Source organism: Ranitomeya imitator, chromosome 1 (genome assembly GCF_032444005.1).
Source record: "Ranitomeya imitator isolate aRanImi1 chromosome 1, aRanImi1.pri, whole genome shotgun sequence".
Lineage (NCBI taxonomy): Eukaryota > Metazoa > Chordata > Amphibia > Anura > Dendrobatidae > Ranitomeya > Ranitomeya imitator.
This window is the reverse complement of record NC_091282.1, coordinates 406,662,271-406,793,882: the sequence shown is the minus strand read 5'-3', so window position 1 is coordinate 406,793,882 and position 131,612 is coordinate 406,662,271. Positions and strand designations below refer to the sequence as shown.

The following is a 131,612-nucleotide window of genomic DNA, read 5'->3' as shown; positions in this document are numbered from 1 at the left end:
TAATTCAATTACCGACTTTTTCTTTCTCCTTCCTAAACCCGACATGATATGTGACATGGTTTACATACAGTAAACCATGTCTTCTCTCCATTTTTTTTGCAGATTCCACACTACTAATGTCAGTAGTGTGTATCTGCAAAATTTGGCCGTTCTATCTACTAAATGAAAGGGTTAAATGGCGGAAAAAATTGGCGTGGGCTCCCGCACAATTTTCTCCGCCAGAGTGGTAAAGCCAGTGACTGAGGGCAGATATTAATAGCCTGGAGAGGGTCCACGGTTATTGGCCCCCCCGTGGCTAAAAACACCTGCCCCCAGCCACCCCAGAAAAGGCACATCTGGAAGATGCGCCTATTCTGGCACTTGGCCACTCTCTTCCCATTCCCGTGTAGCGGTGGGATATGGGGTAATGAAGGGTTAATGCCACCTTGCTATTGTAAGGTGACATTAAGCCAAATTAATAATGGAGAGGCGTCAATTATGACACCTATCCATTATTAATCCAATTGTAGTAAAGGGTTAAATAAAACACAAACACATTATTTAAAATTAATTTAATGAAATGAAAACAAAGGTTGTTGTAATATTTTATTCAACGCCCAATCCAGTCACTGAAGACCCTCGTTCTGTCACAAAAAAAACATAATAAACCAACAATATCCTTACCCTCCGCAGATCTGTAACGTCCAACGATGTAAATCCATCTGAAGGGGTTAAAATAATTTGCATCCACGAGCTTTGCTAATGCAATGATGCTCATGGCTGCAAAATCCCCGGAAAATGAAGGTAAAGTAGGTCAATGACCTATATTTACCTTCATTTGCGGTGAGGCGCCCTCTGCTGGATGTTTCTAGATCGTGGGAACTTTCCTAGAAAGCTCCCAGGCTCGAGTTCATATGAAGACAACCAAGCAGAGGGCGCCTCTTATGAACTCTATGCGCTGTGGTGTTAGGGGCCAGAGGTAGTAGTCCGCTGAGCCAGCGCAAATCTTGGCATAGGAATCAGGCAGGGGATTGAATGGGGTCTCGGTTCTTAGGTAATTTCCTGTGGCTCAACAGTTAGAGAAACAGACCACACAGCAAAAGGTCACCATATCGAGTACCAAGACTGAGACATGACAGATGGTTCAGGGCAAAATCAGTTTTTCTGCATTCAGCTCTTGAGTAGGTGATGCAGTACAAGACGTGGAGGTTCTACAGTGCCTGACATATCTGGTCGCGGTGGTGTTGTGTCATATGTACTGGTATCTTGTGTGCAGGAGTTGATACCAGAGGACTCTCTGGCACTCTGCAAGAGGAAAATAAGTCACAGACATCCTGGTTCATATAAACTAGGAAATATGGATCTCCATCAGCAAATTAAGCTACATCACCTACTTATTTCCAAAGGTCAAATGAACAGCAATCAGAGCAGGTCTGAAGTTGTCTTTCACTCATCGCTGCTGTATTACCCTGTGAAGTTGGTTGCCTTTTGAGAAAAGATGGTGTGCGCGTAGCCTTGCTGTAAGATACCAAGCTAATACTTGCAGAAAGGGATGCTGATTTTGGTCGTGCAGAATGTAGGCCACTCTCCCGACTTGTCTTTGAGCTCCAACGTGTATTGCACTTTAGATACCTAGAGCAGAAACTACAGTGCCTTCAAAAAGTATTCAGACCCACAACTTTTCCACATTACACCCACAAACTTAAATGTACTTCATTGGGATTTTGTGATATACAAACTCAAAGTAGCAGGTATTTGTGAAGTGTAAAGGAACGTGTGATGTGCATTTTTATTCAGCCCCCCCTCCCCAAGGTAAATACTTTGTAGGACCACCTTTTGCAAAAATTAATGCTGTAGGTCTTTTGGGATATGTTTCTACCAGCTTTGCACATCTAGAGGCTAAACATTTTGACCATTTGTCTTTGCAAACTATCTAGGTCAGTGAGACTGGATGGAGGAGTCTGTGAAGACATTCTCAATGGGACTTAGGTCTGGACTTTGACTAGGCCATTCATACATATGAAAATGCTTTTGTCTAAACCATTCCATTTGTAGCTCTGGCAGTATGTTCAGGGTTATTGCTGTTAGGGGTCGAGTTCCTGCCTCTGCACAGGGGGAATCTCGGGCTATCTCCGCTGCGGTCTCCCATTCTTCTCCTGCTGCAGTGGAGCCTGCTCAGCGGAGACGTCGGTCCCAGTGTCTCGCTCAGTCTGACTCTGTGCAAAGGGTTACTGCTGCCTTTCCAGCTTCTGCCATTGTAGCCAGTACTGGGCAGCGGCGAGCAGACATCTTTGGGACTAAGTCCTACTTTTCCCCTTCTGAGCATGCCCAGGGTAAGATCTCTCGTTGGAGATCCACATGCTTAGATACTGCAGCAAACCCCATTGGTCCTCTAGGAAGGTCCTAAAGGTGCTCAACTTCTGTGGCAGCCTCCCATTGGTCCTTCTGGGAAGGTCCTGTACTTGCTGCAGCTATAAAAGGTGCGCATGATCGCACGGCTATGCGCTAGTATCAATTCATGTCATGAGTATTGCGCCAATGTGGTCATTCATGTGTGTATTCAGGGCCCCGGCTGAAATAAGCCATTAGAATACCAGCACCTCCAGTGAGGAGATTGTGTGTATGCATTCAGGGCCCCGGCTGAAATAAGCCACTAGAATACTGGCTCCTTCGGTGAGGAGATTGCATGATTGCCTCTTTTACTGCGTGACCACAAACTGCTATCTGCTCGGCAGTTGCTGTGTACTCCTGTTAGCTAAACAGAACACAGTGCTTTCTTTATAGGCGACTGTGAAGTAACAGAGTTCGCTTCTACTGCCATATAGGGCCGCCATTTGCCAGCAGCAGGTTCTCTCCTGCACGGTGGACCCCGGGCTGCGAACGCACCAAATATCATCTCACTATTTACTCGGTGCGTTCTGCCAGCCCTAACAGAATACTAGCACCAGGGTCTGGCTAGTAAATGGCGGACGATCAGCATCTACAGCGGTACATCCAGCAGCTGGAGGGTAGGTTGGCGGCTCTACAATACACATCCTCTGCTGTGGATGTTACCGCAGCCGCTGTTCAGGCTGCGAGTGTAGCTGCAGCCAGTTTGTCCTCTGTCACCCTTGCTCCGACTTTATCCCATCTCCCGCTTCCAGACAAGTTTGCTGGTGATAGTAAGCTATGTCGGGGATTCGTCAGTGCTCCATACATCTAGAGCTCCTGGCTGCACGTTTTCCTACGGAACGGGCAAAAGTGGGATTTATTTTATCCCTTTTGTCGGGCAGGGCGCTGGAGTGGGCAACGCCGCTGTGGGAGCATGTTGATTGTGTGGTGCAGAGTGCTCCTCTCTTCCTGGATGCTCTGAAACAGGTCTTTTTAGGACCTCGTGTCAGCCACGATACCACGCTCCAATTGTAGGCAATTACATAGGGTTCGTCCATGGTCAAACAGTTCGCCGTCCAATTCCGGACTCTGGCCTCTGAGCTGGAGTGGCTGGATAAAGTCCTTATTCTAGTGTTCTGGAAAGGACTGGCAGACCATGTGAAGGACGCCTTGGCCACCAGGGAGATTCCCGCCACACTGGAGGAGCTCATTTCAATATCTACCCGAATCGACCTCCGTTTTAACGAGCGGAGCTCAGAGCGGACCCAGTGTGGGCAGAGGTTTCGGCTGGCTCCCACCTTCGCCAGACCTCTAGAATCTTCCGTTCAGGCGTCCGACTCCCATGAGGCCATGGAGGTTTCTCGAGCGGGACCAAAGTCTCGGACCGCTTGAGTACCCGTGGTTTGTAAAAATTGTCAACAGCTAGGACATTATGCCAATAAATGTCCACGGCGGTCGGGAAACGATCGCGTCTAGTAACCATTGGAGGAGGTTCACTAGACACAGCGGCATTTTCCTCCAAGCTGTCCTTTAAAGGGACAATCATGTTAGGCTCATCCACTCTAACAGTCGAGCTATGTGTGGACTCTGGAGCAGAGGGGAATTTCATGTCCTCTGCTTTTGCTCTGCGCCATGCAATACCTCTGGTGATGCTCGCCAAACCGGTGACTGTTAGAGTAGTGAATGGGTCGACACTTCCCTCACAATTCACACACGACTGTCCCTTTCACGTTATCCATGTCGCCTTCCCACCAGGAGATTATTTCCCTTCTTGTCCTTCCCGAGGCAATGGACGAGATTCTGCTGGGAATACCCTGGCTCCGTTTCCACTCCCCACATATTGAGTGGACCTCTGCGTGGATATTGGGTTGGAGTGAATCATGTAAGGGCAGATGTGTGAGGGAGTGCGTTCAGGTTTCCACTACCGAGATATCAGCAGATCTTTCTTCCCTTCCCAAGTGCTATTGGTCCTATACAGATGTGTTCTCCAAAAAGGCTGCGGAGACTCTTCCACCTCACCGCCCCTATGACTGTCCTATTGATCTCATGCCTGGAGCAGAACCTCCTCGGGGACGGGTCTATCCCCTCTCTCTCACGGAAACGGAGGCTATGTCCCAATACATCCAGGAGAATTTGGCAAGAGGGTTCATTAGGAAGTCAGTGTAACCTGCAGGGGCGGGCTTCTTCTTCGTGCAGAAGAAGAACGGAGAATTACGTCCTTGCATAGATTACAGGGGTCTTAACGCCATCACCATTAAGAATAAGTACCTGTTGCCCCTGATTTCTGAGCTCTTTGATAGGCTACGGGGAGCAAGGGTATTTACCAAATTAGATCTGCGGGGTGCTTATAACCTGATTCGCATCCGTGAGGGGGACGAATGGAAGATGGCTTTTAATACCAGGGATGGGCATTATGAGTATCTGGTGATGCCCTTCGGGTTCTGTAATGCCCCAGCCGTTTTCCAAGACTTTCTTAACGATATCTTCCGGGATATGCGCTCCACCTCGGTCATAGTCTATCTGGATGATATTCTCATCTTCTCTCCAGATATTGACTCCAACCGGAAAGATGTTGGCAGAGTCTTTGACCTCTTATGGGCAAATTCCCTCTATGCAAAGTTTGAGAAGTGTATGTTTGAGCAGGAGTCTTTACCTTTCCTGGGCTATATCATCTCCACCCAGGGATTGGCTATGGATCCTGCCAAACTACAGGCTGTGATGGACTGGCAAGAACCCCATTCTCTTAAAGCGGTGCAGCGCTTTATGGGGTTCATTAATTACTATCGCCAGTTCATTCCCCACTTCTCAACTTTGGTAGCTCCCTTGGTAGCCCTCACCAAAAAGGGAGCAAATCCCAAATTGTGGTCTGAAGAGGTCTCCAAGGCTTTCTCTTTTATTAAGTCTCATTTTGCAAGCGCTCGCATCCTACATCGTCCCGATCTTGATAAGGCATTTATAATGGAGGTGGATGCCTCATCTGTTGGTGCTGGAGCAGTCCTCTTCAAAAAGGTTGCTCAAGGTTGGAAGCATCGTTGCTGCTTCTTCTCCAAGAACTTCACACCAGCGGGGAGGAATTATTCCATTGGGGACAAGGAGTTGCTAGCAATGAAGTTGGCCTTCTTGGAGTGGAGACATCTTTTGTAGGGGGCTCGCTTTCCCTTCCAAGTCTTCACGGACCACAAAAATTTGGTATACAGTGGGGCAAAAAAGTATTTAGTCAGTCAGCAATAGTGCAAGTTCCACCACTTAAAAAGATGAGAGGCGTCTGTAATTTACATCATAGGTAGACCTCAACTATGGGAGACAAACTGAGAAAAAAAAATACAGAAAATCACATTGTCTGTTTTTTTAACATTTTATTTGCATATTATGGTGGAAAATAAGTATTTGGTCAGAAACAAACAATAAAGATTTCTGGCTCTCACAGACCTGTAACTTCTTCTTTAAGAGTCTCCTCTTTCCTCCACTCATTACCTGTAGTAATGGCACCTGTTTAAACTTGTTATCAGTATAAAAAGACACTTGTGCACACCCTCAAACAGTCTGACTCCAAACTCCACTATGGTGAAGACCAAAGAGCTGTCAAAGGACACCAGAAACAAAATTGTAGCCCTGCACTAGGCTGGGAAGACTGAATCTGCAATAGCCAACCAGCTTGGAGTGAAGAAATCAACAGTGGGAGCAATAATTAGAAAATGGAAGACATACAAGACCACTGATAATCTCCCTCGATCTGGGGCTCCACGCAAAATCCCACCCCGTGGGGTCAGAATGATCACAAGAACGGTGAGCAAAAATCCCAGAACCATGCGGGGGGGACCTAGTGAATGAACTGCAGAGAGCTGGGACCAATGTAACAAGGCCTACCATAAGTAACACACTACACCACCATGGACTCAGATCCTGCAGTGCCAGACATGTCCCACTGCTTAAGCCAGTACATGTCCGGGCCCGTCTGAAGTTTGCTAGAGAGCATTTGGATGATCCAGAGGAGTTTTGGGAGAATGTCCTATGGTCTGATGAAACCAAACTGGAACTGTTTGGTAGAAACACAACTTGTCGTGTTTGGAGGAAAAAGAATACTGAGTTGCATCCATCAAACACCATACCTACTGTAAAGCATGGTGGTGGAAACATCATGCTTTGGGGCTGTTTCTCTGCAAAGGGGCCAGGACGACTGATCCGGGTACATGAAAGAATGAATGGGGCCATGTATCGTGAGATTTTGAGTGCAAACCTCCTTCCATCAGCAAGGGCATTGAAGATTAAACGTGGCTGGGTCTTTCAACATGACAATGATCCAAAGCACACCGCCAGGGCAACGAAGGAGTGGCTTCGTAAGAAGCATTTCAAGGTCCTGGAGTGGCCTAGCCAGTCTCCAGATCTCAACCCTATAGAAAACCTTTGGAGGGAGTTGAAAGTCCGTGTTGCCAAGCGAAAAGCCAAAAACATCACTGCTCTAGAGGAGATCTGCATGGAGGAATGGGCCAACATACCAACAACAGTGTGTGGCAACCTTGTGAAGACTTACAGAAAACGTTTGACCTCTGTCATTGCCAACAAAGGATATATTACAAAGTATTGAGATGAAATTTTGTTTCTGACCAAATACTTATTTTCCACCATAATATGCAAATAAAATGTTAAAAAAACAGACAATGTGATTTTCTGGATTTTGTTTTCTCAGTTTGTCTCCCATAGTTGAGGTCTACCTATGATATAAATTACAGACGGCTCTCATCTTTTTAAGTGGTGGAACTTGCACTATTGCTGACTGACTAAATACTTTTTTGCCCCACTGTATTTACAAACAGCCCAGCGGCTAAATTCTCGTCAGGCCAGATGGTCCTTGTTCTTCTCCCGGTTCCACTTCACCCTCCATTATCTCGCTGGGGAGAAGAACATTCGTGCTGACGCCCTCTCTCGCTCCGTTGTGTCTTCTGAGGAGGAAGGGGAGCCTCGGCTTATTGTCCCTTCTGAGAGCCTGAGAACCGTAGCTCCAGTTTCACTAGAGTTAGTGCCTCCGGGCAAGACTTTTGTACCTATTAACTTGTGACCGGAGGTTCTCTCTTTGGCTCATTCGTCCAGGGTGGGTGGACATTTTGGGACAAAGAGGACATCTGAGCTGCTGGCGAGGACGTACTGGTGGCTGCATATGGTCCGTGACGTCGGAGATTATGTTCGGGCGTGTGTCTCCTGCGCCAAAAATAAGACTCCTTGACAACGGCCAGCTGGGTTACTTTATCCCTTGCCGGTGGCAGACAGGCCCTGGGAGATGGTCGGGATGGACTTTGTCTTGCCCAAGTCTCGTGGCTGTACCATCATTTGGGTTATCACCGATCATTTTTCTAAAATGGTGCACTTGGTGCTGCTTCCACGGCTACCTTCTGCACGGACCTTGGCAGCATTGTTTATAAAACACATCTTCCGCCTACACGGTATGCCGGACAAAATTGTCAGTGACCGGGGTCCCCAGTTTGCGTCTCGGTTCTGGAGAGTTTTGTCGTCTTCTCAGCATTGAGTTGAATCTCTCTTCTGCATATCATCCCGAGACAAATGGGTTGGTAGAGAGGGCCAACCAGAACTTGGTCACATATCTGCGACATTTTGTCTCAGCCAGGCAGGATGACTGGGCATCTTTGCTATCGTGGGCGGAGTTTGCTCTGAACAACGCTGTAGCCGACTCCACTGGACAGACCTCATTCCTCCTTAACTATGGTCAGCATCTGCGTGTACCTATGCCTATGCCCGTGTCTTCCGCCGACTCCAGGGTGGCAGACTGGGCTGTGGAGGCACGGGACATTTGGGACCGCACTCAGGATGCCATTCGGGCCTCCAAGGAGAGAATGAGGTCCTCCGCCGATACACATCAGTGCCCCGCTCCAACTTTTGCTCCTGGCGACTTGGTGTGGCTCTCCACCCGTAACATCAGGCTGCATGTTGAGTCCACTAAGTTTGCACCTCGCTACTTGGGCCCTTTCAAGGTCCTCGAACAGGTTAACCCCTTCCGCCACGCCTGGGTATCACCGACACCTTTCATGTGTCCCTCTTGAAGCCCGTATACATGTCCCGGTTTTCCGAGACATCTGCCGGGACATCGGGTTCATCTACGAATGATTATGAGGTGAACGATATTTTGGGGCGCAAGGTGGTACGTGGCAAAAGATTTTATTTGGTGGACTGGAAGGGTTATGGTCCTGAGTACAGGTCCTGGGAGCCTGCTGAGCACATTCAGGCTCCGCAGCTCATTGCTGCCTTCGAGCCTAGCGAGGTCCAAGGAGGGGGGCCATGTTAGGGGTCGAGTTCCCACCTCTGCACAGGGGGAATCTCGGGCCATCACTGCTGCGGTCTCCCATTCTTCTCCTGCCACAGTGGAGCCTGCTCAGCGGAGACGTCAGTCCCAGCGTCTCGCTCAGTCTGACTCTGTGCAAAGGGTCACTGCTGCCTTTCCAGCTTCTGCCATTGTAGCCAGTACTGGGCAGCGGCGAGCAGACATCTTTGGGACTAAGTCCTACTTTTCCCCTTCTGAGCATGCCCAGGGTAAGATCTCTCGTTGGAGATCCAGGGACACATGCTTAGGTACTGCAGCAAACCCCATTGGTCCCCAAGGAAAGTCCTGAAGGTGATCAACCTCTGTGGCAGCCTCCCATTGGTCCTTCTGGGAAGGTCCTGTACTTGCTGCAGCTATAAAAGGTGCGCATTACCGCACGGCCATGCGCTAGTATCAATTCATATCATGAGTATTGTGCCAATGTGGTCATTCATGTGTGTATTCAGGGCTCCTGCTGAAATAAGCCACTAGAATACCAGCACCTCCGGTGAGGAGATTGTATGATTGCCTCTTTGACTGCGTGACCACAAACTGCTATCTGCTCGGAAGTTGCTGTGTACTCCTGTGAGCTAAACAGTGCTTTCTTTATAGGCGACTCTGTGAAGTAACAGAGTTTGCTTCTACCGCCATATAGGGCCGCCATTTGCCAGCAGCAGGTTCTCTCCTGCATGGTGGACCCCAGGCTGCGAACGCACCAAATATCATCTCACTATTTACTCGGTGCGTTCCGCCAGCCCTAACAATTGCCCTGCTGGAAGGTGAACCGATGCCCCAGTCTCAAGTCTTTAGCAGCCCCTTAACAGGTTTTCTTCTAGGATTGCCCCATATTTAGCTCCATCCATCTTCCCCTCAACTCTGATCCACTTGCCTTTTCTTTATGAAGAAAAGATCCACACAGCATGATGCTGTTAGCACCATGTTTGACGATGGAGATGGTGTTTTCTGGGAGATGTGCAGCGTTAGTGTTCCACCGCACATGGCATTTTGTATTTAGACCCAAAAGTTCTAAATTTGTCTTATCTAACCACAGCACCTTCTTCCACATGCTAGCTATGTCCCCTACATGGCTTTTTGGATACTGCAAAGGTATTTTTATGGCTTTTTTTCAAAATGGCTTTCTTCTTGCCACTCTTCTATAAAGGGCACATTTGTAGACTATACGACTACTAGCTTTTCTGTGAACAGGTTCTCTCAGCTGAACTATGGAACTCTACAGCTCCTCCAGAGTGACTATGAACCTCTTGGCTGCTTCTCTTTATTAGCGCTTTACTTGCTAGGGATGTCAGTTTAGGTGGACGGCCATGTCTTGGTAAGTTTGCAGTTGTGCTAGACTCCTTCCATTTTTGGAAGATGGATTGAATTGGTCATTAAGGATTTTATTTAGGGGTATCAGACTACAGTAAGCTGAATACAAATGAACGTAGCAATTTTCAGATTAGGATCTCTAAAATAATTAGAAAACCATGTATCATTTCCATTACACTTCACAAATATTTGCTACTTTGTGTTGGTATGTCATATAAAATCTCCCAGGAAATACATTTAAGTTTCTGGATGTAATGTGAAAAAATGTGGCACAGTTACAGGGGTACGAATACTTTTTCAAGGCACTGTATGTGCTAGGAAAATATGCATTTCAGGCCTCGCTTGATGCTTTTAGCAGCCACAATGCACCACCACAGTTGGGACAGGTGGTGAAGCCACGCTTAGTAACCCGATGTTTACCCTGGTTACCATCCTAAAAGTAAAAAAAAAACAGTACATACTTACCTACCGCTGTCTGTCCCCGGCGCTGTGCTCTGCTCTCCTCCTGTACTGACTGTGAGCGTCGGTCAGCCGGAAAGCAGAGCGGTGACGTCACCGCTCTGCTTTCCGGCCGCTGTGCTCACACAGACAGTACAGGAGGAGTGCAGAGCAGAGCGCTGGGGACAGACAGCGGTAGGTAAGTATGTACTGTTTGTTTTTTTTACTTTTAGGATGGTAACCAGGGTAAACATCGGGTTACTAAGCGCGGCCCTGCGCTTAGTTACCCGATGTTTACCCTGGTTACCGGCATCGTTGGTCGCTGGAGAGCGGTCTGTGTGACAGCTCTCCAGCGACCAAACAGCGACGCTGCAGCGATCCGGATCGTTGTCGGTATCGCTGCAGCGTCGCTTAATGTGAAGGGGCCTTTAGTCAGCTTGCAACTCACAAATCTATCTAAAAACCTAACATTTGTCAAAATGAATCAGGCATGTATCAGTGCCGACTTTCATTGAGTCCTGCTAAAGAGTGAGAGAATTCACAAATTCAAGAGGATGCAGTCTCTGCTCACCAAGCCAGACTGGCAGCTGCTACTTGTACTGAACAGTGTTATTTCAACAGGGTGGAGAAACACAGAGGAGTTGGTGAAGATTTATTTCTGTCTATGGCCAGAACGGTGGCTAGCAATGTTGCTTTGCAGAATCATGATTTTGAGTTCAAATCCGACCAAGTACAACATCTGCAAGGAGTTTGTGTGTGTTTTCATCTGGATACCCCAGCTTCTTCCCACACTACACTACATAGTGATAGGGAATTTAGATTGTAAGCCGCCACAATGGGGATAGAAAAGATGTTTGTAAAGTGGTGTGGAATATGACTAAAATAGATAAAGTAAGTAGACCAGCCTCATCAGGTCTAAGAGATCTACTTAATGTTGTATGCACGTTTTGTATAGTGAAATTTTTTGACTGTCGGCTTTAATGATTTCTCCACTCTGAAAGTTTCAGCAGTAATTCCTTCTTCATGTACAGCAATACAAGCATTGAAGCAGATGTTACAGTGGATAATAAATATCGCAGGTTCCATACCGGGAGCATTTTTTAAATAATAAATATCAGGTTATGTCATAATAATTTGTCAGAGTATCATTTACAACGGTGAAGATAGTGTCATCTAGAGTGCTGGTCTTTTGTGGATCAGTTCGGTTACAGCTGTCGGATCTGTACGTGTTCACAGCGTGACAAGTGCTATGTTTAATAAGTACCCCAAACTCTCAAATCTAAAATTTAAAGTCTGATTTCTGTGTTTCTTCAATTGAGTCAGCAAGAATAGAGCCAACACTGGAACGTCGTGTTGAAAGCTCTAGCGCAGAGATCTGCCGCACATCTCGGCGGGACAGTTTTACGGGACTGACTACAAGTGCTGCATTATTAGCCTCTGATTTTGTTACATGGGACGCAGAGTGCTTTTGAGGTTTTAAAGTTTGTGATTCATCGACATCTTCTGGGTCTTCCCCACTAGAAAAGTGCCTTCTCATTTGTCGGCGAGGTTCTGACTTGTGAGCTAAAGTGCCTGAATTATCCCCAACAATTCTATAAGTGTTCTGCTGAGATCTGGAGTCTTTTGACTTTCTACTGGATTTGCCATTTTCAATCTTTGATGCCCAATTCTGTTCCTTAGATGTCACTGGTCCAAATTCATCTTGGTTCTGTGGGGCATCTCCAGAGCCATCATCTATAGAAAACAAGCAGAGACATAATTATGTAATAACTTCTTGGAAACCTTGGATTCTGTGTGTATCCATTCCAGACTACTCAAACCCTGCATAATCTGTCCCTTATTCCATGCTGATGTCTATTCGGTAGTTAGCAATGAATAGGAGACAGACTGAAAGAAGTGTAACTGTAGGTTCAGACTATACAGCCTTTGTTACCCTATAGCTACATAGATCTGCACAGTCTTTTGGAGCTTCGCTTCTCAGCTACAGGTCGTCAAAAGCCTCATTTACTTCAAGCAATAATAGAGTCATATCTGAAGCTTTTAAAAGGAGAATGCCACTATATATATATATATATATATATATATATATATATATATATATATATATATACAGTTAAGTCCATATATATTTGGACAGAGACAACATTTTTCTAATTTTGGTTATAGACATTACCACAATGGATTTTAAACAAAACAATTCAGATGCAGTTGAAATTCAGACTTTCAGCTTTCATTTGAGGGTATCCACATTAAAATTGGATGAAGGGTTTAGGAGTTTCAGCTCCTTAACATGTGCCACCCTGTTTTTAAAGGGACCAAAAGTAATTGGACAGATTCAATAATTTTAAATAAAATGTTCATTTTTAGTACTTGGTTGAAAACCCTTTGTTGGCAATGAGTGCCTGAAGTCTTGAACTCATGGACATCACCAGACGCTGTGTTTCCTCCTTTTTGATGCTCTGCCAGGCCTTCACTGCGGTGGTTTTCAGTTGCTGTTTGTTTGTGGGCCTTTCTGTCTGTGAAGTTTAGTCTTCAACAAGTGAAATGCATGCTCAATTGGGTTGAGATCAGGTGACTGACTTGGCCATTCAAGAATATTCCACTTTTTTGCTTTAATAAACTCCTGGGTTGCTTTGGCGTTATGTTTTGGGTCATTGTCCATCTGTAGTATTAAACGACGACCAATCAGTTTGCTGCATTTGGCTGGATCTGAGCACACAGTATGTCTCTGAATACCTCAAAATTCATTCGGCTGCTTCTGTCCTGTGTCACATCATCAATAAACACTAGTGACCCAGTGCCACTGGCAGCCATGCATGCCCAAGCCATCACACTGCCTCCACCATGTTTTACAGATGATGTGGTATGCCTTGGATCAGGAGCAGTACCACGCATTTGCCATACTTTTCTCTTTCCATCATTCTGGTAGAGGTTGATCTTGGTTTCATCTGTCCAAAGAATGTTCTTCCAGAACTGTGCTGGCTTTTTTAGATGTTTTTTTAGCAAAGTCCAGTCTAGCCTTTTTATTCTTGATGCTTATGAGTGGCTTGCACCGTGCAGTGAACCCTCTTGTGAAGGGGTTTCTCTTAAACATGGAGATTATTCTACAATCATCCACCACTGTTGTCTTCCGTGGGCGCCCAGGTCTTTTTGCATTGATGAGTTCACCAGTGCTTTCTTTCTTTCTCAGGATGTACCAAACTGTAGATTCTGCCACTCCTAATATTGTAGCAATTTCTCAGATGTTTTTTTTTCTGTTTTCACAGCTTAAGGATGACTTGTTTCACCTGCATGGAGAGCTCTTTTGACCGCATGTTTACTTCACAGCAAAACGTTACAAATGCAAGCACCGCACCTCAAATCAACTCTAGGCCTTTTATCTGCTTAGTTGAGAATGACATAACGAAGGGATTGCCCACACCTGTCGATGAAATAGCCTTGGAGTCAATTGTCCAATTACTTTTGGTCCCTTTAAAAACAGGGTGGCACATGTTAAGGAGCTGAAACTCCTAAACCCTTCATCCAATTTTAATGTGGATACCCTCAAATGAAAGCTGATAGTCTGAACTTCAACTGCATCTGAATTGTTTTGTTTAAAATTCATTGTGGTAATGTCTATAACCAAAATTAGAAAAAAGTTGTCTCTGTCCAAATATATATGGACCTAACTGTATATACACACATATATATATATATATACAGTGCAGACCAAAAGTTTGGACACACCTTCTCATTTAAAGATTTTTCTGTATTTTCATGTCTATGAGAATTGTACATTCACACCGAAGGCATCAAAACTATGAATTAACACATGTGGAATTATAAACTTAACAAAAAAGTGTGAAACAACTGAAATTATGCCTTATATTCTAGGTTCTTCAAAGTAGCCACCTTTTGCTTTGCACACTCTTTGCATTCTCTTGATGAGCTTCAAGAGGTAGTCACCAGGAATGGTCTTCCAACAATCTTGAAGGAGTTCCCAGAGATGCTTAGCACTTGTTGGCCCTTTTGCCTTCACTCTGCGGTCCAGCTCACCCCAAACCATCTTGATTGGGTTCAGGTCTGGTGACTGGAGGCCAGGTCATCTGGCGTAGCACCCCATCACTCTCCTTTTTGGTCAAATAGCCCTTACACAGCCTGGAGATGTGTTTGGGGTCTTTGTCCTGTTGAAAAATAAATGATGGTCCAACTAAACGCAAACCGGATGGAATAACATGCCGCTGCAAGATACTGTGGTAGCCATGCTCGTTCAGTATGCCTTCAATTTTGAATAAATCCCCAACAGTTTCACCTGCAAAGCATCCCCACACCATCACACCTCCTCCTCCATGCTTCACGGTGGGAACCAGGCATGTAGAGTCCATCCGTTCCGCTTTTTTGTGTCGCACAAAGACACGGTGGTTGGAACCAAAGATCTCAAATTTGGACTCATCAGACAAAAGCACATATTTCCCGTGGTCTAATGTCCATTCCTTGTGTTCTTTGGCCCAAACAAGTCTCTACTGCTTGTTGCCTGTCCCTAGCAGTGGTTTCCTAGCAGCTATTTTACCATGCAGGCCTGCTGCACAAAGTCTCCTCTTAACAGTTGTTGTAGAGATGTGTCTGCTGCTAGAACTCTGTGTGGCATTGACATGGTCTCTAATCTGAGCTGCTGTTAACCTGCGATTTCTGAGGCTGGTGACTCGGATAAACTTATCCTCAGAAGCAGAGGTGACTCTTGGTCTTCCTTTCCTGGGGCGGTCCTCACATGAGCCAGTTTCTTTGTAGCGCTTGATGGTTTTTGCAACTGCACTTGGGGACACTTTCAAAGTTTTCCCAATTTTTCGGACTGACTGACCTTCATTTCTTAAAGTAATGATGGCCTCTCGCTTTTCTTTACTTAGCTGCTTTTTTCTTGCTATAATACAAATTCTAACAGTCTATTCAGTAGGACTATCAACTGTGTATCCACCAGACTTCTGCTCAACACAACTGATGATCCCAACCCCATTTATAAGGCAAGAAATCCCACTTATTAAACGTGACAGGGCACACCTGTGAAGTGAAAACCATTTCCGGTGACTACCTCTTGAAGCTCATCAAGAGAATGCCAAGAGTTTGCAAGCGATACATACATGCTAGCCACCTTAGGGAGAGACCCAAGTTGGGCTAAATGTAGCGGGACAAAAGAGACCGAAAAGCCCTCTACTTAAAGGAAATACATAGTGGATGCTTTCCTGAAACGGAAAGCACTTGCAAGCAGCATAATACAAAGAATAGCAGGTTTACCCAGAATCCTTTGCAGTAGGCGGAGCTATGCAAATCATCTCTTTCCACCCCTGTCTAATCCACAGCGCTTGGAACCGCCAAGCGTGCAATGCTGCGGATTAGTTTCTAAATTTACACAGCCAACCAATTCCTACCTGTGGACACGTGTTTCGGGCTTTAGGCCCTCATCAGCACAGGGCTGGAATTGGTTGGCTGTATGGAGTGGGGCTCGGTGAGCAAGAGTTTGCAAAGCAGTCATCAAAGCAAAAGGTGGCTGCTTTGAAGAACCTAGAATATAAGACATAATTTCAGTTGTTTCACACTTTTTTGTTAAGTATATAATTCCACATGTGTTAATTCATAGTTTTGATGCCTTCAGTGTGAATGTACAATTTTCACAGTCATGAAAATACAGAAAAATCTTTAAATGAGGTGTGTCCAAACTTTTGGTCCGTACTGTATATATATACACAGTTAGGTCCGTATATATTTGGACAGAGACAACATTTTTCTAATTTTGGTTATAGACATTACCACAATGAATTTTAAACAAAACAACTCAGATGCAGTTGAAGTTCAGACTTTCAGCTTTCATTTGAGGGTATCCACATTAAAATTGGATGAAGGGTTTAGGAGTTTCAGCTCTTTAACATGTGCCACCCTGTTTTTAAAAGGACCAAAAGTAATTGGACAATTGACTCCAATGCTATTTCATGGACAGGTGTGGGCAATCCTTTCGTTATGTCACTCAATTAAGCAGATAAAAGGCCTGGAGTTGATTTGAGGTGTGGTGCTTGCATTTGGAAGGTTTTGCTGTGAAGTGAACATGCGAAAGGAGCTCTCTATGCGGGTAGAAACAAGCCATCCCTAAGCTGAGAAAACAGAAAAAACCCATCCAAGAAATTGCTATAATATTAGGAGTGGCAAAATCTACAGTTTGGTACATCCTGATAAAGAAAGAAAGCACTGGTGAACTCATAAATGCAAAAAGACCTGGGCGCCCACGGAAGACAACAGTGGTGGATGATCGCAGAATAATCTCCATGTTTAAGAGAAACCTCTTCACACCAGCCAACCAAGTGAACAACACTCTCCAGGAGGTAGGTGTATCAATATCCAGATCCACCATAAAGAGAAGACTGCATGAAAGTAAATACAGAGGGTTCATTGCACGGTGCAAGCCACTCATAAGCATCTAGAATAAAAAGGTTAGACTTGACTTTGATAAAAAAACATCTAAAAAAGCCAGCACAGTTCTGGAAGAACATTCTTTGGAAAGATGAAACCAAGCTCAACCTCTACCAGAATGATGGAAAGAGAAAAGTATGACGAAGTCGTGGTACAGCTCATGATCCAAAGCATAACACATCATCTGTAAAACACGGCGGAGGCAATGTGATGGCTTGGGCATGCATGGCTGCCAGTGGCACTGGGTCACTAGTGTTTATTGATGATGTGACACAGGACAGAAGCAGCCAAATGAATTCTGAGGTATTCAGAGCCATACTGAGTGCTCAGATCCAGCCAAATGCAGCCAAACTGATTGTCCACCTGTAGTATGAAACGACGACCAATGACCCAAAACATAATGCCAAAGCAACCCAGGAGTTTATTAAAGCAAAGAAGTGGAATATTATTGAATGGCCAAGTCAGTCACCTGATCTCAACCCAATTGAGCATGCATTTCACTTGTTAAAGACTAAACTACAGACAGAGATGCCCACAAACAAACAGCAACTGAAAATCACCACAGTGAAGGCCTGGCAGAGCATCAAAAAGGAGGAAACACAGCGTCTGGTGATGTCCATGAGTTCAAGACTTCAGGCAGTCATTGCCAAAAAAGGGTTTTCAACCAAGTACTAAAAATGAACATTTTATTTAAAATTATTGAATCTGTCCAATTACTTTTGGTCCATTTAAAAACAGGGTGGTACATGTTAAAGAGCTGAAATTCCTAAACCCTTCATCCAATTTTAATGTGGATACCCTCAAATGAAAGCTGAAAGTCTGAACTTCAACTGCATCTGAAATGTTTTGTTTAAAATTCATTGTGGTAATGTCTATAACCAAAATTAGAAAAATGTTGTCTCTGTCCAAATATATATGGGCCTAACTGTATATATATATATATATATATATATATATATATATATATATATTTTTTTTTTTTTTTTTAAGGGGAGCCTAAATGGGATGTCTACTGGTGGACAACCTATTTATGCTCTTCTCAACTCTGTGTCCACAGAGATTATATAGAAAATTGTTGCTGCTGTAAATGGGGCTTGCATTCTTTTGTTAACTCCTATAGAGCAGGTGCTTTTCCACTATTGGAAAATATAATATTAACTAGCTTAAGAACCCCGCGTTGCCCGGGCATAGTAATAAACTGTGGTTAGTTATAACAAATTATATAAATGATATTGCACATAAAAACATTTCACATACCGTGATGAGCGAGTACTCGATGCTCGAGATTTCCCGAGCATGCTGGGGGGGGGGATCTCCGAGTATTTTTTAGTGCTCGGAGATTTAGTTTTTGTTGATGCAGCTTCATGATTTACAGCTGCTAGCCAGCATAAGTACATGTGGGGGTTGCCTTGTTGCTAGGGAATCTCCACATGTAATCAAGCTGGCTAACAGATGTAAATCATTCAGCTGCGGCGATGTAAACTAAATCTCCCAAGTATACTCGGTCATCACTATTCAACACTACAGATTTGCAACACAAATTAAATAAATGATTACCCAAGTATTGATAGTAACTTATTTTCAATTCATTCAAGAGCCTGTTGGTAAACAACATTTTTGGTTTTTCCTTCCGGTGCAAAGATGAATAGATTTCCCACATCATCCCTTCAGTCAGAGCCACCGGACTACTACCCCTAATATCCCACATCATCCCGTCAGCAAGAGCCAAAAGACTGCTACCCAATATTCCACATCATCCCGTCAGCCAGAGCCACCAGACTACTACCCCTAATATTCCACATCATGCCCTCAGCCAGAGCCAACGGACTACTACTTCTAATATCCCACATCATCCCGTCAGCCAGAGCCACCGGACTACTACCCCTAATATCCCACATCAGCCAGAGCCACAGGACTACTACCCCTAATATCCCAATCATTCCGTCAGCCAGAGCCACAGGACTACTACCTCTAATATCCCACATCACCCCACCAGCCAGAGCCACTGGACTACTACCCCTAATATCCCACATCATCCCGTCAGAGCCACTGGATTACTACCCCTAATATTCCACTTCATCCCGTCAGCCAGAGCCACTGAACTACTACCCCTAATATCCTAATCATACCATCAGCCAGAGCCACTGGACTACTATCCCTAGTATCCCACATTATCCTGTCAGAGCCAACATTGTGAGGTTGGCGCTATTACACCGATTAAAATGATACCTGGGTTGGAGAAATCCGTCTTGGGTTTTTATTTTTTTTAATCTGTGTTTGTGAAGTTTTAAAGGGAAGCTGTCAACAGTTTATTAGGTTACCAGGTAAACATATCCCCTATGCATTACACAAGTACTTTTGATACCCCTTGACTCCCCATGTATGATCCATAAATACCGTTTTTACTCCTCCCGCGCTGTATGTAAATATGCTTGGTCCGATCCGATGGGCGTGGCTTATTGTCCGTCTTCCCCCCTGCTCCTCGGCTTGCTGTACGTATTAATTTCTGTGAATATCACAGATCTCCGCCATTCGTATACTTCCGAGCCATAAAACACCATGGCGTATGCTGGCATATGTGCAATAATGATTTTATGCTTTGCATGCAGTTGGGCAAAGCATACTACGCACACGCGAGAGGCCACTTGAATGCACATGCACCAAAACTATACGCGAATGCATAAATTCCCGAAAGGAATGCGTAGAGTAAGCCAGGAGGAGGGAAGAGACAGACAATAATCCACGCCCATTGGACCGGGCTGAGCATATTTACATACAGCGTGGGACGAATAAAAACGGTATTTATGGATCATACGTGGGGAGTCAAGGGGTATCAAAAGTACTTGTGTAATGCATAGGGGACACTAAATTATATTTTTACCTGACAACCTCAAAAACTGGTGACAGATGCCCTTTAAACTGTGGCCACTGCCATTCTGTAATGCTGTAGATAAGCCCCGATGTAACCTGAAAGATAAGAAAAACAGGTTATATTATACTCACCTGGGAGGGCGGTCTGGTTCGATGGGCGTCGGGGTCCGGGGCCTCCCATCTTCATGCAATGACGTCCTCTTCCTTGTTTCTGTTGCGGCACCTGCGCAGGCGTACTTTATCTCCCTGTTGAGATCAGAGCAAAGTACTGCAATGCGCAGGCGCTGGGCCTCTGTGACCTTTCCCGACTCCCGCGCACTGTAGTACTTTGCTCTGCCCTCAACAGGGAGATAAAGTACGCCTGCGCCGGAGCCACAACAGAAGCAAGGAAGATGACGTCATCGCATGAAGATGGGAGGCGCCGGACAGGGACCTGTGATGCCCATCGGACCCAAACCACACCGGACCGCCCCCACCCAGGTGAGTATAATCTAACTTGTTTTTCTTAGGCTTCTTTCACACTTGCGTCGTTTGGCATCCGTCGCAATCCGTCGTTTTGGGAAAAAAACAGATCCTGCAAATGTGACCGCAGGATGCGTTTTTTCCCATAGACTTGTATTAGCGACGGATGGCCACACGTCGCGTCCGTCATGCAATGGATCCGACGTGTTTTGGCGGACCGTCGTCACGAAAAAAGTTCAATGTAACGTTTTTTTCGTACGTCGCGTCCGCCATTTTCTAAGGTGCATGCATGGCCGGAACTCCGCCCCCTCCTCCCCGGACTTCAGAATGGGCAGCGGATGCGTTGAAAAAATGCATCCGCTGCCCACGTCGTGCACAAATTTCACAACGTGCGTCGGTACGTCAGCCCAACGCTTAGCGGCGGACCCGTACCGACGCAAGTGTGAAAGTAGCCTTAGCAGTCAGGTTAGATTGGGGGCTTATCTACAGTATTACAGAATGCTGTAGATAAGCCCCTGATGGTGGTGGCTGCAGTTTATAGCCGCAAAATGAGGTGACAGATTCCCTTTAATGAGGATGCTTCATGCCAGACAAAGAGAAGTTCCTGATTCTGGGCTCCCCCTGCAGTCTGTGGCAGAGGGTGGTCTGTGTTGGCACGGTAATAAATTGTGTTATTTTCAGCTTTACAGAAGGACGATAACACCATAGAAATGATAAGAATAATAGTCCTCAGTTACCACAACTGTCTACAAGGAAAACTGTCGCTCATAGCAACCAATCACAGCTCAGCTTCTTTTAAACAGCTCTGGTGAAATGAAAGATGATTAGTGATTGGTTGGGGCCATGTGGAGTGGGTGTGGCAGATATGCACACACATGCTTAGTGATTGGTTGGGGCTAAGTGGAGTGGGCGTGGCTGATACACACACACATAAATACACACACATACACACTCATTTTTATATACTGTATATAGATGATCAGGCTTTCAATGAAAGCAAATATGTTATTGGTGAGGAGAAGACATTCAGCCTTCTTACAATTCTGACCATTGTCACTTTATGAGGTAATAATTCTGGAAGGCTTCAACAGATCCCACTCATTCTGAGAATGTTTTTTCGTGACGTATTGTACTTCATGATGGTGGTAAAATTTATTCAATATGACTTGCATTTATTTGAGAAGAAAAGCAAATTTGAATTTTTCTATCCGCCACATTACATTTGAAGTGAATTTGAGGGGTCTATATGACAGAAAATAGCCAAAAGTGACGCCATTTTAAAAACTGCACCCCTCAAGGTGCTCAAAACCACATCCAAGAAGTTTATAAACCCTTCAGGTACTTCACAGGAGTATTCTGAATGTGTAAAAAAAATTTACATTTAATTTTTTTCCCACAAAAAATTTACTTCAGACCCCAATTTTTTTTTATTTTAGCAATGGTAACAGGAAAAAATAGACCCCAAAATTTGTTGTGCAATTTCTCCTGAGCATGTGCATACACCATATGAGGGAAAAAAACTACTGTTTGGACGCATGGCAAGGCTTGGAAGGGAATGAGCATCATTTGACTTTTTGAATGTAAAATTTGCTAGAATCATTACAGTTTGGAGAGCCCGGATATGCCTAAATAGTGGAAACCCCCACAACTGACACCAGTTTGGAAACTAGACCCCTCAGGGACCTATTCTAGATGTGTGGTGAACACAAAGAACCCCCAGGTGCTTCACAGTTTATAATGTTCAGCTGTGAAAAAAAAAAAAAATAATTAAAAAAAAATAAAAAATCACATTTTCCCCACAAAAGGGTAACAGGAGAAATTGCACCATACAGTTTGTTGTGCAATTTCTCTGGAGTACGCCGATGCCCCATATGTGGGAGAAAACTACTTTTGAGGCACAGTGCAAAGCTCAGAATGGAAGAGGCAACATATTAGAGTTCAGATTTTTCTGGAATGGTGTGAGGGTGCCATGTCACATTGGCAGAGCCCATGAGGTGCTAGAACAACAGAATCCCTCCATATGTGAACTAATTTTACAAACTGCACTTCCCAATGAATTTATATAGGGGTGCAGTGATCATATTGACACATGTGCCTCACAGAATTTTATACCATTGAGCGGTGGCGAAAGAATAAATTACATTTTTACCACTAAAATGTTGTTCTAGCCCTAAGTTTTTAATGTTTCTAAGGGCTAATAGGAGAAATTTTGGGCAGTGAAGAAAAAATAATTACATTTTTACCACAAAAATTTGGCTTGGGCCCCATATTTTAGATTTTCACACAAGAAGTGGGTAAAAATAGCACCATAATTTGTCCCACAATTTTTACTGAACGTGGCAATAACCCATATGTGGCTGTACAGTACTGCTTGGCCATACGGAGAGACTCGGGAGGATCGGAGTGATATTTGCCTTCTGGAGCGCAGATTTTCCTAGAATAGTTTGTGGACTTTATATACAGTGCCCCTAAGTGCAGAATCCTCCCTCAATTGACCCCATTTTGGAAACTATACCCCTTTGGGAATTTATCTACTGGTGTAGTGCAGATTTTGACTCCATGAGTATTTTCCAGAAACGAGCAGTAGTGGATGTTGCTGAGTGAAAATTATAAGCTACCGTTCTAGTGACCAGTACATTGTAGTGACCAGTACGTTATGCCCTGCCCGTACTTCTGGAGACACACACCTGTAAGTTAGGTGGGCTCTCATCAATACAGAAATGCCAAACATGTGGGCGCTCTATGTGGTATAGGCACACTGGGGCTCAGAAGGGGAGGGGGCACTTTGATTTGGGAGCGCAGAATTTGCTGAATTTCTTTTCAAGTGTGAGGAGCCATTTTGCTTTTCCAGTCTTTGTACTAACAGTTACGTGGAAGCCCCCTATATTTCAGTGGACAGGTGAAGGACCTGAGTGGTGACTTCATTTTTTGTGTGGATTGTGTTGAAGATTTTATTGTGAACATTTTACATTACATTTATGATCACACTTGTTTTGAGCTTTACGTTGAACATTCACATTTGGGTTTCCATCTGAATCTCTGAGTGATGTGATTCAGATGGTACCCACGAGTGGTCCATTCACTATAATGTAATGAGGCAGCAGAGTTACTCTGGACTCTGTCTGGCATCTGTTCAGCGGTGTCCTTTTTTTCAGAAGTGCTTCCATCTGCCCACTATAGTGAATATTCCTCCAGGGTTCTGTCTAAATCAAGTATTTCAGGGATTTACAGTGTGATTTAAAACAAATATATTTGTACAACTTTTTTTTTTTCTACTATATTACTTATTCCCACTATGGACTTTCACTTTCAGGAGTCTGATCGCAGTTGTAAGGTATCGCAATGCAGGAGCATTGTGATACTTTATAGCCTGTCAGCCCTGCAGACACAAATTACGGTAGTTAGATCATGCACTGTGCATGATCTAACTAAACTTCCTAGTGGCTGGTGACCCGAATATCGTCATACATCAGGTCACCATGACAACAATCGGGACCCCGCCATGACGTCGCAGGGTCTCCGATCTAAGGGCATAGGGGCCTTCTTCGCTCTGCCTGCTCCTGAAATACTGCAATCGAGTTCGATCACAACATTTAGGAGGTTAACCCCTTCAAGACCCAGCCTATTTTGACCTTAAAGACCTTGCCGTTTTTTGCAATTCTGACCAGTGTCCCTTTATGAGGTAATAACTCAGGAACGCTTCAACGGATCCTAGCGGTTCTGAGATTGTTTTTTCGTGACATATTGGGCTTCATGTTAGTGGTAAATTTAGGTCAATAAATTCTGCATTTATTTGTGATAAACACGGAAATTTGGCGAAAATTTTGAAAATTTCGCAATTTTCACATTTTGAATTTTTATTCTGTTAAACCAGAGAGATATGTGACACAAAATAGTTAATAAATAACATTTCCCACATGTTTACTTTACATCAGCACAATTTTGGAAACAAAATTTTTTTTTGTTAGGAAGTTATAAGGGTTAAAATTCGACCAGCGATTTGTCATTTTTACAACGAAATTTACAAAACCATTTTTTTTAGGGACCACCTCACATTTGAAGTCAGTTTGAGGGGTCTATATGGCTGAAAATACCCAAAAGTGACACCATTCTAAAAACTGCACCCCTCAAGGTACTCAAAACCACATTCAAGAAGTTTATTAACCCTTCAGGTGCTTCACAGCAGCAGAAGCAACATGGAAGGAAAAAATGAACATTTAACTTTTTAGTCACAAAAATTATCTTTTAGCAACAATTTTTTTATTTTCCCAATGGTAAAAGGAGAAACTGAACCACGAACGTTGTTGTCCAATTTGTCCTGAGTACGCTGATACCTCATATGTGGGGGTAAACCACTGTTTTGGCGCACGGCAGGGCTTGGAAGGGAAGGAGCGCCATTTGACTTTTTGAATCAAAAATTGGCTCCACTCTTTAGCGGACACCATGTCACGTTTGGAGAGCCCCCGTGTGCCTAAAAATTGGAGCTCCCCCACAAGTGACCCCATTTTGGAAACTAGACGCCCCAAGGAACTTATCTAGATGCATAGTGAGCACTTTGAACCCCCAGGTGCTTCACAAATTGATCCGTAAAAATGAAAAAGTACTTTTTTTTCACAAAAAAATTCTTTTAGCCTCAATTTTTTCATTTTCACATGGGCAACAGGATAAAATGGATCCTAAAATGTGTTGGGCAATTTCTCCTGAGTACACCAATACCTCATATGTGGGGGTAAACCACTGTTTGGGCACATGGTAAGGCTCGGAAGGGAAGGAGCGCCATTTGACTTTTTGAATGAAAAATTATTTCCATCGTTAGCGGACACCATGTCGCGTTTGGATAGCTCCTGTGTGCCTAAACATTGGCGCTCCCCCACAAGTGACCCCATTTTGGAAACTAGACCCCCCAAGGAACTAATTTAGATGCCTAGTGAGCACTTTAAACCCTCAGGTGCTTCACAAATTGATCTGTAAAAATGAAAAAGTAATTTTTTTTCACAAAAAAATTCTTTTCGCCTCAATTTTCTCATTTTCACATGGGCAGTAGGATAAAATGGATCATAAAATTTGTTGGGCAATTTCTCCCGAGTACGCCGATACCTCATATGTGGGGGTAAACCACTGTTTGGGCACTCGGCAGGGCTCGGAAGAGAAGGCGTGCCATTTGACTTTTTGAATGGAAAATTAGCTCCAATTGTTAGCGGACACCATGTCGCGTTTGGAGAGCCCCTGTGTGCCTAAACATTGGAGCTCCCCCACAAGTGACCCCATTTTGGAAACTAGACCCCCCAAGGAACTTATCTAGATGCATATTGAGCACTTTAAACCCCCAGGTGCTTCACAGAAGTTTATAACGCAGAGCCATGAAAATAAAAAATAATTTTTCTTTCCTCAAAAATGATTTTTTAGCCTGGAATTTCCTATTTTGCCAAGGATAATAGGAGAAATTGGACCCCAAATATTGTTGTCCAGTTTGTCCTGAGTACGCTGATACCCCATATGTGGGGGTAAACCACTGTTTGGGCGCACGGCAGGGCTCGGAAGGGATGGCACGCCATTTGGCTTTTTAAATGGAAAATTAGCTCCAATCATTAGCGGACACCATGTCACGTTTGGAGAGCCCCTGTGTGCCTAAACATTGGAGATCCCCCAGAAATGACACCATTTTAGAAACTAGACCCCCAAAGGAACTAATCTAGATGTGTGGTGAGGACTTTGAACCCCCAAGTGCTTCACAGAAGTTTATAACGCAGAGCCATGAAAATAAAAAAAAAAATTATTTTCTCAAAAATGATCTTTTAGCCTGCAATTTTTTATTTTCCCAAGGGTAACAGGAGAAATTGACCCCAAAAGTTGTTGTCCAGTTTCTCCTGAGTACGCTGATACCCCATATGTGGGGGTAAATCACTGTTTGGGCACATGCCGGGGCTCGGAAGTGAAGTAGTGACGTTTTGAAATGCAGACTTTGATGGAATGCTCTGTGGGCGTCACGTTGCGTTTGCAGAGCCCCTGATGTGGCTTAACAGTAGAAACCCCCCACAAGTGACCCCATTTTGGAAACTAGACCCCCAAAGGAACTTATCTAGATGTGTGGTGAGCACTTTGAACCCCCAAGTGCTTCATAGAAGTTTATAATGCAGAGCCGTGAAAATAATAAATACGTTTTCTTTCCTCAAAAATAATTATTTAGCCCAGAATTTTTTAATTTTCCCAAGGGTAACAGGAGAAATTTGACCCCAATATTTGTTGTCCAGTTTCTCCTGAGTACGGTGATACCCCATATGTGGGGGTAAACTACTGTTTGGGCACATGCCGGGGCTTGGAATTGAAGTAGTGACGTTTTGAAATGCAGACTTTGATGGAATGCTCTGCGGGCGTCACGTTGCGTTTGCAGAGCCCCTGATGTGCCTAAACAGTAGAAACCCCCCACAAGTGACCCCATTTTGGAAACTAGACCCTGAAAGGAACTTATCTAGATGTGTGGTGAGCACTTTGAACCCCCAAGTGCTTCATAGAAGTTTATAATGCAGAGCCGTGAAAATAATAAATACGTTTTCTTTCCTCAAAAATAATTATTTAGCCCAGAATTTTTTATTTTCCCAAGGGTTACAGGAGAAATTGGACCCCAAAAGTTGTTGTCCAGTTTCTCCTGAGTACGCTGATACCCCATATGTGGGGGTAAACCACTGTTTGGGCACACGTCGGGGCTCAGAAGGGAAGTAGTGACTTTTGAAATGCAGACTTTGATGGAATGGTCTGCGGGTGTCACGTTGCGTTTGCAGAGCCCCTGGTGTGCCTAAACAGTAGAAACCCCCCACAAGTGACCCCATTTTAGAAACTAGACCCCCCAAGGAACTTATCTAGATATGTGGTGAGCACTTTGAACCCCCAAGTGCTTCACAGACGTTTACAACGCAGAGCCGTGAAAATAAAAAATCATTTTTCTTTCCTCAAAAATTATGTTTTAGCAAGCATTTTTTTAGATTCACAAGGGTAACAGGAGAAATTGGACCCCAGTAATTGTTGCGCAGTTTGTCCTGAGTATGCTGGTACCCCATATGTGGGGGTAAACCACTGTTTGGGCACACGTCAGGGCTCGGAAGTGAGGGAGCACCATTTGACTTTTTGAATACGAGATTGGCTGGAATCAATGGTGGCGCCATGTTGCGTTTGGAGACCCCTGATGTGCCTAAACAGTGGTAACCCCTCAATTCTACCTCCAACACTAACCCCAACACACCCCTAACCCTAATCCCAACTGTAGCCATAATCCTAATCACAACCCTAACCCCAACACACCCCTAACCACAACACTAACCCCAACACACCCCTAACCCTAACCACAACCCTAATTCCAACCCTAACCCTAAGGCTATGTGCCCACGTTGCGGATTCGTGTGAGATATTTCCGCACCATTTTTGAAAAATCTGCGGGTAAAAGGCACTGTGTTTTACCTGCGGATTTTCCGCGGATTTCCAGTGTTTTTTGTGCGGATTTCACCTGCGGATTCCTATTGAGGAACAGGTGTAAAACGCTGCGGAATCCGCACAAAGAATTGACATGCTGCGGAAAATACAACGCAGCGTTCCCGCGTGGTATTTTCCGCACCATGGGCACAGCGGATTTGGTTTTTCATATGTTTACATGGTACTGTAAACCTGATGGAACACTGCTGCGAATCCGCAGCGGCCAATCCGCAGCCAAATCAGCACCGTGTGCACATAGCCTAATTCTAAAGGTATGTGCACACGCTGCGGAAAACGCTGCGGATCCGCAGCAGTTTCCCATGAGTGTACAGTTCAATGTAAACCTATGGGAAACAAAAATCGCTGTGCCCATGCTGCGGAAAAACTGCACGGAAACGCAGCGGTTTACATTCCGCAGCATGTCACTTCTTTGTGCGGATTCCGCAGCGGTTTTACAACTGCTCCAATAGAAAATCGCAATTGTAAAACCGCAGTGAAATGCGCAGAAAAAAACGCGGTAAATCCGCCATAAATCCGCAGCGGTTTAGCACTGCGGATTTATCAAATCCGCAGCGGAAAAATCCGCAGAGGACCAGAATACGTGTGCACATTCCTAACCCTAACCCTAGCCCTAACCCTACCCCTAACCCTACCCCTAACCCTACCCCTAGCCCTACCCCTAACCCTACCCCTAACCCTACCCCTAACCCTACCCCTAACCCTACCCCTACCCCTAACCCTACCCCTAACCCTAACCCTATTCTAACAGTGGAAAAAAAAAAAATTCTTTATTTTTTTATTGTCCCTACCTATGGGGGTGACAAAGGGGGGGGGGTAATTTATTATTTTTTTTATTTTGATCACTGAGATAGATTATATCTCAGTGATCAAAATGCACTTTGGAACGAATCTGCCGGCCGGCAGATTCGGCGGGCGCACTGCGCATGCGCCCGCCATTTTGGAAGATGGCGGCGCCCGGGAGAAGACGGACGGGACCACGGCTGGATCGGTAAGTATGATAGGGTGGGGGGGGACCACGGGGGGGGGGATCGGAGCACGGGGGGAGGAATCGGAGCGCGGGAGGGGTGGAACGGAGCGCGGGGGGCGTGGAACGGAGCACGGGGGGACTGGAATGGAGCACGGGGGGGTGGAACGGAGCACGGGGGGGGGTGGATCGGAGTGCAGGGGGGGTGATTGGAGCACGGGGGGGTGATTGGAGCACGGGGGGAGCGGGCACGAGCACGGGGGGGAGCGGAGCACTGGACGGAGGGGAGCCGGAGCAGTGTACCGGCCAGATCGGGGGGGTGGGGGGGCGATCGGAGGGGTGGGGTGGGGGCACACTAGCATTTCCAGCCATGGCCGATGATATTTCAGCATCGGCCATGGCTGGATTGTAATATTTCACCCGTTATAATGGGTGAAATATTACAAATCGCTCTGATTGGCAGTTTCACTTTCAACAGCCAATCAGAGCGATCGTAGCCACGAGGGGGTGAAGCCACCCCCCCTGGGCTAAACTACCACTCCCCCTGTCCCTGCAGATCGGGTGAAATGGGAGTTAACCCTTTCACCCGATCTGCAGGGACGCGATCTTTCCATGACGCCGCATAGGCGTCATGGGTCGGAATGGCACCGACTTTCATGACGCCTACGTGGCGTCATGGGTCGGGAAGGGGTTAAAGTGCCTGATTCTAACAGCTAAAACCCGGCGGCGATCGCGCGCTCACAGCCTCTGTGCACGCAAAATTGCCTAGACGTATCTATACATCCCAAGTCAGTAAGTACCAGGCCACAGAAACGTACGGATGTGTCTAAGGTCAGAAAGGGGTTAATTCTCAAACATCCAAATTCACACATCAACTCTAATTCAAGTTGTCCTCATCATGCTATTTAGGGTGTCGTATACCATGTTACTGAACTTTGTGTATGATCATGACTTATAAGAATTTGTAGCCAACACTTACTATTGGAAACTGTCACATTTGCTTCCCCAACCAGGTCTCGTAGTTTCTTCCTTAATTCTCGGCTGGTCGTTTTGTAGAAATAAAGCTCTTTTTCAAGTTCTTCTATTTTTGTTTCATATGCCTTTATGTTTCCTGCAGTAATCCCTCTGTCATTATCTAGGTTGAAAAAGAAATAGGTCACTACTAATATCGGAATATAATATTCTGATAATTGGCAATCCGGCAATTGGTATTTATCCAATGTATATTTGTAACTTCAATGGTAACTCTACTACCAGAATCCTCACAGAATCACCTGAATGGGTGCGGTGAAGCATAACGTGACCAAGTGAGGCCTAGTCAGAGCCAGAAGGTGGGGATTGAAAACCAATATGAAGTGAGCAGAGGACAAAGGAGGAGCTGGGGCGGCAGAGAGGATGTCCTACGACCAATATACACTGTTCCAAAAAAATAAAGGCACCACTTAAACAACAGAATATAACTCCAAGTAAATCAAACTTCTGTGAAATCAAACTGTCCACTTAGGAAGCAACACTGATTGACAATCAATTTCACATGCTGTTGTGCAAATGGAATTATGAAATGAAATTATTGGCAATTATCAAGACACACTCGAGTGGTTCTGCCGGTGGGGACCACAGACCACATCTCAGTACCAATGCTTTCAAATGTAGGTTGTGCTTTCACACTCGTGGTAGCATGAGACGGACTCTACAACCCACACAAGTGGCTCAGGTAGTGCAGCTCATCCAGGATGGCACATCAATGCGAGCTGTGGCAAGAAGGTTTGCTGTGCTTGTCAGCGTAGTGTCCAGAGGATGGAGGTGCTACTAGGAGACAGGTCAGTAGACCAGGAGATGTGGAGTAGGCCGTAGGAGGGCAACAACCCAGCAGCATGACCGCTATCTCCGCCTTTGTGCAAGGAGGAACAGGAGAAGCACTGCCAGAGCCCTGGAAAAATGACCTCCAGCAGGCCACAAATGTGCATGTCTCTGCACAAATGGTTAGAAATCGACTCCATGAGGATGGTCTGAGTGCCCAACGCCCACAGATGGGGGTTGTGCTCACAGCCCAATACTGTGAAGGAAGCTTGGCTTTTGCCACAGAACACAAGGATTGGCAAATTCATCACTGGCGCCCTGTGCTCTTCACAGATGAAAGCAGGTCCACACTGAACACATATGACAGACATGACAGAGTCTGGAGATGCCGTGAAGAACGATCTGCTGCCTGCAACATCCTTCAGCATGACCGGTTTGGCAGTGGGTCAGTAATGGTGTTTCTTTGGAGGGCCGCACAGCCCTCCATGTGCTCGCCAGAGGTAGCCTGACTGCCATTAGGTACCGAGATAAGATCCTCAGACCCCTTATGAGACAATATGCTGGTGCGGTTGGCCCTGGGTTCCTCCTAATGCAGGACAATGCCAGACCTCATGTGGCCAGATTGTGTCAGCAGTTCCTACAAGATGAAGGCACTGCAGCTATGGACTGGCCCACCCCTTTCCCAGACCTAAATAAGATTGAGCACATCTTGGACATCATGTCATGCTCCATCCACCAACGTCACATTGCACCACAGACTGTCCAGGAGTTGGCGGATGCTTTAGTCCAGGTTTAGGAGGAGATCCCTCAGGAGACCATCTGCTGCCTCATCAGGAGAATGCCCAGGTGTTTTACAGTAGGGAGGTCATACAGGCACATGGAGGCCACACACAATACTGAGCATCTTTTCCTTGTCATGAGGCATTTCCACTGAAGGTGGATCAGCCTGTAATTTGATTTTCCACTTTGATTTTGAGTATCATTCCAAATCCAGACCTACATGGGATATTCATTTTGATTTACATGATAATTGTTATGTTTTATTGTTCTGAACACATTCCACTATGCAATGAATAAAAATTTTCAACTGGAATATTTCATTCAGAGATATCTAGGATGTGGTATTTTAGTGTTCCCTTTATTTTTTTGAGTAGTGTATATTATCTTTTTATTCCTTTCCAGACCTTTCGACTATTACACTCTAGGGTCTGCAGAGACCACAGAGCATCACTAACATTTTTTCGGTGGCAGATTTGATTTGGATCAAAGTTTATTCAGACAGAATCAAATCTTTTCACAGATTCAAGTGAATCTACCCAAAACAAATTCCAGGAGATTTGCTCAATTCTACTTTGCTGTTCTCTTTTTTAAATTGTTAATATCAGGACTGACAATGGCTTTTCCATGTTTTCCAAACATTCAAAAACCAGCAGAGAACTATACTTCTCGTTTCACAGGCCGGAAATCTGCTTTCACTTTTAAAAATGTATTTTTTCCCCCATAAGCAAACCACTGTTATTGGATAGAAATCCATATATAGTTACATAGTTACATAGTTATTAAGGTTGAAGGAAGACTATAAGTCCATCTAGTTCAACCCATAGCCTAACCTAACATGCCCTAACATGTTGATCCAGAGGAAGGCAAAAAAAACCCATGTGGCAAAGAGTAAGCACCACAATGGGGAAAAAAATTCCTTCCCAACTCCACATACGGCAATCAGACTAGTTCCCTGGATCAACGCCATATCAAGGAATCTAGTGTATATACCCTGTAACATTATACTTTTCCAGAAAGGTATCCAGTCCCCTCTTAAATTTAAGTAATGAATCACTCATTACAACATCATACGGCAGAGAGTTCCATAGTCTCACTGCTCTTACAGTAAAGAATCCACATCTGTTATTATGCTTAAACCTTTTTTCCTCCAAACGCAGAGGATACCCCCTAGTCCCGGTTTCAGGTCTATGATTAAAAAGATCATCAGAAAGGTCCTTGTACTGTCCCCTCATATATTTATACATTAACATAAGATCACCCCTTAGTCTTCGTTTTTCCAAACTAAATAGCCCCAAGTGTAATAACCTATCTTGGTATTGCAGACCCCCCAGTCCTCTAATAACCTTGGTCGCTCTTCTCTGCACCCGCTGTAGTTCAGCTATGTCTTTCTTATACACCGGAGACCAGAACTGTGCACAGTATTCTAAGTGTAGTCGAACTAGTGACTTGTATAGAGGTAAAATTATGTTCTCCTCATGAGCATCTATGCCTCTTTTAATGCATCCCATTATTTTATTTGCCTTTGTAGCAGCTGCCTGACACTGGCCACTGAATATGAGTTTGTCATCCACCCATACACCCAGGTCTTTTTCATTGACGGGTTTGCCCAGAGTTTTAGAATTAAGCACATAATTATAAATCTTATTTCTTCTACCCAAGTGCATGACCTTACATTTATCCCCATTAAAGCTCATTTGCCATTTATCAGCCCAAGCTTCTAGTTTATATAAATCCTGTAATATAAAATTGTCCTCCTCTGTATTGATTACCCTGCAGAGTTTAGTGTCATCTGCAAATATTGAAATTCTACTCTGAATGCCCCCTACAAGGTCATTAATAAATATGTTAAAAAGAAGAGGGCCCAATACTGACCCCTGTGGTACCCCACTGGTAACCACTACCCAGTCCGAGTGTGCTCCATTAATAAACACCCTTTGTTTCCTATCCCTGAGCCAGCTCTCAACCCACTTACACATATTTTCCCCTATCCCCATTATTCTCATTTTATGTATCAACCTTTTGTGTGGCACCGTATCAAAAGCTTTTGAAAAGTCCATATACACTACATCCACTGGGTTCCCTTGGTCCAATCCGGAACTTACCTCTTCATAGAAACTGATCAAATTAGTCTGACATGAACGGTCCCTAGTAAACCCGTGCTGATACTGGGTCATGAGGTTATTCCTCTTCAGATACTCCAGTATAGCATCCCTTAGAATGCCCTCCAGGATTTTACCCACAGTAGAGGTTAAGCTTACTGGCCTATAATTTCCGAGTTCAGTCTTTGTCCCCTTTTAGAATATTGGCACCACATTTGCTATACACCAGTCCTGTGGTACAGACCCTGTTATTATGGAGTCTTTAAAGATTAAAAATAATGGTCTATCGATGACTGTACTTAATTCCTGCAGTACTCGAGGGTGTATCCCATCCGGGCCGAGAGATTTGTCAATTTTAGTGATTTTTAGACGCCGCCGCACTTCCTGCTGGGTTAAGCAGGTGACATTTAATGGGGAATTTTTATCACTAGTCATTTTGTCTGCCATGGGATTTTCTTGTGTAAATACTGATGAAAAAAAGTCATTTAGCCTATTGGCTTTTTCCTCATCCTCATCCACCATTTCACCCAGATTATTTTTAAGGGGGCCAACACTATCATTTTTTAGTTTCTTACTATTTATGTAGTTAAAGAATATTTTAGGATTATTTTTACTCTCTCTGGCAATGAGTCTCTCTGTCTCAATCTTTGCTGCCTTGATTTGCTTTTTACAGAATTTATTTAATTTTTTGTATTTATTTAATGCCTCCTCACTACCTACTTCCTTTAATTCTCTAAATGCTTTCTTTTTGTCCCTTATTGCGCCCCTTACAGCTCTATTTAGCCATATTGGTTTCCTCCTATTTCTAGTAGGTTTATTCCCATACGGTATATACTGTGCACAGGTCCTATCCAGCATGCTAATAAACGTCTCCCATTTTCTTTGTGTATTTTTGTGTCTCAGGATATCGTCCCAGTTAATTGCACCAAGATCCTCTCTCATCCGTTGGAAATTTGCCCTCCTGAAGTTTAGTGTCCTTGTAACCCCTCTATTACACATCTTTTTAAAGGATACATATAAACTTATTATTTTGTGATCGCTATTACCCAAGTGACCCCCAACCCTTATATTTGATATGCGGTCTGGCCTGTTGGTTAATATTAGGTCTAGCAGTGCCCCCCTTCTTGTTGGGTCCTGAACCAGTTGTGAAAGGTAATTGTCTCTCATAGTTGTCAAAAACCGATTACCTTTGCTGGAACTGCAGGTTTCTGTTCCCCAATCTATTTCAGGGTAGTTGAAGTCCCCCATAATAATGACTTCTCCTTGAGTCGCAGCTTCATCTATTTGCTTTACGAGGATATTCTCCATTGCTTCCATTATTTTTGGAGATTTATAACAAACCCCTATCAGTAATTTATTTTTTTTCCCCCTCCCCTTATCTCCACCCACAGGGATTCTACATTTTCATTAAATTCACCTATATTATCACGCAGGATGGGTTTTAAGGATGATTTTACATATAGACACACCCCACCCCCTCGCTTATCTGTACGGTCATTTCTGAACAGGCTATAGCCCTGCAAGTTAACAGCCCAGTCATGGCTCTCATCCAGCCATGTCTCAGATATCCCCACCATGTCATAATTATGCTCCAACAACATTAGTTCTAATTCGTCCATTTTGTTGGCGAGGCTTCTGGCATTAGTATACATACATTTTATGTATCTCTCTGCACCTCTATTCTTTCTTAAATTATTAACTGTTCTAACCCCACCCCCCATGCCACCGCCACCCCCAACTTCCTTATTTGTGCCCAGGTCTCTATCTGCACTATCTTCCATTCCTATAAAATGAATACCCTCCCCCCCAATTCCTAGTTTAAACACTCCTCCAACCTTCTAGCCATTTTTTCCCCCAACACAGCTGCACCCTCCCCATTGAGGTGCAGCCCGTCCCTAGCGTAGAGCCTGTAGCCAACTGAGAAGTCGGCCCAGTTCTGCAGGAACCCAAACCCCTCCTTCCTACACCAATTCTTGAGCCACTTATTAACCTCCCTAATCTCCCGTTGCCTCTCTGGCGTGGCACGTGGTACAGGCAGTATTTCGGAAAATACCACGTTGAAGGTCCTTGCTTTCAGCTTGCGGCCTAATTCCCTGAAATCATCTTTAAGGACCTTCCACCTACCTATGTCTCTACATTATGCATAGTTAGTATAAAGAGAATTCGTAACACACAATTTCCGACATAGGGTTTGGCGTGCTTAACATTGCTTGTATTTCACTTAATTCCATAGCTCGCCATGTTGAGCAGTGTATCGAAATATATATATACTCTCACCTCCATTAGTAATCATCTTACCGTTAAACTGCTGTAACAGAAGCTGCATCTTTTGTTCATGCTCCTTTTGCTGCTGTGTTAACCGTCTGTCATTTTGCAATGTTAGATGTTCTATGGCCGACTCCAGCTCTCTTACCAAGTTCTCTTGCTCTGACACCTTCATAGCCAGTTCCTGTTTGTGTATCTGCAATTTCCGTTCAGTCTCTCGAAGGTTAACCACCTAAAACATAGGAGTCAAATTGGTGACAATAACCAGAATATACTGAGGTTGGCCAGCCTGCTTTGGTAGCTACTTAAAGAGGATGTCTGGCCTCAATTGATAAGTCTTCAGTCACTCAGCGTGACTGCAGACTCCTGAATCTCCCCAGCGCACGCACTCTGTAGTTGAGACATAACTAATGTAGCCAAAACACAGAGACCGGATCTGCAGCTGAAAGCTGGTGCTAGACCCAGGGATAGTAAGTACTATCTGTGTTTGTTGTTTTTGAAATATGCAATTGTTTGGTAACACTTTTGTGAGAGTAAAATACTCTGTCACGACTGTTGCCGGGTGTGCCGGGACCATGGGTTCCTTCCCTGTCCCTAACACTAAGGGTGCCCTAGCTCGCCCGGTTCCTAGGATTATTCCTGATGGTGAAGATGTCGGGACCACATACCTTGCCATAGCTCCTGAATCCGCCCTCAGTCTGTACCCTTCCCGCACCCAGGGAAGAGGGGAATAGTAGTGTACTGTAATACACCAATCAGACTAACAAGCTAATAGAACATGGCAAATGAAAAATACGAAACATACAAATATACTTACACATGTAACAGGAAAATGCACTGGAGAGCGGAGGATGGGGTTAAACCAAAGTAGGAAAAGAAAGGTAATTATCACACACTCAAAACCTAGCAACAGTCACATATAAATCCACCAAACCCCTTCTCTTATAATAACTAACAACAACCTCCAGCCACGCAGCATAAGCTAACTATGACAATGAGTGCTAGCCAGGGCCCATATTATATAGGAGATGGGAGTAGTTAAAAGTGCACAGCTAAGAGCCTTTATGCTGTAGGAGTTCTCAACTTAGCAGATTAACCCCTGTACTGCCAAAATAAATTTACACAGTTTAATAAGAAGGTGAAGTGCTTCTAACCAGTGCAGGAGTAGTAGAAATCAGACGCTGCTGTCTTCTGGCTCCACTCTGTCGTGGTAAACCCGTGACAGTACCCCCATTCTATGAATCACCTCCGGAACCTCAGAACCAGGTTTATCAGGGTGTACCTCGTGAAAAGACAGGATCCGCCTGGCCGCATGGACATCAGATACTAGTACCCACATCCTCTCTTCAGGACCGTATCCCTTCTTGTGTACCAGATACTGACGTGACCGAAGAACTAGGCGAGAATCAACGCTCTTGGCTATTTGAAATTCTAAACTACCATGCTACGGGATTGACGACGGTTACAACCTTATAAGGACCGATGAACCTGGGACCCAGCTTTCAAGAGGGAACCTTCAACTCAATGTTCCTTGAGGATAACCATACCAAGTCATGAACACACAGGTTTAGACCTACCAAATATCTCCCATCAACCGCAATCTTATATTTGGTAGGTAACCCAATCCTCATGATTATCAGACACAAAACACCTAAGAGAAGTCTCAAGGTTCTAGTTATCCTGTTCAGTTTGCCGTCCAAAATTTGGAAAAAACTGCACCCCCTGGTCAGACACCATATCGGTTGGGATCCCATATAATTTTACTATCTCTTCAAGCAATACTCGTCCGCCAGCCGGTCTCCCTACTAAAGCTGACGTAGTGTAGATCAGCCACGGAAACGCGGTCGGGGTCGTCGTATATATGACCCAGCAGTAGAAAAAAATTCTTCCACCTTCTGGAGCGACTGGGAGTGAGACGGGAGGGAGAATGCCCATGCCTGGGGGTCACCCTGAAGGAGCGAGATTATTATGCCCACCCATTGCTCCTCAGTTCCTGAGGGACAAGGACGTAACCTGAAGTTAAGTTTACAGGCCTCCCTGAAAACAACAAACTTGTCACCTCCCCCCCCCCAGAGAACCTGTCAGACAAAGCGATCTTGGTCCCTAAACTTGATGTGTTAGGGTGCTGCAAAACGACAGTGCCTAGATCTGCCTCCTCCAGGCTGAGCTGCTGCAGTTGCCCAGTCAAAGCAGTAATAGGATCCATAATGAATAAAAAAAGTCTTAGTTACTTACTGGTAATAGAATTTTTTGGAGCCCATGACAGCACCACAAGAGAGGGAATCCGCCCTTCAAGGACAAGAAACCTACAGACATAAAAGAGTGGCACCTCTCCCAAGCATCAATTGGATTACAGAGCAAGAGAGAACCTCCCATGGTTAATATCAGAAAACATACAATACACCTAAAACCAAATGATTTCACAACCGTAAATACTTACAAGTGGAAGAAGTGCCCACCCACACATGAAGGGAGGGAATATAAGGGTGCTGTCATGGGCTCCAAAAAAATACCGTTACAGGTAAGTACCTAAGACTTTATTCAGTCTCCCATGACAGCACCACGAGAGAATTACAGAGAGGTAAGAAATTTAGGGAGGGACCACAGCGTCAAGTACACTGAATCCAAATGTGAAATCGGAAGAGCCACCCATATCCAGCCTATAATGTTTATAAAAGGTGGAAGGGGAAGACCATGTAGCTGCCTTACATATCTGCTCTATCGAGACCTCTGATCTTTCCGCCCAGGAGGCTGCCATGGCCCATGTGGAGTGAGCCTTCAGACCTTCTGGCGCTGTCTTGCCACTTGTCGTATAAGCTAATGATATAGCCTCCATAATCCAGCTAGCTAAAGTGCTTCTTGACACTCTAAGACCCTTTCTAGCCCCCTGGAAGGACACAAATAAGTAGTTATCCTTTTTCCAAGGATCAGTGACTGACAAGTACTCCAACAGACACCTCCTGGCATCCAGGGTATGAAGCTTCAATTCCTTCTGGTTCTGGGAGGACTATTTTCCTGCAGCCCAAGGAATTTGGAAACTACCTTTGGTAAGTAACATGGATCTGGCTTTAGGATAACCCTATCCTCCAGGAACTTGGCACATGGTGGTAGCCTAGAAAGAGCCTGAATCTCACTCACCTTTCGGGCAGATGTCAATACTACTAGGAGGGCTACCTTAAGGGAAAGCACCTTTATTGGGGCTGGGTTCAAACGGTGAACCTGTCATAGCTGTCAGGAACAGGTTCAGGTCCCATGGCATTATTCTCTTAAGGATGGGCCTAGATCTAGTTGATGCCTTACTAAATCTAGCTATCCAGTAATTCCCTGCGATATCACAGCTAAACAGGGCCGCAAGGGCTGATACCTGGACTTTGAGAGTACTCTTGGATAGACCCATCTCAAGCCCTTTCTGAAGGATCTCCAAAATCTGACCTATTGGGATCTTCCCCCCAATCTTAAAATTTGAGGTAGACAAAAACCTTTTCCAGGTTCTGGCGTAGATTTTGTTCATGACCACTTTCCTACTCTTTAGATGAATGGCTATCAAATTAGGAGAAAACCCTCTTTCCCTCACAACGACCTTTCAAATTCCACACCACCAGGTGAAGCTCGGCCACTCATGGATGGCAGACTGGCCCCTGGGGGAGGAGATCCAGGAGCTCCGGTAGCACCCAAGGCTCGGAGACTGGCATAGTCCTCAGCCACGAAAACCATGCCCTTCTGGGCCCAAAGGAGGCAACCACAATAATCCTTGCCCTATCTTCTCTGACCTTCCTCACTACCAGTGGCAACAGAGCTAATGGGGGAAAGCATAAACTAGCTTGAAGTTCCACCTGATCAGGAAGACATTCACTACTAGTAGCTTTTCTCTGGGATTGAGAGAACAGAACTGCTTCACCTTTCTGTTCTTTTTGGTGGCGTAGAGGTCTATGTCAGACAACCCCACATCCGCACAATATGCTCGAAGACGGAACCATTCAGTTTCCACTCTCCCTGCATGAGTAAGTTGCGACTCAAAAAATGTGCTCTGATGTTTTCTTTTCCTCTTATGTGAAGAGCAGTCAGTGATAGAAAATGGTTTTCCGCTACTTGAAACAATCGTTCCGCCACTATCATTAAGGCTCTGGACCGGGTTCCCCCTTTGTGCTTGATGTAGGCCACCGTCACCTGTTTGTTGGAGAGGATCCTGACATGACCGCCATCAGTTCTTTCAGGTTAGATCAGCTATCTAGCTGTTCTCCTTTCCAAATTCCCTGGACCATGACCTCACTCAGATGAGCCCCCCAACCTGTACGGCTAGCGTTTGTAGTGACTACCCAAGATATATGATTTACCCAGGGAACCCCTCTGGTTAGATTAGCCCGATCTAACCACCACGTCAGAGACTGAAAAGAAGATGGGAATAAAGTCATTAGCCCATCCAGGTATGCCATGAGGAATCTGTGATTAAGAAAGATGTCCCACTGTAAGGCTCTTGTATGAAATTGAGCCCACCGGACTGCTGGGATGCAGGAGGTTAATTACCCTAAATGGGACATTGCATTTCTAAGGGACATAGATTGACTGTTTAACGCGCTCATCGCCTGATGTTGAATGCTATCTAATTTACTAGCTGGTAGTCGACACTCCTGAATCTCTGAGTCTAGAATTAGCCCTAGGAACTACTGCACCTTTAGGCGCTCTAGGCACGATTTCTTAATGTTCAATAGCCACCCCAAGCGTTTCAAGGTGGCCATTATTTCTTGTACTTGCGTCAAGCAATGATCAGCCGACCTGACTACAAAAAGAAAATCGTCCAGGTAGGGAATAATCAAGGCACTGATTTCACGTAGATGAGCCATGACCTCTACTACTACCTTTGGGGCAATGGCCAAACCAAAGGGGAGAGCTCTAAATTGAAAATGTCTAATTGTGCATGCCACCTGTTGTGCATCAACAGCTGACATGTGGCCGCAATGGGCGCGAGCGGAATCGTGATCCGCCCGCGCCCATTAACTAGTTAAATGGCGCTGTCAAACTCTGACAGCGGCATTTAACAAGTGCCGCCAGCCACGCATCTGGAAGCGCTCGCATTGCCATAATAGCCTGAGGCCTCCTTGAGACCTCTATGGTTGTTGATGGCAGATTGCTGTTAGCATCACCCTGTGGTCGGCGCTCAAAGCAAGCCTGTAATTCTGCTGCATAGAGGTGATTCTGTGCTTCACCTCTACGTAGCAGAGGCGATCGTGTAGTGCATGCTTCTAGCCTCCTATGGAGGCTATTGAAGCATGCCAAAAAAAATGTGTTTAAAAATATAAAAAAAATAAAAAAAAATATAAAAAGTTCAAATTACCCCCCTTTCACCTCAATCAAAATAAAACAATAAAAAAAAAATAAAAAAAAATCAAACCTACACATATTTGGTATCGCCGCGTTCAGAATCGCCCGATCTATCAATTAAAAAAAAAGGATTAACCTGATCGCTAAACGGCGTAGCGAGAAAAAAAATCAAAATGCCAAAATTACGTTTTTTAGTCGCCGCGACATTGCATTAAAATGCAATAACGGGCGATCAAAAAAAGTATCTGCACAAAAGTGGTATAATTAAAAACGCCAGCTCGGCACGCAAAAATTAAGCCCTCACCCAACCCCAGATTACGAAAAATTGAGATGCTATGGGTATCGGAAAATGGCGCAATTTGTTTTTTTTTTTTAGCAAATTTGGGAATTTTTTTTCACCACTTAGATAAAAAAAGAACCTAGACATGTATGGTGTCTATGAACTCGTAATGACCTGGAGAATCATAATGGCAGATCAGTTTTAGCATTTAGTGAACCTAGCAAAAAAGCCAAACAGAAAACCAGTGTGGTATTGCATTTTTTTTTTTCAAATTTCATTGCACTTGGAATTTTTTTCCCGTTTTCTGTTACACGACATGGTAAAACCAATGGTATCACTCAAAAGTACAACTCGTCCCGCAATAAATAAGCCCTCAACATGGCCATATTGACAGAAAAATAAAAAACTTATGGCTCTGGAAAGAAGGGGAGCGAAAAACGAAAATGAAAAAAGCTCCAGGGGTTAAAGTTCCCATGTCCTCAAAGGGCAAAGAGGATGTCTTTGATGTCTTGGCCACAGAAAGTTTCGGGGCCTTATCCCAAGAACTTGACACCGGGTGGTCAAAAGGATACTTCCTTTTAAACGTTGGGGGAGGGAAACCTTTCCTCTCTGGTCTCTTCCACTTCTGGCGTACCAGAGAGTGGATCTTATCATTCAACGGGAAGGACCTGCGCTTCCTCTGGTCCAGTCCCCCAAACATGACATCCTGAACAGATCGCTCAGGCTTTGACTCTACTATCCCCATAGTATTCCTAACCGCCTTCACCAATTTATGCACCCGGTCTATGGGGAAACAGAAGTGACCAGAGTCGTCTTCCGAAGAAGATGACCCGGAAGAATCTTCGCCCCTAACAAAGTCACAAGAAGTGTCCGATTCTGGGAACCTAGTCTTCCTTCTTTTTCCCTTCCCCTTATTGGTATCTCCCTGGGACAGGAACATCATGGACTCCTTTACTTCAGTCCTAATAATTTCCATTAGACTTGTAGCGAAATTAGGTGTCTCCTCTGCTATAATCTGCTGGATACAAGACTGACACAAATTCTTTAGATAGGAGTCTGGCAAGAAGGGCCTGCAAAGTGCACACTCCTTATGTCTCGATTTCCCTACACACTTCTTTCGTGACAGGAATCAGGAGAAAAACAAGGGGAAGACTACATCACGGAGTGAACTTTCACAAAGATCACTTACCAGTGCGAATCAAATGAATAGGTACCAGATTACGAGGGAGGCATATTTCAGCTGAAGGGTCTTCCCTGGAAGCTGCTGAATCGTCCACTCTGCTGGAGCTCCTCTGACTGGCCCTATACACAGAATCCAGGTGCTCACTTACATGGCCACTTCCCACACTGTCACGAGGTGGTCGTCGGGATGCACAAGGCTTCTGACTGAGCTGCCGCTGCTGCTGTACAGGATGTACCTATTCCTGCTGCTCGCATGACTTCATCCTTACAGAAAAAGAGTCTGGCCCAGAATCAAGGAGGTCTGTGCAGGTGCCTTTTTTTAAACGCTGGGCACGTCCCCATCCAGTGACCCCAGATATCTTGGTCAGCAGGTCACCTGATCTTCAGTGCCATCGTGGAGATCTCCTCCCTAGAGCTCACCAGCCGTGCCCCCACCAGACATGATGCGGTCCCCAGAGCGCTCCGCCCCCACCTACATGCACAGAACCCGCGACCACCAGCCACGCACACTGCCATGTGACCCCCGTCGACTGATCCAGACTTCTCACGGATCCCCGGTCACGTCACAGGGCCCGCCCCGGACGCCTCACCACAGTGCCCCCAGCCGCATGATCAGGGCCGCCTGGGCATGTCACCAGGCTATGCCCCGAACGTATCATCAGGCCACGCCCTAGACACATCACCAGGGAATCCACCAGCCGCATCATGGAAGGGTCGTCCCGGCCACGTCATCAGGGCCCGCCTCGACCGCGTCACCAGGACTGGCCGCGTCACCGCCCCAGACACGCCCATGGACACATCACCGGGAGTCCCCGAATGCACCACAGGACCCGCCAGCACGTCATCAGGGCCGGACGCTCCACGCAGGAGACACCACTGGCAAGCTCCAGGGGCATAGTCACTTGTCTTCAGACACCAACCATCCGGAGCTGGTAATCCTTCCCAGACACAGCTCCACCTGCTCCGCTTACTACAGTGCAGTCCACCCTGGACCCACTGTGGCGCTTACAGGGACTAGTACTGGCCGAGGTTTCGGCCAGAGCTAATTTCTCGACTTTGTTGCCTGGTGTCCTGGGACCAGGGACTCCTTCGATGTCCCTAATGCTAGGGGCACCTTAGCTCGTCTGGTTCCTCTGATTATTCCTGATGGTGAAGATGTCAGTGCCACATATCTTGCCTTAGCTCCTGAAGCTGCCCTCAGTCTGTACACTTCACCCAGGGAAGAGGCTAGTAGTAGCACCGTACCGTAATACACTAACCAGACTAACAAGGTAATACGAATAGGGGTAACGGAAAATACCAAACATACAAATATACTCACACGTATAAGAGGAATGCACTGAGGAATGGAGGATGCGGTTAAACCAAAGTAAGAGAAGATAGGAAATATCACACACTAAAAATCTAGCAACAGTCACAGATAAACCCAACAAAAGCCTTCTCCTATAATAACCAGCAACCATCTCTGGCCATGCAGCAAAAGCTATGTCTGACAATGAGTGCTAGGCCAAGGCCCCGATTATATAGGAGATGGGAGTGGCTAACTGTGCGCAGCTGAGAGCCTTAACGCTCCAGGAGCTCTCAACTGAGCACATAAGCCCCTGCACTGCCAAAATAAATTTACACCATTTAATAAGAAGTTTAAGTGCTTCTAATCCGTGCCGGGGTAGGAGAAATCAAATGCTGTGGTCTTCTGGCTCCTCTCTGTCGCGGTAAACCTGTGACATACTCCTTTAGGAATAAATAAAACTACAAGGTTGAAATCACTCTGTGTGACTGCAGACTTGTGAATCTTCACATCATGTGCATTGTGAGCTGGGAGGATTCTCTGGTGCCGGTGGTCATGTAACTACAAGTATACGACATGCATACACCTTGCCCCATTCAGACTAGATACAAGCATATTGAGAGAGGCATGAATAACTCTAACTGGAATGTGACAGTCAGTATGCATACCGCTGGCATCGGAGAATCCTCAGTGTGAGGATACACAAGTCTGTAGTCACATATAACACCTATTCCAGCACAGAACTACTTGAATATGCAAAACTGCATGAAAACCAGAAGAGAAAGAAGAGTACTTGTACTTGAGTTCAGATATTTTCCACCAGGAGATTTTGCTGCAGATTTTAATATTTGCATGGTGCAAAGTATTTTTTTGAAGTTTATTATTCATCATAAAGTCCACATGAACACAAAATAGCCTTTCTCTGGCTAAAAGGGCAAATTGTCTATGATGCAACAAAATCACGGGCTCACTTGCTTAGCGTCTAGTCCGTTGCTCTAGCAGGGACTGACCAGCACATGAAGGCCTTTCCACCTCACAACACAGACACTGAATGGGGCATCTGGGCTGCCTAGTCTAGGCCATTTCAAGACCTGGAATTTGAGGTACGGTAACTGCCATTCCCTCCCAGCTCTACTGGCTGTCCATAAACCCGGACCCATTAAAAAACCTCTCAGCACTATATACACATATATATCGTAGGCAGGCAGCAAGATGGCACTGATAGGGTGCTGAGAGGTTTTGATTTAGTGGAGCAGTGCGAGTTCAGATGTCAGGAATGATGGGTAAGAGATGGGTGGGACCAGTTATTCCCATCCTTCAATCCAGGAAATTTAGCTATTCAGCTTGAGTTAAAAAGGGCAGCAGAGCTGCTCATAACTGGCTGGCTGTGGAGGTGTGAGCACCTCAGGTCTGATTAGAGGACCTGTAGGATACTGGTCGGCCTTGCAAGTGGTTGATAGGTCCTGCAAAGCCTGGATGTCAGGCATATCGACATTTCTGTTGGTTTCATTGAATTATTCTGAAGAAGTTCCCACCTTGTTAAAGTATTTGATGAGGATAGATCTGGTCTCAGCAGCAGAAAGCGCACTGAACTTCTCGATGACGTTGGCTTCACTTTCTGTGAGAATCTGCGATGAGTCCTTTAAGGCTTGTTGTCGACTTTGAATGCATTCATTCTTGTACTCAATGGCAGCCTCCAAAGCTTCTATTCCCTCTTCCAGCTGGAACAAGATGTGCTCTTCCTGCCAAGCAATATAGGACAATCTCAGTATGCTTCAGCAGAACCCATTACATAAATATATACTGCTTACTAGATCCCAAGAACAGGTGAACATGAATAAGAACATGCTACTACAAATTATAGCAATTTGTTACATAAGTTTTTAAAGTATAACCGAAACAATTACTCCATATTGATGTTAAATAGTGATGAGCGAACGTACTTGCATGTTATCTTAGCATCTCGGGCGAGCTCGGATAATATGTTCGAGTCCTTGCGGCTGCATGATTTGTGGCTGTTAGACATCCCCAACACATGCAGGGAATTGCCTAACAGCCGCAGGGACTCAAACATGTTATCCGAGCACGACCGAGATACTGAGATAACACCCGAGAATGCTCGGATAACAGGTTATCCGAACACATTAGCTCATAACTAAATGTTAAATTAACTTGTGGAAGAACTCTGCTGGCCATACACTTCCTACTTTTGCTATAAATATAAAATAGACAGCCAAGTTGTGGTTAGCATTTGCGTCATACACAGCCCCAGTATCTCCAGCAATCCCAAACTTCAAAGTGTAGGGAATGTTATAAAATAACAATTACTTACCCTATGAACCCACTGCCATGGCTCTGGGGGCACTGGAAGTAGCAAGCAATATTGGCCTCAGTGATCATACTGTCATATACAGCGTGTGACTGATGAGACCAATGATTGGCTGCAGCAGTCACATGAATGGATGTAATTCCATCACTGTAGGATTAGCAGGGATTCAAGAGTTGAATAACACAGGTCTGCGACTAAAAAGCTGTTTGATTATTTTCATCTAATTTCCATGTATTTTGGTGTGCTGAAAACGAAAAAAATATTGAAAAAAATCCAGGACGTCAGGATTTGCCACAAAATGCAAAATTCTCTTCAAATTTAGTATATTTTTCTAAATTTTTGGTATTTTTTTTATCTTAGGGTTTTAAAAGTCAAAATTACTATTAATTAATTCACATCAGTGCATTGAAGATATACAAGACCCTGACTACAAAAAAAATCGTCGGACGAATGCTGAAAGCATTTCAAGCTTTAGGTTGCCTGATGAGTTTGAAAGTGCATTTCCTCCATTCCCACCTTGACAACTTTCCTGAAAATTTGGGAGCTGTGAGTGAAGAGCAAGGTGAACGATTCCACCAGGACATTAAAGAGATGGAAAGAAGAAACTAGGGAAGATGGAGCATTACAATGATGGCAGACTACTGTTGGACGCTTCAGAGAGACATTCCAGATGCTACTCACAAGCGTAAATGTACCAAGAGAAGCCTTACAGGGAAGAAGAATCGATTTTAGTGTGTGTTAGTGAGCTCATTGCAGATAAAAATGATTTTCATGAAGCATTTGTAATAAAAAAATTAATTTTATTAGTCTATTTTCATTTATTTTGAGGTATTGTCTTATTTAACATAGTTACTTAAATTGACAGAAAACGTGATGTCCTATGACAAAACGGAGGTCATTTTCGGATTCAGAGCACATAAAAACAAAGATTGCGTGGAATAACCAAAACAGCTCTTGAAAAAATTTTTTTTGCAGACCTGTGTAATTGTTGTGATCCTATTTAACATTTCTTACCTTAACCCCTTAGTGACAGGGCCAATTTGGTACTTAATGATCGGGCCAATTCTGACCACTGTCACTTTATGAGGTTATAACTCTGGAACGCTTTAACAGATACCGCTGATTCTGAGAATGTTTTTTCGTGACATATTGTACTTCATGTTAGTGGTAAAATTTCTTTGATATTACTTGCAATTATTTATGAACAAAAGGAAATATGGCGAAAATTTTTAAAATTTTGCAATTTTCAAACTTTGAATTTTTATGCCCTTAAATCAGAGAGATATGTCACACAAAATAATTAATAAATAACATTTCCCACATGTCTACTTTACATCAGCACAACTTTGGAAACAACATTTTTTTTTGTTAGGAAGTTATAAGGGTTAAAATTTGACCATCAATTTCTTATTTTTACAACAAAATTTACAAAACCTGATACCCCTTATGTGGGGGGCGACCACTGTTTGGGCGCATGGCAGAGCTCAGAAGGGAAGGAGCGCCGTTTTGAAATGCAGACTTTGATAGAATGGTCTGCGGGCGTTATTTTGCGTTTGCAGAGCCCCTGACGTACCTAAACAGTAGAAACCCCTTTCAAGTGACCCCATTTTGGAAACTAGACCCCCCAAGGAACTTATCTAGATGTGTGGTGAGCACTTTGAATGCCCAAGTGCTTCACAGAAATTTATAATGCAGAGTCGTGAAAATAAAAAAAATTTTTTTCCACAAAAATGATTTTTTTAGCCCCCAATTTCTTATTTTCCCAAGGGTAACAGGAGAAATTGGACCCCAAAATTCATTGTCCAATTTGTCCTGAGTACGCTGATACCCCATATGTGGGCGGGACCACTGTTTGGGCACACATCAGGGCTCAGAAGGCAAGTAGTGACGTTTTAAAATGCAGACTTTGATGGAATGGTCTGCAGGCGTCATGTTGCATTTTCAGAGCCCATGATGTACCTAAACAGTAGAAACACCCCAGAAGTGACCCTATTTTGGAAACTAGACCCCCAAGGATCTTATCTAGATATGTGGTGAGCATTTTGAACTCTCAAGTGCTTCACAGAAGTTTGATGCAGAGGCGTGAAAATAAAAAATCTTTTTTTTCCACTAAAATGATTTTTTAGCCCTCAATCCTTTTTATTTTCGCAAGGGTAACAGGAGAAACTGGACCCAAAAAGTTGTTTTCCAATTAGTCCTGAGTACGTTGATACCCCATATGTGGGGGTAAACCACTGTTTGGGCGCACGGCAGAGCTCAGAAGGGAGGGAGCACCATTTGACTTTTTGAGCACAAAATTGGCTGTCGCGTTTGGAAACCCCCTGATGTACCTAAACAGTGGAAAACCCCCAATTCTAACTCCAACCCAATTCAATCTATAACCCTAATCAAAACCCTAACTCCAAAACACCCCTAACCCTAATCCCAACCCTAATCACAACCCTAACGCCAAAACACCCCTAACCCTAATCCCAACCCTAACCCTAATCAAATCCCTAAACCCAACACACCCCTAATCATAATCTCAACCCTAACCTCAAACCTAACCCTAATCCCAATACACCCCTAACCCTAATCCCAACCCTAACCTTAACCCTAATCCCAAACGTAACCCTAATGCCAACCCTAATCCTAATGCCAACCCTAACCCTAATACCAACCCTAACCCTCATCCAAACCCTAATCCCAACCCTAACCCTAATCCCAATTCTAAGACTAACTTTAGCCCCAACCCTAACCCTAACTTTAGCACCAACCCTAAACCTAACCCTAACTGGAAAATGGAAATACATGCATTTTTTTTTTATTTTATTGTTTTTTCCTAACGAAGGGGGTGATAAAGGGGGGGGGGGGAGTTATTTATTATTTTTTCTATTTTGATCACTGTGATAGGATCTCACAGTGACCAAAATAAAACAAGAGGAAGACTCTTCCTCTGCCAGCTGGCACATCACGGCGGGCGCACTGCGCATGTGCCAGCCATTTTCTTCCCGGAGGAAAAAGCCGGCAGCCACGAGGGGACGCAGGAGGACCCAGGGACACCGGTAAGTATAACAGCGTCTCCAATACCCCTATTTCTCTGTCCTCTGATGTGCGATCACATCAGAGGACAAAGAATGACACACCACTTTTTTTTTTTGCGGTCGCCGGTAAACGGTTAATTACCGGCGATCGCAAAACAGGGGTCGGTAAAAACTGACCCCGATCATGTTCTACCCCCGGCAGCTGAGACCCCAAAGATCTGCCGGGTGCAAGCCGGAGGGCGCACTGCGCATGCGCCCACCATTTTCTTCCCGGAAAAAGATGACGGAGCCGCGAGGAGCATCGGGGGGAGAAGGGTGAGTATCCGGGGGCGATCGGGGACCCCATTAACCGTTTACCGGCGTCCGCAAAAAAAAACACAACGCGATTTCCTATTTAATTTCTCTATCCTCCGATGTGATCACACATCAGAGGATAGAGAAATTAAATAGGAAATCGCGTTGTGTTTTTTTTTGCGGACGCCGGTAAACGGTTAATTACCAGCGATCGCAACCCGGGGGTCGGTAAAAACCGACCCGAATCATGTTCTCTGGGGTCTCGGCTACCCCCGGCAACCGAGACTCAAGAGAAAATCCGACTCTGGGGGGCACTATACACTTTTTCCACAGCGTTAACGGCGCTGTGGTTTAAGTACCCTTAACTGCCGACGTTAAAAAGCGTATCGGCGGTCGTTAAGCGGTTAAGGCTAATTTTGCAATATTGCAGAAACTCTTGTATAGTAACTCCACAAAATAAGGCCCAGTACAAGCTTACCTCTGCTGACAGCACAGTGCCATTTTTAAGTTTTTCATCTAGGCTGTCTCTTCTCTGTAGGAGATGGCCCCTCTCTTTCTGCAGAACTGTAACCTCCTTAGACACCTTCTCCTGCTCCTCACTGTCACCACTGTGCAGTTTCTTACTTTTGTCTGTAAGCTCATTCTCTAATGCATTTAGACGAGTGGATAATTTCAATATGTCACTGTTAAGAGCCTGCAAAAACAAGTTAATTTTTGAGTGCATATAATTCACAGATATGTGTATATTCATTGAGTATTAATGCAATAAGCCTACAAAAGTGCGAATCGATTTGTAGAAACTGCTCTATCAGCCACTTCAGTAGTCTGTGTCTCCCGAACTGAAGCCCTGAAAAGCACCTCCTACCTGCCAGCATCCACTTTTCTTTTTATTAATCAGCCCGGCGCAACATTACATGTGCATTATGCCAAAATGTTAACATTGCGCCAGTCTGGCTAATCAAAACCCGCGACTGCTGGGAGGGACCAGGTGGTTCTTAGGGCTCCCACCCAGTGGAAACAAATTATTGACATGGCCGATGGACCAAGTCCCGTGAACCATACGCTTCGATACCGGAAAGTACACATGATGTGCAATATACCTTATACAATGGCAGGGCACCCCTACAAGCCACCCTACTGAAAGCATGGCAAGACAGAACAAGATTGATGAATGCAATTATCTACCACACCTGACTAGATCGCAATTTTTTCATCTCCAGATGGCTCTTTTCTTTCAGCATGGCTTCCATTTTCATAATGCTCTCTTCCCTTTTCTTTAAATCCTCTTGTAGCTCACTCAATGCTTGGCGCTCCTTCAAGACCTTCTCCACCTCCTCATCAAGCCATTTCTTCTGCTCTTCCAACTTCTAAATAAAATATGACAAAATCTAGAAGCTCTGAGTGTGAATGACTATATAGTTTCAAAAAATGTACATGCAAATACAAACAATACTGAAAATAGCATTGCCCCACGCTTTCTCGTACCTTGTCGTAAATGCATGGCACAGGAACTAGTGCTTACAGGGATTATCCAGGACGATATTTATTTTTACTGTGGGTCTAAGGCTAGGTTCACATTGCGTTAACAGCATCCCGTTCAACACATGCGTTAACAGGCTGCTGTTAACGCAAGTGCCGACTTGTTATACCGCTAGCGCAGATAGAGCTAGCAGATGCTCTATCCGTGCTAGCAGTGACGGACCCGGAAACGCTGCAGCCCGCGTCCCAGGGTCCGTCACTCAATGACGGCACATCGCTATCGCACGCCCATTATGGGCATGCGCTAGCGATGCATCCGCCATAGGGCTTAACGGCGGCGTTAACGGACTGCGTTACACCACGTTATGCCGCGGTGTAACGTAGTCTGTCTATCGGACTGCTAAAACGCAGTGTGAACCTGGCCTAAGAGCTAACAGAAAGGTAGTTGCCAAGAACCAAAATGTTCTGTCCAGCGCAGATCTCTACCGGTAAAGAGCAGTCACTGACCTCTCCTGCTGGCAATTCTGTGGTTTCTGCTAACAACAAGTCGACGGAGCAGCTGCTTCTCTTCGGCTCTGTTGAAGGTTGGAATGGCTGATGTCATGCTGATTGACAGTCGATGCCAAGTGAATAACTGCAAGAAGCCGGCTGTCAATCAGCATGAAGTCCATAATTACACCCTGTCGACAGAGCAGCCCGAAATAAAAAGAGTTGCTCTGTTGATGTGTAGCAGCTTAATCACCGGCAGGAGCAGTCAATGACTGTTCTATGCCAGTGACGGATAGAAAAAGCAACTACTTGCCTGTTAGTTTTTTGGCTCATAGTAGAAAATGATTTAGTTCTAGATAACTCTATTAAAGGCACCGTGCTGCATATTTAAGGCAGAGGGAGCATTATCTATGCTACTATGTAGAAAATGGCATGGTTGCTTGGTTTTATTTTTGCTCTGGTTTTATATTTTTTCCTACAATTTTGCAATTCTCAAAGAAAAAAAAAGTACATAACCAATGCATGAGAACCCTAAGTGGTCAATCAATATAGCTTGTCCGGCAGGGCAGCCAGGCGGCACAGTTCTCTTTAAGGAGCCATGCTTCCTGCACTGCTTTACAGGCTCTGTGTCCGTGTACATGAGCCTAAAGAGGAATAGGTTCGCGACATATTACTTGTTACGCGCATGATGAACTTTCAAGTAAGCTACCACCCAGGTCCTGAGTCTTCTCCCATTCTTTCTCTGTGACAAGCAGCAGTCCTCTGAATAGAAAGCAGTATCTGGAAAGTAAAGGAGGCACTTACTAGCTGAAGCTGGTCTGGAATACTTGAAGTACTCTTTCGCCGTCTAATGGCAGCAATCTCTTCGTTTTTCAGTTTCAGCATCTTCTGCTGTTGCTCGTTCTTCAGCTGAAGCTCCTGAATGCAGAAAGAGACATGAAATAAACTTACTGTATATACAAGCTAGATGGATATTGTTTTACTTCAAAATATAAATGTACCCTTTTTTGAGAACTCATTGCGACATATAAAAGTAAAGTAGTAAATGCATCCACTCTTTAGAGAATGGTTTTCCGTGATAAAAAATGTTCCCATTGTTCGAAAAAAATAAAAGATATAATCTGAATGGAGACTTTCATCAGGATAGCTTCCATTTACCAATCCATATTGGGTTTGAAGGGGTATTCCTGTCTCATACATTTATGGTATATCCACAAAATAGCTCATTCATGTATAGCTAGCAGATGCACATCCCACATCCATCTTGCTAATTGGACCCTGTTATATGCCGCTTTCAGTGTGGTCAGAATTCCAGTACAAATAAATTAGGGATTCTGACCACCGCTCCACTGTTATCAGCATACGATTGGATCCCATTCTTGAGTTAGATGCAATTCTCACCTGTATCTGCTACACTTTTAATGTATACTAGCTGAAGAGCCCGGTGTTGCCTGGGCATAGTGAATATCTGTGGTTAGTTATAGCACCTCACTTCTCTTATTTTCCCATCACGCCTCTCATTTTCCCCCTCACACCTCTCATTTTCCCACTCACTCCTCTTATTTTCCCCCTCACTCCTCTCATTCCTCCCTCACTCTTCTTATTTTCCCCCTCACTCCTCTCATTCCCCCCTAACACTTGTCATTATGACCTCACATCTGTCATTTTCCGCTCACTCCACTATTTTCCCTCACTCCTCTCATTTTGCACTCACACCTTTTCATTTTCACCTCACAGCCCTCATTTTCACCTCACACCTCTCATTTTCCCCTCAGTATATACATGTTTGTCATCTCCCTTATATATAATATACACCTGTATGTCATCTCCTGTATATAGTATATACCTGTATGTCATCTCCCCTGTAAATAGTATATACCTGCTGTATGTTATCTCATCCTGTATACTGTATATACCTATGTGTCATCTCCTCTTGTATATAGTATATACAGTACTTGTATGTCATCTCTTCTGTATATACTATATACCTGTATGTCATCTCCTCCTATATATAGTATATACCGGTATGTCATCTCCTGTATATAGTATATACTTGTATGTCATCTCCCCTGTATATAGTATATACCTGCTGTATGTCATCTCCTCCTCTATATACAGTTATATGAAAAAGTTTGGGCACCCCTATTAATCATAAGCTTAATGTTTTATAAAAATTGTTTTTTTTTTTGCAACAGCTATTTCAGTTTCATATATCTAATAACTGTTGGACACAGTAATGTTTCTGCCTTGAAATGAGGTTTATTGTACTAAACTTTTTCATATATGTATATATTTGTGTCATCTCCTCTTTTATATAGTATATACCTGTATGTCATCTCCTCCTGTATATAGTATATATGTGTGTCATCTCCTCCTGTATATAGTATATACCTGTGTGTCATCTGCTCCTGTATATAGTATATACCTGTGTGTCATCTCCTCCTGTATATAATAATTAAACAAAAACACGACTAAAGTCAGTATAATAATGAATCCCAAAAGGGAAATCAGAAAATGGATATAACAATGCTGATAAAGATAAGGACACAATATACAAACTAGTCGCTGATGTGCATTAAAGAGGAGTGGGTCAAAAGACCCCAAAAAGACGACCCAAAATTCAAAAAATAACAAAATATTATTTTATTAATAAAATAGTAACAGACAGGTAGGGGTATGGCACCGCATGGCGTACAAGAACACCGCACAGTCGTGTATAAATACCAAGGGCGCACGGAGCCGGGGAATCAACACACCTACTGTATATACTATTCAAGATCTCCATAGAGAACCATGTATTCCCCATATAAGGGGAAGAGAGTTATAAAACATATATCTGTAACATGGATGCACTTCAAAAAAATAAAAATATAAATAGAGCCAACAATATACAACATCAGACTCCTGTATATAATATGTACCTGTATGTCATCTCCTCCTGTATATAGTACATACCTGTGTGTCATGTCCTCCTGTATATATAGTATATACCTGTATGTCATCTCCTCCTGTATATAGTATATACCTGTGTGTCATCTCCCCTGTATATAGTATATATGTGTGTGTCATCTCCTCCTGTATATAGTATATGCCTGTGTGTCATCGCCTCCTGTATATAGGATATACCAGTGTGTCATCTCTCCTGTATATAGTATATATCTGTGTGTCATCTCCCCTGTATATAGTATATATCTGTATGTCATCTCCTCCTGTATTAGACCGCGTTCACACGTTATTTGGTCAGTATTTTTACCTCAGTATTTGTAAGCTAAATTGGCAACCTGATAAATCCCCAGCGAACAGGAAGCCCTCCCCCCTGGCAGTATATATTAGCTCACACATACACATAATAGACAGGTCATGTGACTGACAGCTGCCGTATTTCCTATATGGTACATTTGTTGCTCTTGTAGTTTGTCTGCTTATTAATCAGATTTTTATTTTTGAAGGAGAATACCAGACTTGTGTGTGTTTTAGGGCGAGTTTCATGTGTCAAGTTGTGTGTGTTGAGTTGCATGTGGCGACATGCATGTAGCGACTTTTGTGAGATGAGTTTTGTGTGGCGACATGCGTGTAGAAACTTTTTGTGTGTCGAATTGCATGTGACAGGTTAGTGTAGCAAGTTGTGTGCAGCAACTTTTGCGCATGGCGAGTTTTGTGCGTGGCGAGTTTTATATGTGGTGCGTTCTGAGTATGTGCAAGTTTTGTGTGAGGCAACTTTTGCATGTATTGCAACTTTTGTGCATGTGGCAATTTTTCCACGTGTGCAAGTTTTGCGTGTGGCGAGTTTTCCATGAGGTGAGTTTTGCACGTGTGGTGAGTTTTGCGTGAGGCGAGTTTTGAGCGGCGACTTTTGTGTTTCGACTTTTATATGGAGAGGTTGGTGTATGTGTGGTGAAATGTGTGCTGAGGGTGGTATATGTGTTCAAGCATGTGGTAGTGTGTGGCGCATTTTGTGTGTGTTCATATCCCCGTGTGTGGTGGGTATCCCATGTCGGGACCCCACCTTAGCAACTGTACGGTATATACTCTTTGGCGCCGTCGCTCTCACTCTTTAATTCCCCCTTGTTCACATCTGGCAGCTGTCAATTTGCCTCCAACACTTTTCCTTTCAGTTTTTCCCCATTATGTAGATAGGGGCAAAATTGTTTGGTGAATTGGAACGCGCGGGGTTAAAATTTCGCCTCACAACATAGCCTATGACGCTCTCGGGGTCCAGACGTGTGACTGTGCAAAATTTTGTGGCTGTAGCTGCGACGGTGCAGATGCCAATCCCGGACATACACACATACACACACACATTCAGCTTTATATATTAGATTTATGGCATATCCCGAGGATATTTACGTTGGGAATAACTCTTTACATTACCTGACCTAAACAAAATAATAAATAGGACTGTGACAATTTTCCTTTCTTTTCTCAAGCTTAGAATGGTATAAAATAATAAAATATTGTGTTACTGATCCCCCACTGATCTGATACCACGGCTTCCAAGGTCCCAGGCAGGCCTTTGTGTCCTGGCCCCCGGCAATGAGGTTTTGACACAGACTTGAAACCACTGCAGCCAACCAACAGTTGTAGAATTGACCTCAGTGGTGTTCATGGTAACAGTCGCATGTAAGTGTGAAATCCACCTTGCTACAGGCCAGAATATAGAGACTGGCAGGGAACCTGGGACAAGGTGTGGGGAGGGACTGGCAAGATAATCATTACCCTTAAACTTTTACATGGGACTGGATAACCCATGTAAATTCAGATTTCACAGGACAGGACATAACTTTTTCCAACTGGACACATTATATATATGACCGTACATTCAGTGTCTCCCACTCACACACCACCTCCTCACCTCGCCCCCTATCTGTCGGAGTCCCGCAAGGTTCAGTTCTAGGACCCCTGCTCTTCTCCATCTACACCTTTGGCCTGGGACAGCTCATAGAATCTCACGGCTTTCAGTATCATCTCTATGCTGATGACACACAGATCTACATCTCTGGACCAGATATCACCTCCCTACTAACCAGAATCCCTCAATGTTTGTCTGCTATTTCATCCTTCTTCTCCACTAGATTTCTAAAACTTAACATGGACAAAACAGAATTCATCATCTTTCCCCCATCTCACGCGACCTCCCCAACGAACCTATCCATTACAGTAAACGGCTGCCCACTCTCCCCAGTCCCACAAGCCCGCTGTCTTGGGGTAATCCTTGACACTGATCTCTCCTTTAAACCACATATCCAAACCCTTTCCACTTCCTGCCGCCTCCAACTCAAAAATATTTCACGGATCCGCACATTCCTAAACCAAAAATCTGCAAAGACCCTAGTCCATGCCCTCATCATCTCCCGCCTTGACTACTGTAACCTCCTGCTCTGTGGCCTCCCATCTAACACTCTTGCACCCCTCCAATCTATTCTAAACTCTGCTGCCCAACTAATCCACCTGTCCCCCCGCTATTCCCCGGCCTCTCCCCTCTGTCAATCCCTGCACTGGCTCCCCATCACCCAGAGACTCCAGTACAAAAACCTAACCATGACATACAAAGCCATCCACAACCTGTCTCCTCCATACATCTGCGACCGTGTCTCCCGGTACTCTCCTGCACGCAACCTCCGATCCTCACAAGATCTCCTTCTCTACTCCCCTATTATCTCCTCTTCCCACAATCGCATACAAGATTTCTCTCGTGCATCCCCCCTACTTTGGAATGCTCTACCACAACATATCAGACTCTCGCCTACCATCGAAACCTTCAAAAAGAACCTGAAGACCCACCTCTTCCGACAAGCCTACAACCTGCAGTAACCACCGATTGACCAAACCGCTGCACGGCCAGCTCTACCCTCACCTACTGTATCCTCACCCATCCCTTGTAGATTGTGAGCCCTCGCGGGCAGGGTCCTCTCTCCTCCTGTACCAGTTGTGACTTGTATTGTTAAAGATTATTGTACTCGTTTTACTATGTATACCCCTCCTCACATGTAAAGCGCCATGGAATAAATGGCGCTATAATAATAAATAATAATAATAATAATATATATATATATATATATATATATATATATATATATATATATATATATATATATATATATATATATATATATATATATATATATATATATATTACTCTGGCAAAAATTAAGAGACCACTATAAAATGTTCAGTTTGTCTGATTTTTCTCTTTATAGATATATTTTTTTAGTAAAATGTAAATTGTTCTTTTTTATTCTCTAAACATCTGACAACTTGTCTCCGAATTTCCAAGCAATAAATTTTGCATTTTTTTTTCTGAAAAGGAGAAATGGTCATAATTAAAAAAAACAAAACAAAACAGGGTTTTCAGACCTCACATAATGCAAAGAAAACAAGTTCGTAATCATTTAGAAACAACAATACTAATGTTTTAACTCAGGAAGAGTTCAGACATCAATATTTTGTGGAATAACCATGATTTTTAATCACAGCTTTCATGCGTCTTGGCATGCTTTCCACCAGTCTTTCACGCTGTTTCTGGAGCAAAAATTCAAGCAGTTCTTCTTTGTTTGCGACTATCCATCATCCTCTTGATTACATTCCAGTGGTTTTCAATGGGGTTCAGGACTGAAGATTGGGCTGCCCATGACAGGGTTTTGATGTGGTCTCTTAATTTTGCCAGAGTTGTGTATATATATATCTACTATATAATTGTCTAAGGGTCACTTCCGTCTGTCTGTCTGTCACGGATATTCATTGGTCGCGGCCTCTGTCTGTCATGGAATCCAAGTCGCTGATTGGTCGTGGCAAAACACCCACGACCATTGCCACGACCAATCAGCGACGGCCACAGTCCGGCGGCAATATGGCCGCTCTTTCCTCCTCGCAGTCAGTGCCCGCTCCATACTCCCCTCCTGTCATCCAGTCAGCCCTCACACAGGGTTAATGCCAGTGTTACCGCAGCGCGGTGTAATGCACTCCGGTTACGCAGCTATTAACCCTGTGTGACCAACTTTTTACTATTGATGCTGCGTATGCAGCATCAATAGAAAAATGATCTAATGTTAAAAATAATAATAATTTAAAAAAAAAAAAGAAAAAAAAAAGGTTATTCTCACCCTACGACGTGCGTGCTGTCCTCGGCAGTGCAAGCGGCAGGTTCCGGTTCCAAAGATGCTATGCGAGAAGGACCTTCCATGACGTCACGGTCATGTGACCGCGACGCATCACAGGTCCTGCGCTCATACCAACCCTGGGAACAGAAGCTGCCGTGTGCACCGCACACAGGTGACAGGACTACAAGGGGCCCCCGGAAGGTGATTATATGTTTATTTTTTATTTTTTAATCTGTTACCTACGTGTCTGGGCAATATACTACGTGGCTGGGCAGTATACTACGTGTCTGGGCAATATATTACGTGGCTGGGCAATATACTACGTGTCTGGGCAATATACTACGTGGCTGGGCAGTATACTACGTGTCTGGGCAATATATTACGTGGCTGGGCAATATATTACGTGGCTGGGCAGTATACTACGTGTCTGTGCTGTATACTACGTGGCTCTGTGCTGTATACTACGTCGCTGTGCAATATACTACGTGGCTGGGCAATATACTACGTGAATGGGCAATATACTACGTGACTGGGCAATATACTACGTGACTGGGCAATATACTACGTGGCTCTGTGCTGTATACTACGTCGCTGTGCAATATACTACGTGGCTGGGCAATATACTACGTCACTGGGCAATATACTACGTGACTGGGCAATATACTACGTGACTGGGCAATATACTATGTGGTTGGGCAATATACTACGTGGGCTGTGCAATATACTACGTGGGCTGTGCAATATACTACGTGGACATGCATATTCTAGAATACCCGATGCGTTACAATCGGGCCACCATCTAGTATATATATATATATATATATATATATATATATATATATACACAGTACAGACCAAAAGTTTGGACACACCTTCTCATTTAAAGATTTTTCTGTATTTTCATGACTATGAAAATTGTACATTCACACTGAAGGCATCAAAACTATGAATTAACACATGTGGAATTATATACTTAACAAAAAAGTGTGAAACAACTGAAAATATGTCTTATATTCTAGGTTCTTCAAAGTAGCCACCTTTTGCTTTGATGACTGCTTTGCACACTCTTGGCATTCTCTTAATGAGCTTCAAGAGGTAGTCACCGGGAATGATTTTCATTTCACAAGGGTGCCCTGTCAGGTTTAATACGTGGGATTTCTTGCCTTATAAATGGGGTTGGGACCATCAGTTGTGTTGTGCAGAAGTCTGGTGGATACACAGCTGATAGTCCTATTGAATAGACTTTTAGAATTTGTATTATGGCAAGAAAAAAGCGGCTAATTAAAGAAAAACCAGTGGCCATCATTACTTTAAGGAATGAAGGTCAGTCAGTCCGAAAAATTGGGAAAACTTTGAAAGTGTCCCCAGGTGCAGTGGCAAAAACCATCAAGCCCTACAAAGAAACTGGCTCACATGAGGACTGCCCCAGGAAAGGAAGACCAAGAGTCACCTCTGCTTCTCAGGATAAGTTTACCGAGTCACCAGCCTCAGAAATCGCAGGTTAACAGCAGCTCAGATTAGAGACCAGGTCAATGCCACACAGAGTTCTAGCAGCAGACACATCTCTACAACAACTGTTGAGAGGAGACTTTGTGCAGCAGGCCTTCATGGTAAAATAGCTGCTAGGAAACCACTGCTAAGGACAGGCAACAAGCAGAATAGACTTGTTTGGGCTAAAGAGCACAAGGAATGGACATTAGACCAGTGGAAATCTGTGCTTTGGTCTGATGAGTCCAAATTTGAGATCTTTGGTTCCAACCACCGTGTCTTTGTGCGACACAGAAAAGGTAAACGGATAGACTCTACATGCCTGGTTTCTACCGTGAAGCATGGAGGAGGAGATGTGATGGTGTGGGGGTGCTTTGCTGGTGACACTGTTGGGGATTTATTCAAAATTGAAGGCATACTGAACCAGCATGGCTACCACAGCATCTTGCAGCGGCATGCTATTCCATCCAATTTGCGTTTAGTTGGACCATCATTTATTTTTCAACAGGACAATGACCCCAAACACATCTCTAGGCTGTGTAAGGGCTATTTGACCAAGAAGGAGAGTGATGGGGTGCTACGGCAGATGACCTGGCCTCCACAGTCACCAGACCTGAACCCAATCGAGATGGTTTGGGGTGAGCTGGACCGCAGAGTGAAGGCAAAAGGGCCAACAAGTGCTAAGCATCTCCGGGAACTCCTTCAAGATTGTTGGAAGACCATTCCCGGTGACTACCTCTTGAAGCTCATCAAGAAAATGCCAAGAATGTGCAGAGCAGTCATCAAAGCAAAAGGTGGCTACTTTGAAGAACCTAGAATATAAGGCATATTTTCAACTGTTTCATACTTTTTTGTTAAGTATATAATTCCACATGTGTTAATTCATAGTTTTGATGCCTTCAGTGTGAATGCACAATTTTCATAGTCATGAACATACAGAAAAATCTTTAAATGAGATGGTGTGTCCAAACTTTTGGTCTGTACTATATATATATATATATATATATATATATATATTACTATACATATATATATTGTGATGCAGTGACCCCTGTGACAGCTAGGGGGCGCTGTGAGTGCTCCTTGGGATGTGCATGGAGGCATATCCATTGTGATAATCGTGGTGAAACAGTGAATGGCTGTGTTGTGAATGGCCGATATGTGTCGCAGAGGGAGTCTGCGTATTAAGTCTGATGCAATGTTGTTGTTCTGGGACCTGTAGTCCCTCAAGAGTGTATATGTATGGTGTAGTTGTAAGGGAGACTTACTAGGCTAGTTGTGTGAGATGGGCGGGACAAACTAGCCACACATCCACACTCCCACCCAGGGGAGTGGTCAAGGGTATATAATGTGACCAGGGTGTGGGTCACATGTTCCTGTGTGGTTCCAGTGGAAGGTCCTGGAGAGCCTGTGTGTTGGGAGGTTCTTGGAGTAGGACCGGATCCCTGAATAGCACACTGAACTACCTGTGTTGGATTTCCTGGGAGTAGGAGTCCTGAAGAGCACATGGTGGGGCTTTGGTCCGTCCTGGTGGCCTGGGGTGTTGGACAGAGGTCCTGAATAGCACCTGGACAGGTCACATGCTGATGTGTTGGATTTCCTGGGAGTAGGAGTCCTGAATAGCACATACTGGTGGTTGGATTTCCTGGGAGTAGGAGTCCTGAATAGCACACTGAACAACCTGTGTTGGATTTCCTGGGAGTAGGAGTCCTGAAGAGCACATGGTGGGGCTTTGGACTTGCTGGTGGCCTGGGGTGTCGGTCTGACGTCCTGAATAGCACCTGGACAGGTCATATGCCTGGGGTATTGGACTGACGTCCTGAATAGCACCTGGACAGGTTATATGCCTGGGGTGTTGGACGAGGTCCTGAATAGCACCTAGACAGGTCACTTGTGCGGTTCATGTGAGGAGGCTTCCTGAAGAGCACATGCTGGTGTGTTGGGAGGTCCTGGGACTAGGACCGGATCCCTGAATAGCGCACAGTGACTGTGGTTCTGGATGGTCTATGCTGGGGAAGCTACCGTCCTTCGGTGGGTCTGGACTGACTAAGATATGCCGCCCAGGCAAGTTGGTGATCCCTGTGAGGCAGCTTTCCCGGAGGAGTGGACTGACAAGGAGTCAGCAGGTAGAGCAGGAGCTCCCGTCAGGTACCAATACACTGTTGGTGCTTGTAATGTTCTATGAACTGTGTGGTCTCCCACGGTGACTGAACGGAGTGAGGTTCGGCGTGTTTAGAGACCGTGACCCAGTGTCATATGCGCTATATGTGACTTGGGACATTAGTGAAGAGTACGGCGTACAGACACCCATGGTAACTGGGCGAAGTGAGAGGTCCAGCATGTTTAGTGTCTGTGAGACAAAGCCGTGAATGAAGTGTTGAAGACAAAGCTGCAAGTTAATATCACCAGTTGGTGCCTGTTGTTGATGAAATGCATAATGTGAAATGTATATGTATATATATATATATATATATATATATTGTAAGATTGCTCTCACTAAGTGTATTGGGGGACACTCGCTTGGCACGGGATTTTTGAACACAAAACAGTCCATACGGTTTATTAAAGGGTCATAAACCGGGTTATGCACAGTTCATATTATACGTTCCATGGAAAACATTAGGCACCAACTGGTGATGTTAACTTGCAGCTTTATATTAACACTTCATTTACGGCTTTAACTTACATTTACGGCTTTGTCTCACAGACACTAAACATGCTGGACCTCTCACTTCGCCCAGTTACCATGGGTGTCTGTACGCCGTACTCTTCACCAATGTCCCAAGTCACATACAGCGCATATGACACTGGGTCGCGGTCTCTAAACACGCCGAACCTCACTCTGTTCAGTCATCGTGGGAGACCACACAGTTCATGGAACGTCACAAGCACCAACAGTCAATGGTACCTTATGGGAGCTCCTGCTCCACCTGCCGACTCCTCGTCAGTGCACTCCTCCGGAAAAGCTGCCTCACAGGGATCACCAACTTGCCTGGGCAGCATATCTTAGTCAGTCCAGACCCACCGAAGGACGGTAGCTTCCCCCAACGTAGTCCGTCCAGAACCACAGTCACTATGTGCTATTCAGGGATCCGGTCCTACTCCCAGAAACTCCCAACACTCCAGCATGTGCTATTCAGGACTCCTACTCCCAGGAAATCCAACACATACTTCCAGCATGTGACCTGTCCAGGTGCTATTCAGGACCACTGTCCAACACCCCAGACCACCAAAGCCCCACCATGTGCTATTCAGGACTCCTACTCCCAGGAAATCCAACACAGATGGTTCAGTGTGCTATTCAGGGATCCAGTCCTACTCCCAGAACCTCCCAACACACAGGCTCTCCAGGACCTTCCACTGGAACCACACAGGAACCTCACAGCCACCATATACAGGGACCATGTGACCCACACCCTGGTCACATTATATACCCCTAACCACTCCCCTGGATGGGAGTGTGGATGTGTGGCTAGTTTGTCCCGCCCATCTCACACAACTAGCCTAGTAAGTCTCCCTTACAACTACACCATACATATAAACATTCTTGAGGGACTACAGGTCCCAGAAAGAACAACTTTACATCAGACTTACTACGCAGACTCCCTCTGCGACACATATCGGCCATTCACAACACAGCCAGTCACTGTTTCACCACCATTATCACAATAGTTATGCCTCCATGCACATCCCAAAGAGCACTCACAACGCCCCCTTGCTGTCACAGGGGTTACTGCATCACAATATATACACACACACATATATATATATATATATATATATATATATATACACACATACATACATACACACACACACATATATATATATATATATTATATATATATACATATACACACTGTAAGGCAGCGGTAGCACCGCAAGCAGTGAAACGGCAGTGACCCAAGCAAGTTCAAAACAAGACAATGTTCAAAAAAAACCTCACACAGTGCACAGCACGCTGTATCCTCCTGATTGCAGCCGGGAAAACAAGAGACAGTCCGACACGCAGGGTGTCAGCCCCTTTGGCTCCACGTGCCACTGTGTTGCCTCACACAAGGAGTGCTCTGCAGACAACTGCTCTGTCTGCTTCCAAGACCAACACTGACTCACCCCTCCCTATACTACAGGGATTTTAATCAGTCACTGCTTCACCATTTGTAATCACAGCTACACCTGTGACTGCATTACCCCCTCATGGCCTTACTGCGCCTCCGTGCGCATTCTGGAGAGCATAAACAGTGCCCCCTAGCTGTAACAGGGGTCACTGCCTCACAATACATACATACATATATACTGTATATACAGGTGCATCTCACAAAATTAGAATATCATCAAAAAGTTAATTTATTTCAGTTCCTCAATACAAAAAGAGAAACTCATATTATATAGTCATTACAAACAGAGTGATCTATTTCAAGTGTTTATTTCTGTTAATGTTGATGATTATGGCTTACAGCCAATGAAAACCCAAAAGTCATTATTTCAGTAAATTATAATACTTTATAACACCAGCTTGAAAAAAATGATTTAATGGTGATAGTTAATCTACAGGGGTATTATCAAGAGCAAGATGAAAGACACCAGACCCCACAATGCAGATGAGCTGAAGGCTCCTATTAAAGCAACCTGGGCTTCCATAACACCTCAGCAGTGCCACAGGCTGATTGCGTTCATGCCACGCCACATTGATGCAGTAATTGATGCCAAAGGAGCCCTGACCAAGTATTGAGTGCATTTACTGAATATACGTTTCATTAGGCCAGCATTTCAGATTTTTCAGGCTGGTGTTATAAAGTATTCTAATTTACTGAGAAAATGACATTTGAGTATTCATTGGCTGTAAGCCATAATCATCAACATTAACAGAAATAAACACTTGAAATAGATCACTCTGTTTGTAATCACTCTATATAATAAGAGCTTCACTTTTTGTATTGAATAACTGAAATAAAATAACTTCTTGATGATATTCTAATTTTGTGAGATGTACATATATATATAAAATCATATTTTAGACCCTTGAAATTCATGAGGCTCAGCCTTTTTCATGTACCTTGATTTGTTGCTGGTCCTTTTGCACAGCTGACTCCAGCTTCCGCTTTATATCACTTTCCTCTTTTAGCTTTTTCTGAAGCTGTGCCTGTTGTTGTCGCATGTTTTGTATATTTTGTTCAAGATCGGAGGCGCACTTCTCATTCTGAGCAGATAGGTTTGCAAGCTTCTTTGTATCCTGTTGCTTTTTCTGTAACACCTGGTTACCAATGAATATAAAACATGGGGGATATTTACTAAGCAAAACAGGACAGAATTCCCCAAAATTCTAAATCATGGCATATGCTAAAAGTATTTAGTATTTAATTAGAACCAGTTTCGGTATTGTAGACATGCATGTTTTACTTCATATTTTCCAGAAAGCATACTTTAAAATACCCGCCAGGGACAAGTTGACTAAGTCACAGAGGTATGTCCCTGGTGGCTTTTCTTCACCCAAGCTCACCATACTTCAGTCACTGGTGTAGCTGCTGGGGACATAATTCGGTCACTGGCGAAGCTGCTGGGGACTAGAGATGAGCGAACAGGTTTGGAAAACATTTGCTAATGTCAAATTCGGCAAGAAGGTAGCACATGCGGATTCGTTTTCACCAGCATTTTTACTCAAAAGTTGTAAAAAGTTGGTCATAGTTCGGTAAATCATCGCGTTTCTACTAATGCTTTTATTACTTTGGCTAGGATAGCGGTGCTGTATGATGAGCGGGGACACACGTTTGATGAGGGGAGGGGGTGTGAAGAGGTTAGAGGAGCATCTGAAGAGTTTACAGGACCAGTGCGCTTTTTTTTTCCCCCTTAACTTTATGTGTGTTGATTCCAGCAACCAATCAAGGTGCAGAAATCAGAAACCATCCACAAGTCATGACACAGTGAACTTCTCAGTGAAATAGATAGGATCCCATCCTGTGTGAAATCGATCTTCCAGCATCGAAGTAGATTGTGAAAAAACTGTGTGGCAGTTTCTGGAAGCCCCATTAGCTACTCCTAATCGTTTGTGCTAAAACTTTGTTTCAGTGGCAAATCAGAAGGTCAGATTTCAACTTTAAAAATCATTAGGCATTACAGTATTGTTCAGGCACACTAAGAAAATAAATAGTGATTATTCCTTTAGTGACAGGTGACTGACAGATGTGGATCTAAGGTTGTGAAGCAGCAGGGTACAAGAGGGAAAGGCTGCTTACAACATGAGTGGGAGAAAGCGAGGTCGTGGTGGACTTGTATGTGGGTTAGGTGTTAATGTGTATGAAAGCTCAACTGAACAAACACCGTTTCGTCCTATTCAAAGACCACTGACAACATCTGTTACTGGCCGGGCTACTCGACTCCCTTTCTTTTGAAGCTGCACAGCAGAGTGCCTTGTAGATAAGGCTCAGAAAGACCATGCACTCCAGTGGATGGCAAGCGCTGCATCAAATGGCCTCTCCTCTACCTCCACCTTAACATCACACACAGAGGTAAGCAGAAGAATAGCTCAGCAGAGGAGATGGAGGAGGAGTAAGATGAGGAGGTTACGTTGCGGCTTCCCACAGACTCGAAGTGATGCAACCACGACAAGCACTTCATCCTCAGCCCCAACTCTGGCTGTGGCCAGCACCGGTTGCGAGTATGCAGTTCACAGGGATGGCAAGGGTTGATAAGCCTGGGCGTTTTTTTGAGACCGCAAAGGATGACCCATCACAAGTTATCTGTCAAATCTGAAAAAAAAAGTAGAGGCAAAAATTTCAATAATTTGACAGTACATGCATGAACCGGCACATGCGCGATCAACATGCCTTAGTGTGGGGATCTCACTGTGCGAAAATGCAGACTAGCCAACCACTGGCAGTCCCATCAACCCCATTTGCTGCTTCTTCCTCCTCCGTCACCATTCCACGTCTTCACACAGGTATCTGGCCGCAGGAACTACAACTGTTTACCCACCACAGTCGGGGTGAGTGAGAGTCGGTTAGCTGTTACAGAAGTAGACATGACTGATGCTTTTGTGTCACCTAGCACAACACATCTTTCTCAATCCACCATAACATCTCCGCCTGCACCTCACTCACAGTCCAGCAGTTTGTCCTATTCTCCGTACTCCGCCCTCTCTCAGCACAGCAGCCAGCCCTCGGTCTCGCAGTTGTGGTCACATAAAAGAATGTTTCATCCTACACATGGCAAAGCTAAGAGCTTGAACTCCACCATCTGCAATCTGTTGGCCACGGAAATGCTGCCTTTTCGCCTGGTGAATACAGACGGTTTCCGAAAGTTGATGGTCTGGATGTGCTGCTGCAGAAAGCATGGATGTGCTGCTGCAGAAAGCATGGTCACTGTATGCTCACTTACGACGATCGCACCCCGCAGGTCATCGACTTGAGTCGCTACAGACGTCTTTCAACCTACCAGTTAACCGTTTGATTAGCGATGTTCCGACACCATGGAATTCCACTCTGCACATGTTGCAGCGCTATGGCACCAGCGATGGGCCCAAGTGCAGTATGTTCCTTTGCATAGCCTGGGCCAACACAGTCCCGACGTGGTGCAAATCCTGACGTGGAGGTCCTTCAACAGTGGGCTTAGGTGAAGGACCTCTGCACCCTTCTGCACAATTTTGAAATGGCTACTAAGATGGTTAGTGCTGACGATGCCATCATCAGCATCACTATTCCTGTCATCTAGATGCTGCAGCATATTTTGAAAAGTCTGCGTGAGGAGGTGATGGTCCCTGAGGAAGAGTTGGAAGCAGAGGAGGATGCAGAAGGGATAACAATATCTCAAATTTCTGGACTGTCTTCGCACAAGTGGGTGCCATATGAGGGTGGTTTACAGCTATCAAGGGGGCTCATGGTACCAGACACACTGTTAGTGAAAATGCAGGAACTGAGGAACAAATGGACGAGGTGATGTACATGCAACAGTCAAGAGATGAAGAGGATAATGATCCGCTCTCTGTTGTCCGTGGTTGGAGAGAGGGGACGGAGAAAGCAACCTTAGTGTTACCCCGCCAACAACACAGCACGGACGTGGACCTCATGGGAGCGCCCTACACACGAGTGCCTTCTTGCTACACTCTTTGACACGATGCCCTTATTCTTAGGGTTAGAAACAGTGCTGAATACTGGGTTGCCATTCTGTTAGATCCACGGTACAAGAGTAAATTTAGCCATATGCTTCCTCCCCTGGAAAGGGATGTATGCATGCTGGAGTATGGAAACACTCTTGTAGATAATCTTAAGAGTGGTTTCCCCCAAGACAGCAGTGAGTCACACAGTATGCATCCAAGTTCTAGACGTCCAACCCCGGGAACGTCAAGGAGTCATCACCAAAACATTAGCAGCAGCAGTGTTAGTGGCATAACTAATTTCTGTGAGTCGTTTAACACATTTTTTAAACCAGCTCGTGCACCAACAGAACAGTATACAAGTCTGACACCTCGTGAACGACTGCGGGATGGTGCAGGAGTATCTGAAGCTCAATATCAATGCCACCAAGGTGGGCTTGGACCATTTCACATTTTGGTCTTCAAAAATGGAAGAGTGGCCTCAGCTCGCCTGTCACACCTTGGAGGTTTTGTCATGCTCAGCAGCCAGCATTCTCTCAGAACGTGTCTTCAGTGCTGTTCATAATGTCCTGACAGAAAAGGGCATCCGACTGTCCACTGAAAGTGTAGACTTGCCTAACTTTCATCAAAATAAGTAAGCCATGGATCTCTGACTTTTGCACCCCAGTCGCAGTTTGTACAAACTAGTCCATGGTGTCGTTTTTGATGTCATATATTGATCTCACATTATTGCAGTCGGTGCCATCTTTGTGGTGTCTTCTATGCCTGTTGTTGCTTCTGCTGTTGATGTTCCACACATTTTTTTGCAATGTGGAGACTCCAAGTTGGGTCTCCATCTGGTGGATCGCCTGTAATAGAAGCTGTGTCAGAGATCTATTATACTGTTTCTACTCTGCAGAAATTGATGCCACTTTAGTGGTGAGTGACAATTATTATTTTTTTTAAATGTGGAAACTCCAACTTTTTCATCAGGTAGGTTGCCGGTATAAAAAGGGCTCCCCGATAGGCAGGCCTGCACTCACTTCCAGTCAACTACCAGTGTTAACTTTCCTTACATTTTCCTACCAATATTACTGTATGAAACTGGAAAGATATATATCTTGGTACCGCATTAGCCAATGGATAGAAAAATATTTAGAATTGAGAGTCCTCAGTGGTTGATACCTTTTAATGGCTAACTGAAAAGATGGTAACAAATTGCAAGCTTTCGAGACTACACAGGTCTCTTCATCAGGCATAGACTAAAAGAAATTCTGGAGAATCACATACTTATGCACAACACATCACAGAAAATAAAAAACAGAAAAAAACATGGATAAGACAGGTGACATGAAGCAGAATTACCATGAGTGATAAACAGTTATGTGCATAAATATTGGACCAGTTCTTAGATAAGGAGTGTTTATTGTCCTCTGATTGGGGTCTGTTCTGTTGTGATGACCCCACATGGTCTGAGGGGCAACTTCCTTAGTTCCTTAGTTGATGTAAAAAGACAAATTACTTGTATTAAATGGTAGCTTCAAATCTCAAAGAGACAGAAGAATATGGGAATATAAACTGATGATGACCTTTGACACTCTTAGTGCAGGAATGAATGTGTCGCATGGATTTATGTCTTTTTACATCAACTAAGGAACTAAGGAATTTGCCCCTCAGACCATGTGGCGTCATCACAACAGAACCTGTGTAGTCTCGAAAGCTTGCAATTTGTTACCATCTTTTCAGTTAGCCATTAAAAGGTATCAACCACTGAGGACTGTCAATTCTAAATATTTTTGTATGAAACTGATGTTTGTGCCATCTGAGTAGGCTGGAATGAAAAAGAAATAAAAAAAATTGGAAGTGTCATATGAGGTATCAGGTCTCCCAGCTAAGAGGGCTTACACCCCTCCCTTAACCACCAGGCCCTCATTGAAACTTCAATTCCAATCTGTAAATGCTGGGCAGACCCTGTCTCATGCATGGCCCATGCCTGACTGCTGCGCAATTATAAAATTTCTACTGTGGGTCAATTAATGCCATTTTTCATGGGGTCTGCCCCTAAATTGAGCAGCTTTTTTCCCCCCTGTAGGTGTTGTCTATGTGTTTGATTTTGCCTCCCATTGAATTCAACGAGGTTCAGATACGTTCGACGAACTGTTCAGCGAACATTGGTCCATTCGGCGAAACCGAACCTTGAAAAGTTTGCTCATCTCTACTGGGGACATACTTCGGTCACTGGTTAAGCTGCTGGGGACATACTATGGTGACTGCTGAAGAGTTTTTAAAAATGTCATTCATATTAAATAACAGCTTTCAACAGAAAGATGCGCAGGAGATTATTTCTATGATAGAAGTGTCTTATAGAAATGTGAAGACATATTCTAATTACATCGTACCTGCATTTTTAATTTTGCAGTCTCCATTTTCTTACGGAAATCTTTCTGGAGTTTGCTTTTCTGGGCCTGATCCCTCAGCTCTTTGCTTTCCAGTTCTTGTAACAGTTTCTGAGCTTCAGACAATTCAGCTTTTGCCTGTTCTGCCTCCTGTTCCAGCTGTGTGATCTTTTGAGAATACTGCTTGTTCACAGACTGAGCGTCATTGCCTAAAAGTCAAAGTAATTGACTTAGTTATTTAGCTATTTGTTGTGAGAGCTGATAACAGTAAAAACAGTGGCATTATCCAAAAATTGTATTAATCATATGTAGAGAAGAGAGTGGTAGCAAAGGCATTTACCAAAAAGGCATCTATCTTCTTAATATATACTTACCTTGTAATGTCTTCACATTCTGTTCCATCCAGATGTGTCCGGATCCCAGAATTACAAGCAGCGGAAGTTCACCGACCTCCATATTGGGACACCCAAGTGGTGGGTGTCTCAATATGGAAACTGCTGGGGGTACCAGCCTCTTGTGTGGTACCACCAGCGGAACACTGTCGCGTCGCACCACACACACAAAGACACACACACTGTATACGCCGTACGCACTACACACACACAAACACACTGTATACCCCGTACGCACCACACACACACCAACACACACTGTATACGCCGTACGCACCACACACACACAAACACACTGTATACGCCGTACGCACCACACACAAACTGTATATGCCATACGCACCACACTCACACATAAACTGTATATGCCATACGTACCACACACCCACTGTATACGCCGTATTCAGCCTCTTGCGCGGTACCACCAGTGGAAAACCGTCGCAAACACGCCACCGATGGGATCAGCTGAATGATTCACTGACCGCCCCCATCTTTGTACAATGCGCTATTTTAATGTGACCGCCGCTATCTGCACAAAGATGGCGGCGGTCTGATTTACAGCACCTGCGTGAATTCCATGCAGGCGCAATGAATCATTTAGCTGATCGTTGCGGCAGATGCACGACGTGTCTACAGGCAGAGGAAGCCGGTCACATTAAAGGGATTTTCCCACAAACGAAAGTTCATTTAAAAAATTGCCTGTGCCTGACCGTGTGCGGAGCGTACCACATCTCCTGGGCAGGGGAGAAAGCAAAAGATAATACTGACATTACAGCAGGGGATCACAGAGGATTCATTTTGTGAGGTAAAATATTTCACTGACTGTTTTTAAACAATATTTTACCTCACAAAATGTATCCTCTGCGATCAAAGCGCACAGGGGTGAGAGACAGAGCACAGGGGGAGACAGCTCAAACGGGACAACACATGAGGGGAGAACACAGCACAGGAAGGAGAAAGACAGCGGACAAGGGGGATAGCACATGGGGTAGACAGGTCAAAGAAGAGAGCACAGACGGGAGAAGTCAGCACATGGGGAAAGAAAGAGTGGATAGGTGTGTGAGCACATGGGGGGAGAGATTCTCAACGCTGCAAAGCCTGCCCCCATCGTGACATTACCGCCCTCCTGATGCAATAGCATCGGGCCTCCATCTAGTATTATAAACCTTTATCTGTAATGATCACATGGAGAAACAGTATTCATATACAGACAGGAAGAGCTTAAGGGACATGCCACATCATATCAAAATTACAGCTCCCAACCCAATTAGGCTGTAGTGTACCAACTCCAAAAATAAAGGTACAGTTGTGCTCAAAAGTTTACATACCCCTGCAGAATTTTTGCTTTCTTGGCCCTTTTTTCAGAGAATATGAATGATAACAACAAAACTTTTTCTCCACTCATGGTTAGTGGTTGGGTGAAGCCAATTATTGTCAAACTACTGTGTTTTCTCTTTTTCAATCACAATGACAACCCAAAACATTCAAATTACCCTAATCAAAAGTTGACATACCCCATTTCTTAATGCAGTGTATGGCCTTCTCTAACATCAATGACAGCTTGAAGTCTTTTGTGGTAGTTGTGGATTAGGTTCTTTATTTTCTCAGATGGTAAAGCTGTTCACTCTTCTTGGCAAAAAGCCTCCAGTTACAGTAAATTCCTTGGCTGTCTAACATGAGTGGCTCAATGATATTGAGGTCAGGAGACTGAGATGGCCACTACGGAACCTTCACTTTTTTTTTTGCTGAAGTCAATGGCAGGTCGACTTGGCTTTCTGTTTTGGATCATTGTCATGTTGGAACGTCCAAGTACGTCCCATGAGCAGCTTCTGGGCTGGTGAGTGGAAATTTGCCTCCAGTATTTGCTGATATCGTGCTGCATTCATCTTTCCTTCAACTTTGACCAAGTTTCCAGTGCCTTTGTAGCTCATACATCCCCAAAGCATCAGCGATCCACCTCTGTGCTTTACAGTAGGAATGGTGTTCCTTTCATCATAGGCCTTGTTGATCTCTCTCCAAATGTAACGTTTATGGTTGCGGCCAAAAAGTTTAATTTTGGTCTCATCACTCCAAATTACCTTGTTCCAGAAGTTTTGAGGCTTGTCTCTGTGCTGTTTTGAGTATTGTATTAGAGATACTTTGTGGCATTTGGACAGTAACGGCTTTCTTCTGGCGACTTGACCATGGAGCCCATTTTTCTTCAAGCGTCTCTTTATTGTGCATCTTGAAACAGCCACACCACTAGTTTTCAGAGAGTCCTGTAATTTCAGCTGATGTTATTTGTGGGTTTTTCTTTGCATCCCAAACAATTTTCCTGGCAGTTGTGGATGACATTCTTGTTGGTCTGCCTGACCGTGATTTTGTTTTTACAGAGCCCCTGATTTTCCATTTGTTAATCACAGTTTGAATGCTGCTGACTGGCATTACCAATTGCTTGGACATCTTTTTGTATTCCTTTCCTGTTTTATGCAGTTCAACTACCTTTTTCCCGTAGATCCGCTGACAATTCTTTTGCTTTCCCCATGACTGACAATCCAGAAACGTCAGTGGCTGGATGAAAGATGCAAGAGTCTGTCTGGATCCCAGAAACTCACTCAGCTTTTATGCAAACACACTGATTACAAGCAAACAGGTCACAGGTGAGGATGTTACCTTTAGTAGCCATTCAAACCCATTTGTGTCAACTTCTGTGCATGTAATTAGGCCAAAATCACCTAGGTATGTGAACTTTTGATAAGGGCCATTTGAATGTTTTAGGTTGTCATTATGCTTTAAAAAGAGAAAACACAGTAGTTTGACAATATATGGCTTCACAAAACCACTAACCATGAGAGGAGAAAAAGTTTTGGTGTTATTATTCATATTCTCTGAAAAAAGGCCAAGAAGGCAAAAATCCTGCTGGGGTATGTAAACTTTTGAACACAACTGTAATGCATTTAGATACAATGCTTAGGCCAGGTTCACATTGCGTTAACAGCAGCCCGTTCAACACATGCATTAAAGGGCTGCTGTTAAAGCAAGTGCCGACTTGGCATACCACTAGCGCAGATAGAGCATCTGCTAGCTCTATCTGCGCTAGCAGTGACGGACCCGGAAACGCTGCAGCCCGCGTCCCAGGGTCCGTCACTCAATGACGGCACATAGCTAGCGCACACCCATTATGGGCGTGCGCTAGCGATGCGTCCGCCATAGGGCTTAATGGCGGCGTTAACGGACTGCGTTACACCGCGTTATAACGTAGTCCATCTAACGGACAGCTAAAATGCAGTGTGAACCTGGCCTTACCTATATTGAGCAGTATATCCTGCACAATATGTAATAAAGCATGGTGCATACCACAGATAATCACAGGATTATCTCTAGAGTAGAACCAATGTTACCTTTTGGCACTATTAAACAAATGTTTCTTTGATCAATTAATTGACCTTATATATAATACTCACCATATTGATATACATTGGGTTCTATTGAGAAGATCGACAATAGTGTTTCACATTTAATAGATGCTTAACAATTATTGTCCATTGTGACTTTTTATATTTAATCTTTGCATAGTAACAAGTTGAATTTTGATTGTCCTTTTTAACTTATTAACTTTGTGATTTATCTTGTGATGTATCTTGTATATTGAAATTGAATCTTTTAATAAACTTGTTTGTATAGCACTCAGTTTTTCTCTTTTTGGTATACATGTTATAGCAGTTTACAATTAATGGCATATATTTCAATAGAATTATGATTAGATGGGGAACTGTATGTTTGTGATACAAAAATATGCTCCTAGCCGATTCTACAATTACCATTCCTGTGGATTTATTAATATTAGTATGTTTAGGATCGTTGTACTGCAGGAAGGTGAACCTACACCCCAATATCAAGTCCATGACTATCCTGCATTTAGCTCCATCTATGTTTGCATCAACTCAGCTTTCCTGTTCCTGCTGAAAAAAAAAGCATCTACACAGTATGATTCTGCCACCACCATGTTTGATGATGTGGATGGTATTTTCAAGGTGATGCGCAGTGTTAGTTTTCCACCACACAGTGTTTTGCATTTAGCACAAAAAGTTCTACTTTGGTCTCATCTGACCAAAGCATCTTCTTCCACATGTCTCCTCTAATAACATGAGTGGGACACGGTGTGGTAATGCTTGCCCAACAAATTCATAAGTTATTCCACGAAAGTTGGCGTTACATTTCTGGTGACGGCGCACACTGGGTATCAGACGATTCACTGCGATGAATGAACTGCCCCCATACTGAGCGTACTCAGCCACCTAGGGATGGTTACATCCAAAGAGCCGGAAGACAGTCAATATTCACTAGAGGCTACAGATGAAGAGGCATGTGACCAGACCTGTCTATCAGTGACCTTCATGATGAACACTGCACATGGCATCAGAAACCAGCACATGTGCAGTGCCATCATATTCAATAGAGGCTGCAGATGGAGAGGATTGGGATCGGTCCCGTCCATCAGTAGTCTCCATGATCATCTCTGCACATGGTAGACAGCCATATTATGTATGCTTCGCTATACAGCAGAGGTCTATGAATAGTTTCCGTGATATTTCCCTTATAGAAATGCTTAGAACTTAAGTGTTTACAGTTATTTTATATTGTCTTCTGAACAGAAATCAAGTGCTTGACTGAATTGAAATGCAGCTTCTGTAAATGATCATTGTCCTAATCACAGAAGGAAAGATAAAACCAAGGAGCACATCTCAAGTGCGTTTGATCTATAAGTATTCAGGTGACCATCTGGATGGAAGAGTCATTTCTCCATTTATCTAGAAGGGGCATCTTCAATTACATTAGAATTAGAAATGTAAGAGCTGAAAGGCTCTCACAAAGAATAGCATCACTTCACGGTGCCAAGTACTTCCGTAAACTGTAAACTATTTATGTGTAAGGACAAGCATTAGAGGCTTCATTCGTTCTGAAGAAACCTTTTCACTGAACATCTGCTCCAGAATAAGACACGCTAAGGCAAATATATTCGCTGGGAGTCAATTTTTCTAAATCAGCATGTGTTAATATATGCATATAAACTTTAACCCCTTCATGACCTTGGTATTTTCCGTTTTTCTGCGTTCGTTTTTCGCTCCCCTCCTTCCCAGAGCCATAACTTTTATCTTATATATAATTGCCTAGAATACTACTTCCTGCAATTTGTGCCAACTTCCTGTCCGGAGCTAATGTCCGGAGCTAATGTCCGGAGATAATGTCCGGAGCTATGTGACGTCAACAGTGTCCAGTGTCTGATTGGTTGCCGCCTGCTGCGAGCGGCCAATCAGAAACGTGCCGTACTGTGACACACTCCGCCCGCCATTTTGGTGTGATTTTTGAATTTTTACCTCACAGCAAGTTTCTACTGCGTGGAGGCGAGCCCAGTGACGTTGCTCTTCAAGCTCCTGCCGAATTTCGTCAAAAAAATGATAATACCATTTACCAAAACTATATATATTTAGTTGTGAAGTGGTTCAGTGACATTTTCACACCAATTTTGAACTTTTGTTTGGTGTTTTCTCCATATACTGCCTCCCCTCATAAGCATGTTCATGGATCCTGTGTAACTGTACCTTAAATAACAAGAATTGTCAAGAGCTGGTGAGTGCAGCCATTTTTTGTTCTTTCTTACTATTATTTATTAATTGTATTATTCTTACATTTGAATAAATAAAGTATATATGGATTCTAGACTCCCGATTCTTTAGAATCGGGCTGCCATCTAGTAACTTTTATATTTTTCTGACAATATCGCCATGTGAGGGCTTATTTTTTGCGAAACAAGTTGAACTTTTGAACGACATCATTGGTTTTAGCATGTCCTGTACTAGAAGATGGGAAAAAAATTCCAAGTGCGGTGAAATTGCAAAAAAAGTGCAGTCCCACACTTGTTTTTTGTTTGGCTTTTTTGCTAGGTTCACTAAATGCTAAAACTGACCTGCCATTATGATTCTCCAGGTCATTACGAGTTCATAGACACCTAACATGACTAGGTTATTTTTTATCTAAGTGGTGAAAAAAAATTCCAAACTTTGCTAAAAAAAACAAAAACAAAACAAAACAAACAAAAAAAAAATAGCACCATTTTCCGATACCCGTAGCATCTCCATTTTTCATGATCTGGGGTCAGTTGAGGGCTTATTTTTTGCGTGCCGAGCTGGCGTTTTTAATGATAGCATTTCGGTGCAGATACGTTATTTTGATCGCCCGTTATTGCATTGTAATGCAATGTCGCGGCAACCCAAAAAAACGTAATTCTGGCATTTTTTATTTTTTTCTCGCTACGCTGTTAGGCGATCAGGTTAATGCTTTTTTTTTATTGATAGATCGGGTGATTCTGAACGCGGCGATACCAAACATGTGTAGGTTTGATTTTTTTTTATTGATTTATTTTGAATGGGGCTAAAGGGGGTGATTTAAACTTTTATATTGTTTTTTATTTTTTTCACATTTTTTTTTACTTTTTTTTTTTTTACTTTTGCCATGCTTCAATAGCTTCCATAGGAGGCTAGAAGCTGGCACAACTCGATCGGCTCTGCTACATAGCAGTGATCATTAGATCGCTGCTATGCAGCAGAAATGCAGGTGTGCTATGAGCGCCGACCACAGGGTGGCACTCACAGCTACCGGGGATCAGTAACCATAGAGGTCTCAAGGACCTCTATGGTTACTATACAGAAGCATCGCTGACCCCCGATCATGTGACTGGGTCAGCGATGCGCTCATTTCCTGCCGCCCGGCCAAAAGCACCGGTTAAATGCCGCTGTCAGCGTTTGACAGCGGCATTTAACTAGTTAATAGCGGAGGGTGAATCGCGATTTCACCCGCCGCTATTGCGGGCACATGTCAGCTGTTCAAAACAGCTGACATGTCCCGGCTTTGATGCGGGCTCACCGCCGGAGCCTGCATGAAAGTGGGGGTTCTGACGTACTATCCCATCCGAGGTCAGAAAGGGGTTAAAATATTGTGAGTCAAATTAATGTGATTCATAATTGTATTAGAAAAAAAGACAAAAATGTACTGTTCTTTTTAAATTAAAAAGCAGGAAGGGCTCATGATTAGAGGCAGAGGATCCTCTGCCCCCCAAAATAGCATAAATTATTTTGCAATCCTACACTAGAACATAGCTGATGTCACGATCCATTTTTGGATTTGTGGCAGGCCTGGTTCCACTCAGTTTAAAACTTTTTTCCTTTTGGACCATCAGGGGTTAATGTCAGTTTTCCCCCCCGCTGGCAAGCTAATGTTACTGCAGTGCTGCTGGGTCAGCTGATGCAGGCGGTGACCACTCCCACCGTCCTTTAAAAGGTCACTTGATGCATCAGCTAACTGTTGGTGATAGAGCAATCTTCAGGAACCAAGGTGGTTCCTTCTGTGTGTAGTGGGGGTGTGAGTTTGGTGACACAGGGGGATGCCTCTGTTATCGGTTCTGTAAAGAGTTCACCATCTTGTGGCAAATGTATGCGTGGAAATTAACGTTCACGTCTGGACCTGTGGGTGAATGAGTACTTGTAGGTGTCCACCAAAAACATCAGGTGGAAGTATGCTACTGGGACCTGGAGTTCTAGGGTGATCGGGCCGTTTCAGGTGTCAGCCATTCTCAGCCCATGGACTTTCCAGCTGGAGTTACCCCCAGTAATGCAGGTACACAACACATTCCACAGGTCGACACTTTGGAGATTTGTGGTGCCTCCGGAGCCTACGTTTTTGTCATCTCCATCAGGCTGCGTTCACCGTAAATCTGAGGATCAGGTGATTGCAGAGGTGAACTCTGGCAGATCGAGGCGTCCTCACCGTACATCGTTTTCTGGTGAGGTCCAGTGTTGAGGGTCCAGAGGCCCCTCATTGAAAGGGGGGGTACTGTCACGATCCATTTTTGGATTTGTGGCAGCACTGGTTCTACTCAGTTTTAAAAAAATGCGCTCTTGGACCATCGGGGGTTAATGTCAGTTTTTCCCCTGCTGACAAGTTGATGTTACTGCAGTGCTGCTGGGTCAGCTGAGTTGTGCCGTCCGTTGACCGACCACCCGTTATGTCGGGTCACACCGTGACAGCTGTGAAGTATATCGTGGCACTACTGTGTCGGTGCTCAAGAGAGGTTTCCCACACCAGTATATATAATAAGTAAATAACTTGGCACTCAACTAAGTGGGTAGTGAAAAATTGAACAGAAAATCTTTTATTACTTGTAACAGCAGTCCAGCATAAACGTTTCGGTTTTACATTTAAACCTTCTTCAGTAGACTGCATAGACATATAACAAAATATGACAATTACAATAATGAACATGTCAAAAATGATATAATAAGGTAAATCTCAGAAATTGTGATGGATGGGAAGGAAGGAAAAACAGGTGGGGATGAGGTGACATATTTTACATACCCGACTGCTAGCGTAATGGAAAATATGGAAGACTGTTACAGGTAGAAAGGTCCTATGATGTAGTGGTTTGTTAAACCTCAATGCTATCGGAAAGTATCCTGTAGTAGCAAAAAAGTGTGTAAGGAATGTGCCTTGTAATAGCCTGAACATCACAGATATAGCCATACTAACCGGATAAACGGTATGTGTTTATATATGTTCGTCCGGAATGGGCTGTAGAAGGTCACTAGCAAAGAATATATGACATACTCAGTATAGGGTAGTAGAAACGAGAATAATAAGCAGCAAAAAGGCAAAAAGGGAAGATTCTCACCTAGTAAGAAATAATGAGACCCATACAGGGTGCTATAATGATGCCCATATTAGATATAAGGAATGGTGTCCGACAAATAACTATAAAAGAAATACAAAAATGGCTGAAAATAACTAGGTTATAGTCAAAGGCTATAGTAAAAAATAGGCAACCATAGGAGATGCTACTATTCTCACCCTGGAGTAGAATATAATGGCCGAAGCAGAAATATATAGGCCGAAGCAGAAATATATATATATATATATGCACATATGCAACCCCGGAGGAACGATTAATGATCTAGAGATAGAAATAAAATATATAGTTAAAAAACTAGAAAACTATTGGGCAAAAAGAAGAACATCATGGGCTTACCTAATATAAGAGAAGTTTTTAATATATGATAAGAGAAGATTCTCATATGAAGCAGGTCCACTCCTGTACAAAGGTAATAGGTATAGAAAGAGTCACCGCCGAATCAAGTATCACCATGCCCAAAGGATAGTAGGCTGTAGAGAGACTTACCGGTATACTGAGAGCAAATGGTGTACATCAACGCGGTGTCCGCCGCTGGTTGAATGCACCATGCTCACAGAAACCGGTTTAAATAGGCCAGGGGCGGGATAGGCAGTATCGTAAAAACCGGAAGTGCGTCATCCTATAAGGAGACGCGCACCGAGAGAGAATAGGCGAGTCAGGAATCATGGGAAATGTAGTCCGGGAATGGCCGGAACCGGAAGTTCGTCATCTACGATGATGTAAGCTGCCTGTGTGGGGAGCTAAGAGTGGTCAGGAATCATGGGAAGTGTAGTCCGGAAGTGGCCGGACCAGAAGAGCGTAATCTATGATGATGTAAACTACCTGTATGGGGAGCTAAGAGTAGTGGGAAATGTAGTGCCAAAGGCGGCCGAGATCGGAAGTAGCACAAATTACCATAGGTATGGTATGGAGTGTAGCCAAAACTAATATCAGTTGGATATAAAGCGTACACATAAAAAAATGGGATAATATCCTAATGGTAAATGTGTGAATGAAGGATGAAAATAATACAATACATAGAGATTATATGCAGTCGGGTACGGAGCAAGGGATAGGAAAATCCAGGGTGGGGGAGGGAGCAGGCAGTGACTTGCATGGAGAATATCAATAAAGTCGACTCTGTAGATAAAGACAAATATATTAGTAAACGGCATACAGTACATATGACTAAAATCATGTTATTAAAGTACAATACCCATAATGTCTAGAGAGTCTTAAATAAAAGCTAGGGGGTCATAGTCTCTATTGAGTCCTTTAGGAGCCAGAGTTTGTAACTCATGAATCCAATATGCCTCCCTCTTTTTAAGGAGGTGGATTCTGTCGCCACCCCGCCTGGGTACCGAAATGTGTTCCAACACCTGAAACCTCAGCTGAGACACATTATGGCCCCTCGAGACAAAATGGGCTGGTAGTGGCAATAGTAGATTCTGGCATCGGATGGTTGATTTGTGCTTAGAAATGCGTGATCTAATCGGTTGGGTTGTCTCTCCAATATATAGGAGGCCACACGGACATTTAATAGCATAAACCACAAATGTTGAGTCACAGGTAAAATAGCTTTTGATCTTGTATCTCTTTCCAGAGTGGGGATGATGAAAGGAGTCCCCTTTAATTATGCTGCTGCATTGATTGCAGTGTAAACATGGAAAGGTACCATATTTCGGTTGATTAAGAAAGCGTTGCGTTTTCTCCTTACAGCTCCCCAGGTCAGCTTTGACCAGGGAGTCACGGATGTTGGAAGGACGCTTATAGCATGGTAGAAAATGTTCCTGAAATTCTGGAATGTGTGGGTGAGCTGTACGTAATATGTTCCAGTGTCGTCTGATATTATGGTGTAGAATGTGTACATATGGGTGATATGTATGTACAAAAGGGACTCTTTTCCTATTGAGAGGGCGTGCTGTAGGTGAGGGGTTGATGGCCTCAGTAAGGAGATCAGGAGGATAACCTCTTTCTCTAAATTTGGAGTACATTTCGTCTGTTCTGGTTTTGAGGAGGTCAGGTTCTGTAACTATCCTCTGTACCCGTTTGAATTGGGAACGAGGGATAGATTTTTTAGTAGCGTTGGGGTGTAGACTTTGATAATGCAGCAGGCTGTTCCTGTCAGTTGGTTTAGTATAGAGGTCGGTTTTGAGGGTCCCCAGACTATCTCTAAAGACCATGGTGTCTAAAAAACTGACTTTTTCTATGCTGCTCGTTATCGTAAAGGAAAGCCCTGGCCAAGCCGTGTTAAGGGTGTGAAAAAATAGATCTAATGTCTGTGATGTGCCAGTCCATAGGCAAAAGACATCGTCTATGTACCGTCTCCAGAAGGGGCAATATGCTTGGAACAGTGGGTCAGGGTATACTATCTCCTCCTCAAATAGGGCCATGTAGCTGTTAGCATATGGTGGTGCCACATTAGATCCCATGGCGGTACCTTTAGTTTGTAAATAAAATTGGTCCTCGAACATAAAAAATTTTTTTGTAAGGACTATTGTCAGTAAGTCAATACAGAGATTTATGACATCTGGGTCAAGTGACGAGTTGGCAAGTAGATGTCTCACACTGAGAATACCCTGTGTGTGGGGGATGGAGGTATATAAATCTTTAACGTCCAGGGAGACTAGTAGGAAATCAGTTGGAAGGGAGTCTAGATTCCGTAGTTGGTGTAGGAAATCACCCGTGTCGAGAAGAAAAGAGGGTAACGTACGTATGTGCGGAGTCAGATTCTTTTCCAAGAAGATGGCAAGTGGAGAAAGTATCGATTCTGTCGAAGCCACAATCGGGCGGCCTGGTGGGTGCTCAAGATTTTTATGTATCTTAGGCAGTATATAAAATACTGGAATGATTGGAAAAACTTTAGTCAAATAGTCCCTTGTTTTAAGATCAATGACACCTTTTTGTACGTAGGAGCTCAAGGTATATCCAATGAGGTCTCTGATCATGGTTGTGGGATCAGATGGTAGTAACCGATAAACCGTGTCGTCATGTAGTTGTCGGTAGATCTCTTTAGTGTAGTCCAGTCTATTCATAACGACTATAGCCCCGCCTTTATCGGCTGGCTTAATAATAATGTTCTTTACGATAACGAGCAGCATAGAAAAAGTCAGTTTTTTAGACACCATGGTCTTTAGAGATAGTCTGGGGACCCTCAAAACCGACCTCTATACTAAACCAACTGACAGGAACAGCCTGCTGCATTATCAAAGTCTACACCCCAACGCTACTAAAAAATCTATCCCTCGTTCCCAATTCAAACGGGTACAGAGGATAGTTACAGAACCTGACCTCCTCAAAACCAGAACAGACGAAATGTACTCCAAATTTAGAGAAAGAGGTTATCCTCCTGATCTCCTTACTGAGGCCATCAACCCCTCACCTACAGCACGCCCTCTCAATAGGAAAAGAGTCCCTTTTGTACATACATATCACCCATATGTACACATTCTACACCATAATATCAGACGACACTGGAACATATTACGTACAGCTCACCCACACATTCCAGAATTTCAGGAACATTTTCTACCATGCTATAAGCGTCCTTCCAACATCCGTGACTCCCTGGTCAAAGCTGACCTGGGGAGCTGTAAGGAGAAAACGCAACGCTTTCTTAATCAACCGAAATATGGTACCTTTCCATGTTTACACTGCAATCAATGCAGCAGCATAATTAAAGGGGACTCCTTTCATCATCCCCACTCTGGAAAGAGATACAAGATCAAAAGCTATTTTACCTGTGACTCAACATTTGTGGTTTATGCTATTAAATGTCCGTGTGGCCTCCTATATATTGGAGAGACAACCCAACCGATTAGATCACGCATTTCTAAGCACAAATCAACCATCCGATGCCAGAATCTACTATTGCCACTACCAGCCCATTTTGTCTCGAGGGGCCATAATGTGTCTCAGCTGAGGTTTCAGGTGTTGGAACACATTTCGGTACCCAGGCGGGGTGGCGACAGAATCCACCTCCTTAAAAAGAGGGAGGCATATTGGATTCATGAGTTACAAACTCTGGCTCCTAAAGGACTCAATAGAGACTATGACCCCCTAGCTTTTATTTAAGACTCTCTAGACATTATGGGTATTGTACTTTAATAACATGATTTTAGTCATATGTACTGTATGCCGTATACTAATATATTTGTCGTTATCTACAGAGTCGACTTTATTGATATTCTCCATGCAAGTCACTGCCTGCTCCCTCCCCCACCCTGGATTTTCCTATCCCTTGCTCCGTACCCGACTGCATATAATCTCTATGTATTGTATTATTTTCATCCTTCATTCACACATTTACCATTAGGATATTATCCCATTTTTTTATGTGTACGCTTTATATCCAACTGATATTAGTTTTGGCTACACTCCATACCATACCTATGGTAATTTGTGCTACTTCCGATCTCGGCCGCCTTTGGCACTACATTTCCCACTACTCTTAGCTCCCCATACAGGTAGTTTACATCATCATAGATTACGCTCTTCTGGTCCGGCCACTTCCGGACTACACTTCCCATGATTCCTGACCACTCTTAGCTCCCCACACAGGCAGCTTACATCATCGTAGATGACGAACTTCCGGTTCCGGCCATTCCCGGACTACATTTCCCATGATTCCTGACTCGCCTATTCTCTCTCGGTGCGCGTCTCCTTATAGGATGACGCACTTCCGGTTTTTACGATACTGCCTATCCCGCCCCTGGCCTATTTAAACCGGTTTCTGTGAGCATGGTGCATTCAACCAGCGGCGGACACCGCGTTGATGTACACCATTTGCTCTCAGTATACCGGTAAGTCTCTCTACAGCCTACTATCCTTTGGGCATGGTGATACTTGATTCGGCGGTGACTCTTTCTATACCTATTACCTTTGTACAGGAGTGGACCTGCTTCATATGAGAATCTTCTCTTATCATATATTAAAAACTTCTCTTATATTAGGTAAGCCCATGATGTTCTTCTTTTTGCCCAATAGTTTTCTAGTTTTTTAACTATATATTTTATTTCTATCTCTAGATCATTAATCGTTCCTCCGGGGTTGCATATGTGCATATATATATATATATATTTCTGCTTCGGCCTATATATTTCTGCTTCGGCCATTATATTCTACTCCAGGGTGAGAATAGTAGCATCTCCTATGGTTGCCTATTTTTTTACTATAGCCTTTGACTATAACCTAGTTATTTTCAGCCATTTTTGTATTTCTTTTATAGTTATTTGTCGGACACCATTCCTTATATCTAATATGGGCATCATTATAGCACCCTGTATGGGTCTCATTATTTCTTACTAGGTGAGAATCTTCCCTTTTTGCTGCTTATTATTCTCGTTTCTACTACCCTATACTGAGTATGTCATATATTCTTTGCTAGTGACCTTCTACAGCCCATTCCGGACGAACATATATAAACACATACCGTTTATCCGGTTAGTATGGCTATATCTGTGATGTTCAGGCTATTACAAGGCACATTCCTTACACACTTTTTTGCTACTACAGGATACTTTCCGATAGCATTGAGGTTTAACAAACCACTACATCATAGGACCTTTCTACCTGTAACAGTCTTCCATATTTTCCATTACGCTAGCAGTCGGGTATGTAAAATATGTCACCTCATCCCCACCTGTTTTTCCTTCCTTCCCATCCATCACAATTTCTGAGATTTACCTTATTATATCATTTTTGACATGTTCATTATTGTAATTGTCATATTTTGTTATATGTCTATGCAGTCTACTGAAGAAGGTTTAAATGTAAAACCGAAACGTTTATGCTGGACTGCTGTTACAAGTAATAAAAGATTTTCTGTTCAATTTTTCACTACCCACTTAGTTGAGTGCCAAGTTATTTACTTATTATATACACCGTGACAGCTGACATCACCTGGACTTTTTGGATGGCATATAGCCAGAGATGCATTCTGTATTTATTAAGAAGTGTACCTCCTTAATAAATTGGCTGAATCATACCCTAGCACATTTTAAATGTAGACTTACTTGTCTTTGCCAATTCATTAATAAGCTCCTCTTTCACTTTAATGTTTATGGTCAGTTCCCTTAATTTTTGCCTTGCCTCGGCCAGTCGAAGCTCCGTGTTTTTTAGCTTCTTCAGATTAAGACTTTGGTTTTCCTGAACCGATTCCATTGCAATTTCTGGAACATAAGCAGCAGCAAGCAGTGACCTACATGTTCCATATAAATACTTTTGATTCTTTTTAGCATATTAATCAATAAATTACCAGACATATCCTCTCTGATGGTGGACGATTGTTTTGTGCCATTATTCAATGATCCGGCTTCAGGGACCTGTCGACGTGTCCATGTCCGATTGATAGAACGTCTGCAGCAAAGTCAACAACAAAATTATTCACCTTTATGTAAAGATATCACATTTTGTGACTTGATTATCTGCATTTGTTTGCAGAGTTCCTTTATGAGTTGATATGAATAGGAAGGACCAACAGATGAACAGGTTCGTATACAAGAAGAAGACTGAGGGGTTTTCGCAAGGACCGTTTTGATACACTTTTAAAGATACCTGTCAGGGACCCCAAGCCTCACAAACCGCCATCTAACACTTCAATATCCTTTTCTGCATTCTATCAATGCTCCTTGTGACAGCCTTTATATGTTTATCAAAACAACTAGCCCAGTTAGCCTTTACCTTAGCCATCCTAGTCCTGCCTCATTTCTTGTGTGCTTCAAATGTTTTTATTAAAATTTTAACATTTTAAATGGGGAAAATACAAATAAACAAGGAAAATAGGCGGAAAGAACTTCGGGAATTAAAAGAAAGAACAAAACATTAGAAAACTCTACCAATACAGAATATAAGAGAAAGCATCAAGATTTGGCATTCAATATAGATTAAAGCAGTACCGATATATAATAGTATTAGTTTAAGCTATTCTGTTTGAGTACAGAAGAATTAAGCAGTAGCCAAATCTTCTTGTAATGGCCATCAACCAGATATTGAACGAAAAAGTCCAAGTAAAGTTGCCATCAAATATCTTAAAGTTTAAGATTTCTTAAGTAGCGTTATTCCAAGTATCCCATTTCTTGGAGTATTTTATAAGGACGTTAATAATGGCAAATCTCAGTTCCAATGAGCTGTGTAAATAAATCTTTTCCAAGATTTCTGGAAATTTAGGAACTTCTGGGAGTTTCCAATACGAAGCCAAAGAATTTTTACCTACTAAAAAAATGTGTAATGACAAAGCGTACTGAATGATCAAGTTCATCTAAGTTAATTGAGAGAAGAGCAGTTTGTGGGGTGAACTGAAAATGCCTGTTAGTAACGTGTCTAAGTGTAGTGACACTTGGTTCCAAAGATGTATTATTTTTGGTCAGCTCCAAAAAATGTGGAATAGATTTCCAGGCAAACCGCAGTTTCTCCAACAATGAGGAGCGTTATCTGGGTCAATATGAGCAAGCCGAGCTGGGGTATAGTACCATCTTACTAGTACTTTGTAATAAAACTCGTGTAATATCATACATATGTTCGATGAATATGAATGTCTTATAGCCTTTTCCCATTTGCCTAAGCTTAATGGAGTATTTAAATCTTTTTCCCATCAGGACATGTATACATTCTTACAAAATGTAAAATTGTATAGGTTTTTAGTGCCCCACAAAGATTTATTACTTAGGTTGTTAATAAGTAATAGTATTATTCCGCATTCCATGTCTTATTACGGGTAAACTCTCGGATATTATCTTTTAATATTATGTATAACATGAAATCCGAATGTGTTAAATTAAAAACTTTTCCTTAATCACACTAAAAGGTAAGAAGTCTTTACCGTCATATACATCTCTTATTTTTTAACGCCTGCTGGTTTCCATTTATCTGGAAAATCGAATTTGAAAAGAACAGCTAATAAAGATATAGGAAAATTTGCAGTTAAATCTTGTTTATTATGTCTCTTATCTGACATGTCTAAAGTTTTCCAAGCCTAAATTAATGCTTGAAAAATCGGAGATTGAGGAGTAAAAGAGTGTGTTTTAAATAAATGGTTAAGTATTATTTCTTGTAAAGGGTGATTGTTGTTTAATACAAGTTCTAATTGTGTCCAGGCTGGCGAAGTGTTTTTATTAAACCAGTACGAGCTGTGTTTGATCAAAGAGGAAAAATAATATGCTTTAATATTCGAAAGACCAATCCATTTCTTTTAGTTTTATATAAAATGTCTGACGCTACAATAGCCTTTTTCCCATTCCATATGAAAGAGTTAATAGTCGTTTGAATTTTCTCCAAATGCTGTATGGGAATTATTAAAGGAAGGGTTCTAAAGATATATAGAATTTTAGCTTATATCAAGGTTTTAATGATCAGTATCTTTCCCATCCGAGAAGTTTCAAGATACCTAAAACCATTTAAATCATTAGAAATGTTTTTATTAATGAGATCCATATTAGAGGATATTATTTAGTTTAAACTCTTGGAGACAGATATGCCTAAATAGCTGATCTCATTTTCCATCCATTCAAAATTTGTCGCGTTAATTAAATTATTAATGGTTTGATGATCAATAAAAAATATATATAGACCTTTTGATTTCTGTCAGTTTATTTAAAAATAAGATAATTTTGAAAATGCGTCAAGAATTATTAATAAGGCTTAGGTCGATTTTAATGGGGTCTGTTAGGGTAAGTTCACACAGGGCGTTTTTGTTTTCTGCAGCAAAACCTGATCTTCTTGGCAGGAAAGAAGCTGCGTCAAAAACGCATGTTTAGGTGCGCTTTTGGTGCGTTTTTTGTTGCGTATTTGGTGCGTTTTTTTTCTCTTTGTCCATGCTAATGTCCTTGAAGTTTCAGCAGCAAAAACGTAGCAAATAATGATACCTGCGTTTTTGCAACTCCCATTCAAGTCAATGGGTGAAAAACGCTGAAAAAATGCAGCAAAAAGAAGTGACATGCTCTATGTCCAAAAAACGCAGCAAAGCACAAAATACTGATCACACAAAAACCCAATGTGTGTGCATGAGATTTCTGAAATCTCATAGACTTTGCTGGTACTGTAAAAAGCAGCTGAAAATTAGCATAAAAAAGCAGCAAAAACGCCCTGTGTGAACTTACCCTTAAAGTTAAAAAAAATGTCATCCGCAAATAGGCTAATTTTAAAAGGTCTCAATGGAGTCTCAAAGCCTGAGATTGAAGGGGTATTTCTTATTTTTTTCAGAAAACGGTTCAATGGCCAGTACAAATAATAAAGGAGAAAGAGGGCAGCCCTGTCTAGTCCCATTAGAAATGGTAAATGTATCTGATAGATGATTATTGACATAAATCTTTGCTCTTGGATTAGAATATAACGCAAAGGTTGAAGAGAGGATTTTTTGGTTAAAACTAAATTTAACCATAATATTTTTTAAGTAATCCCAATTGAGCATATCAAATGCTTTTTATGCATCGAGCGTTAGAAAAATCAATGGTATATTTGATAAGTTGACTAGGTTTAGAATATTGATCAGTCTCCTGGTTCCATCGGAAGCTTGGCGTCCTTCCACAAAGCCTATCTGATCATTACAAATAAGCCGAGGATCTTGTTCAGCCTATCAGCAATTATCTTTGGATACATTTTATGTCACTATTAATTAAGGAAATGCGCCTATAGTTTTGAATCTTATCGAGTTCAACTTTAAGTTTTGGTATTAATATAATGATTGTTTAAATCATTTCTTTTGGGAATCTTCCTAATTCTGATGCCAAATTAAACATTTGAGCCAAATATGGTGATGTATGTTTGAAAAGGATTTAAAAAACTCGATAGTATAACCATCCGATCCAGGAGATTTTTGCAACTTCAGTTTCTTAATCGTGTCTACCACTTCTTTTTCAGTGAATGGGGAAGATAAAATTGCCAATTCAGCAGAATCCAATTTAGGTAAGTTTAGATCTTTTAAAAATACAGTAATATCGTTATGACTATAAGTAGGAACAGTGGGATCTCCAGCCAAATTATAAAGGTTTTTTATAAAATTCAGCAAAAACACTTGCTATGTCCTTTGGATGGTATCTATAATCTCCTGATGGAAGTTAATTTTTTCAATTCTTTTCCTCTTTCTTGTTTTAACTTGTTCATCATGAATTTAGTAGGCTTATTTAAGGATGAATATACCCTAAATTTAGAAGCTTTGATCATTGAGTCAAATTCTGAATAGATTTCGGATCTCAATTCTTGCCGTAATGACATTATTTCCAAATGGATTTTAGAAGAAGGGCGAAGAAGATTATTTTGTAGAAATTTCTTTGGTTTTAATTTGAGTTTGCAGATTTTGTATTTTTTTCAAGACCCTTTTTTTCTGTCTCCCAGAGATTTGAATCAGATGTCCTCTTATTACAGCTTTGTATGCGTTCCAAATTATAAAAAAAAGGGTTGGAATTGTTGATGCGTTTTCTCGGAAATAGTGGATTGTAGCCTTTTCAAGTTCTTTTTGGTACTCGGGAATTTTTAGGATTAACGAGTTACATTTCCAAAAAAAAGTATTTTTAATTGGTGGGCCCAAGGAGAAATCTCCGACAACAGGACAGTGGTCTGAAAAGGTTTTGTCTATAACAGTAAAGCTTTTAAATTTTTTCAAGGTAAAAATGTCAGACAAAATTAAGTCGATTTAGGAAGAAGTCTTGTGGACTTCTGAATAATGCGTAAATTCTCTACATGTTGTATTGCGACATCTGAACATGTCAAATAATTCATTTTGAAGTATCCATTTACTCAAGCAAGGCAATGAGTGGCAGGTAGAAGAAGTACGGTATTTAAACGGCCATCAGGTACCATATTAAAATCTCCTAACACGATTAGGTCTCCTTTCTTACAAGTCTGGATTTTTTTCTGTCCACTATTAGGGGTGTAAACATTAACAATGGTAATTAGCTTATTAAGATAACCAATTAGGCTCGGGTCACATTGCGTTAGGGCAGTCCGTTTAGCGCATAGCGCTACGGACTGCGCTAACGCAATGTCCCAAAAGGGATCGCGTTAGTCACATTGCACTGCTAGCAATGTGGGCGTGCGCTAGCGATGCGTTCGCCATTACTAGCAATGGTGGCGTTAACGGACTACGTTACACCGCGTTATGCCGCAGTGTAACGTAGTCCGTTAAACGGAGTCACATAATGCAATGTGACCCCAGCCTTAGGGTATGGTACATGCCCTGAGAGTCAACTATTTCTTCAATCAGCTGATAAAGAGTATTTAATTATGGTGATAACCCCAGCTTTTTTACTCTCATTTAGAGACATAAAAATATTTGAATAATTTCTGTGTTCAAATTTTTGAAAATTGTCCTTTCGAGAATTTAACCTCTTGTAAGCATATAACGTCTGCTTGATATCGTCTAATTTCTTTCCAAACAGCAAATCTTTTCCTAGGACTGTTTAATCCTCTGACGTTGTATGACATAATTTTAATGTTCATGGTTAGTCGATATCTGATTGATGGCAGAGATAAAATCATTCCAATTCCAGCAGTGCTGCAAATCTCGCGCATCTGCAAAACAAGCTCTTGAAGCACTTATTCCTGAGCATGACTGTGGCCAACTGGGCATGTGCAGTATGCTGCTGAAGCCTGCTTCACTGCACATACTCAGAGGGCAGCTTCACTGCACATGCTCAGAAGCCAGCTTCACTGCACATGCTCAGAAGCCAGCTTCACTGCACATGCTCAGGAAGGGACACTAGGGGAGGACATTATGATCATAAAAGAGACTTGCAGCGGTACTGGAATGATTTGGACAGCAGGGAATGATTTAAATCATACCAATTGGGTACGATAACAGGAACTGAGGCAGGACAGACTAGTCTGGGGAAAGTGACACCCCGCCAGACTAGTCCTAGGTCATTTGAAATAGCGCTAGACAAGATAAACGTATTTTTGCCACACATATAATAAAAAGGTTGGCTGGGGACAACAAGGACATTACTAGAAAGCATAAAGAGGGCTGTTATGGCAGTGATTTAGGAGTCTTCCGGGATACAATTGGTTGACTTAAAAGACAGATGAAAAATTGGATAATAATAGGAAAGGAATTACATAAGATTGCAACCCTAGTTTGGACTTCAAAAACTGCACTAAAATAGCTTGTTATAAACGCCCTAAAAAGCTCTATGCAAACAATTTATAACTCTCCTAGTGTATCCTCACCCATCCCCTGCAGACTGTGAGCCCTCGCGGGCAGGGTCCTCCCTCCTTATGTACCTGTGTGCCTTGTTTTTTGCTCATGTTTAATGTATTTGTCTATATTTGCCCCCTTTTCACATGTAAAGCACCATGGAATAAATGGCGCTATAAAAATGTATAATAATAATAAGAAAATCCTTGAGACAAGAAATAAAAGGGAACCTGTCAAGGTGTACACACAGCACTGTCTGTGGGCCACATAGTATAAAGTAGGATCTGAGAAACATGATATAGTTTTGTGAGGAAAGATTACAGGGGTTGTCCACCTTTGGGGACATTTTATTTCCTCTTAGTTAAATGCATGTTTTTTTGGCTAAAAATCAGTTTTGTAATTGGGTTTCATTAATATTTTTGCAAAAATGTGTCTTTTATAGCATCTGTGTTGCACCGTTTAATTGCTGGCTGCAGAATAGGTTACCTGAGAAACCATCAGTGAGCTCATCCTGACGATCCAATGGAAGAGCGTCTAGCGGTTTTTGAGCTTTCAGCTGATTCTTGACCACAGACCACATTAAAGTTTATTGTGCAGGGACACAATGAGCCTATAAAAGGAAGCTTTTACATTTTTATTGAAACTAAATTGCAGAAATTAATTTTAGCCACAAAAATATGCATTTAAGAAAAAAAATGCCCGAAAGGTGGACAACCCCTTACAGCTTCTCCTGCTCTTTGCATGGCAGGACAGCCATACTGTACCTACTGTGGGATGCTTAAATGGCTTGCCCACTCTGGAACATGGCAGAGCAAGTCATGAATGTCTCAAGGAAGCAGGTACCACTGTTGAAAAACTGCATCCATCTCAAGAATGGGGTCCTGTTGCGTGGTTCTGGATGGAGAAGTGGCTGCGCATGCTCTATTTATACATTTCTATAGGGATCCCATACACTGCTGAGCGCACGTGCTTGATCATTTTTTAACCTCCTGTAGAAATGATACATAGATTTAACAAAGCTAGAATTTCCAGTCAGTTCATCACCTAAATGGAGATTTTGGAGGATTACTCTTCAGGTTTTTATTTGGCTTCTCTATTTCCTCATCACTGTGGTCCGAAAACTTTTCATGTGAAACTTCATCTTGTTCTTCTATTAAATCTAGAAGAATCTGGCTACGTGTTCGAAAGCCTGCGACCACTCGTTCCAAGGAGTATGATGGCGGACTGGTGCGCACCTAGAATGGAACCAAAAGGTAACTGTTCCCTGCTCTGCTGCATTGCCGTACATGTGTTGTAATGTCTTTGGCAAGTCATGCACCAGCAGCAGAGGAACTCGCAACCCGCGGATAGCTTCCACAATGACAGCCAGGGACGGAAGACGAGGCTGGTTGTGCAGCGGAGTAAAGACATTACAACACATGTACGGCTACGCAGCAGAGCAGGGAACCGAGCAGCATCTATACAGATAACAGACAACAGTATCCCAGCTGATTAGGGGGAAAGGGGCAAAGGGTAAAAGCACAGACATGCAGAGTAACGCCGGGGAAATGAGGTACAAACACACCGGCGTTAGGCTATGTGCACACGTTCAGGATTTCTCGCAGAAAATTCCTGAGAAAAACCAGACATTTTCTGCAAGAAATCTGCATGCGGTTTTGCCGCGTTTTTTTCCGGACATTTCCCAATGCATTTTGTAGTGGGAAATCCGCAAAAAAAACCGCAAAATTAATGAACATGCTGCGGTTTTTACCGCAATGCGTTTTTTTCGCAGAAAAAAACGCATCATGTGCACAAAACATGCGAAATTCATTCTAAATGATGGGATGCTTATTGTATGTGTTTTTTTTTGGCGATTTTATAGCGTTTTTATCGGGAAAACCCGCGAAAAAACCGCAATGTGTGCACACAGCCTTACAGTTATTTACAGACCCCCTTGTATGAGAAACTGCCCAATATAAAGAGGGCCCACCATCAGTCTTGTCATGTCTGTCTAAATATAAAGCTAAAGTCCCCATGAAATAACAGTGCTGGAGAGTCTTTTCTTTTCCGCTACTATTCCTCTGTTATTCCTCCTAAAAAACAATACAAATAAATTACCATCTTGGCATTACCAATCAGTAGGAGGTGCCAAAAATGTATCGCTTCACAGTCTGCCACCCTAAAGGTACCGTCACACTAGACGATATCGCTAGCGATCCGTGACGTTGCAGCGTCCTCGCTAGCGATATCGTCCAGTGTGACAGGCAGCAGCGATCAGGCCCCTGCTGTGCTGTCGCTGGTCGGGGAAGAAAGTCCAGAACTTTATTTGGTCGCTGGACTCCCCGCAGACATCGCTGAATCGGCGTGTGTGACACCGATTCAGCGATGTCTTCACTGGTAACCAGGGTAAACATCGGGTAACTAAGCGCAGGGCCGCGCTTAGTAACCCGGTTTACCCTGGTTACCATCCTAAAAAGTAAAAAAAAAAAAAAACACTACATACTTACCTACAGCCGTCTGTCCTCCAGTGCTGTGCTCTGCTCTCCTCCTGTACTGGCTGTGAGCGCCGATCAGCCGGAAAGCAGAGCGGTGACGTCACCGCTCTGCTTTCCGGCCGCTGTTCTCACACAGACAGTACAGGAGGAGAGCAGAGCACAGCGCTGGAGGACAGACGGCTGTAGGTAAGTATGTACTGTTTGTTTTTTTTTACTTTTAGGATGGTAACCAGGGTAAACATCGGGTTACTAAGCGCGGCCCTGCGCTTAGTTACCCGATGTTTACCCTGGTTACCGGCATCGTTGGTCGCTGGAGAGCTGTCTGTGTGACAGCTCTCCAGCGACCAAACAGCGACGCTGCAGCGATCCGGATCGTTGTCGGTATCGCTGCAGCGTCGCTAAGTGTGACGGTACCTTAACTGGACAGTGTCACACCTCAAGTAGCAATTTCTCCATCCAGTTCTGGTAGGAACAACAGAGGAGTGATACAATGCAGAGTTATAGCAATAAATGTTATTTAATGAAGAATACAGGTATTTACTAAAACGGACATGTCAGGAGATCTGCTGGGTCTTCCTTAAAGGGAACCTGTCATCAGGTTTTACCAATATAAAAGTACTGACACCACCGTCACCGCTTGTTTTACAGTATTCCAGGAAGATCTATATGAGTTGTAAACCCCCCTCTGCACAGCCCCAAATATTTCTTTTATAATGCTCCCATACAGCGCGGTCCGGTCTGATCGAAGCCTCTAATCTTGATACGACGCTTCCACTCTGATCACAAACACTGTACTCCTGCACGGCTTCGTGTGGATGATGTGTCCTACATCATCCACACAGTGTCCCAAAATCGCGCTCCTGCGCAGGTGTACTTCTCGCTGCTCATCTGAGGTCAGAGCACAGCGATGTAGTGCACTTGTGCCGGCTTTACTTGTGGGTTATCGGCGCTCTTTGGCCTCTCCTGACACATGCGCATTACAGTACTTTGCTCTGCCCTGCTGAGGGCAGAGGGAAGTGCGCCTGTGCAGGAATGCGAAGTGGAGACAATCTGGATGATGTAGGACATGCCATCCACATGAAGCAGGGCAGGAGGACAGCGCTGGATTAAGACCGAGATGCCCATCAGACCGGACCACAACGTATGGAGGCATTATAAAAGATATTTTGGGGGCTGTGCAGAAGGGGGTAAAGACTAATATACACCTTCCTAAATTACTGTAAAATGGGCGGTAAAGGTGTTGACAGTACTTTATATTGGGAAAAACTGATGACAGGTTCCCTCAAAAGGAGTTTTCTGGTGAAAATAATGTATCACCTCAGAATAGCAAATTTATATATAGCAAATAGGGCACTTTTATCCCTATTACAAAATGCAGCAGCAATATACCTTACTACTATTCCATTTATTCTCTACGGGGTTGCTGAAAAACCCCAAGTGCAGTGCTCTGCAGCCCTATAGGGAATGAATGAACGTACTGACACTCCATTCTAACTGGGATAAAAGCTTCCCCATTCTGCCACGGATTGGTGATGTCCAGTGAAAACAAGTTATCTTCTTTATAATAAAAGCAAATGACTGAGCGGTCCTGTATGTCACCCTTATCCATACCTTCCTGGGCTCTGACTGCTCACTCGACGTCCTCATGCTAGAAGACAACATCTGTATTTGATGATTTAGTGGAACACTGTGAGGTCTCCTAGAGGTTATCATTTGCTTCTTTAATGGACCCTGTGGCGACTGCTTCTGTGAAAAACCTTCAACCTGGTACTTCAGCTCATCAATATGGATTTGTTGTTCCACAAGTTTATCTGTCTGTAGAAAAACAGTTCCGTAAATATTGGTTACAGATTTATGGGTAGGTTTCACCTGTTCCAGGGGGTTTTTGGGATTAAGTTTCTTCAGGCTCTCCTGCTCCAGCGATACATCCATCATATAGCATTAGGAGGTTAAAGATGCATGAAGGGCAAAATAAAAAGTATCTTGAAATGACTGCGAATTATAAAATCTATATTGTTTTAAGGAAAAACAGTCATGTCATGTAACCACAATATTCTGAATGAGAGAAATGGGCAACAAAGTGCCGTACCTGTAGAGTCTTGATGTGCTCGGCCTCCTCTAAAGATTTCTGGTAATGCTGGTTTTCTTCTAGCAAAGACTGAATGTTCTCTTGTAACTCCTTCATCTCCACCTCCTTGCTGGCAAACACCTCTTCATCAGCTGCAAGAGCATCCTTGAATGAACAGCAATTAAACAGTATTAAAGGGAACCTGTCACCCCGTTTTTTGAGATTGAGCTATAAATACTGTTAAATAGGGCCTGCGCTGTGTGTTCCTATAGTGTATGTAGTGTACCCCGATTCCCCACCTATGCTGAGAAATAACTTACCAAAGTCGCCGTTTTCGCCTGTCAATCAGGCTGGTCAGGTCGGGAGGGCGTGGTGACATCGCTGGTTCTTCCTCAGCTTTACGTTGGTGGCGTAGTGGCGTAGTGGTGAACAAGCAGCGCGCGATCTGCGCTGCAATCCCTTGCATCGGTGGGGGCGGCCATCTTCCTGGGGCCGCGCGTGCGCAGATCGAGTGCTCTGCTGCACGGGGCTTCAGGAAAATGGCCGCGGGATGCCGCGCGTGCGCATTAGAGATCGCGGCGGCCATTTTCCCAAAGCCGAGATGCAAACTCGGCTTTGGGAAAATGGCCGCCGCGATCTCTAATGCGCACGCGCGGCATCCCGCGGCCATTTTCCTGAAGCCCCGTGCAGCAGAGCACTCGATCTGCGCACGCGCGGCCCCAGGAAGATGGCCGCCCCCACCGATGCAAGGGATTGCAGCGCAGATCGCGCGCTGCTTGTTCACCACTACGCCACTACGCCACCAACGTAAAGCTGAGGAAGAACCAGCGATGTCACCACGCCCTCCCGACCTGACCAGCCTGATTGACAGGCGAAAACGGCGACTTTGGTAAGTTATTTCTCAGCATAGGTGGGGAATCGGGGTACACTACATACACTATAGGAACACACAGCGCAGGCCCTATTTAACAGTATTTATAGCTCAATCTCAAAAAACGGGGTGACAGGTTCCCTTTAAAGAGCATTATCAGTACGGCTGCCGTCACACTAGCACTATTTCGTCAGTATTTTACATCAGTATGTGTAAGCCAAAACCAGGAGTGGAACAATTAGAGGAAAAGTATAACAGAAACACATCACCACTTCTGTATTTATCACCCACTCCTGGTTTTGGCTTACAAATACTGATGTAAAATACTCACCAAATACTGCTAGTGTGACAACAGCCTAAAAGTAAGGTCATGTTCTTCCTCACTGCAGTTAGGACCAAAAGAAGCAAATGGCTGCTGCAGGGCAACTTAGTGTCTATCTATGGGACTGACGAAGAAAGCTGAGTGCTATATCCCTGTCAGTCCTATAGGCAATCAAAGGGGTCTTTCAGCTGCATTCAATCCAGACCACATTGAAGAGAAAAGCTGCAGTGGGCTTTGGTGGAGGTCCCAGTGATTGGACATGTATCGCCTATTCTGTTAATATTTGGTAAACGTCTTATTTGGGAAAATGCTTTCAAGCCGATTTGCGGTTATAGGAGTCCCAAAGAAACCCCTTAGAGACCTGTAACAATGTCCATATTGGTTGTCACCAAGAAGTTTTCTAGCGATGTTATAATTTTTGAGAATACACTCTAAAAACTAAACAAGATTTGAGACTATGTGATTGTGTAAAAGTCAATATGGTCCAAGGCAACGGAGAAAGTGTAGAAAGTAAGGGCTGTCATTCTTGGCCTCATTGTATTCAATCTAAATAGATCTGCGATACAATACCTGACATTTCTTCAGTTCCCTTTTTAGCTGTAGTATGGTGATGTGATACGGCTCCTCTCGGCTTCCAACATCTGCACCGACAGTTCCAGACATAGCAGTGACATTACTTCTTAATTCCCCTGTCATGACCAGCCAACTCTGAAGTCTGTCCTTTTGGGATTTTTTAAGACCAGAAATATCCTTAAATTCATTTAGCAGCTCCAAAGCTTCTTCTGTACATACTCGATGGTTAAAGCATTCCAGCTGATACTGGGCAAGCTGCTCTTCCAGAACCCGAATTCTGGACTTGTCCTGGCTCCAGTCTTGTGACGCTTGACTGATTCGACTTACCCTACTGCTCTGCTGGTTTTGCAAAGCTTCCCGAAGCGCCTTTATCTCCAGCTCCATTTCATCAATTCTATCCCAGTCAGGGTTATAATTTACAATTGGCTTGTTTTTGATATTCCTGGCCCGGTTGGAGTACTTAAGGGAATTCAAAGATTCATCAAAGTCAGAAGTAGAAGGACTAATGCAAGTAATCATGACTGTTTTGGCATTCCCACCTAGGGAGTCTTTAAGAATACGTGTAATCTTAGCATCCCTGTAAGGAACATGTGCATTTTTTCTTTTTGGATCTGCAAGTGCACTTATTACATTCCCAAGAGCAAGCAAGCCGCTGTTAATTTGGATGGACTCTTTAAATCTCTCTCCAGTGTTCCCCGTTTTGGTGACTCTTTCTGAACCTGCCAAGTCTACAAAATGAAATTTTGAAGAAATCATCTGGACCAACATCTTGGATCCATTTTCTGTATCGCCATTATTGGCATCCCTTTGTTGGCTTATACTTATGGTAAAGATGGCATGAGAGCGGCTGGAGCGCTCATTCATCTGAGTGGTGCTAGTGTGGCGGACAGCACTGCCAGCATCTAGAAGGCTCATGACCTCATCTGCACTTTCAACTTGGCATTCCTTGGCACCAACAATAACTGGAGAGAACAGGATAAAAGATAATTAAAAAAAAATAATAATCATATACACAAAAAAGTATAATGAGGAAAATCAAATAAATATAAAGGAGAGATACAGTGGCTTTCGAAAGTATTCAAAACCCTCCTTGTTATATTTTATGTTTTGCTACCTTAACCTGGAATTTCACAGTGCTTTTTTTAAAAAGTATGCATCAGTTCATGTAAAGAACATGCTTACAACTGAGAACATTTGGCTTTCTTTTTTTATTGTGAAGCAATCAACAAATAACTGAAAACTTCAGTCTGCGGAACTATTCAACCCCCTAAAGTCAGTACTTTGTAGAGCCGCCTTTTGGGGCAATTACAGCTGTAAGTCAGTTTGGATAAGTCTCGACAAGATTTCCACATTTTGTCACTTGGGTTTTTGCCTATTCCTCAAGGCAAAACTGCTCCAGCTCCTTCAAGTTAGATGGTTTCTGCTGGTAAGTAGCAGCAATCTTTAAGTCTGACCACAGATTAACTGGATTAAGGTCTGGGCTTTGGCTACACCACTGCAAAATATTTATACGTTTTCCCCTAAACCACTCGAGTGTTGCTCTAGCAAAATGCTTCCGGTTATTGTGTTGATGGCAGGTGAACCTCTGTCACAGTTTCAAATCACTGTCAAACTGAAACAGGTTTTGTTCAGGAATATCGCTGTATTTTGCACCTTCCATTTTCCCCTCGACTCGGAACATTTTTCCTGTCCCTGCTGCCGAAAAACATTCCAACAACATGATGCTGCCACCATGTTTCGCTGTGGGCATGCTGTTCTTTTGGTGATGAGCTGTGTTGGTTTGGCGCCAGACGTTTACCTTGGTTGCCAAAAAAGTTCAATTTTGGTCGCATCTGACTACAGAACCTTCCTACATACATTTGGGGGGAATCCCACACTTCTTTTGGGAAACTCAAAACGAGCCAAACAATTTTTACATATAAGTAAAGACTTTTTTAAGCCTACTCTTCCATAAAGTCCACCTCTATGAAGCATACAGCTTATTGTGGTCATAGGGATAGATAATCCAGTCTCTGCTTGGGAACTCTGCAGCTCCCTCAAGGTTACCTTTGGTCTCTGTGCTGCCTCTCTGGTTAATGCCCTCCTTGCCTGGGATATGAGTTTTGCTGGGCTGCCCTCTCTGGAAAGGTTTGTTGTGGTACCATGCCCTTTCCATTTGATGATACTTGATTTGATGGTGCTCCGGGGCATGATCAGAGATTGGGATTGTTAATATACATATATATATATATATATTTTTTTTAATAACCCAAACCTGATTTGTACGTTGTTCCTGACTTGTTTAGAGATCTCCTTGGTCTTCATGGTGTTGTTTGGTTAGTGGTGCCTCTTGCTTAACGGTGTTGCAGCCTCTGTGGCCCTTCAGAAAAGGTGTGTATATTCTGACAGACCATGTGGCACTTGGATTGTACACTGGTGGACTTCCTTCCACTAAGCATGTGACTTATGAAGTAACTGCTTGCACCAGAAATTTGTAGGGCTCTATAGCAAAAAAGGGATGCATACATATGCATATACCAATTTTTAGTTATTTGATCCCATAAATGTATTGCCTATTTTTTTCTCACTTCACCAACTTAGACTATTTAGTGCTTATGCATCACACACAAACCGGATTACAAAAATATTTAAACACAGGTTCTATGGTAACAAAATAGTTAAAAAGCCAGTGGGTGAATACTTTCACATGCAACTGTATCAATGAAACCTTACTCCTTTTAGACATTGCAAATGGAGCTTGTCTAATTGTAGGATTTACATCAAACCAAAGCTGTATACCAAAAGAATAAAAAAAAACAAAATTGAAAACTATATTCAATTTTAAAGTTTTCTTCTGAGATCACAAGAGAAATATTATAATTGGGAACTTACAATGGTCATCTCAGAAAAAAAATAAACAAAACCTAAATTAGGCCCCCCAAACAGCCACCATCCAGAATGGTAATAAGTTCCCAATGAAGCCCTTTTCATTTCTGGTGAAGATAAAGACCAGTATTCCTAAGTCCATATACAGTCAAAGGGGTGGTGATGTTTTCCGGAGAAGTCATGATGGACAATCTTCCTCCTTGGTATCATCTCACAGGATGGGCATGTTATCACAAGCCATCTACTGTGGCACGAGCACAGGTGTGGTGTGCAGATGAAGCCAAGACCAGAAGATCTCACTCCACTGAGCATATGCTAGATGTGGCTTTTGATGAACTTGGTCTGCAGGACAACAACCAAGAATGGAGCTGCACCAGCCAGTCTAACTTCTCCAGATGATAGCTCCCCACAATGACTGCACACTAGGGAAAAACATAGTTCTCTTCTTTTTCGCATGTTGCTGCTCCTAGGAGAAAGTAAAAAAGTATCACTGGGAACCTTTTACCCTCCTGGTTTGGGGACCTGATTCGTGATATTGTAGTAACTAAAAGGAGCACTGTGTAAAAGGAGAACTATGTAAAAGGAGAACTGTGTAAAAAGAGCACTATGTAGAAGAAGCACTGTGTACAAGGAGCACTTTCTAGGAGCACTATGTACAAGGAGCCCCGTGTTCAAAAAGCCCCGTGTTCAAAGAGCCCCGTGTTCAAAGAGCCCCGTGTTCAAAGAGCCCCGTGTTCAAAGAGCCCCGTGTTCAAAGAGCCCCGTGTTCAAAGAGCCCCGTGTTCAAGGAGCCCCGTGTTCAAGGAGCCCCGTGTACAAAAAGCCCCGTGTACAAAAAGCCCCGTGTACAAAGAGCACACCGTACGAGAAGCAGTGTGTACGAGGAGCACAGTGTGTACGAGGAGCACAGTGTGTACGAGGAGCACAGTGTGTACGAGGAGCACAGTGTGTACGAGGAGCACAGTGTGTACGAGGAGCACAGTGTGTACGAGGAGCACAGTGTGTACGAGGAGCACAGTGTGTACGAGGAGCACAGTGTGTACGAGGAGCACAGTGTGTACGAGGAGCAGTGTGTACGAGGAGCACAGTGTGTACGAGGAGCACAGTGTGTACGAGGAGCACACTGTGTACGAGGAGCACACTGTGTACAAGGAGCATTGTATTATAATTTCCTTTTACATATTATTCATTTACTTATAAACCACCTGTGTTTCCCTTTTCATCTTCCCGGATGTGCATATCTTTTACATTTGTTTCGAGCTCCAGGAGGTCCCGCAGATCTTCCTTGTATACTTCTATGTACGAAACTTTAACGGTGAAGTCGATGTTGTGATTTTCAGAGATTGTGTGAAAAAGTTCCTGAATGGCACGTGGTATAATACCCTTCTCTTCCTCAGCAACAGAGGCTATAAATGCAGTGAAATGCTTGTTACATGAAGGTCAGTGACACAGAAATATAAACGTCTGATACATTTTCATTATTCAAGGCTACATGAAAGAACATTAACAATGTAAAGAAACCCACCATAAGAATTACCAATAGGTAAGAGTTAACGCCAATCTAGGCCACTTGTAAGGACTGCCTATTTCTCTTCTGCCAACAGCCCAAATAGCCCACAAGGAGTACAGTGGACATAGTTTAGGAGTCCACGGTATTCAAAATACACAGTAAATGACACCCGTGTCGGCGCACTCTCCTCATGAGTCCACTGTATTCTTTGAGTACTACAGTCATGGACAAAAATTTTGAGAATGAGACAAATATTAATTTTTCCAAAGTCTACTGCTTCATTTTTTCTAATTGCAATTTGCATATACTCCTGAATGTCAGAGTGATCAGCTTAACAGCAATTACTGTACTTGCAAAGTCAATATTTGCCCAGAAAATGAACTTTAACCCCCAAAACACATTTCAACATCATTGCAGTCCTGCCTTAAAAGGAGCAACTAACATCGTTTTAGTGATTGATCCATTAACACAGGTGTGGGTGTTGATGAGGACAGGGCTGGCGATCAATCAGTCATGATTATGTAAGAATGACATCACTGGACACTTTAAAAGGAGGCTGGTGCTTGGTATCATTGTTTCTCTTCAGTTAACCATGGTTATCTCTAAATGCCCCGTCACACATAGCGACGCTTAAGCGATCCCGACAACGATACGACCTGTCAGGGATCGTTGCTGCGTCGCTATGTGGTCGCTGATGAGATGTCACACAGTGCGATCTCCCCAACGACGCAGCAGCGATGTGGCGACCTGTAGCGACCTGTAGAACGATGCTATTTCATGATGATTCAATGGGACGTCCTGTCAACGAGGTCGTTGGTAAGGTGTCAAACACAGCGATGTGTGTTACCCAGCGGGACCTCAACGATCAAAAAATGGTCCAGGCCATTCCGACACGACCAGCGATCTCACAGCAGGGGCCTGATCGCTGCTACGTGTCACACATAGCGAGATCGCTACTAAGATCGCTGTTGCGTCACAAAACTTGTGACTCAGCAGCGATCTCGCTAGCGATCTCACTATGTGAGACGGGGACTTAAAGAAACACATGCAGCCATCATTGCACTGCACAAAAATGGCCTAACGGGGAAGAGTATCGCAGCTACAAAGATTGCACCTCAGTCAACAATCTATCGCATCATCAAGAACTTCAAGGAGAGAGCTTCCATTGTTGTCAAAAAGGCTCCAGGGCGCCCAAGAAAGACCAGCAAGCGCCAGGACCGTATCTTAAAACGGTTTCAGCTGCGGGATCAGACTACCAGAAGAGTTGGGGAAGAAAGTAAAGGAACTGGATGCACAGGTAGTTTTTTCTTCTATCCTTCCAGTAGACGGGCATGGCACCAGGAGATGGAACAGGATCCTTGATGCAAACAACTGGCTAAGACGATGGTGCAGACAACAAGGATTCGGATTCCTGGACCACGGTGTGAATTACTTGTACGATGGACTCCTCGCCAGAGACGGACTACACCTCAACAAACCTGGGAAACACACATTCGCCAGAAGACTCGCTACACTCATCAGGAGGGCGTTAAACTAGAAGAAGAGGGGACGGGAAGAAAAACATTAGACTTGAACAAAGAAGATCCAGGAAAACATACTCAGAAGGGAGGTAAGAACATTTCTAAAACAATCCACAGCGAGGAGATTGGAACAAAACAAAATCCTCTAAACTGCATGCTCGCAAACGCCAGAAGCCTGACAAACAAGATGGAAGAACTAGAAGCAGAAATATCTACAGGTAACTTTGACATAGTGGGAATAACCGAGACATGGTTAGATGAAAGCTATGACTGGGCAGTTAACTTACAGGGTTACAGTCTGTTTAGAAAGGATCGTAAAAATCAGAGAGGAGGAGGGGTTTGTCTCTATGTAAAGTCTTGTCTAAAGTCCACTTTAAGGGAGGATATTAGCGAAGGAAATGAGGATGTCGAGTCCATATGGGTCGAAATTCATGGAGGGAAAAATGGTAACAAAATTCTCATTGGGGTCTGTTACAAACCCCCAAATATAACAGAAACCATGGAAAGTCTACTTCTAAAGCAGATAGATGAAGCTGCAACCCATAATGAGGTCCTGGTTATGGGGGACTTTAACTACCCGGATATTAACTGGGAAACAGAAACCTGTGAAACCCATAAAGGCAATAGGTTTCTGCTAATAACCAAGAAAAATTATCTTTCACAATTGGTGCAGAATCCAACCAGAGGAGCAGCACTTTTAGACCTAATACTATCTAATAGACCTGACAGAATAACAAATCTGCAGGTGGTCGGGCATCTAGGAAATAGCGACCACAATATTGTACAGTTTCACCTGTCTTTCACTAGGGGGACTTGTCAGGGAGTCACAAAAACACTGAACTTTAGGAAGGCAAAGTTTGACCAGCTTAGAGATGCCCTTAATCTGGTAGACTGGGACAATATCCTCAGAAATAAGAATACAGATAATAAATGGGAAATGTTTAAGAACATCCTAAATAGGCAGTGTAAGCGGTTTATACCTTGTGGGAATAAAAGGACTAGAAATAGGAAAAACCCAATGTGGCTAAACAAAGAAGTAAGACAGGCAATTAACAGTAAAAAGAAAGCATTTGCACTACTAAAGCAGGATGGCACCATTGAAGCTCTAAAAAACTATAGGGAGAAAAATACTTTATCTAAAAAACTAATTAAAGCTGCCAAAAAGGAAACAGAGAAGCACATTGCTAAGGAGAGTAAAACTAATCCCAAACTGTTCTTCAACTATATCAATAGTAAAAGAATAAAAACTGAAAATGTAGGCCCCTTAAAAAATAGTGAGGAAAGAATGGTTGTAGATGACGAGGAAAAAGCTAACATATTAAACACCTTCTTCTCCACGGTATTCACGGTGGAAAATGAAATGCTAGGTGAAATCCCAAGAAACAATGAAAACCCTATATTAAGGGTCACCAATCTAACCCAAGAAGAGGTGCGAAACCGGCTAAATAAGATTAAAATAGATAAATCTCCGGGTCCAGATGGCATACACCCACGAGTACTAAGAGAACTAAGTAATGTAATAGATAAACCATTATTTCTTATTTTTAGGGACTCTATAGCGACAGGGTCTGTTCCGCAGGATTGGCGCATAGCAAATGTGGTGCCAATATTCAAAAAGGGCTCTAAAAGTGAACCTGGAAATTATAGGCCAGTAAGTCTAACCTCTATTGTTGGTAAAATATTTGAAGGGTTTCTGAGAGATGTTATTCTGGATTATCTCAATGAGAATAACTGTTTAACTCCATATCAGCATGGGTTTATGAGAAATCGCTCCTGTCAAACCAATCTAATCAGTTTTTATGAAGAGGTAAGCTATAGGCTGGACCACGGTGAGTCATTGGACGTGGTATATCTCGATTTTTCCAAAGCGTTTGATACCGTGCCGCACAAGAGGTTGGTACACAAAATGAGAATGCTTGGTCTGGGGGAAAATGTGTGTAAATGGGTTAGTAACTGGCTTAGTGATAGAAAGCAGAGGGTGGTTATAAATGGTATAGTCTCTAACTGGGTCGCTGTGACCAGTGGGGTACCGCAGGGGTCAGTATTGGGACCTGTTCTCTTCAACATATTCATTAATGATCTGGTAGAAGGTTTACACAGTAAAATATCGATATTTGCAGATGATACAAAACTATGTAAAGCAGTTAATACAAGAGAAGATAGTATCCTGCTACAGATGGATCTGGATAAGTTGGAAACTTGGGCTGAAAGGTGGCAGATGAGGTTTAACAATGATAAATGTAAGATTATACACATGGGAAGAAGGAATCAATATCACCATTACACACTGAATGGGAAACCACTGGGTAAATCTGACAGGGAGAAGGACTTGGGGATCCTAGTTAATGATAAACTTACCTGGAGCAGCCAGTGCCAGGCAGCAGCTGCCAAGGCAAACAGGATCATGGGGTGCATTAAAAGAGGTCTGGATACACATGATGAGAGCATTATACTGCCTCTGTACAAATCCCTAGTTAGACCGCACATGGAGTACTGTGTCCAGTTTTGGGCACCGGTGCTCAGGAAGGATATAATAGAACTAGAGAGAGTACAAAGGAGGGCAACAAAATGAATAAAGGGGATGGGAGAACTACAATACCCAGATAGATTAGCGAAATTAGGATTATTTAGTCTAGAAAAAATAGAATTATTCTTACCGTTAATTCGGTTTCTAGGAGCCTTCCACGACAGCCACCAGGAGGTTGTCTCCATTCCCTAATGGGGGACAGGAAGCACAAGAGGTTAAAAACCCCTCCCATCTCCCATTAACCAGTGACTTACAACAGAACTCATAGCACCGGTTACCTTTAGGTTCTCAGAAAAATATCCAAGAACATCGGGAGGGAATTAATGCTGTCGTGGAAGGCTCTTAGAAACCGAATTAACGGTAAGAATAATTCTATTTTCTCTAGTAGCCTTCCACGACAGCCACCAGGAGGAATGCCAACCAATTCTGTATTTAGGGAGGGACCACAGCTTGAAGAACCTTTCGGCCAAAAGCAAGATCCCGATTGGACCAGAAGTCCAATCTATAATGCTTAGTAAAAGTGTGTAGGGAAGACCATGTTGCTGCCCTGCAAATCTGCTCCGATGAAGCGCCAGCCCTTTCAGCCCAAGAGACAGAAGTAGATCTGGTGGAATGGGCTTTTAGGCCCGCAGGAACAGCAATATTCTGAGTTGAGTATGCTTCAGAAATGGCCTTTTTTATCCAGTTGGCAATGGTACTCTTCGCTACCTTCTTGCCTTTGTTTCTGCCAGAAAGATGAACGAAGAGATTTTTGTCAATTCTAAATGATTTAGTATGTTCTAAGTAATATAACACTATACGTCGTACATCCAAAGTATGGAATCTGTGTTCTTCCGGATTTGAAGGATTGTGACAGAACGATGGGAGGACTATATCCTGTGATCGATGAAATTCTGACACTACTTTCGGTAGGAAACAAGGATCTGGACGGAACACAATGGAATCATCTCTTATGGTAAGATAAGGCTCTCTTATTGAAAGGGCTTGTATTTCCCCTACTCTTCTTGCGGTAGAAATTGCAACCAAGAAGGCCGTCTTGTAGGACAGAAGTTGCGAGGAACAAGATGATAATGGCTCAAATGGAGGAGCCGTACACGTAGTCACCCTTAAAGGGAATAGAACACAGTTTTATTTTTGACGTAACGTCTCCGCTCCACATCTTTAACCAGAGAGCTCTTCTGGCTGAATTTGTCTGGACCAAGGATCTGGCGGCCACCCGGATAGATTCCAGTGAGGCATCTGCAAGGAAACCTGTTGCCCTGTGTAAGATAGGCAAAGAGTCCAGTACCTCCTCTCTTGGGGTACCCTGAGAGATGTGGCTTTCTAACTCTTGTATCCAACGGAAGAGAGAGCGGGCCACGCAGGTGGATGCTATATTATATCTGAGGGCTGAGGTAGACGTTTCCCAGGATTTTTTGAGAAGGCTCTCAATCTTCCTATCCAAGGGGTCTTTTAATTGGGAGGAATCCTCGAACGGCAGAGCCGTCTTTTTAGCCACTCTAGCCACCTGGACATCAATTTTTGGAATGTCCCATTTTATTAGGTCCTTCTCAAGAGGGAACCGATGCTTAAAGTCTGGAGGCGTTGTTAGCCGTTTCTCAGGCAATTCCCATTCATTATTAATCATATCAATTATGCTTTTATGGACGGGGAACCCGGGTTGTTTTTCAGTATGTATGCCGAACAGTTCGTCTTGTATAGACTGAGGAACTGATTCCTCTTTTAGCCCCATAGTGTTCCTCACTGCAGATACCAATTCCTCAATATATTCAGAGGAAAAAAGGTATTTCCTAATTTCCGCAGATTTACGGGGTAACGCATCTTCCCATTTGACAGAGGAAGACGTATAAGACCCCTCAGACTCTGACTCAGAGTACTCCTGGATTTTCCTCTTTTTAGGGAGTGATGGTGAGGATGGTGGTGGCGGTGGAGGTGGGGCGAGTGTGGCCAAAGAGGTTTGAACCTCCTGCCTAACCAAGGAGCGAATTTCATCAATCAAAGAAGGGTGTTCCGCTCTGACGATTTTATCTGTACAAGGTTGGCATAACTTTTTCTCCCAATCTGGTGGCATTTTTACATTACAGGTGGCACATTTGCGCTTGGTAATGTTTTTAGGGCCAGGCTTGACTCCCTGCAATGAGAGAGAGGAAGCCGTGTAAGAAAAGGTATATTGAAAAATGTGCCTTTAAATGGGACCCCCTCTGCCGTACTTACTAGGGCTTGGGGAGCGCTGGGCTCTGCAGCTGAAGGCAAGACGCATCCATGCTTACAGCAGCTTACCTGAGACGTCTTCGCAGCTTATGTAGAAAATAAGCCTGCACCAGCGCGTGGCAATTAGCCGCCCCTCCCCCTCCGGAGTCCCAGGCAGGCGTGCGAGGATGCAGCGTGCCTCGCACGCCGTTCGGTAATCCATCTCTTTGGCCTGTATCGCTCCTGCACAGGAGCGCCGACCCGGAAGTGGAGCGTCACCTGACTTCCGGGTCGCCGAACAGCGTGCGCTGGAGGGGGAAACGCCGGAGAGCTCAGGGAGGCCTCCGGCGGGCACCCCGACCAGCTTAATCCCCGCAAGAGGACGCAGGAGGCCGGGGAATGCGGTCCCAGAATCCCGAGGAGACGGGAGGCACAGCGCAGGAGGAAGCCGCGGGGGGCCCGACCTTAAGTGCCCGGCAAGAAAATTAATACAGGTACTCTGCTTAGAGCCGCCGCAGCAGCGCACCAGGAACCTCTCCATGCCCCATGGGGGACAGGAAAGACACTGGTTAATGGGAGGTGGGAGGGGTTTTTAACCTCTTGTGCTTCCTGTCCCCCATTAGGGAATGGAGACAACCTCCTGGTGGCTGTCGTGGAAGGCTACTAGAGAAAAGACGACTGAGGGGCGATCTAATAACCATGTATAAGTATATAAGGGGACAATACAAATATCTCGCTGAGAATCTGTTTATACCAAGGAAGGTGACGGGCACAAGGGGGCATTCTTTGCGTCTGGAGGAGAGAAGGTTTTTCCACCAACATAGAAGAGGATTCTTTACTGTTAGGGCAGTGAGAATCTGGAATTGCTTGCCTGAGGAGGTGGTGATGGCGAACTCAGTGGAGGGGTTCAAGAGAGGCCTGGATGTCTTCCTGGAGCAGAACAATATTGTATCATACAATTAGGTTCTGTAGAAGGACGTAGATCTGGGGATTTATTATGATGGAGTATAGGCTGAACTGGATGGACAAATGTCTTTTTTCGGCCTTACTAACTATGTTACTATGTATGTTACCAGCAGTGCCGAGCTTGCTCAGGAATGGCAGCAGGCTGGTGTGAGTGTTTCTGCACGCACTGTGAGGCGGAGACTCTTTGAGCAAGGCCTGGTTTCAAGGAGGGCAGCAAAGAAGCCTCTTCTCTCTAGAAAAAACATCAGGGACCGACTGATATTCTGCAAAAGGTACAGGGAGTGGACTGCTGAGGACTGGGGCAAAGTCATTTTCTCTGATGAATCCCCTTTTCGATTGTTTGGGACATCTGGAAAACAGCTTATTCGGAGAAGAAGAGGTGAGCGATACCACCAGTCTTGTCTCATGCCAACTGTAAAGCATCCTGAAACCATTCATGTGTGAGGTTGCTTCTCAGCCAAGGGAATCGGCTAACTCACAGTCTTGCCTAAAAACACAGCCATGAATAAAGAATGGTACCAGAATGTCCTCCAAGAGCAACTTCTCCCAACCGTCCAAGAGCAGTTTGGCGCCCAACAATGCCCTTTCCAGCATGATGGAGCACCTTGCCATAAAGCAAAGGTGATAACTCAGTGGCTCATGGAACAAAACAGAGATTTTGGGTCCATGGCCTGGAAACTCCCCAGATCTTAATCCCATTGAGAACTTGTGGTCAATCATCAAGAGACGGGTGGACAAATAAAAACCAACAAATTCTGGCAAAGTACAAGCATTGATTATGCAAGAATGGACTGCTATCAGTCAGGATTTGGTCCAGAAGTTGATTGAGAGCATGCCAGGGAGAATTGCAGAGGTCTTGAAGTAGAAGGGTCAACACTGCAAATATTGACTTGCTGCATTAACTCATTCTAACTCTCAATATAACCTATTAGTACTCATAATATGATTGCAATGATATTTCTGTATGTGATATAAACATCAGACAAACACTAATAAAAACCAGAGGGCAGCAGATCATGTGAAAATATAATTTTGGTGTCATTCTCAAAAATTTTGGCCATGACTTTACAATATTTTATGTGCCATTTTGGCTAGCAGGAGAATTAACTGTAATATTGATTCTGTAATAATCTTGCCTTTATTTGATAGATTCCCCACCAAAAAAAATGCCATCTGCAGCCATGGTAACTGTAAAAAACGCCAGTCCAAAGGTCATATCCCGTTTTTACTTGATGTGCCAATAAATAGAATCTATTGTTTTCTGTTATCAGCCATGTCATGCAGGGCTGAGGCTGCAAGGAAGTGCTAAGTTCAAAAGTTGCATATTTAGGTCAGATCTTTTCCGCAGTGTATCTACAGCTAAATCTGAGCATATTACAAGTGAATTTGCTGCGGATCTGTAAACGTTTCCATTACAAATGGTGAAATCTTAAGCTAGTTTCACACTAGCGTTTTGAGGAGCTGCAGAGGGCTGCGGACTTCCTCTGAGAAGCCCCGCCCTCGGCCGCACCTCTGTCGCTAGCTCCACCTACTTCTGCATGCGGCCTGCGTACCTATCTTTAACATTAGGTACGCAGGTTGTGCCGCTGTATGCGGATGCTTCCGCATGCGTCGTTTTGACGATGCGGAGAAAAAAAAATTGCTACAAGCTGCATTCTACGCTGGTCGCCGCATCGTCAAAATGATGCATGCGGAAGCATCCGCATACAGCGGCACGACCTGCGTACCTAATGTTAACCCCTTTACCCCCAAGGGTGGTTTGCATGTTAATGACCAGGCCAATTTTTACAATTCTGACCACTGTCCATTTATGAGGTTATAACTCTGGAACGCTTCAACGGATTCCGGTGATTCTGACAATGTTTTCTCGTGACATATTGTACTTCATGATAGTGGTAAAATTTCTTTGATATTTATGAAAAAAATGGAAATTTGGTGAAAATATTGAAAATTTTGCAATTTTCCAACTCTGAATTTTTATGCAATTAAATCACAGAGATATGTCACACAAAATACTTAATAAGTAACATTTCCCACATGTCTACTTTACATCAGCACAATTATGGAACCAAATTTTTTTTTTGTTAGGGAGTTATAAGGGTTAAAAGTTGACCAGCAATTTCTCATTTTTACAACACCATTTTTTTTAGGGACCACATCTCATTTGAAGTTATTTTGAGGGGTCTATATGATAGAAAATACCCAAGTGTGACACCATTCTAAAAACTGCACCCCTCAAGGTGCTCAAAACCACATTCAAGAAGTTTATTAACCCTTCAGGTGTTTCACAGGAATTTTTGGAATGTTTAAATAAAAATGAACATTTAACTTTTTTTTCACAAAAAATTTACTTCAGCTCCAATTTGTTTTATTTTACCAAGGGTAACAGGAGAAAATGGACCCCAAAAGTAGTTGTACAACTTGTCCTGAGTACGCTGATACCCCATATGTGGGGGTAAACCACTGTTTGAGCGCATGGGAGAGCTCGGAAAGGAAGGAGCGTCGTCTGACTTTTCAATGCAAAACTGACAGGAATTGAGATGGGACGCCATGTTGCGTTTGGAGAGCCACTGATGTGCCTAAATATTGACACCCCCCGCAAGTGACACCATTTTGGAAACTAGACCCCCTAAGGAACTTAGCTAGATGTGTGGTGAGCACTTTGACCCACCAAGGGCTTTACAGAAGTTTATAATGCAGAGCCGTAAAAATAAAAAATCATATTTTTTTTACAAAAATTATCTTTTCGCCCCAATTTTTTATTTTCCCAAAGGTAAGAGAAGAAATTGGACCCCAAAAGTTGTTGTACAATTTGTCCTGAGTACGCTGATACCCCATATGTGGGGGTAAACTACTGTTTGGGCGCATGGCAGAGCTCAGAAGGGAGGAGCGCCGTCTCACTTTTCAATGCAAAATTGACTGGAATTGAGATGGGACGCCATGTTGCGTTTAGAGAGCCACTGATGTGCCTAAACATTGAAACCCCCCCACAAGTGACACCATTTTGGAAAGTAGACCCCCTAAGGAACTCATCTAGATGTGTTGTGAGAGCTTTGAACCCCCAAGTGTTTCACTACAGTTTATAACGCAGAGCCGTGAAAATAAAAATTCTTTTTTTCCCACAAAAATTATATTTACCCCCCAGTTTTGTATTTTTCCAAGGGCAACAGTTCAAATTGGACCCCATAAGTTGTTGTCCAATTTGTCCTGAGTACGCTGATACCCCATATGTGGGGGAAACCACCGTTTGAGCGCATGGCGGAGCTCAGAAGGGAAGGAGCGTCATTTGGAATGCAGACTTAGGGTACCGTCACACAGTGGCATTTTGATCGCTACGACGGAACGATTTGTGACGTTCCAGCGATATATCCGTGACGTTCCAGCGATCTCGCTGTGTCTGACACGCTCCTGCGATCAGGGACCCCGCTGAGAATCGTACGTCGTAGCAGATCGTTTGAAACTTTCTTTCGTCGTCTAGTGTCCCGCTGTGGCGGCATGATCGCATGGTGTAACAAAGGTGTGCACGATATTGTATACGATGTGCGCGTAGTAACCAACGGCTTCTACATCGCACATACGTCATGAAATTATCGCTCCAGCGTCGTACATTGCAAAGTGTGACAGCAGTCTACGACGCTGGAGCGATATTGTTACGATGCTGGAGCGTCACGGATCGTGCCGTCGTAGCGATCAAAATGCCACTGTGTGACGGTACCCTGAGATTGGTCTGCAGGCGTCACATTGCGTTTGCAGAGCCCTTAATGTACCTAAACAGTAGAAACCCCCCACAAGTGACCCCATATTGGAAACTAGACCCCCCAAGGAACTTATCTAGATGTGTTCTGAGAACTTTGAACCCCCAAGTGTTTCACTACAGTTTATAACGCAGAGCCGTGAAAATAACAAATCTTTTTTTTTTCCACTAAAATTATTTTTTAGCCCCCAGTTTTGTATTTTCCCAAGGGTAACAGGAGAAATTGGACCCCAAAAGTTGTTACCCAATCAACGTGTCCTGAGTACGCTGATACCCCATATGTTGGGGTAAACCCCTGTTTAGGCGCACGGGAGAGCACGGAAGGGAAGGAGCACTGTTTTACTTTTTCAACGCAGAATTGGCTGGAATTGAGATCTGACGCCATGTCGCGTTTGGAGAGCCCCTGATGTGCCTAAACAGTGGAAACCCCCCAATTATAACTGAAACCCTAATCCAAACACACCCCTAACCCTATTCCCAACGGTAACCCTAACCATACCCCTAACCCTGACACACCCCTAACCCTAATCCCAACCCTATTCCCAACCGTAAATGTAATCCAAACCCTAACCCTAACTTTAGCCCCAACCCTAACCCTAGCCCTTGACCTAACCCTAGCCCTAACCCTAATGGAAAAATGGAAATAAATACATTTTTTTTCCCTAACTAAGGGGGGATGAATGGAGGTTTGATTTACTTTTATAGCGGGTTTTTTAGCGGATTTTTATGATTGGCAGCCATCACACACTGAAAGACGCTTTTTATTGCAAAAAAATATTTTTTGCGTTACCACATTTTAAGAGCTATAATTTTTCCATATTTGGGTCCACAGAGTCATATGAGGTCTTGTTTTTTGCGGGAAGAGTTGACGTTTTTATTGGTAACATTTTCGGGCACGTGACATTTTTTGATCGCTTTTTATTCCGATTTTTGTGAGGCAGAATTAGCAAAAACCAGCTATTCATGAATTTCTTTTGGGGGAGGCGTTTATACCGTTCCGCGTTTGGGAAAATGGATAAAGCAGTTTTATTCTTCAGGTCAGTACGATTACAGCAATACCTCATTTATATCATTTTTTTATGTTTTGGCGCTTTTATACGATAAAAACTATTTTATAGAAAAAATAATTATTTTTGCATCGCTTTATTCTGAGGACTATAACTTTTTTATTTTTTCTTTGATGACGCTGTATGGCGGCTCATTTTTTGCAGGACAAGATGACGTTTTCAGCGGTACCATGGTTATTTATATCCATTTTTTTGATTGCGTGTTATTCCACTTTTTGTTTGGAGGTATGATAATAAAGTGTTGTTTTTTGCCTCGTTTTTTTTTTTTTTTTACGGTGTTCACTGAAGGGGTTAACTAGTGGGACAGTTTTATAGGTCGGGTCATTACGGACGCGGCGACACTAAATATGTGTACTTTTTTTTTATTTAGATAAAGAAATGTATTTATAGAAACAATATATATATATATTTTTTAGGAATTTTTTTTATACACATGTGAATATTTTTTTTTTAGAAGGAACATAAACCAGCTCACCCGTGATTCAGCAACCAAACCTCGGGAGCACGGACCCGCTGTGTCCAGGCGTGCAAGATCCAAAAAATCATGGTCATGATTAAGGGAGCCTAGTCTCCAGAAACGCGTTGAGATTCTTACCCATATGGTTGTGCTGAAGTCTGTATCCTCCATGTTTAAAGTTTGTTAATAAAGAAATCGCTTTCTTACGGACTCGGTGAAGCTGGACATTTCTTTCTTTTTTTTGAATATTTTTTTTACACTATAACATTGCCCCAGGGGGGGGGTCATCATGTTATAGTGTAAGATCACTGATCTGACACTTTGCTGTGCACTGTGTCAGATCAGCGATCTGACATGCACAGCAGTGAGGCTTCCCGGCACCTGCTCTGAGTAGGCGCTGTGAAGCCACCTCCCTCCCTGCAGGACCCGGATGCTGCGGCATTTTGTATCCTGGCCTGCTGCAGGGAGGAAGGAGGTAGGAGACCCTCGGAGCAACGCGATCACATCGCGTTGCTCCGGGGGTCTCAGGAAAGCCCGCAGGGAGCCCCCTCCCTGCACGATGCTTCCCTATACCGCCGGAACACTGCGATTATGTTTGATCGCAGTGTGTCGGGGGTTAATGTGCCGGGGGCGGTCCGTGACAGCTCCTGGCACATAGTGCCGGATGTCAGCTGCGATAGTCAGCTGACACCCGGCCGCAATCGGCCGCGCTCCCCCCGTGAGCGCAGCTGATCGCTCTGGACGTACTATTCCGTCCTTGGAAATTAGGGCCCACCCCACATGGATGAAATAGTACGTCCAATGGCAGAAAGGGGTTAAAGATAGGCACGCAGGCCGCATGCACGCCGAATGCAGAAGTAGGCGGAGCTAGCGGCGGAGGTGCGGCCGAGGGCGGGGCTTCACGGAGGAAGTCCACAGCCGCCCGCAACGCTAATGTGAAACCGGCCTAAGCTGGATCCACACAAAAACTGACCTACTGCAAATCCCATCCCCCATATTAGTTCAATTTATAAGCAGAAAATATTGGGAAAGTGTAGGTGAAATTTGTTGAAACGTCATCTACTTAGCCGATACTGTATTATGCTGCGGATTTTCTGCACGCAAAAAAAAAAAATGTTAGAAATAAGCAATATGTGAATTTAGCCTTAAAGAGATTACTGACCGGAGGACCAGAAAAATGTCTTCCGAGCATGGAGTGATGACATGACTGACCACCAGTGACCTGAGCCCTGTGGCCACTCCTGACCTGCGGAGTGGCCGAGTGAGTATGCAAACAGTATAGCTCCCCTTTAGCACACTTGGCATTTGAGTGGGCAACCACTTTAAGAGGTGATGTCAAAATGTATAGCTACATCCTGTTGTCACCTCTACATATGGTGTCCGACATGCTACAACAGGGCAGATCGCCAAACAAGTCATAACAGATGGTGCCGTTACCATTTACCTTCACAACACCAAAAAAAAAAAAAAGGAGAGAGATGAAGACTGACATTTTACATCGGTTGTGTGTCCTCAATGACACCACGGGTCCCCAACAGACTGCACGTGCCAGCCCAGGAACAGGGAGAATCTCACCAATGTACCTTAGGTAGATCTTATGCTGAAGGTCCACACTATACGTCACTCATTGCCATGCGGAAACATAAGGGGTCACATAAGACCTGGAGTCCATAAGTTGGGTACCCTACAAATGCCAGCGATAGAAATACCTTTTCACCTATGCGCAACTCTTCCTTACTCCTCAATGAATTCTGGTACCTGACATAAACTCGCCAACCCAAAGTAACCTAGAAAACAAGTAAGATCTTTTAACATACCAACATGGCCTCCACCAATTGTATACGTTTTTCCAGATCCAGTTTGTCCATAGGCAAAAACGGTGGCATTGTAGCCTTCAATTAAAGACACCAAAAGTGGTTTAATGCAGGAGTCGTAGACGTCATCTTGGGTGGAGCTTTTCCCAAAGACGTGGTCAAAAGTGAAGACTCTGTCCTTTCCGATGATGATCTGCTGGGTGTTGGGGACAAGTCTCACACATACTTGGTGATTATGAAGAATCTCCTTGGATAACAGAGGACGGATTCGCACTGCCACCTTCACCGGGATTTCATCCATTGTGCTGTCTATGACAAACAATTTCGACGTCTATCCTTCCACCTCATGACATTGTCTGAAAAAAGAACAGACTGTGACAATCTGATACTCTGTAACAGTCAAGGGTGAACAGGCGGAGAGAAATGTACCAAGACCTTCACAAGTAGCCATCCAGGAAATCGGAACATCCAAACTCGGGACTTTTACCATCTGCATGCCCTGTTGTCAGGCCTACATTACCCCATACTCCCTTTCTATAGAATCTATCAAATTACTACAACTATTAGTACGGCAGTGGATATCAGATAGTCCTGTTCTTGAAACCACGTATTTATAATAAAAGTCCACAAAGCACAGATTTGGGGCCACTAAACCACGAGCATCTCGTTATGCCACCGGGGTTCAGCTTTATAAAAACATGCCTTTATAAAAACCATACAATAATATTACTGAGACAGATCCGGAACATGGGTTTTTCGGCAGGGGGTCCATGGACATGGTGTAGATGAGGCTGAAGGACAGGACCCTCGCTTCACTGCCCATGTGTACTGTCACCAGGCTCCATCTGCTCAATGTGCCAATGGACTCATCACTGGGTCGTTTAGGATTCCTTATATTACTAAAGCAGGAATACCCAATTCTAACATGGGCATGTCCACACAAGGCTAAACTCCGGGCAGATAATGACATTCTGAAGGTTTAGTGACTACCTGCCCAAGGGACCTGGATAAAGTGGGCATTTTCTTACTTACCAGTAAATGCATGTATTGGGGACTAAAAATCTTTTTTTCAATTGGGTTTCAATAAAATCTTTGCTCTGTTTGGCTTTTAGGGTTCATGTTAATGTCCGTGCAAACCAATCTTTGCTCGGACCGATTCGCATGAGCCTTTATATGTTCTTGTTTTCGCTTTTATTTATAAGTGCTCACTGATCGATTCTCAGTTAACTCATTCTGAGACCTAGCAAAACAGCAGTGTAAAGCATGGAGGGCATCATGAGATAGGAAGTGGGTTGATCTCGGTGCTGATTCTGTATATTCGAAGTAAAGAATGTGATGTTCTCATCCAGAAAAGCGCTTTTACAAGGGATTCAATCCTTTTCTCAGCAGTGACAGCAGCCGCCGCTCATAAGGGTGTCCTAATGGACAAAGTGAAGCCGCAGGTAATAATTACTCCAAGGTCCGGACTTATGGGCGCATTCAGGGCCCAGCCCCACATCTCTGCATTAGACTGTCATTCAGTAAGTTGTATGTTCACATGTGGCATTTTTAGGAGTATTTTACTGCATGAAAAATGCAGTCTAAAGTCGAAAAACCACAACAAAAATGACGCACTTTTTGATGTGGTTTTTGTTGATGCTAAGTCATTTTGAATGGGAAAAAACTTGAGTAAAAACTGAAAGAATTGAAAATCACAATAGACCAAAAATTACAAAGGTAATAATAACGTGTGAATGAGATTTTCGAAATCATATTCATTTTGGCTCCATTCACCTTACTCGCAGAGATCCATTCACCTGCCCGTAGGGCTCCATTCCCTGCTCGCAGGGTTCGATTCATCTGCCTGTAGGGCTCCATTCACCCGCCCATAAGGCTCCATTCAACCGCCCGTAGGGCTCCATTCACCTTACTCGCAGGGCTCCATTCACCCGCCTGTAGGGTTCCATTCACCTTACTCGCAGGGCTCCATTCACCCGCCTGTAGGGTTCCATTCACCTTACTCGCAGGGCTCCATTCACCCGCCCGTAGGGCTCCATTCACCTTACTCGCAGGGCTCCATTCACCCGCCCGTAGGGTTCCATTCACCTTACTCGCAGGGCTCCATTCACCCGCCCGTAGGGTTCCATTCACCTTACTCGCAGGGCTCCATTCACCCGCCCGTAGGGCTCCATTCACCTTACTCGCAGGGCTCCATTCACCTTACTCGCAGGGCTCCATTCACCCGCCCGTAGGGCTACATTCACCTGACTGTAGGGCTCCATTCCTTGCTCACAGGGCTCGATTCATCTACCTGTAGGGCTCCATTCACCCGCCCATAAGGCTCCATTCACCTTACTCGCAGGGCTCCATTCACCTTACTCGCAGGGCTCCATTCACCTTACTCGCAGGGCTCCATTCACCCGCCCGTAGGGCTACATTCACCTGACTGTAGGGCTCCATTCCTTGCTCACAGGGCTCGATTCATCCGCCTGTAGGGCTCCTCTCACCCGCCCATAAGGCTCCATTCAACCGCCTGTAGGGCTCCATTCACCCACCCGTAGGGCTCCATTCACCTGACTGTAGGGCTCCATTCCCGGCTCACAGGGCTCCAGTCATCCGCCTGTAGGGCTCCATTCGCCCACCCGTAAGGCTCCATTCACCCGCCCGTAGGGCTCCATTCACCCGCCCGTAGGGCTCCATTAACCCGCCCGTAGGGCTCCATTAACCCGCCCGTAGGGCTCCATTCACCCACTCGCAGAACTCCATTCACCCACCCCGTAGGGCTCCATTCACCCGCCCCGTAGGGCTCCATTCACCTGCCTGTAGGGCTCCATTCACCCGCCCGTAGGGCTCCATTCACCTGCCCGTAGGGCTCCATTCACCCGCCCGTAGGGCTCCATTCACCCGCCCGTAGGGCTCCATTCACCCGCCCGCAGGGCTCCATTCACCTGCCCATAGGTAGGGCTACATTCACCCGCCCATAGGGCTCCATTCACCCGCCCACAGGGCTCCATTCACCTGCCCATAGGTAGGGCTACATTCACCCGCCCGTAGGGCTACATTCACCTGACTGTAGGGCTCCATTCCTTGCTCACAGGGCTCGATTCATCCGCCTGTAGGGCTCCTCTCACCCGCCCATAAGGCTCCATTCAACCGCCTGTAGGGCTCCATTCACCCGCCCGTAGGGCTCCATTCACCTGACTGTAGGGCTCCATTCCCGGCTCACAGGGCTCCAGTCATCCGCCTGTAGGGCTCCATTCGCCCACCCGTAAGGCTCCATTCACCCGCCTGTAGGGCTCCATTCACCCGCCCGTAGGGCTCCATTCACCCGCCCGTAGGGCTCCATTAACCCGCCCGTAGGGCTCCATTCACCCACTCGCAGAACTCCATTCACCCGCCCGTAGGGCTCCATTCACCCGCCCCGTAGGGCTCCATTCACCCACCCGTAGGGCTCCATTCACCTGCCTGTAGGGCTCCATTCACCCGCCCGTAGGGCTCCATTCACCCGCCCGTAGGGCTCCATTCACCCGCCCGCAGGGCTCCATTCACCTGCCCATAGGTAGGGCTCCATTCACCCGCCCATAGGGCTCCATTCACCCGCCCGCAGGGCTCCATTCACCTGCCCATAGGTAGGGCTCCATTCACCCGCCCATAGGGCTCCATTCACCTGCCCATAGGTAGGGCTACATTCACCTGCCCGTTCAGACAAATGGAGTGAGTTGTAACATCAGTTCTGCATACAGAAGCAGAGGGGTTACACTGATCATTTGGAGCTGCATCCGGGGTCTTTTTTGGAAACATGCAGGACCTTTTTTTCATTTTAAAAAAATGGACACCAATCCATGCAGCCCATGTGCTTCCATCTAGATTACTGATGCAAAGGATCATTTATTCCTAAAAGGAAATAAACAGAATTTCGTACAGACCCTTAAAGGAGATGTCCCACATAGACAGTACATTTTAATCAATAGATCATGCAATATTAAAAGTTCCACAATTGAATGTGTTAAAAAATGTGCCCCTGCTATGTAATGACTGTGTACGACCGTGCAGTGCTGCTCCAGTTCATGGTCGTCACATACCACAGCTCCTGGCCAGGGAGGAAAGCATTGGTCACTTATAAGATACAGACGAAACACCAGGGAGGTACAACTGCTACTTTCTGCGGTAAAACATTTGTCTGGCCTGTTTTATCACAGGAATGAGTGTTTCTGCTGCCGTCACCAGTCCTCTGAGCTCATCACACATCAAGTGAGTGACATGTAAGCTCAGTGACGGCTAGAGCTCCTATGTTACTGACTTGATTTATGATGAGCTTACATGACTGTTGACGGTGGCAGAACCACTCACTGCTGTGATAAAACAGGCAGGCAAAATGTATCACTGCAGAAAGCAGCAGACACGATGTGAGCCACAACTGTTTCGTCTGTATACTCACTTATCATTTTCGATGTAAGCGTCATCTAAATCCATCTATGTCTATATTTAGGTTTCTTTTTCCCATTATTTTCTAAGCTAGCTTATAGGCCACATTCTCACTATCAGTATTTGGTGCATTTTTTACCTCAGTATCTGTAAGAGAAAACCAGGAGTGGAACAAGTAAAGGAAAAGTATAATAGAAACATATGCACCACTTCTGTATTATCTGTAAAACTCCCGGTCAATAAGAGTAAGGGGGCTCAAGGGAATATTGGACTTGGTTGTAAAAACATGAATTTGTCATTGTGTGAGTATAATTGTTTTTTCTCGGAGTTGCACTAAGGGTTAATGAGAATATCTGAAGACTTGCCAGGTTACTGGGCAGACGTAACGCGCCTGGATACGGCTTTTCCCAAAATTTCTGACTCAGATGATTGGCGGATGCCGCAGGAAGAGCACCTTCAATACGTCTCCCATTGAGAAAAATGGGGGGAAACGTAGACATCTTTTGGGGACAAGAATAACACAATTCGACACAAACGCCACAAAATATAATAGAAAGAACATTTTTTTCCACGGATCGCCTCCATACATATCTGAAGGCAGCGGAAAGTGCTGTACGGAGGAGATCATTGCCCGGGGGTCCGCACACAATCTCGTCTATTATGCCGGAGTCATTCGTGGGGGTCCACAACCCCTGGTGTGAGTGGAGATCTATCAGTACTGCACATGGTGATCGTTCAGGGACTGATCGGCCACCAATGCCAGACTCTGACGTGCCTCACATCTAGGCTTCTCTGTGCTTGGACTCCCATAAAAGAGACTGTAGGGAGGACACCTATAGGAGTGATAGAACAGCGCAGCTATCACGGGCTCCACTCACCGGTCTCACAGGATGGACAATAGCGCTGTTTTCCTCCGGCCGTGATCTCCTGTTCTGTTTCCACTCGTTGTCTTGGAGACGGAGAAGAACGTTACGAACCGCCCGCTCCGCCGCCTGTCTACGGGAGCCTTGTCTGGTCAAAAGTTACAAAAAAGCGAAATCCTAGCGCACATCGCCCCTAGCGGTCATAACGAGGTACTGCTGATACGTGGTAACGATTGAGGAAATAAGCACGCGGGTGATGATTCGTCGGGTGGAGTGGGTATACAGTGTTATACCACGTGTCCTGCCGAAACTGTGCTGAATCTACTATGTGATCATTAGAGAGTGTGTACGAGGTCCTTGGCCTAAGACCCGCGACCACTGAAAAAAATGTCTGTGGGGGCAGCACCCTGGCAAGGTACTAAGCATGCTATGGCTGCCCCCCGGTACCGCACCCCTTGTGCCCAAGCACATGTCAGAGCAGTAAATAACCTTGGAATTATAGTTTGCACTTTTTTTTCCTTATTTTCTCTAGAGTGTTATAAATTAAGCACTAGATGGTGGCCCGATTCTAAAGCATCGGGTATTCTAGAATATGTATGTCCAGTCCACGTAGAATATTGCCCAGCCACGTAGTATATTGCCCAGCCACACAGTATATTGCCCAGCCACGTAGTATATTGCCCAGTCACGTAGTATATTGCCCATCCACATAGTATATTGCCCAGTCACGTAGTATATTGTCCAGTCGCGTAGTATATTGCCCAGCCACGTAGTATATTGCACAGTCCACGTAGTATATTGTCCAGTCACGTAGTATATTGTCCAGTCGCGTAGTATATTGCCCAGCCACGTAGTATATTGCACAGTCCACGTAGTATATTGCCCAGCCACGTAGTATATTGCCCATCCACATAGTATATTGCCCAGTCACGTAGTATATTGTCCAGTCACGTAGTATATTGCCCAGTCGTGTAGTATATTGCCCAGCGACGTAGTATATTGTCCAGTTACATAGTATATTGCACAGCCCACATAGTATATTGTCCAGCCACGTAGTATATTGTCCAGCCACGTAGTATATTGCCCAGTCACGTAGTATATTGCCCAGCCACGTAGTATATTGTCCAGTCACATAGTATATTGCACAGCCCACATAGTATATTGTCCAGCCACGTAGTATATTGTCCAGCCACGTAGTATATTGCCCAGACACGTAGTATATTGCCCAGCCACGTAGTATATTGCCCAGCCACGTAGTATATTGCCCAGCCACGTAGTATATTGCCCATCCACATAGTATATTGCCCAGTCACGTAGTATATTGTCCAGTCACGTAGTATATTGCCCATCCACATAGTATATTGCCCAGCCACGTAGTATATTGCCCAGCCACGTAGTATATTGCCCAGCCACGTAGTATATTGCCCAGCCACGTAGTATATTGCCCAGCCACGTAGTATATTGCCCATCCACATAGTATATTGCCCAGCCACGTAGTATATTGCCCAGTCACGTAGTATATTGCCCATCCACATAGTATATTGCCCAGCCACGTAGTATATTGCCCAGCCACGTAGTATATTGCCCAGCCACGTAGTATATTGCCCAGCCACGTAGTATATTGCCCAGCCACGTAGTATATTGCCCATCCACATAGTATATTGACCAGTCACGTAGTATATTGCCCAGCTACTTAGTATATTGCACAGCCCACATAGTATATTGTCCAGCCACGTAGTATATTGCCCAGACACGTAGTATATTGCCCAGCCACGTAGTATATTGCCCAGCCACGTAGTATATTGCCCAGTCACGTAGTATATTACCCAGCCACGTAGTATATTGCCCAGTCACGTAGTATATTGCCCAGTCACGTAGTATATTGCCCAGTGACGTAGTATATTGCCCAGCCACGTAGTATATTGCCCAGTCACGTAGTATATTGCCCAACCACGTAGTATATTGCCCAGTCACGTAGTATGTCGCCCAGTGACGTAGTATATTGCCCAGCCACGTAGTTTATTGCCCAGTCACGTAGTATATTGCCCAGCCACGTAGTATATTGCCCAGTCACATAGTATATTGCCCAGTCACGTAGTATATTGCCCAGTCACGTAGTATATTGCCCAGCCACGTAGTATATTGCCCAGCCACGTAGTATATTGCCCAGTCACGTAGTATATTGCCCAGTCACGTAGTATATTGCCCAGCCACGTAGTATATTGCCCAGCCACGTAGTATATTGCCCAGTCATGTAGTATATTGCCCAGTCACGTAGTATATTGCACAGCCCACGTAGTATATTGCCCAGCCACGTAGTATATTGCCCAGTCACGAAGTATATTGCCCAACCATGTAGTATATTGCCCAGTCACGTAGTATATTGCCCAGTCACGTAGTATATTGCCCAGTCACGTAGTATATTGCCCAGCCACGTAGTATATTGCCCAGTCACGTAGTATATTGCCCAGCCACGTAGTATATTGCCCAGTCACGTAGTATATTGCCCAGTCACGTAGTATATTGCCCAGTCACGTAGTATATTGCCCAGTCACGTAGTATATTGCCCAGCCACGTAGTATATTGCCCAGCCACGTAGTATATTGCCCAGTCACGTAGTATATTGCCCAGCCACGTAGTATATTGCTCAGTCATGTAGTATATTGCCCAGTCACGTAGTATATTGCACAGCCCACGTAGTATATTGCCCAGCCACGTAGTATATTGCCCAGCCACGTAGTATATTGCCCAGTCACGAAGTATATTGCCCAACCACGTAGTATATTGCCCATCCACGTAGTATATTGCCCAGTCATGTAGTATATTGCCCAGCCACGTAGTATATTGCCCAGCCACGTAGTATATTGCCCAGTGACGTAGTATATTGTCCAGTGACGTAGTATATTGCCCAGTCACGTAGTGTATTGCCCAGTCACGTAGTATATTGCCCAGCCACGTAGTATATTGCCCAGTCACGTAGTATATTGCCCAGCCACGTAGTATATTGCACAGTCACGTAATATACAGCACAGCCACGTAGTATATTGCCCAGCCACGTAGTATATTGCCCAGCCACATAGTATATTGCCCAGCCACATAGTATATTGCCCAGCCACGTAGTATATTGCACAGCCACGTAGTATATTGCCCAGTCACGAAGTATATTGCCCAACCACGTAGTATATTGCCCAGTCACGTAGTATATTGCACAGCCCACGTAGTATATTGCCCAGCCACGTAGTATATTGCCCAGTCACGAAGTATATTGCCCAACCACGTAGTATATTGCCCAGCCACGTAGTACATTGCCCAGTCACGTAGTATATTGCCCAGCCACGTAGTATATTGCCCAGTCACGTAGTATATTGCTCAGTCACGTAGTATATTGCCCAGCCACGTAGTATATTGCCCAGTCACGTAGTATATTGCCACCATCCGCGTGTCCAGCAGGTTCCATTATGTCACTCGATCACACCTAAGCGGAGCCTCAATCCACACAAGTCAAAGCAGAGCATTGTGGGAACAGGGAGAGGTATTTATTTTGTCAGTCAGTACTTATAGGGGCATCATACAGTGTGTGGAACTGTGGTTGCATCGTACTGTGTGGGGGGCTATGGGGCGCTCATATGGTGCATGTGGAGGGGAGCATGGGCATTCATACTCTGTGTGGGGGCTATGGGGCGCTCATATTGTGTGTGTGCGGGGCTATGTGGCGCTCATATGGTGCATGTGGAGGGGAGCATGGGCACTCATACTGTGTATGGGGGCTATGGGGCGCTCATACTGTGTATGGGGGCTATGGGGCACTCATACTGTGTATGGGGGCTATGGGGCACTCATATTGTGTGTGTGTGTGTGTGTGCTGGCTGTGGAGCACTCATACTGTGTGTGTGGAGGGGGTGCATGGGGCGCTCATACTGTGTGTGGGGGCTATGGGGCGCTCATACTGTGTGTGGGGGCTATGGGGCGCTCATACTGTGTGTGGGGGCTATGGGGTGCTCATATTGTGTGTGTGTGCTGGCTGTGGAGCACTCATACTGTGTGTGTGGAGGGGGTGCATGGGGCACTCATACTGTGTGTGTGGGGGCTATGGGGCACTCATACTGTGTGTGTGCGGGGCTATGGGGCGCTCATATTGTGTGTGTGTGCTGGCTGTGGAGCACTCATACTGTGTGTGTGGAGGGGGTGCATGGGGCACTCATACTGTGTGTGTAGGGGCTATGGGGCACTCATACTTTGTGTGGGGGCTATGGGGTGCTCATATTGTGTGTGTGTGCTGGCTGTGGAGCACTCATACTGTGTGTGTGGAGGGGGTGCATGGGGCGCTCATACTGTGTGTGAGCGGGGGTTGTGGTGGCTGTTGCGAATTCTGTTGGCAAGCTCCCTCCTGTGGTCATGAATGGTACTTCGGCTGGTTCTGTCCATGGGCTTCCTCTGGTGGTTGTGAGTGGAGCTGCGGCTTCTGAGTTTCCTTCCACAGGTGACAAGGTTAATTCGTTAGCTGGCTGCTCTATTTAACTCCACTTAGATCATTGCTCCATGCCACCTGTCAATGTTCCAGTATTGGTCTAGTTCTCTCCTGGATCGTTCTTGTGACCTGTCTTCCCAGCAGAAGCTAAGTTCCTGCTTGTTTTTCTCTGGTTTGCTATTTTTCTGTCCAGCTTGCTATTTTGATTTTGTCTTGCTTGCTGGAAGCTCTGGGACGCAGAGGGAGCGCCTCCGCACCGTGAGTCGGTGCGGAGGGTCTTTTTGCGCCCTCTGCGTGGTCTTTTTGTAGTTTTTTGTGCTGACCGCAAAGTTACCTTTCCTATCCTCTGTCTGTTCAGTAAGTCGGGCCTCACTTTGCTAAATCTATTTCATCTCTGTGTTTGTAATTTTCATCTTTCCTCACAGTCATTATATGTGGGGGGCTGCCTTTTCCTTTGGGGAATTTCTCTGAGGCAAGGTAGGCTTTATTTTTCTATCTCTAGGGCTAGCTAGTTTCTTAGACTGTGTCAAGTTGCATAGGGAGTGTTAGGAGCAATCCACGGCTATTTCTAGTGTGTGTGATAGGATTAGGGATTGCGGTCAGCAGAGTTCCCACGTCTCAGAGCTCGTCCTATATTATTAGTAACTATCAGGTCATTCCGTGTGCTCTTAACCATCAGGTCCATTATTGTCCTTACCACCAGGTCATAACAGGTGGCATCTTACTGTGTGGCTAACAGGGCCACTTCTAGCTCCAAAGCAGGTGGAATAGTGCATAATCACGAGCTATTGACTGCACATGGCCCAAGTTCTTGCACAGGGGCCTTATTATGTCTGTTTCTGAACCTGTATACTTATTATACAGTATAGCCTTAAAGGGGTTGTTCCATTTCAATTAAATTTCTTCCTCGGCTGACATCTGATATAAAATAAAACAGTAGATGACTACACAAAAGAGTAAATGACTACAGACAAAACATAAAAGTATATTAAAAGGTATAGGTTTTATTAATCCATACAATTAAAATATATTAAAATGGTGGGGAGCAATGCACAGAAAAATTGAAGTTCACAATAAATGTACACATATGATGTACAGTGGGGCAAAAAAGTATTTAGTCAGTCAGCAATAGTGCAAGTTCCACCACTTAAAAAGATGAGAGGCGTCTGTAATTTACATCATAGGTAGACCTCAACTATGGGAGACAAACTGAGAAAAAAAATCCAGAAAATCACATTGTCTGTTTTTTTTATCATTTTTTTTGCATATTATGGTGGAAAATAAGTATTTGGTCAGAAACAAACAATCAAGATTTCTGGCTCTCACAGACCTGTAACTTCTTCTTTAAGAGTCTCCTCTTTCCTCCACTCATTACCTGTAGTAATGGCACCTGTTTAAACTTGTTATCAGTATAAAAAGACACCTGTGCACACCCTCAAACAGTCTGACTCCAAACTCCACTATGGTGAAGACCAAAGAGCTGTCAAAGGACACCAGAAACAAAATTGTAGCCCTGCACCAGGCTGGGAAGACTGAATCTGCAATAGCCAACCAGCTTGGAGTGAAGAAATCAACAGTGGGAGCAATAATTAGAAAATGGAAGACAAACAAGACCACTGATAATCTCCCTCGATCTGGGGCTCCATGCAAAATCCCACCCCGTGGGGTCAGAATGATCACAAGAACGGTGAGCAAAAATCCCAGAACCACGCGGGGGGACCTAGTGAATGAACTGCAGAGAGCTGGGACCAATGTAACAAGGCCTACCATAAGTAACACACTACGCCACCATGGACTCAGATCCTGCAGTGCCAGACGTGTCCCACTGCTTAAGCCAGTACATGTCCGGGCCCGTCTGAAGTTTGCTAGAGAGCATTTGGATGATCCAGAGGAGTTTTGGGAGAATGTCCTATGGTCTGATGAAACCAAACTGGAACTGTTTGGTACAAACACAACTTGTCATGTTTGGAGGAAAAAGAATACTGAGTTGCATCCATCAAACACCATACCTACTGTAAAGCATGGTGGTGGAAACATCATGCTTTGGGACTGTTTCTCTGCAAAGGGGCCAGGACGACTGATCCGGGTACATGAAAGAATGAATGGGGCCATGTATCGTGAGATTTTGATTGCAAACCTCCTTCCATCAGCAAGGGCATTGAAGATGAAACGTGGCTGGGTCTTTCAACATGACAATGATCCAAAGCACACCGCCAGGGCAACGAAGGAGTGGCTTCGTAAGAAGCATTTCAAGGTCCTGGAGTGGCCTAGCCAGTCTCCAGATCTCAACCCTATATAAAACCTTTGGAGGGAGTTGAAAGTCCGTGTTGCCAAGCGAAAAGCCAAAAACATCACTGCTCTAGAGGAGATCTGCATGGAGGAATGGGCCAACATACCAACAACAGTGTGTGGCAACCTTGTGAAGACTTACAGAAAACGTTTGACCTCTGTTATTGCCAACAAAGGATATATTACAAAGTATTGAGATGATTGTTTGTTTCTGACCAAATACTTATTTTCCACCATAATATGCAAATAAAATGATAAAAAAACAGACAATGTGATTTTCTGGATTTTTTTTTCTCAGTTTGTCTCCCATAGTTGAGGTCTACTTATGATGTAAATTACAGACGCCTCTCATCTTTTTAAGTGGTGGAACTTGCACTATTGCTGACTGACTAAATACTTTTTTGCCCCACTGTATATGTGGGAGGGGTTAATGGCCGTGTTCTCATTACACCAGTTACCTATAAAATGAAATGTAGCATACATCTATCAAATAGACCAATAAATGTATAAATTCAGTTGTGCTCAAAAGTTTACATACCCCGGCAGAATGTTTGCTTTCTTGGCCTTTTTTCAGAGAATATGAATGATAACACCAAAACTTTTTCTCCACTTATGGTTAGTGGTTGGGTGAAGCCATTTATTGCCAAACTACTGTGTTTTCTCTTTTTAAATGATAATGACAAGCCAAAATATCCAAATGACCCTGATCAAAAGTTCACATAACCCATTTCTTAATACCGTATATTTCCCCTTCTAACATCAATGACAGTTTGAAGTTTTTTGTGGTGGTTGTGGATGAGGTTCTTTATTTGCTCAGATGGTGAAGCTGACCACTCTTCTTGGCAAAATTCCAATTCCTGTAAATTCCTGGGCTGTCTAGCAAGAACTGCGTGCTTGAGCTCTCCCCAGAGTGGTTCAATGACATTGAGGTCAGGAGACTGAGTGTTATGATCAGGTGGCCTTGGAGCAGCATGAAATGACCTTCGCTGGAGCAGTGGTAACTATACTGACCGCAAACCCTGATCCTATCAGTGCAACTAGAAGTAGCCGTGGGGTGTGCCTAACCAGACCTAGACACCTCGACACAGCCGGAGAACTAAATATCCCTAAAGATGGAAATAGGAAAACTCTCTTGCCTCAGAGTAGACCCCCAAAGGATAGACAGCCCCCCACAAATAATGACTGTGAGTAGGAGAGGAAAAGACACACGCAGACTGAAAACAGGGATAAGCAAAGGAGGCCACTACTACCTAGATAGGAAAGGAAAGTACGGTCAGCATAAAACACTACAAAATATCCACAGCAGAAATATACAAAAACTCCACCACCTAACTAAAGATGTGGAGAGTATATCTGCGACTCCAGCAAATCCAACTAGACTGAGAAAAACATCAGGCACAGTCTAGCAGGAACAAAATAGAAACAAGATAGCACAGAAAATAAACACACAGCAGTGTGTCTAAAACAAAATGAAGCAAACGCTTATCTTTGCTGAATTGGCAGCAAGCAGGAGAGGCCAGGCAGGACCAACACTTCCAAAGGAACATTGACAACTAGTAGGGAATAATGAGTCCTGCAAAGCTAAATACCCCAGTCAGCTTTGCAATTAGCAGATACACCTGTCCAATCCTGCAGTCCAGGCACAACTGCATTACCCTCTACAACCACCGGAGGGAGCCCAAAAGCAGAATTCACAACAACTGAGATGGCCACTCCAGAACTTTCACTTTGTTCTACTGTAGCCAATGACAGGTCTACTTGGTCTTTTGTTTTGGATTGTTGTAAAGTTGGAGCTTCAAAGTACGTCCCATGTGCATCTTCTGGGCTGATGAGTGCAAATTTGCCTCCAGTATTTGCTGATAACGTGCATTCATTCTTTCCTTCAACTTTGACCAAGTTTTCAGTGCCTTCTCTAGCTCACACATCCCCAAAACATCAGCGATCTACCTCCGTGCTTTACAGTGGGAATGATGTTCCTTTTATCATTGTTGACCACTCTCCAAATGTAACGTTTATGGTTTTAATGTAACGTTTAAATTTTGGTCTCATAACTCAAAATTACCTTGTTCCAGAAGTTTTGAGGTTTATCTCTGTGCTGTTTTGCGTATTGTAGGCGAGATACTTTGTGACATTTGCGCAGTAATGGCTGTCTTGTGGTGACTCGATCATGCAGCCCATTTTTTTTTCAATTGCCTCCTTATTGTGCATCTTGAAACAGCCACACCGCTAGCTTATGAAGAGAGTTGAAGCTCTGAGTTGCCAAGTAACAGCCTCAAAATCTTAACGATTTAGAGATGATCTGCAAAGAGGACTGGACAAAAATTCCTCCTAACATGTGCGCAAACCTCATCAACTGCCAAAAATGTCTGACTGCTGTTCTTGCCAACAAGGGGTTTGCCACCAAGTAATAAGTCTTGTTTGCCAGAGGGATCAAATACTTATTTCTCACTTCAAAATGCAAATTTATATAATTTATACAATGTGATTTTCTGGATTTTATTTTTGATATTCTATCTCTCAATGTTAAAATTAACCTACCTTTAAAATTATAGACTGTTCATGTCTTTGTCAGTGGGAAAATGTACAAAATCAGCAAGGGATCAAATACTTATTTCCCCCACTGTATGTAATCTTACAGAGCCTCCTTCTGAAGCTCTTAGAAGGCGTTTACATTAACATTATTAAAGCCACCTCTGGGTCAACTATTCATGGTATTCCAATTGGTCAACATTTGAGGATCAAACATATATGTTCCAGTGAAGACGCTTTTGACAAACAAGCAAAGATCACTATTTCAGACTTCGGGAGTGAGAAAATAGTCATAGGTCGATACATTGAGGATACCAGATGGGAAAGAGTATATCAAGAAATGAACTTATGTCTATGTGAGCAGGTTGCGGGATGCAGTAACGGACCAGAGGCAGAGCAGTGGTTAATGGTTTTACTTCTAACATGTGTATACGCCACGCAGGGAGGAGGATGGGGAAACAGGGATATAAAGGAATAAAGGATAAGCAGTTTGGGGAAATGCAAGGTGTGACAAAAGCAACAGGGTTCACAGTATAACCTTTCCA

General features: G+C 43.9%; 1 protein-coding gene across 1 annotated transcript; it reads right to left on the bottom strand.

Moving 5' to 3' along the window:
• Positions 1 to 11,368: 11,368 nt before the first annotated feature.
• On the bottom strand, positions 11,369 to 121,918 carry KIF27 (kinesin family member 27). The gene is made up of 18 exons (XM_069762724.1): positions 121,797 to 121,918; positions 116,518 to 116,870; positions 101,915 to 102,115; positions 97,842 to 98,806; positions 96,100 to 96,243; positions 95,622 to 95,825; positions 92,581 to 92,771; positions 85,666 to 85,766; positions 85,424 to 85,579; positions 70,320 to 70,525; positions 64,909 to 65,106; positions 52,072 to 52,185; positions 50,490 to 50,666; positions 49,778 to 49,993; positions 45,189 to 45,395; positions 35,618 to 35,816; positions 29,620 to 29,775; positions 11,369 to 12,157 (listed from the first exon to the last, which is right to left on the bottom strand). Exons 2-18 carry the CDS (start codon positions 116,813 to 116,815, stop codon positions 11,703 to 11,705), a joined length of 4,188 nt encoding a protein of 1,395 aa, XP_069618825.1. The 5' UTR covers positions 116,816 to 116,870; positions 121,797 to 121,918; the 3' UTR covers positions 11,369 to 11,702.
• Between the last annotated feature and the right edge of the window lie 9,694 nt (positions 121,919 to 131,612).

Coding starts and splice junctions, on each gene's coding strand:
- KIF27 (XM_069762724.1), bottom strand. CDS start 116,815: ATGGATGAAATCCCGGTGAAGGTGGCAGTGCGAATCCGTCCTCTGTTA. Junction 92,772..95,621: donor AGCAGTCAGAGCCCAGGAAG/GTATGGATAAGG, acceptor GTTCCATTCTAG/GTGCGCACCAGTCCGCCATC. Junction 85,767..92,580: donor CCTCCAAAATCTCCATTTAG/GTGATGAACTGA, acceptor ACTTTGCTGCAG/ACGTTCTATCAATCGGACAT.